The sequence below is a fragment of the Aphelocoma coerulescens genome, chromosome 11 (assembly GCF_041296385.1).
Source record: "Aphelocoma coerulescens isolate FSJ_1873_10779 chromosome 11, UR_Acoe_1.0, whole genome shotgun sequence".
Taxonomy (NCBI): Eukaryota; Metazoa; Chordata; class Aves; order Passeriformes; family Corvidae; genus Aphelocoma; species Aphelocoma coerulescens.
The window spans coordinates 26,749,391-26,892,946 of record NC_091025.1 but is presented as its reverse complement, the minus strand read 5'-3'; positions in this window follow the sequence as shown (position 1 = coordinate 26,892,946).

The following is a 143,556-nucleotide window of genomic DNA, read 5'->3' as shown; positions in this document are numbered from 1 at the left end:
ACAAGAAATTTAAAGTTCAGTCTCTGCTTGTGGAAGGACCATCCCAGTCTCTGCTTGTAGAAGGACCATCTGCCTGATGGTCAGCATCTTGGTCATCATCAGAAGAGTCTGATGGCTGATGATCTACATTCTGGTGGCCACTTGGATGGTTGGTGTTCTGGTCATCATTTGGAGGTTGCCTGTTCTGCCTCTGGTGCCGTAGGGCAGGGCGAACACATTTTGCAGCTAGCCACCGTACCCCAGTATCTGTAGAAACGCAAGCATAGCCACGACCCCAAACTATAAGTTCCCGCAGGCCTTCCCACTGGTTAGTGAGTAAATTCCACACCCAGACTTTTGCCCAGGGCAGTTGTCTCTTGCCTGCAGATTGCAATGAGAGAAAGTGATTCAGAAGAACAGGATTCTTTGAATTTTGTGGTACCGTAAGGTGATTAATTGTATACGAGCTTTTGCTAGTCGGCTTCAGTAACCAAATTCAAAGGTTCCTGTGAGAATCGTTGAAAAGCCATGATAACAGCCCTTAATTCAACTAACTAAGCAGAGTCTGACTCGGATTGGTGTGTTAATCAACCACTGCAAAGGCAGTGTAGGATACTGTGCACCTTTGCGCACAGTGACCCCTGCTAAAAATTTGTCCCGATCCGTATGCCCCAGGCTGCCAACACATCCCGTCCCCAAAGGTTAAGGGAAGTGGTAGTAACATAAGGCCTAATTGTAGCTGTGTGCCCCTCTGAGTCCTTCACCGTCACAGGCCGTTCGCTTCAATAGCTCTGTGTGGTTCATCCTCATCCTGTGATGGCCGATCCCACTGGGGGTAAAGGCCATGAGGGAGGCCACGCAGAGAAGGAGATGATAGTTACATCAGCACCAGTATCAATCAAACCTTGAAGCTGAGTCCAGGGCGGACGGGCGTTCGGCAGGATCAGGGTACACGTCATCTGTGGCCTTTGGTCAGAGATGTCTGCAGTCCAGAAGGCCTGCAGAAGTCCTGTAGATCCACTGCTGTTATCTTTGTGAGTTTGTTGTTCTATCCTGGGGACACAAGACTTAAAAGGCACTAATTTAGCAAGGCAGGTCTTTTCAGGAATAGTTACAGGGGGTTTTCAAATTCCCTATAAAACTGAGGACAAGGCTCCGAGGAGCGGATTCCCATCAATCCGACCTCATCCTCATCCTATCGCATTAAACCTGTTAGAAGCCAGACCTGAACAGCCCCTCTCTTCCTTTGTCTCTGAGCTAACGTGAGCCGACATCAACGGCTCCTGCCGTGTTTCCCTCTGCAAAGAAGCCAGCTAGCTAGCCCAGCAAGCTCTTTTCCTGATCCCGAAGTCGCTTCAGCGACGCGTGGAGGTAACGCAGCTGGACTGTCTCTGACCAGGGGCACGCCAGAGTCAGTGCCTCGAGCACCAAACGCTGCGTTATTGGACATTGAAGGTTCAGGCTAAGGAGAATCCAAAACGTGGACAGCATCTCCCTTCTGCTGGAAGCCTTGAAGTTCACCACTGCAGTCTGCAGCCTACACAGATCATGTGAGTATTGTAAAAGTTCTCCAAGGAAGAGCAAGAACGAGGCTAATGCATGCACACAAACGCTGATCAAAAGCACTTGATGCTCTTGGACAAAAATAGGGAACCTTCACTTTTGGAAAGACAAGGTGACTATGGTTGTCTCTACAGTACTAGTAGGAAAATATCCCTGAAGTTTTGCAAAACCTCTTTTCAGGGGTTTGTTAACTTCATCTTTGTTAAGAACTGGGGAACACAGGGAGACCTGTCACTTTTTTTGCAGAATGCCATAGAAACTGCTACACTCACTTCAACAACAGTCCAAGTAACCTTGTCTGCAAATACTGACCATTTGCAGTTCTGGTTGATACAAGCCCCCATTACCTAAGAAAGGAACAACTCGGCAAGCAGTTTGCATAGATGAACAACTTAGCACGACTGCGGCTGATGACATGCCCTGACCTTTTTTGCCTTCAGCTATGGGTGCCGTACCCTCCTACCCTCACACATGCCACTCAAAGATCCACCTGTGACAGCAACTGTGCCAAGCCGCCACCCTTCTTCAGCACCATCGCACCTACCACAAGGTAGCTGAATCAGAGGGAAAAGGAGGTCGCCAATGGAGGTGTTATAAACATATATTATATTGGCTTCTCGCAAAGTATAAAGTAGATATTATATAATGTTAGAAATGCTTTTTGCTGTGTGGATGTAGTTTTCTCTCTTTTTAGCAAGAATGTTAACAAGTGTGAGCACGTAAGATAACCTCCAAACGAACAGAGGATGAGGCCCGAAAAGCTGCTAATCAACACTTTGTCTAGGGAGCAAAAGGGCCCAAATGCTACTCCGCCCGGAGAACAGGCGGCCAGGAGAGTCCAAGAGCCGTTATCACCACTCTGCCCGGAGAGACGAAGAGGCCCAAAGCTGCAATCAGCCCTGTCTGTCTGGAGAATTAAGAAATCTACCCTACCATCGACTCTTGCCTAGCGGGCCCAACCCCAAGAATCAAGAGAAATAAAACCACAAGGCAGAAGACTACGCATGCTCTAAAAAGGCGGAACCAAATAGTGGCCATGCAGAACAGCTCCAGGAAAAGTTTTAATATGAATAAAGAACAGACAGTAAAAATGGTATAAAAAAGACTCACCTCTGGCATCAGGTGTGCTCTTGGCAGAGCACCAAGGCACCCGGCCATTACCCCGTTGCTTTATTTGATGTGTCTCTTATTGTCTTTATATTAAACCCTTTAAATTCTCACAGGAGAGTGAACCTCGTTTTTCACAATTAAGGGCTCGTCCCGGAGCTACACCTCGCCTCTGAAAAGCGTGGGAGGATTCAAGAAGCAAGGGTAAGGCGCCTCCCGCCCAAGTTGGCAGGACCTTTGCTTAGCATCCTCTGGCCTGATTTGGTGGCAGCAGGGCAACACCCGGAGGACAAGAAAGACACAAAAATAAAGCAAATGAAAGAGAGCGCTCTCGACAAAAATCCCACAGACACTGGAAAAGAAACAGGACTGGGAAGTATTGTCCAAAGAAAAAGGGGGTGGTTACGGGAGATGAGCGTGTGTGAATGAGACGTGGGCTGGTTGCCCCCAGATCTGCGAAGCGAGTGTGGCAGTCTCTGAGTGCTGCCGTTCCGTCTTGTTCACGAGAACAGCGGCCAGCGAGGAGACAAAGCGAGAGATAAGCGGAGTGAAAGAATCTCCGGGGGTGACTGGGACGGGGTCCCAGAGAAGGGGTTGCAAAGTGGGAGCTACCCCCCCATATGCTGGGTTGAGGAAAACCCCAAGAGCACCCAGGGCCTAAAAGTACCCCAAGAGAGGTTGGGGTTTGGATGCTAGCAATGCTGGGTTGAGGGAAATCCAAGAGCACCCAGAATCCTAAGGATTATATCATACCCATGGGTGGATACTAACAAGTGACTTGAAAGAGGTACCTTATTATTCTGTTGTGAGTAGGAATGAGTGAGTGAACAAATATTAAAAAAGAGTGAATGTGTGAATGAAAAACTGTGTAATTCGAAGTTAACTTTGTTTTTGGGGAAGGTGGGCTCTAATAAATTTTTTGGTGTTTTTTGTACTGTGAAAGGGTGGGTAGTATTTTACAGCAGTGAAGATTGGTGTTTTAAAGGAATGAATTAGTATTTCAAAGGGGGGGATAAATTGGTATTTTGAGTAATAGAGAACTCCTGGAAAAATGGGACAACAACCTAGTAAATTAAGTTCAAATTATAAAAGGGTGCCAGAGGATATACCCCGAGACAGTCCCCTCGGGGTCAAACTCGCAAACTGGGAAACTGATCCTTCTACAAAAGGAAAAGAGAAAGTAAAAATGATTCAATTCTGCATGAAAGAGTGGGTAAAAAAGGAAATCAGATCTGATCATGTGTACTGGCCAAAATACGGGTCTGATGAGGCATGGATTTGCCAGGCTCTAAATGTATTTGTAAATTCAAAAGAGCCATCTCACCCTGAGGAGAGAGAATATGCTTCTTGCTGGACAGGAATTACAAAACCTCTGGGAACCAAAGTCTTCAAAATATCAGAAACCGCAGAGGAAAAGCAAACAGAAGAGAAAAAAGGCTGAGACCCTTTAGAAGTATTGCCTCCGCCGCCAGCACCAGAAGCTGCCCTCCTCCCCCTGGCTCCGGGGCTTCCCCCGCCAGCCCCCCCTCCGCCCGCACCGGGGGCCTTTCCCCCGGCAGCCCTCCCGCCCCAATGGAGCTGGGGGGGAGCCCTGCCCCCGCCCATGCCGGGGATCCCACCCTTCCCATATATCTCGGGAATCCCAGCACCCTCAGTTGCATCAAGGGAAAGGTCACACGTCCCGGCTTCAGCCCCTACCTCTCCTGCCTTGAGAAACCCGGCTTTAGCCCCGGTGCCCGCCTCCTGTGCTCCGGAATATCTGGCTTCACTGCCATACCCCACCCCCACCCTCTGCACCACAGAATATTCAGCTTCAGCGCCAGACTTTGAATCTGCCCCTCCTCCCCAGGGGAGTTCGGTGCTTTCTTCCCAAATCAACCCTCTTCTTAACGAAGGAGCACCATACCAGAATACAGGAGGTGCCATTAAGGCTCCGAGGCAGCCCAACAAGCCCTCCATTGCTAAACAAACAGAGGGAAGCCGAGAAATTCATTTCTTTCCGTTAAGAGAAGTACCTACGGGAGGAGGGGGAAGCGGCTTTGTGAGTGCTCCTCTAACCTCTACAGAGGTTAGGAATTTCAAAAAAGAAATTAAAGGATTATTAGAAGACCTCATAGGTACAGCTGAAATGTTGGACCAGTTCTTAGGTCCCAACATTTTCACTTGGGAAGAAATGCAATCAATAATGAAAATAATATTCTCCCAAGAAGAAAGAGAAATGATTAGAATTGCTGGAATAAAAATTTGGGGAAAAGAAAACCAACAAGGTCCACCCGGGGATCAGAAAATGCCCATTACACCTCCTAACTGGAACCAAAATGATGAAGCTGGGAGGGGACATATGAATGATTATTGTAATTTGATAATCAAGGGAATAAAAGAGGGGGCACTCTGAGGACAAAATGTCAGAAAGGCCTTTGAGGGGCAGCAAGGGAAGGAAGAAACCCTGACTGAGTGGCTGGAGAGGCTCCGAAAGAATATGAAACAATATTCTGGGAGAGACCCGGAGTCCCTAGCAGGGCAAGCCCTGCTAAGAGTTCACTTTGTCACTCATGCCTGGCCAGATATTAGAAAAAAATTGGAAAAAATAGAAGATTGGTATGAGAAACCTTTACAAGACCTAGTAAGGGAAGCTCAAAAGATATATATGTCCGGAGGGATGAAGAAAAAGCCAAAGTGGGAGCAAAGATCATGATAGCCACTATGCGAGAGAGTACCTTCCAAAAAAAATCTAAAGCCCTCAGGTAACACTCCTAAACATTCCAGATTTAGAAATGGTGGAAAAGAGAAAAATAAAACCTCAGCACAATCAAGATTCCAAGAACAACCCAGGGATGCCTGTTTCTATTGCAAGGAAGAAGGGCATTATCAAAGAGAATGCCCCCACCTGAGGAGGGATCTGAAAAGATTTCAAGAGACACACACAGAAGAAAAATAGGGAAATCATGGGCTCTATTTTTGGGGGGATAAATACCATCTGGAGCCTTTGATAACTTTAAAAGTAGGCCTCGAAGAGGAAGTATTGGAATTTATAGTTGACACTGGGGCAGAAAAGACTTGTGTGATGAATATTCCAAAAGGGTGGGATGTAAGTAATGATATGGTAAAAGTAACAGGAGCAAAGGTGTAGAGAGCTTATCTGAGGAATGGCTGCGCAGCAGAGGACATGATAAGATAGAGCCTTGCAGGATGTAGGAGTTAGCCTGTCGTGGGAAAAGGGGTTTCTTATCAACAAGGTGTCCAACAGGACACAAGCCAGAGCAGATTGGAATGAAGAAACCATCACGGCGGGGTGTGTTGTTCCCACGAGAGAAGATGACCAATCGTGAGCTCAGGTTTTGCAATATGTATGAGCTGTTTAAGTGTTGTATAAATAAGAGATGAAAAGACAATAAAATCGAGGCTTGCCGATCATGAAATCATGAGCTCGTCTCCCGCGCCTTTCCCGACATCTGACGCCCGAACAGAAGGCACGTCATGTACCCCCCCCTACCCCCACTTCCACAAGGAAAGGTGCGTTGGGTTCAGGTCCTGCAGCTAGAGGGACGGCAATAAGAGCGGAGGACAGCTGTGTTCCCGTCTCCGTGCCCGAACGACCACACCGGTGGGTTCGCTGATACGTGCTGCCGAAGCCTGGAGGGCTAGCAACGGTACCGTAAGTATGGATAGGCAAGCAGCACAGGATTTATTTAAAGTCTTTCTTCTTATGCTTTACTTTAAAGCCTTTAACTTAGAAAAAGACCTCCCTTCCCTACTAACTCACTCGCGTTCCTATGGCTCCTTTCCCGACCCTCACAGCATTCACGAATTAGCAGAATGGCGGAGGTACGGGGATGAACTTTTTAGCCTTGTTTTAGACGATGATAAGTCAGCCAACAAAATAAGCAAACTTTGGAAAGCAGTTCATAATGAGTTACTGTTAGTGCAGGCAGAGAAGCGAGCAGTCATAGGCATTAAGATAGCGCATTCCCGTAACCAAGATAATGACTCCTCGGTTTTCCCTACGGCCCCCAACCCCCCCGCCTTTGCCACTATTGAGATTCCGCCAGAGCCACCCCCCGCTGACAGTCAATCCCCCGCGCTGCCTAACCCCCTGCCTGCTCCTCCGCCTTCCGCTTCAATCGCCGCTTCTGCATTAACCCCCTCATGCCCGCCGCTGCCGCCCGACCCTTCTAATGCCACAAAGCCTGTCCCTGGGGCAGAATCTGACCCGGCGGAGGCTATGGCAGCAAGGAGGAGAGAGTTGTGGCAGGCGCTTGCCCGAGACGGCATGGAAAGGGGAGATTCCGAGCTCCTAGCAGCGGCACAAGAAGCGATGGCTTTCCCTGTTGTTTTCACTACTAATGCGCAAGGGGGTCAGAACGCGCAGTTTGCCCATCTCGACTGGAAACTCCTGTCCCAGCTGAGAGCAACAGTCAGTAACTTTGGGGTGTCTAGTGAACCAGCTAAGCAGATGTTAGATTATCTTTTTAATGCCCACATTCTTCTGCCTGCCGACATCCTGGCTATCACGAAACTCATTTACACCCCCTCTCAGAGATTGCTTTTTGAGGCAAGGTGGAGAGAGGAAGCGGCAAGTAGCACTAACCTCCCCAGACCCCAAGGGGACCCCTTAACAGACCTTACTGTAGACGAGCTTATGGGACAGGGCCCGTATCTCAGAGTTGAAGCTCAAGCTGGACTAGGGCCGCATAAACTTAGGGAGGCAATGGCAGTAGCTAAGAGAGCAATAGATAAAGTCAGGACATCGGGAGGGACCCCCCTATATATGAGCATCAAGCAGGGTCGTGATGAATCGTTAAGCTCCTTTGTTGATAAGGTTATGGATGCTATCTCTAGGGCAGGGATACCCGATCATATGCAAGATGCTATTTTAAAACAGTGCATTTTGCAAAATAGCAACCCTAGCACCAGATCTTTGATTACCTCTATACCTGGTGATTGGACCACTCAGGCATTACTAGATAAAGCTGCGACCTTGCCCACAGGTGCTCAAGCCTTTTTAGTCCACGCGTTAGAAAAGCTGGGGGAGGGATTGAAGGAACAAGCAGCTAGTGCTCAGATGCAGGTAATGGCCGCCCTTGCTCCCCTCCAAGCAGCAGCCACGCGCCCCCGGTTGCCTCCAGAGGGAAACAGAATGAGATGCTATCGATGTGGCCAGTCGGGTCACCTTCGTCGGGAGTGCTCAGCATCCGGAGTTTGGTGCAACAAATGCCAATCCAACACGCATAACTCGAATGCCTGCCGTAACAAGAAGCGGGGAAACTCCCGGAGCAGCGCGTCCAGCAGCCGCGCAGGGACACAAGTAGCAGCTGCAAACCCTTGCCCTGCCTCCAGCCAGCAACAAGTGGCAGCATCGGTCTGGACTTGGCAGCCTCAGTAGACTGTGATCTCCTGACGTCTGAAATCCATAACATCCCTACAGGACTCACAGGACCCATCTGCCTCAATGGTACACCAGTAGGAGGCTTGATTCTTGGCCAATCATCTGCCACTGCCCTAGGACTATTCGTTCAACCAGGCGTGGTGGACGCTGACTCACAAGGTGATATCTTCATACTGGCTTATACTGTTCATCCACCTGTAAGGATTCCTAAAGGCCAAAGACTAGCTCAATTTGTACCTTTGCCTCAAGCCACACAAGGCATGCAACCCTTGCAGGCTCAACCAAATGCTCATACAGGCTACGGCTCAACTGGGGAACTAACCTTGCTCACCATCGATCTTAATAGCCGTCCACGGAAGCCGTGTGCCCTAACCTATAAAGGAGAAACAATCACGTTACAGAGTCTCCTAGACACAGGGGCAGACTCCAGCATTGTCGATGTGAACACATGGCCCTCACATTGGCCTCTTCTGCCAGCAATGACAGCCATCACTGGTGTCGGAGGAATGAAACTAGCACACAAATCTCCGCTGATAACTGTAGAAATTGAGGGCAAGAAAACTACCGCAACCTTTTCTATCGCCCCTCTACCCCCCACAGTTGACTGCCTCATTGGAAGAGATGTATTGGCCCAAATGAGTTTTGTGCTTACCGATGATCGCCATTTCTGCTAAGGGCCGTTGCTTGGAATTTCCCGCTGCCACTAAGATGGACTGACAATAACCCTGTAGTGGTTAAGCAATGGCCTTTAAAACGGGAAAATCTGCTTCAAGCACACGCTCTAGTCAATGAGCAGCTTCAACAAGGACATCTCAAGCCGTCGACAAGCCCATGGAACACCCCAATTTTTGTCATCCAAAAGAAAAATGGCACGTTTCGTCTGCTACAAGACCTTCGAACTGTCAATGCTCGTATGGAGCCTATGGGAGCGCTGCAGCCAGGACTCCCTAATCCAGCAATGTTGCCACAAGATTGGCCTCTTCTTATTATCGACTTGAAAGATTGCTTTTTCACAATTCCACTACATCCAGATGATACGAAGCGATTTGCCTTTTCATTGCCTGCTCTTAATCGTGGTGAACCAGACAAACGTTTTGAGTGGACTGTATTGCCGCAGGGAATGCGCAACTCTCCCACCATATGTCAATTGTATGTCGATGCAGCGTTGCAACCGCTGCGACAAAAGTTACCTCAGACCATCATTTATCATTATATGGATGATATTTTGTTTGCGCAGAAGGAGCCTTTTGACCAAACAGAAATTCAGCTTATTACCTCCTCTCTTCAAGAATGGTCCTTAGTAATAGCTGCTAACAAAATTCAAATATCCTCCCCGTGGAAGTATTTAGGATGGGTCATCACCAATCAAAGAGTGAAGCCTCAAAAACTGCATATCCAAGCCTCAATCACCACTTTAAATGACGCTCAAAAACTGTTAGGTGATCTGCAGTGGTTAAAGCCAATAGTAGGAATCCCTAATGTTCTTTTAGACCAGCTCCGTCCCTTACTAAAAGGATCAGATCCATGCACACCGGTACACCTAACGCCGCAGCAGCGAGAAGCTCTACAACAAATCACCACCTGTATCACAGACGGTTTTGTTTCGCGTCTTAATCCAGACATCCCCCTCTCTCTTACTATTTGGAATTCTGAAACTCACCTCCTCGGCGCAATTACGCAGCTAAAGAAAACGGGGGAGCTGACGGTTTTAGAATGGATATCACCACAGTTGCAGCAACGAAAAACTATTACCACAAAACTTGAAAATTTGGCTAATTTAATTAAGAAAGGACGTTTGCGCATTCTGGAAATTGGAGGACAAGAACCTGAGTGCATCAATCTCCCAATGGAAAAACCTGCCTTGGACTGGTACTTGCTAAATTCTTCATCACTCACGGAAGCGCTGTTGTCCTCAGGAGCCAAAATTCAGACTGGTCCCCTGTTTCCCAAGGCATTACAGTGGATAGGAGCATGGAACTGGATTTCAAAACCCTTGCGAGAAGATAAGCCTATCCACAATGCCATTACTGCATTCACAGACGCCGGAAGAAAGACAAGGAAAGCAGCCGTCGTATGGAAACAAGACCAGCAATGGCATCAGCATTTAATAAACGCCTCGTCAGATGATACCCTGCAAACCTTAGAATTACTTGCAGTCGTTTGGGCAGTAACCCACCTCACAGGACCCTTAAACGTAGTTTCGGACTCGCTGTATGTAGTGGGCGTCGCCTCAAGAATTGAGGATGCAGTCATTAAGGAAGTACAAAACAAAAGGCTTTATGAACTCTTTCTGCAACTAAAACGCGCCCTAAGAGAACGGTCACACCCCTATTCCATTCTCCATATTCGCAGCCACATGTGGAATGAAGGCCTGGGTGAAGGAAACGAAAGAGCAGATAAACTTGTCTCGCTTGCCCAAAACATTCTCCCGAAACAAACAATGGCGCGAGAAAGCCATGCTATTTTTCATCAGAATTCCAAAGGCTTGTCAAGGGAATTCGGTATCCCAATCGAAGAGGCAAAAGCCATAGTTAAAGCGTGTCCCGTGTGCAGTTTCCACAATAAGGGGCTAGGTTTGGGAGCAGGTGTTAACCCCAGGGGCCTAAAGGCTAACGAAATTTGGCAAATGGATGTCACTCATGTCGCCAGCTTTGGACGGCTAAAATATGTTCATGTTACTATAGACACCTATAGTCATTTTATGTGGGCAACTGCACAAGCAGGAGAAACAGCCAAACATGTTGAACGCCATATGAATAGCTGTATTGCTATTATGGGAGTCCCTATAACAGTTAAGACAGACAATGGGCCCGCCTATTGCAGTATGCGAATAGCCAGATATATGACCCAATGGAATATTGTCCACAAAAGGGGAATTCCTCACTCCCCCACGGGTCAAGCAATTGTGGAAAGAGCACACGGTACATTAAAACAATATCTAGAAAAATATCCTGACATTCCTAATACCCAAGACAAGCTACTGAAATGCTTATTTGTTTTAAATCATCTTTGCATTTTTGGAGATAGACAGTCTCCTCCTGCCATAATCCATTTTACCCCACCTTCTAATCCGCAACCAGAAGTGTGGGTCAGATTTAAAGACCCCCAGTCAGGATTATGGCAGGATCCAGCCAAAGTTTTGTACTGGGGCAGAGGTTATGTTTGTGTTTCTACCCCGACAGGACCGCAGTGGATCCCTGCCAAATGGACTAAGCCAGCTTATACGCAGGGACAGTCCGCGACAGAGGAAGAAGAGACGACTCCAACAGGTGGTCTCACAAGTGCTACATAACACCGGAGAGGAATTCCATACTAAATTTCTAATAGACTCTGAACGGGAAATTGAAGAGTCCCTCATTCCCCGATTATACGCGGACTTTTTGCCACATTGCTAACGCTCATGCATTGTTTGTTATAATCGTTGCCATTTAGCTCGGGTTAGAATTCATTGCAGAGGTTGTAATTTACAGTGGTGGATCTTTCAGCGACAAGTGTCCACAGAGTTAAGGTGTCTCAATTGTGAGTTTCAGTGGAATCGAGCATCAGCTCAGGAAAATCTTGGTAAACTAACGGGAGTACCTCTAGATCAGAGTTTAGCGTTACTAGAAAATATTGAAGACCTCCACCTAAGAGAATTGCGGTGGGAATTAAAGCATATTGCAGAGAAAATACTAGCTAACAAACGTTCCGCTATCCTAGAAGCCCGTCGCAAGACAGGCCTTGATGTCCCAGAGCTGTGGCAGGTTAAACCCCGTGACTGGGACAATGTGTGCCGCCGGTATACTCGCCGTATTGGGTCTTCTAAGCGTCCCAGGCACTTTGGCCCTCAAGCATAGCTACCCTCCTAAGCTATTCGATCCAAGGCAAAATGTTTGGGTATCTTTGGCACACGAATTAAATACAACTACGTTCTGTGCCAGCTTAGCTACCCCAAGTACTCCTTTTCTTACGTGCCTAATAGGAGTCCCCCTAACATATACAACTTGGCTCCATTTCAGGTCAGCCGCCAATGATACAGGGTTCCGATCAGGCCGAATTACTGGCAATAACATCATTGAAAGTTTCGAGCAGTATGACGTTTGGGATGACCGCCTCCCATTTGGGCCTGAGCCGCAAGAGATTGAATTGATTGATTCTTTAAACGCCACTAGTTGCTTTTATATAGATAGCAGGAATTCACACTGCTCTGAAGGCACGCATACCAACTGCTGGAAAAATGTATCTACTCCTACTTGGTTGTCTCCCATAGGGAACAGTTTAGAATGGGAAAAATCGTGGTGCAACCACACTGGTAGGACACAGGAAAAACCTGCACCAGGCACAGTCATACCCAGAAGGCTGCCCCCTGGATATTTTCTAATTTGCGGAAATCGTGCTTGGTCCGGCATCCCTACCTTGCCCGTTGGCGGTCCGTGTACAATCGGACAGCTTAGTTTAGCCCTTCCACAACACCACCCAAATAAAACCCACCCCACCAGATGGCGCAGAGACCTATCCCAGACCCTCCAATCAAATTGTGATGATGAATTGACCTTGTGGAACAAGTGGGAGGTAATTTTTTCATCACTATTTTTGCCTGGAGGGGCAGCAGCTCGAGCTCATCGCAATATAGAGAGATTAAGCTGCTGGGTAGTGAAGCAAGCAAATGAAACAAGTAGAGTACTGTCCGCACTTGCAGATGATTTAAGCACAGTCCAACATGCTGTATTACAAAATAGAGCTGCTATTGATTTTCTGTTGTTAGCTCATGGACACGGGTGTGAAGAATTTGAGGGATTATGCTGCATGGATCTAAATGATCATTCTCGCTCTATTCATGCAGAGATTCAACAACTTATAAATCACTCTCAAAAAATTAAGGAAGATACAGGTTTCTTTGGCCTAGATGGGCTGGTCAGTGAACTGGGATTGGGTGGTTGGGTAAAAAGCATGGTAAAAACATTGTTTCTCTTATTGATCATGGTTTTGGTAGGATTAGTCCTGTTCAGCTGCGCTCTAACTTGTATCAAGAGGGTACTCCTAAAAACAACAACTCTGAGCATGATAGCACATAAAGAAAACGGGGGAAGTGTAGAGAGCTTATCTGAGGAATGGCTGCGCAGCAGAGGACATGATAAGATAGAGCCTTGCAGGATGTAGGAGTTAGCCTGTCGTGGGAAAAGGGGTTTCTTATCAACAGGGTGTCCAACAGGACACAAGCCAGAGCAGACTGGAATGAAGAAACCATCACCGCGGGGTGTGTTGTTCCCACGAGAGAAGATGACCAATCGTGAGCTCAGGTTTTGCAATATGTATGAGCTGTTTAAGTGTTGTATAAATAAGAGATGAAAAGACAATAAAATCGAGGCTTGCCGATCATGAAATCATGAGCTCGTCTCCCGCGCCTTTCCCGACACAAAGGGGGAAGGATTTAAGGTCCCTGTCATTAAAGATGTGGTTATTGAAGGGGAAACAAAAATAGGGATAGGGGATGCTTTGTTAGCTCCTGAGGCTGGCAGCAATTTATTGGGAAGGGATTTACAAATCCAACTGGGGATTGGAGTCATACCAGAAGAAGGGAAAATGACGGCCAAAGTGTTTAAACTTAGCCAAGAAGATGAAAGCAAAATTAACAGAGAGGTTTGGGCTAGGGAAGGGAATAGGGGTGGACTAGATCTTGACCCCATAAGGGTCACAATTGAAAAAGAAGAAGGTCCCATTTGTGTACATCAGTACCCTATATCTTTAGAAGGGAGAAAAGGCTTAAAACCAGTGATAGAAGAATTAATAAAGGATGGGACACTAGAACCTTGTAAATCCCCTCATAATAGCCCTATTCTCCCAGTAAAGAAATCTGATGGAAATTATAAATTAGTGCAAGATTTAAGAGAAGTAAACAAAAGAACACGGGCCTGCTACCCTATGGTTCCTAATCCCTGCACTCTTTTAAGCAAAATTCCACCTCAACATCAGTGGTTTAGTGTGGTAGATCTTAAAAATGCCTTTTGGGCCTGCCCACTGGCAGAGGAAAGCCGAAATATTTTTGCCTTTGAATGGGAAGATCCAAACACAGGGAAAAAGAACCAGTTGAGGTGGACTAAACTGCCACAGGGCTATTGTGAGGCCCCAAATTTATTTGGGCAAGCCTTGGGAGAAATACTACAAACCTTCCCCACTCCCCCAGGAATACAATTTATCCAATATGGAGATGACCTTCTAATATCAGGAGAAGATGAAATGAAAGTTAAAGGAGCTACCATAAAGCTTCTAAATTTTCTTGGGAAAAAGGGACTAAAGGCATCAAAAAGGAAATTACAGTTTGTGGAATCAGAAGTAAAATATCTCGGCCACCTGATAAGCAAAGGTAGCTGACAACTAAGTCCTGAAACAATTACAGGGATTTTATCCCTCCCTCCTCCCTCTTCAAAAAAGGAGGTTAGGAGACTGCTGGGGCTACTGGGATATTGCAGATTATGGATTGAAAGATATACACAAGCAGTAAAATTTTTATATGAAAAATTAACAGGGGGAGACAATATACAATGGACCAAAGATGATGATGATAATAAATTAGAAAAACTGAAGTTGAAACTAGCCTCGGTACCAGCCCTAAGCTTACCCTCACTAGAAAAACCCTTTCATTTATATGTGAATGCAGAAAATGGAGTAGCTCATGGTGTATTAGTCCAGGAATGGGGAGGGGTGAGAAGACCAATAGCTTATTTAGCTAAACTATTGGACCCAGTAAGCCGTGGCTGGCCAGTATGCATTCAAGCCATAGCAGCTACCGCTATTTTGGTGGAGGAGAGCCGTAAGCTCACCTTTGGAAGTAAACTGATTGTATACACACCCCATGCGGTCCGAAATGTGCTAAATCAAAAAGCTGAAAAATGGTTAACAGACTCCAGGCTATTAAAATATGAAGCAATTCTGATTGACAGTAATGATCTAACTATAGAAGCAAGCAAAAGCCTCAATCCGGCCCAATTCCTGTATGGAGAACCAAAAGATGACCTGGCACATGATTGCTTAGAAATTACTCAATACCAAACAAAAGTTCGAGAAGATCTAGCTGAACAAGCCCTCTTAGAAGAGGAAAGAATATATGTGGATGGTTCATCCAGATGCTTGCAAGGAAAAAGAATGTCAAGATATGCCTTAGTCGATGGGATAAATATGCAGGCCATCGAAAAAGGAAAACTACCTTCAAATTGGTCGGCGCAGTCTTGTGAATTATACGCTCTAAAGAGAGCACTGGAGCATTTAGCACACAAAAAGGGGACCGTCTATACTGATTCAAAGTACATACCTTTGGAAAGATCTGGGAAGAAAGGGGTTTACTAAATTCAAAGGGGAAAGAACTGATACATGAAGGCCTGATTTCAGAAGTGTTGGAAGCATTAAAATTGCCTGAAGAAATAGCCGTAGTGCATATCAAAGGACACCAAGAAGGGATGACCCCAGAAATAAGAGGGAATAACCTAGCAGACCAAGAAGCCAAAGATGCAGCAGAAAATGGGACTGAACCAATTCTGTTAATCCTGACCCCAGAAAGGGGAGAATTGGAAATCCCCAAATTTAGTAAAGAAGAAGAAAAAGAATTATTTAAGATAGGGGGAGAACAAGATCAATCTGGAAAACGGAAACTTCCTGATGGGAGACAGTTACTTAATAAGCCACTCACTAAGAGAATATTAGAAGATATGCATCAAAAAACTCATTGGGGTACTCAAGCTAGCTTGTGTGATCATTTTCTAAAAAATTATGGGTGTATTGGAATCTTTGGGGTAGCAAAACAAATAACTGGGAACTGTAGAACTTGCCAAAGAGTGACTAGGAAAATAATGAGAAAAACAACATTAGGAGGCCGTGAGTTAGCTCTGCGACCATTCCAAAGTATCCAAGTAGATTTCACTAAACTTCCTCAAATACAGAGATGGAAGTTCCTATTAGTAATAGCAGACCACCTAACTTGTTGGGTAGAAGCAGTTCCTGCTACTAGAGCTACAGCTAACATAGTATGCAAAACCCTTCTGGAACAAATTATTCCCAGATATGGAATGGTTAATAAAATAAACTCAGATAGAAGAACACATTTTACATCCAAAGTCTTACAACAAATAACTCAAGCCTTGGGAATAAAATGGGAATTACATACCCCCTGGCACCCACAAAGTTCAGGCCAAGTAGAAAGAGTGAACCAGACTTTGAAAAAAACTTTAACAAAATTAATGATTGAAACTCAAATGTCATGGGTAAAATGCTTACCTTTGGCTCTGTTGAGAGGCCGAACACAGCCCAGGTCAGACCTGGGAGTGTCTCCTTATGAGATGATGTTCGGATTACCCTTCCTTACTGCTCAACATGAAACAGCCACTTATGAAGTAGGAGAAGTAAGTGTCAAAAAATATGTCACCGCAATTGCCAGAACACTTGAAAATTTGCGGCTGAAAGGAATGATCCCTCAAACCACAGCTTTGGAGTTCAAAATTCATAATATCCATTCAGGGGAATGGGTACTAGTAAAAACATGGAAAGAACAATCTTTGACTCCACAATGGGAGGGTCCTTTTCAGGTACTGCTGATGACTGAGGCCGCAATCCAGACCAAGGAACGAGGGTAGATCCATGCCAGCAGAATCAAAGGACCTGTAAAAGAACCTGAAGAGTGGACTGTAATATCCAAACCAGGTGATACCAAATTGATTCTTAAACGGAGACCAGGTGGCAATGAGCTAGAACAATCTAAATAATCCAAGGGATATGCAAAGAATCACACCTAACTGAGAAGTAAAAGCCAAATTTATATCAGTGGCCCCTGGACAAATTCTGGGACATCGTGGAGAAGAATATTCTCACTTCAAACAGGAAGGGTTGGGACTGGATCAAACAGGGAACTCTCATGTCCTGATTCTAGCCTGTGATTTGTATTAAGAAGGGGGAGAATCACAACTTCCATCAGTGCCACATCATATACCCTGTTTGAATCATTCTAACACGGGGCATGCCAACCACGTCAAATATAAGTAATTAATCTAGAGGGAAATTGGCATTTCACACCGTCGACACCCTAGTTGTAAAGGGTGTCAAGCACAAAATCGACCCCCTATCCAGACAAAATCATAAGCAACAAAAGCAATAACTTTGCTCTGCAGATGGGAATTACTAGTGCCTGTTGAATGGGAAACACCTAAGATACGATAAGATACTACAGTTAAAAAGGTGCCAAAAGAAATTTGCCTAAAAGCTACAAAGGAAGTGACAAGGAAATAGAGGGCAAGACCGGGTCGGCCACTGTACTCGCCACCGAGAAGATCCAATACACCTGCTATGGGTTGCAACCTCATAAGCCATGCCGGACCTCTGTTATTCCTTCTTTTGTCACTTCTCCTGGTCCCTTTTGGGACACCGGCAAGACCATGTTACAAATGCTATCGAAAGCTCTACATGGAAAGACACCGGGGCTTCTTTCTTATTACTCATACCCATATCAACAGTCACTGTTATGACTCATCCAAATTGGGTATTTGCATGCATAAGGGAGAAAAATATTGGATTACAGAAAATTAAGGAACAAGTGGAAACAGACTAAGAAGCAATTGTCCAAAAGGAGAAAAATAGATTTGCTCCACAGCTGCCACCAGGGGAACAGTCCAAGATTTGGTAAAAGAGCAAGTGGTAAGTAAAGATACAAAGCCAGCACAGCAACCTCGCCCTATATTCACCTCACCACGCCAGGACCTGTATGCAAAGCTCAAACAACAAAGAGGAAAAAACCCCAAGGTTAGGAAAAAACCTGTTTGTGGAATTGGGGGAGAGGATAGGTAAAGAACTTAACATAACCAACTGTTGGGTCTGTGGAGGAGCTTTAATGACAGAAGAATGGCCACGGAAAGGTAGCAGCGTAGGCCCGGTAGAACTCCTTAAATGGAACCGGACAAATATAAGAGGGGGGAACCGACCTGAGGGGTGGATTTTAAGTTCAACAGTGATAGGGGAAGAATGCCTCTGGCGAACTGGGATAAACTTTCTTAATGAAGTAGGAAACACTCCCTGTAAAAGCTATAAAGTGAGTAACAAAACTTCAAGGTGGTGGGTCCCAGAAAAACCAACTTGGTATTGAGCCCAGAAAAAAGGAAAAGACTGTGTATATGATCATGAAGTTGGACTCTTTCCGTGTAATGACACGAGGAAAAATCCTTATTTTGGAATCCCAGAAATAGCCAAATTTGGGGAGAATATAAATCAACAAGAAGGTGATTATTGGAAAGCACCAGATGGCTTCTTTTGGATATGTGGGAAAAGGGCATCCCCAAGACTCCCTTCACATTGGAAAGGGAGTTGTACACTAAGAATCATTCAACCAGGGTTTTTCCTTTTCCCAGAACCAGTGGGAGATCAATTAGGTATACCTCTCTATGAAGACTTCAAAAGAAAGAAAAGAGATTTAATTGGAGGATTCCAAAAATGGAAAGATGAGGAATGGCCCCCTGAACGAATATTAGAAACAGATGGGCCAGCTACCTAAGCACAAGATGGAAGTTGGGGATATCAGACCCCAATTTACATGCTGAATCGTATCATCAGACTCCAAGCTCTTGTAGAAATCATAACCAATGAAACAGCTGGGGCTATGGAATTAATAGTCAGCCAGCAACGCCAAACCAGAGCTGCAATACATCAAAATAGGCTGGCTTTAGACTATTTACTGGCCGAAGAAGGCGGTGTGTGCAGGAAGTTCAATACATCGGACTGTTGTTTAAAAATTGATGACAATGGGGATGCCGTTCTAGATATGGCCAACCAAATCAGAAAAATAGCCCATGTACCAGTCCAAAAATGGGAATCAATGATGTCTGCTAACTGGTGGGATGGCATATTGGGGAAAGAATGGTGGAAGAAGCTAGGTTTCTTCCTCTTATGTGCTACAGCTAGTCTAATATTTCTCCCTTGCTTGATCCCCTGCTTTATTCGGCTAATCACCAGCATAGTTCAAGGCATGCAAGTTGTGGCAATGCCTACTGACCCAAAGTTGGCTATGTCTGGAACAGCACAAAAAATTATGGTATTAAAAAGACAAAGTGATACAAAAGACCCTCTTGAAGAAGCCAAATTGATCTGTGAAAAGAACGAACAGACATTAGAAGCCAAGAAAAAAGAATTATTGCTCAAGCCAAATGATTTATAAAATAGAAAAGGGGGGATTGTTATAAACATATATTATATTAGCTTCTCGCAAAGTATAAAGTAGATATTATATAACGTTAGAAATGCTTTCTGCTGTGTGGATGTAGTTTTCTCTCTTTTTAGCAAGAATGTTAACAAGTGTGAGCACGTAAGATAACCTCCAAACGAACAGAGGATGAGGCCCGAAAAGCTGCTAATCAACACTTTGTCTAGGGAGCAAAAGGGCCCAAAGGCTACTCCGCCCGGAGAACGGGCGGCCAGGAGAGTCCGGGAGATTTTATCACCACTCTGCCCGGAGAGACGAAGAGGCCCAAAGCTGCAATCAGCCCTGACTGTCTGGAGAATTAAGAAATCCACCCTACCATCGACTCTTGCCTAGCGGGCCCAACCCCAAGAATCAAGAGAAATAAAACCACAAGGCAGAAGACTAGGCACGCTCTAAAAAGGCGGAACCAAGGAGTGGCCATGCAGAACAGCTCCAGGAAAAGTTTTAATATGAATAAAGAACAGACAGTAAAAACGGTATAAAAAGGACTGACCTCTGGCATCAGGTGTGCTCTTGGCAGAGCGCCAAGGCAACTGGCTGTTACCCCGTTGCTTTATTTGATGTGTCTCTTATTGTCTTTATATTAAACCCCTTTAAATTCTCACAGGAGAGTGAACTTCGTTTTTCACAGAGAGAAGTTGTTCCCCCTGACAGCTAAGCTCCAACTACGGTGTCGCTTATGTCCTTCCCAGGACGGGCGGGAAAACGCCTCGGCGCAGCGCAGCGCTGGCCGGGAGCGGCCGGCACGGCACCGAGCGCGCTCCCCACTCCCTCCCGCCCGCGCCGCTGCGGAGACCCCGGGTTCGCCGGAATCGGCCACATGCTGCACGGAGGGCAGCGCGGCAAAGGCGGCCTCCCCTCGTCGCCCGGGGAAGGCCGGCCTCGGATCCCCGCTCTCTCCACCGGCACGGGCAGTGCCAGCAGCCTCTCGCTGTGGCCGCCGCTGGCCGAAAGCCTCGCCGCGCACCGCCCGGCCGGCCCCGCCGCTCCGCGGGGTCACACGGCACCTGCCGTGGGCGGCCGCCGAGCGACAGGAAGCAGAAGCGCTCACCGCCGCGCCGCTCGCCGCCCCGCCCGGGCGCTCCTCTCCTCGCGCTACCACGATGGCGCCGGCCCGCCCCGCCTTCCCCGTCGCCTGCGGCGCAACGCGGCTGCTCCGAGCCACGCAGCACGCGTGCGGCCGGGCCCTGCCGAGCTGCCGGCGGAGCCGGGGCACAGCCCGGGCGGGAGAGCTTCCGGCGAGGCTGGGCGGGCGGCGAGCGCGGCCGAGCGTGAGCGCGCCAGGCGGGCGGCGGGCGGCGGCGCGATGGAGAGCTAGATGGAGGCGGCAGCACCGCGCGGCATAAAATAGCTGATCGTCCGGCAGCCGCCCGCTCCGCAGCCCCTCGGCTGCTGTCGAGAAGGGCCCCGGCCCTGGCCGCGCCGGTGGCGAGGCGGCTCCGCAGCCCGCGGGCAGCCCTGGCGGGGCAGGGGAGCACTGCGGGCAGCCCCGGGGCCGCGCAGCCGTCTGCAACGCGCGGTGGGAGCCGCTGGGAACTATTTTACACGTCCCGGGGGGCTGGAGAGGAGCACGGAGACCACGCGGCAGGTCGCTGCCGTTAGGGAAAATTAATCCACGATGCCTGAGGTTTATATCCGAAAAGGAGACAGAGGAGTCCTGCAACATTCTTCGACTACACGGAGAGTCCATGGGGCTTTTCCCATGGCGTCTGTCAAACGGTTGTGGGATGCAGCCCCCTTTTGATGCCAAGTTCCCGGCCACAGCACCCTCTTCCTTTTCCCCACTGGCTGAGGTATTCGGGAGATACAGACTTCCGGAACTGCCTACTCTATGCGCCCCCCTCTAATATGCACCCCCCTCTTGGCATCGAGAAGAAAGATAAGAACCCCATTCCTAATGCTCTTAAGTCTTTGTTGCCTTGCTCTAGGTTCAGGAATTTAACACGGCCTTGATTAATCAACAGTCTCTGATGATTAGTAACAGTTCTAGAGAACTCCTAGTTTCTTCTGTTACTTCACTAGCCATAACTTCCTAGCCTTGTCTACAGGCCGATTCACACGGTCTCTTTGTAAATACTCATCCATCTCATTCCTTTTAATCCCTCCTCTTTTTATTTGCTCTGTATTTGTCTTTACAAACCTTAATTACCATGGATTTAATTTTTTCTTCTGGAGTCTTCTTGGGTTTTGCTATTATTTGCAGTGACATTCTTTTCTGTCCTTTTGTAGTCATTTCTGGATCAGGTAGGCATGGCTGCTAGCGGCATCCCCTTGAGCACCTGCTGAAAGAGCTGCAGCCAGCATGGTGTCACGCATGGTAAAAAGATGAGAATTGCTATAGCATATAAGAGGAGAAATCGTATTCATTTAGCCCATAGCTGGCCAGTTAACTATGAAAATATGTCCCATTCCCATCCTTTCAACATTTGGACAGGTCCACGAGCTGACGTTATTTCCTTTGTTATTTGTTTGACCACTTTTCCGCTGTCATCTGCTTGCAAACAGCAGCTCGAGTCATTTAATTTCCCACAAACTCCTCCTTCTTCTGCCAACAGATAATCTAATACCATCCAATGTTGAAATACCGCTTTCCTCATTTAAGTGGGTTGGTCAGCAAAAAGGTCAAGAGCTGTGGCTGGCTGGTTGGTAATTATTTCCGAGACAGCTTGTAACCTAATTATCTCCTTCAAATGATAAGTGGGTTCCCAGGCATCTGGGATTAATTCCTTAGGTTTCCAAGGGGCTGGTCCATCGTGTTGGGTAACTTGTTCTGTTGGCCGTTCATCATTTCCCCGTTTTGGGGTGCTCCCTCCAGCCAGGGCTGCATCAGCTGACTGCTTTTCTCTAATTAAATCATCACAGATTTTGATTCCTAAGCGATTTCCCAGAACTTGTAGTAGCAAAAAGAACAACAGTCTACTAAATATACCATATCCCTGACCAGTTTGGAGGTAACCTGAGCTAAGCATGGCCACAAATCCAATACTGTCCTTTCAAAGCCCGTGTTCCATTAGCAAAGGAACCTACCCATGGTCATCAATTGGTGGCTCAAAATACAGTAGGATTCCCGGGCCTAACGGTCCCCCAACAAGAGTTGCCCCACCATAAGGGTCCCAGCATTTGCATTTCCAAGCTCCCGCACAGGGTTCCCACCTACATTTACATCTGCAAGCTGCTTGGTTGGATTTGGAGCAGAACTCACTAAAAGGCTTTGAGTTCCAATCCGGTGTGGCCATTCCCACTGATAATCACAAACAACATGTCTTCTACTTGTGGAATTTTTGTGGGGACTGCTCAAAAACAGGTGGTCAAAAAAACCCCTTGTCCCTCCCCATTGCTTTACAGGCTTCCAAATATTTTTGGCAAGTGTGATAAGAACGCCTTACGCAGCTACTGTTAGTGAGCCGAACAGGTATTTGATTGCATTTGCCTTGATATTTGGAACAATTGGAAGGAGGGCAATTGGGGGTCCAAACCCAGTTGTTCAAACCCAGAGGGAAAGTCAATTGACAATTGCCTTTTCCTACATAGACATGCCCTATCCTATTTAGGCAATAAGTGCCTGTTGGAGAAGAATGAAGTGGCCATGAACTTCCTTCTTTGGCCCCAAATCCCATCCCACTGTGGCCCTCACATTGACCCACCATTTAGGTTCAGCTGGGCTAGCCAACTATGGCCACTCTTCAGATCCTCCTGGCCCTCCACAGAGCCAGCAATTGCTAAGGTTAAAAACTTTTGCTACTTCTTCTCCTAAGGCTGCAAATTGATTCTCCCACTCCTGGCCTAAACTCAGCTGACCATATCAAAGTAGAATTAGTAAGGAAAATGTTTTAATAGTGTCATCTAATTAGCTAGTCTAATTTTCCCGTTGTCTTCTGCAGCACCTGTGGCAATTGAAGACACAGAAACCACTTAACGTAACAAAATGGCCACAAGTATTAGCCCCCAAGTGAGTGGAGATTCTAGAGGAGGGATGCCTATACAGTCTATTTCAGCAGACGGTCTGAAGGTAGGACTGCGGGGCTTCTTCCGATGTCGAAGCACTGCCTACTGCTCCGGCCCACTCCTGCAGAGTGTCAGTCACGGCCTCCCGGCCTTCTCCTCCAACTGAGATGTGCAAATCTCCGAGGCTTCAGAGACCTTGACCCGAGAGGGACGGGTTCACCTGTGTTCAGCTTACTTGACGGCTGTTTTCTGTCGTCAGTGACACTTGGAATGGGCCACGCCATTTCACCAGCACTGGCGCTTCTTTCTACTCCTTAACTAGGACTCAATCTCCTGGTTGGATGTTACAAGCAACAAAGTCCAAAGGCCGGACTTGTGCCGGCTGAGCTTCCTGTTGAAGGGGTTTCACAAGAAGCAGGATCCTGGCCACAGATGGTTTTAAATATACATCACTTGCCTCTACCCCCCCCCCCCACTAGGTGGAGACTTACCAGGGTAATTGCAAACAACGATTGAAAGGGAGATAACTGAATCTCTCTTCTGGCTTGGGCCCTCATTCTCACCAAAGCCAATGTCCAGAGCCCTACCCATGGCATCTTGGTTTCTATTACCAGCTTCAAAAGGTGTTTATTTCTCTCTTCATTGTTTTCTACCCGAGCCGAGCTCTGGGGGTGCCAGGGCCTATGGAGGTTCCATTGTGTTCCTAAAGAAGCCAAAACCCCTTGAAGGACCTTTCCTGCAAAATGAGTTCCCCTATCTGAGTCTATTGCTTCTACAATGCTGTATCTTGGAATGATTTGTTCCAAAAATGCCTTAAGAACTGATCCTGTCATTACTGAAGTAGTTGGAAATACTTCTGGCCACCTTGCTAGCTGACATACGATTACCAGAAGATATTAAGCCTTGCCACTTGGGGCATCTCCGGAAAATCCACCTGGCATCTTTGGAAGGGCCATGCAGCCCAAGGCCTCCCTCCCCTAGCAAGTTACTTTGTAACTTGGCTGTTGGCTTTAGCACAGATCAAGCAACCTTCAACAGCTCCTTTTGCCAGTCTAAAAAGACCCCCAGCAACATACGTCATAAGATAGGCTTCTGCCAATCCTCAGGAAGTGCAAGGACTCTCTTAATGGAGTTGCTTTAATATTGGTAGGGCCAAAGGTTCTGGTATCTCTTGTTTGCCATCCCTTGGAAACCAATTCTTGCCTTTTTTCTCTGCCACACGACTTTTAACTGTATGTCAAACTGCTGTGGTAGAAAAGACAGCTTCCTGGGCAGTGATGGAGTCACGGGGAGCAAAGGGGGCATCTTGGAGAGTTCTGGCAGAAGTGTGGCTTTCTGAGTTTCTTCATCCACCAAAAAGGAGACAGAGGAGTCCTGTAACATTCTTCAACTCCAGGGAGAGGCCATGGGGCTTTTGCCATGGAGTCTCTCAAATGATTGCAGGATGCAGCCCCCTTCTGATGCTAAGTTCCTGGCAACAGCACCCTCTGAGGTACTCGGGAATTACAGACTTCCGGAACTGCCTACTCTATGCCCCCCTCTAATATGCACTCCCCTTTTGGAATGGAAAAGGAAGAAAACCAAACTATTCCTAATGCTGGGAAGTCTTTGCTGCCTTGCTCTAGGTTCAGGAATTTAGCAGGGCCTTGGCTGAGCAACAGTCTCTGTTGATTAGTAACAGTTTCTAGAACGAATACTTTCTTCTGTTACTTCCCTCCCTGTAAATTCCTAGCCTCGTCTAAGGAGAGATTCACACGGTCTCTTTGTAAAGACACATCTATCTTACTCCTTTCACTCCCACACCTTCCTTGCGGTGGAATGGCTCTCCCCGGCACAGCACCTGGCACAAAACCCCCGTATACGCACACACACACCTGCACTTACCCTGCACTCCACTGCACACACACACACACACACACACACACACACACCTCCCGCACACTAACACCCCCTCCACATCCCCACCATGCTACTTGCAGTGGCCCCACCCCTGCCATCCCCACCGGCTGGCAGCACCCACTCCTCGCATGCTTCCCCATGCCTTGCATTTCCTTGCTGCCCCCTCTGTAGCCTTCCCTCAACCTGCCTTTTCTCCCCTGCCTTGCACTGACTTGCTCACCCATCCCCCACCTGACTTCCTTTCACATTCGTCTAGGTCTGGCCTCATCTTTCCTTTTCCTTCTAGGACCCTCATTGCCTTGCCTCGCCTCGCAAAGCCACCACTTGCCTTGCCTTGCTCTTGAACCCCTCCCTTGCCTTGCATGACCTTGCTCACCCCTCCCCCACCTGGAATTCAACACCCCTTTTCAATGACATTTCTGGGCCTTGCCCTGCCCTTTCTGCTCCTCCGAGGAATCTCAAAGCTCTCAAGCATCTCCGGTGTTTCAGGATCCCATGAGAGGAAGACCAGGGGAGGACGCATGTTGCCACACTCATCTCTGTGGGCAGCCTTTGTCTGGGAGCAATCCTTGCATGTCTTGAACCTTGGAGGGGCAATTCACATTTTGCCCTTGAGCTCGGGGACCAGAAAGAGAGTTCTTTTGCATACAAGGGAAAGCAGGTAGCTCAAGTCTTTTAGGTACAGAGGAGAGATGACCCACGCGGGATCAAGGCCACACAGAGCACTTGGTCCTGGCCACTTTTGTGTACCAGCAGTCCTTGAATGTACTTCTCACCTGCCTTGCCTGGCCTTGCCTTGGCAACACAACAGTTGCCTTGCCTTGCCCTGTTAGCCCTCTGTAGCCTTGCATTCCTTTGCAGGGCCCTGCCCCGCATATGACCTGCCTACTGTTTTCCTCCAGGGCCTTGGCTTGCTGAGCCCTTCCTGTTTCTGCCTGGCCTTCCCATCAGTGGCCCTTCCTTCCTACAGCCAGCCTTGCCTCTAACTTCTGGGCCTTCTCTTGCCTACCAGTCCATTTGCTTTCCCCTCACTGCTCTGGCCTTGCCTACCTCTCCCTTGACTTGCCCACAATTGCCTGCACTCGGTTTGCAGCGCCTTGCCTGCATGGAAGGCAAGGGAAAGAGTGGAAGGCCGGGCAAAGCAAAGCCAGCAAGTTGTAGGCAGTGCGAGGCAAGGCAGACGCAGGCAAAGGAAGCAGAGCAAGGGTACCTTAAGAAGAACTAGACAAGGCAAGGCCAAGAGACTCGGAGAGCCTTTCCTTGGGAAGGCAAGGACATAGTGCCAGTGTTGCTAGGGCAGATGTTAAGGTACTGTGGGGAGGAATAGTCCAGCAAGACATTTCTCTTCTGGCCCCTGTGCGTGTGGGGGCAATTGTTGGACATATTCAATACTGGAGGTGGATCAGTCGCTGGATGTGTTGTATTTTGGAGGAGGGGATGCCGTTTCTTTGGAGATGGGCTTGTAGTTGCTCTCTTTGGCAAGGAAGGCGGGTTTGGATGTGCACATCAGGTACTCCTAGGGATTTTAAAGGCTTTTCCCAACAGGCAGAGCTCTCTCTGGGTTCGAGCTGTTGAGCTGTCAGCGGGAATGCAAAGGCCAAGCTCTTAAGCTATTTGTCCTGGTGCCTTCAGTGTGTGAGCAGTCCCTGGTGCCGTTGCCTTTGGATCCTGACTCTGGGAGAGGGAAGGCTTAGGATGGTACCTAGAGCTGAGAAGGAGAGTGCTGAGAACAGCGTGTGTGCTGCTAGTTTGAGGGGTGCAGGTGAAGTTGTAGGCAGCAAGATCTTCCTCAGCTGGCACTGTTTTGAGCCCTGTTTTTGCCAGATGGTTTCAAGTTGGTGGGCGGAATCTGCGAGAGGGAAAAGATTTGTTTGGGCCAAAGAGGTGTGGTGTAAAGAAGAGTGTGCTCTTGGAAGGGGAAGATGAGGGCAATCTTTTTGTCCTGACACCGTTGATTTGAGTGCAGGGCCGTTTGCAAGTTGCCTCTGTCTGCCCTTGGGGTGGTTTCGAGCTGGGCCAGGTGCTTGGCCTTCTTTTGCAAGTCTGCAGCGCCATCGTGTGGTTGTTTCCATGAGCGCTGACAGTGCCCGGCAAAAAGCGCTTGGCTGGCGCGGCCCCAGTCGTGTGGAAGCAGTTGGTGGAAGAGCTCCGCTGTGCATCCTGCCTCTTGGAGACATAAAAGGATGTAACCCTGCGCGTAGCGGGGAAGCAAGACGAATCTTTTCATTGTTGGCTGAGCAGTTTCTAAGCGGCAAAAGTAAAGGCAGTTTCAGCACGGCCTCTTTCTTTCAGAACCTTTTCTGTGCCATCATGAACATGCTCAACATGCCACTCGCACCCGCTGAACTGCATCAAAGGCTCTGGAGATAGGCACTTTCCTTCAAGCTCTCTGTAGCATCGTACCCTCCACCTCTGGCGGATCCCAAAGCCCTTCCAAACATCCAGCAGCTGCACGCAGAGAACAAGTGCTAGAACAAGGCGTTGGCCTTCCTAGTCCTTTTAAAGTCTGTGAACTAGGCGAAACATTCCAGTGAGCAGCACTTTCCTTCGCAACTATATCTAGAGCATCATCACATTCTCTCCAAGTGGGTAAGTCCACCCTTGCAGCGCAGCGTTTGCAGCCACAGTTCGGACTGAGAGATAGGCCAGGTGAGAAAGCATTTCTTGACTATCCCTCTTCTCTGGAAGACTTGATACTCGCAGCGCGACCACGTCCACACACCTTCAGTGTGGCCAGGTTCAAGCAGCTAGAGCTCCCAGAGATGGGAGAGTCAGGAGAGAAGACGTTCCAAAAGTACCGTGTACTTACAGCAGCATTAAAACTGTGCACAGCAGTCTGCAGCACTGTAGACTGCGGCTTCTCCGACAGACGAGCCATCCCATTGTTGCCTCTCGCAGCCTGCTTGCTAGCTGCTCTCCTGAAGAAAAGAACTAGAAGAAAAAGCCAATGCTGGGCTGCACCTTCCCCTTGCCTTACGTAAAGCCACCTAAACTCCCCGCTGCACTCTCTATTTCCCCTCTCCTTGGAGGCGACCACTGTGTTTGCTGCATCTCGAAGCCTAAAGTTAAGCGCCAGTGGTTTTGGGGATGGTTGGAAGAGGGATAAGTAGTAGCACAAGTAAGTAGTTGTCGTTGAACTTCCTCCTTCTCAGTGCTAACGTGAATTGGGCAGGCAGGCGAGTGCCAGCAACGCTCCTTTCTCAGTTTGTACGCTGCGGACACCAGCCCGGTGCTCTGCGCCTTCGTTCGGCCTCTTTAGTACCCATGTCGCTCTTTCATTCAGCCGGAGTCGAAGCGTGGTCTGCTTCTCGCCCAGAGAGCACGGTGCCGGCAGCGAAATGCCCCAGCCGACTGCTTCTGCCGACACACGCCTGGTCTATGCACTTTCCCTCGCAGCGACATACAGCAACACTTTCGGTCTTTTCTTGTCGTCCAAATGCAAAGGGAAAGAGTCTCAGCTCCGTCTGGCACAGTTTTAGGTCAACAAGCTTACCCGGAGCTTACCCGCGACGCGTGGAAACTTGTGTTTGCAACACATTCAAGTGGTTGCCGTCTTTCCTTTACAGCCTGCAGAGCACCGTCAGATCCCGGTGCTCTCTGCACCTGCCTTCTCAGTTCTAAGTACCACCGCGCCCCTTAAAGCCTTGCAGGAAGCAAAGACACGGATAGTCATCTCGCAGAGAAGAACGTGGAAGGACGAAAGGATGATCTTCCTTTCTCCTGCTTCTTGCCTGAATTGTGGTGCTGTATTGAAAGTCTTGGCTAGCGAAAAGCTCATCCAGCAAGTGCCTCATTCCTGCCGCATCTCGCTGACGAGAGTTTCACGAAGAGTTTAGACTCTGGAAACAGCAAGAAAATGATTGTACGTCGAGCTGAGGAAAATCCGTGCACAGCACACTGTGGATGTGTGCAGTGTTCGCGCTGAAGAGCGCCAAAACTCAAAGCCATCGCTGGGCTCCAGTTTCGTCCAGACGGCAGAAGGCAAAGAACGAAGCAACTGGGCACCGCGTTAACGTACTCAGTGGACCGAATTTCAAATGTCCAGCCAAAAGCTGCTTCATAAGCAGATTCAGCTGAGAATGCTCTGGCTGCTTCACAAAGTAAGGCGCAGCCGTTTCCATTCATCACACTACCTGGCCAGAAGCAGTATCCTACACCTTCAATGCTGCAGCGTCCATGCAGCTGGAGCACATGCAGTAGGACGCGTCGAGATAGAAGGCGGTCTTCAAGTACCCCCTTCTCCAAGCAGCCTTGAAACTGAGCACAACACACTGCGGCTCGGGAGCTTCCTTCTCAGATAGACGTGCCGTCACGTTATTCACTCTCGCAGCTCCGTTGCCCACTTGCAGCAGCTGCTACCAAAGCAAAATGCTCCAGAAGTAAAAAGCACTGCCGGGCTGTACTTTCGCCTTGCCGCACGTGAAGCACCATAAACTGTCCGCTGTACTCTTTATTTCCCTTCTCCGCCGCATCTACCACTGTCATCTCTGCATCTCGAAGCATAAAAGCTCGGCACAATTCCTCCCAGGGAAAGCTGGAAGAGAAATAGGTAGCAGCACAAGTAGCTGCAAGTGGAACTTTCTGGTTTAAAACGCTAACGTGAATCCGGAAACAAGCGAGTAACAGCCGGGCTTCCTCTTGCAGCCTGTGCGATGCGCACACCAGCTCGGTGCTCTGCCCTCATTCTTTAATGCTCTTCGTACCATGTCGCGCTTTCATTCTGCCGGAGTCGAAGCGTCGTCTACTTCTCGCCCAGAGAGCACGGTGCCAGCGGAGAAAGGCTCCAGAAAAACGCTCCAGGCTGCTGATCCTTCCCAAACACACCAGGGCTATGCACTTTCCTTCGCAGCGCTAAGTAGCATCGCATTCTGTTTGCATTGGAGCCGGAATGTAAAGGGATAGATTCTCGGCTACGTCTCACTCAGCGCCCAGTTTTAGGTCACCAAGCTTACCCGGAGCTTACCCGCGACGCGTGGAAATTGGTATTTGAACCACATTCAAGTGGTAGCTTTCTTTTCTTTAAGCCTGCAGAGCGCCGTCAGATCGCGGTGCTCTCTGCACCTGCCTTCTCCCTTCCAAGTACCACCGCGCACCTTACAGCCTTGCAGGGAGCAAAGACGTGGAGAGATGTCTCGCAGAGAAGATCGTGCAAAGACGAAAAGATGTTCTTCTTTGCTCTTCCTCGTCGCCCAGATTGTGGTGCTCTACTGAAAGCGTGGGCTAACGAATGGCTAATCTAGCATGTGCTTCCCTTCTAATGCATTTCGTTGAGCGAGAGCTGAGGAAAATCCTTGCACTGTACACTATGGATGCGTGCAGTAGACACGCAGAAGAGCGGCACAGCTCATAACCATCGCACACTCCAGCCCAGAGCTCTGGGGCTGCGTTCTTCTCAATTTCCGGCGCTGGACAGAACTGAGACATTGAGCTTTGGCTCTCTTTAGTGTGTGTACTGCACGCATCCAGAGCGCGCTGTGCACAGATTCTCCTCAGCGCTACGTGCAAGCACAGACTTTCTGCTTCGCAGAGCCCAACTGTCCGCCGAAGCTCTCGCTCAGAGAAATGTGTCAGGAGAGAAGCACTTGCTGGATTAGCCTTACACTGGCCAACAGTTCCAAAGAAGCACCATAGTCTTCTTGCGAGAAAGGATAATAAAACACATGTATTGTCCCAGCAAAGTTCTCTGTGCGAGCCGAAGCCGAGAATCTTTCCCTTAAGATTAAGACCATAAGGCAGACAGCATTTTGTGCTACTTAACGCTGAGAGGGATAGCCCAGGTGTGTTTCGGCAGAGGCAGAAGCCCGGAGCGTTTCTCTGCCGGCACCGTGCTCTCAGGCGAGAAGTAGACGACGCTTCAACTCCGGCAGAATGAAAAGCGCGACATGGTACGAAGAGCATACGAATGAGGGCGCAGAGCACCGAGCTGGTGTGCGCATCGCACAGGCTGCAAGAAGAAGCGTGGCTGCCGCTCGCTTCTTTTCGGATTCACGTTAGCAGTTGAAAACAAAAGTTCCACGTGCAGCTACTTGTGCTGCTACCTATTTTTCTTCCAGCTTTCCCTGGGAGGAATTGTGCCGAGCTTTATGCTTCGAGATGCAGAGATGACAGTGGTAGATGCGGCGGAGAAGGGAAATAAAGAGTACAGCGGACAGTTTATGGTGCTTCACGTGCGGCAAGGCGAAAGTACAGCCCGGCAGTGCTTTTTACTTCTGGAGCATTTTGCTTTGGTAGCAGCTGCTGCAAGTGGGCAACGGAGCTGCGAGAGTGAATAACGTGACGGCACGTCTATCTGAGAAGGAAGCTCCCGAGCCGCAGTGTGTTGTGCTCAGTTTCAAGGCTGCTTGGAGAAGGGGGTACTTGAAGACCGCCTTCTATCTCGACGCGTCCTACTGCGTGTGCTCCAGCTGCATGGACGCTGCAGCATTGAAGGTGTAGGATACTGCTTCTGGCCAGGTAGTGTGATGAATGGAAACGGCTGCGCCTTACTTTGTGAAGCAGCCAGAGCATTCTCAGCTGAATCTGCTTATGAAGCAGCTTTTGGCTGGACATTTGAAATTCGGTCCACTGAGTACGTTAACGCGGTGCCCAGCTGCTTCGTTCTTCGCCTTCTGCGGTCTGGACAGAACTGAAGCCCAGCGATGGCTTTGAGTTTTGCCGCTCTTCAGCATGTGTACTGCACGCATCCGCAGTGTGCTGTGCAAGGATTTTCCTCAGCTCTCCCTCAGCGAAATGCATCAGGTGAGAAACACTTGCTGGATTAGCCTTTCGCTGGCCATGGCTTTCAGTACAGCCCCACAATCTGGGCGACAAGGAGGAGAAAGGAAGAACATCTTTTCGTCTTTGCACGTTCTTCTCTGCGAGACGACTATCCGCGCCTTTGCTTCCTGCAAGGCTATATTGTGCGCAGTGGTACCTGGAAGGGAGAAGGCAGGTGCAGAGAGCACCGCGATCTGACGGCGCTCTGCAGGCTGTAAAGGAAAGAGGGCTGCCACTGGAATGTGTGCAAACACAAGTTTCCACGAGTCGCGGGCAAGCTCTGGGCGTGCTTGTTGACCTAAAACTGTTCTCTGTGCCCGACATTGCTGAGAATCTTTCCCCTTACATTTGGACGACAAGAAAAGACCGAAAGTGCTGCTGTATGTCGCTGCGAGAAAAGTGCATAGCCCTGGTGTGTTTCGGAAGGGCGGTCGGCTGGGGCATTTCTCTTCCGGCACCGTGCTCTCCGGGCGAGAAGTAGACGACGCTTCGACTCCGGCAGAATGAAAAGCGCGACATGGTACGAAGAGCATACGAATGAGGGCGCAGAGCACCGAGCTGGTGTGCGCATCGCACAGGCTGCAAGAAGAAGCGTGGCTGCCGCTCGCTTCTTTGCGGATTCACGTTAGCAGTTGAAAACAAAAGTTCCACTTGCAGCTACTTGTGCTGCTACCTATTTCTCTTCCAGCTTTCCCTGGGAAGAATTGTGCCGAGCTTTATGCTTCGAGATGCAGAGATGACAGTGGTAGATGCGGCGGAGAAGGGAAATAAAGAGTACAGCGGACAGTTTATGGTGCTTCACGTGCGGCAAGGCGAAAGTACAGCCCGGCAGTGCTTTTTACTTCTGGAGCATTTTGCTTTGGTAGCAGCTGCTGCAAGTGGGCAACGGAGCTGCGAGAGTGAATAACGTGACGGCACGTCTATCTGAGAAGGAAGCTCCCGAGCCGCAGTGTGTTGTGCCCAGTTTCAAGGCTGCTTGGAGGAGGGGGGTACTTGAAGAACGCCTTCTATCTCGACGCGTCCTACTGCGTGTGCTCCAGCTGCATGGACGCTGCAGCATTGAAGGTGTAGGATACTGCTTCTGGCCAGGTAGTGTGATGAATGGAAACGGCTGCGCCTTACTTTGTGAAGCAGCCAGAGCATTCTCAGCTGAATCTGCTTATGAAGCAGCTTTTGGCTGGACATTTGAAATTCGGTCCACTGAGTACGTTAACGCGGTGCCCAGCTGCTTCGTTCTTCGCCTTCTGCCGTCTGGACAGAACTGAAGCCCAGCGATGGCTTTGAGTTTTGCCGCTCTTCAGCATGTGTACTGCACGCATCCACAGTGTGTTGTGCAAGGATTTTCCTCAGCTCTCCCTCAGCGAAATGCATCAGGTGAGAAACACTTGCTGGATTAGCCTTTCGCTGGCCATGGCTTTCAGTACAGCCCCACAATCTGGGCGACAAGGAGGAGAAAGGAAGAACATCTTTTCGTCTTTGCACGTTCTTCTCTGCGAGACGACTATCCGCGCCTTTGCTTCCTGCAAGGCTATATTGTGCGCAGTGGTACTTGGAAGGGAGAAGGCAGGTGCAGAGAGCACCGCGATCTGACGGCGCTCTGCAGGCTGTAAAGGAAAGAGGGCTGCCACTGGAATGTGTGCAAACACAAGTTTCCACGAGTCGCGGGCAAGCTCTGGGCGTGCTTGTTGACCTAAAACTGTTCTCTGTGCCCGACATTGCTGAGAATCTTTCCCCTTACATTTGGACGACAAGAAAAGACCGAAAGTGCTGCTGTATGTCGCTGCGAGAAAAGTGCATAGCCCTGGTGTGTTTCGGAAGGGCGGTCGGCTGGGGCATTTCTCTTCCGGCACCGTGCTCTCCGGGCGAGAAGTAGACGACGCTTCGACTCCGGCAGAATGAAAAGCGCGACATGGTACGAAGAGCATACGAATGAGGGCGCAGAGCACCGAGCTGGTGTGCGCATCGCACAGGCTGCAAGAAGAAGCGTGGCTGCCGCTCGCTTCTTTGCGGATTCACGTTAGCAGTTGAAAACAAAAGTTCCACTTGCAGCTACTTGTGCTGCTACCTATTTCGCTTCCAGCTTTCCCTGGGAAGAATTGTGCCGAGCTTTATAATTCGAGATGCAGAGATGACAGTGGTAGATGCGGCGGAGAAGGGAAATAAAGAGTACAGCGGACAGTTTATGGTGCTTCACGTGCGGCAAGGCGAAAGTACAGCCCGGCAGTGCTTTTTACTTCTGGAGCATTTTGCTTTGGTAGCAGCTGCTGCAAGTGGGCAACGGAGCTGCGAGAGTGAATAACGTGACGGCACGTCTATCTGAGAAGGAAGCTCCCGAGCCGCAGTGTGTTGTGCCCAGTTTCAAGGCTGCTTGGAGGAGGGGGGTACTTGAAGAACGCCTTCTATCTCGACGCGTCCTACTGCGTGTGCTCCAGCTGCATGGACGCTGCAGCATTGAAGGTGTAGGATACTGCTTCTGGCCAGGTAGTGTGATGAATGGAAACGGCTGCGCCTTACTTTGTGAAGCAGCCAGAGCATTCTCAGCTGAATCTGCTTATGAAGCAGCTTTTGGCTGGACATTTGAAATTCGGTCCACTGAGTACGTTAACGCGGTGCCCAGCTGCTTCGTTCTTCGCCTTCTGCCGTCTGGACAGAACTGACGCCCAGCGATGACTTTTAGCTGTGGCTCTCTTCAGCATGTGTACTGCACGCATCCGCAGTGTGCTGTGCAAGGATTTTCCTCAGCTCTCCCTCAGCGAAATGCATCAGGTGAGAAACACTTGCTGGATTAGCCTTTCGCTGGCCAAGGCTTTTAATACAGTACCACAATATGGGCGACGAGGAGAAAGGAAGAACATCTTTTCGTCCTGGCACTTTCTTCTGAGCGACATGACTATCCGCATGTTTGCTTCCTGCAAGGCTGTATTGTGCGCGGCGGTATTGGAACTGAGAAGGCAGGTGCAGAGAGCACCGGGATCTGACGGCGTTCTGCAGCCTGTCAAGGAAAGACGGCTACCACTTGAATGTGGTGCAAACACAAGTTTCCACGCGTCGAGGGCAAGCTCTGGGCGTGCTGGTTGACCTAAAACTGTTCTCTGGGCGGGACATAGCAGAGAATCTTTCCCTTTCCATTTGGACGACAAGAAAGACCGAAAGTGCTGCTGTATGTCGCAGCGAGGGAAAGTGCATAGACCAGGCGTGTGTCGGCAGAAGCAGTCGGCTGGGGCATTTCTCTTCCGGCACCGTGCTCTCTGGGCGAGAAGTAGACGACGCTTCGACTCCGGCTGAATGAAAGAGCGACATGGGTACTAAAGAGGCCGAACGAAGGCGCAGAGCACCGGACTCGTGTCCGCAGCGTACAAACTGAGAAAGGAGCGTGGCTAGCACTCGCCTGCCTGCCCAATTCACGTTAGCACTGAGAAGGAGGAAGTTCAACGACAACTACTTCCTTGTGCTACTACTTATCCCTCTTCCAACCATCCCCAAAACCACTGGCGCTTAACTTTAGGCTTCGAGATGCAGCAAACACAGTGGTCGCTTCCAAGGAGAGGGGAAGTAGAGAGTGCAGCGGGGAGTTTAGGTGGCTTTACGTAAGGCAAGGGGAAGGTGCAGCCCAGCATTGGCTTTTTCTTCTAGTTCTTTTCTTCAGGAGAGCAGCTAGCAAGCAGGCTGCGAGAGGCAACAATGGGATGGCTCGTCTGTCGGAGAAGCCGCAGTCTACAGTGCTGCAGACTGCTGTGCACAGTTTTAATGCTGCTGTAAGTACACGGTACTTTTGGAACGTCTTCTCTCCTGACTCTCCCATCTCTGGGAGCTCTAGCTGCTTGAACCTGGCCACACTGAAGGTGTGTGGACGTGGTCGCGCTGCGAGTATCAAGTCTTCCAGAGAAGAGGGATAGTCAAGAAATGCTTTCTCACCTGGCCTATCTCTCAGTCCGAACTGTGGCTGCAAACGCTGCGCTGCAAGGGTGGACTTACCCACTTGGAGAGAATGTGATGATGCTCTAGATATAGTTGCGAAGGAAAGTGCTGCTCACTGGAATGTTTCGCCTAGTTCACAGACTTTAAAAGGACTAGGAAGGCCAACGCCTTGTTCTAGCACTTGTTCTCTGCGTGCAGCTGCTGGATGTTTGGAAGGGCTTTGGGATCCGCCAGAGGTGGAGGGTACGATGCTACAGAGAGCTTGAAGGAAAGTGCCTATCTCCAGAGCCTTTGATGCAGTTCAGCGGGTGCGAGTGGCATGTTGAGCATGTTCATGATGGCACAGAAAAGGTTCTGAAAGAAAGAGGCCGTGCTGAAACTGCCTTTACTTTTGCCGCTTGGAAACTGCTCAGCCAACAATGAAAAGATTCGTCTTGCTTCCCCGCTACGCGCAGGGTTACATCCTTTTATGTCTCCAAGAGGCAGGATGCACAGCAGAGCTCTTCCACCAACTGCTTCCACACGACTGGGGCCGCGCCAGCCAAGCGCTTTTTGCCGGGCACTGTCAGCGCTCATGGAAACAACCACACGATGGCGCTGCAGACTTGCAAAAGAAGGCCAAGCACCTGGCCCAGCTCGAAACCACCCCAAGGGCAGACAGAGGCAACTTGCAAACGGCCCTGCACTCAAATCAACGGTGTCAGGACAAAAAGATTGCCCTCATCTTCCCCTTCCAAGAGCACACTCTTCTTTACACCACACCTCTTTGGCCCAAACAAATCTTTTCCCTCTCGCAGATTCCGCCCACCAACTTGAAACCATCTGGCAAAAACAGGGCTCAAAACAGTGCCAGCTGAGGAAGATCTTGCTGCCTACAACTTCACCTGCACCCCTCAAACTAGCAGCACACACGCTGTTCTCAGCACTCTCCTTCTCAGCTCTAGGTACCATCCTAAGCCTTCCCTCTCCCAGAGTCAGGATCCAAAGGCAACGGCACCAGGGACTGCTCACACACTGAAGGCACCAGGACAAATAGCTTAAGAGCTTGGCCTTTGCATTCCCACTGACAGCTCAACAGCTCGAACCCAGAGAGAGCTCTGCCTGTTGGGAAAAGCCTTTAAAATCCCTAGGAGTACCTGATGTGCACATCCAAACCTGCCTTCCTTGCCAAAGAGAGCAACTACAAGCCCATCTCCAAAGAAACAGCATCCCCTCCTCCAAAATACAACACATCCAGCGACTGATCCACCTCCAGTATTGAATATGTCCAACAATTGCCCCTACACGCACAGGGGCCAGAAGAGAAATGTCTTGCTGGACTATTCCCCCCCACGGTACCTTAACATCTGCTCCAGCAACACTGGCACTATGTCCTTGCCTTCCCAAGGAAAGGCTCTCCGAGTCTCTTGGCCTTGCCTTGTCTAGTTCTTCTTAAGGTACCCTTGCTCTGCTTCCTTTGCCTGCGTCTGCCTTGCCTCGCACTGCCTACAACTTGCTGGCTTTGCTTTGCCCGGCCTTCCACTCTTTCCCTTGCCTTCCATGCAGGCAAGGCGCTGCAAACCGAGTGCAGGCAATTGTGGGCAAGTCAAGGGAGAGGTAGGCAAGGCCAGAGCAGTGAGGGGAAAGCAAATGGAGTGGTAGGCAAGAGAAGGCCCAGAAGTTAGAGGCAAGGCTGGCTGTAGGAAGGAAGGGCCACTGATGGGAAGGCCAGGCAGAAACAGGAAGGGCTCAGCAAGCCAAGGCCCTGGAGGAAAACAGTAGGCAGGTCATGTGCGGGGCAGGGCCCTGCAAAGGAATGCAAGGCTCCAGAGGGCTAGCAGGGCAAGGCAAGGCAACTGTTGTGTTGCCAAGGCAAGGCCAGGCAAGGCAGGTGAGAAGTACATTCAAGGACTGCTGGTGCACAAAAGTGGCCAGGACCAAGTGCTCTGTGTGGCCTTGATCCCGCGTGGGTCATCTCTCCTCTGTACCTAAAAGACTTGAGCTACCTGCTTTCCCTTGTATGCAAAAGAACTCTCTTTCTGGTCCCCGAGCTCAAGGGCAAAATGTGAATTGCCCCTCCAAGGTTCAAGACATGCAAGGATTGCTCCCAGACAAAGGCTGCCCACAGAGATGAGTGTGGCAACATGCGTCCTCCCCTGGTCTTCCTCTCATGGGATCCTGAAACACCGGAGATGCTTGAGAGCTTTGAGATTCCTCGGAGGAGCAGAAAGGGCAGGGCAAGGCCCAGAAATGTCATTGAAAAGGGGTGTTGAATTCCAGGTGGGGGAGGGGTGAGCAAGGTCATGCAAGGCAAGGGAGGGGTTCAAGGGCAAGGCAAGGCAAGTGGTGGCTTTGCGAGGCGAGGCAAGGCAATGAGGGTCCTAGAAGGAAAAGGAAAGATGAGGCCAGACCTAGACGAATGTGAAAGGAAGTCAGGTGGGGGATGGGTGAGCAAGTCAGTGCAAGGCAGGGGAGAAAAGGCAGGTTGAGGGAAGGCTACAGAGGGGGCAGCAAGGAAATGCAAGGCATGGGGAAGCATGCGAGGAGTGGGTGCTGCCAGCCGGTGGGGATGGCAGGGGCGGGGCCACTGCAAGTAGCATGGTGGGGATGTGGAGGGGGTGTTAGTGTGCGGGAGGGGCGTGTGTGTGTGTGTGTGTGTGTGTGTGTGCAGTGGAGTGCAGGGTAAGTGCAGGTGTGTGTGTGCGTATACGGGGGTTTTGTGCCAGGTGCTGTGCCGGGGAGAGCCGTTCCACCGCAAGGAAGGTGTGGGAGTGAAAGGAGTAAGATAGATGTGTCTTTACAAAGAGACCGTGTGAATCTCTCCTTAGACAAGGCTAGGAATTTACAGGGGGGGAAGTAACAGAAGAAAGTATTCGTTCTAGAAACTGTTACTAATCAACAGAGACTGTTGCTCAGCCAAGGCCCTGCTAAATTCCTGAACCTAGAGCAAGGCAGCAAAGACTTCCTAGCATTAGGAATAGTTTGGTTTTCTTCCTTTTCCATTCCAAAAGGGGAGTGCATATTAGAGGGGGGCATAGAGTAGGCAGTTCCGGAAGTCTGTAATTCCCGAGTACCTCAGAGGGTGCTGTTGCCAGGAACTTAGCATCAGAAGGGGGCTGCATCCTGCAATCATTTGAGAGACTCCATGGCAAAAGCCCCATGGCCTCTCCCTGGAGTTGAAGAATGTTACAGGACTCCTCTGTCTCCTTTTTGGTGGATGAAGAAACTCAGAAAGCCACACTTCTGCCAGAACTCTCCAAGATGCCCCCTTTGCTCCCCGTGACTCCATCACTGCCCAGGAAGCTGTCTTTTCTACCACAGCAGTTTGACATACAGTTAAAAGTCGTGTGGCAGAGAAAAAAGGCAAGAATTGGTTTCCAAGGGATGGCAAACAAGAGATACCAGAACCTTTGGCCCTACCAATATTAAAGCAACTCCATTAAGAGAGTCCTTGCACTTCCTGAGGATTGGCAGAAGCCTATCTCATGATGTATGTTGCTGGGGGTCTTTTTAGACTGGCAAAAGGAGCTGTTGAAGGTTGCTTGATCTGTGCTAAAGCCAACAGCCAAGTTACAAAGTAACTTGCTAGAGGAGGGAGGCCTTGGGCTGCATGGCCCTTCCAAAGATGCCAGGTGGATTTTCCGGAGATGCCCCAAGTGGCAAGGCTTAATATCTTCTGGTAATCGTATGTCAGCTAGCAAGGTGGCCAGAAGTATTTCCAACTACTTCAGTAATGACAGGATCAGTTCTTAAGGCATTTTTGGAACAAATCATTCCAAGATACAGCATTGTAGAAGCAATAGATTCAGATAGGGGAACTCATTTTGCAGGAAAGATCCTTCAAGGGGTTTTGGCTTCTTTAGGAACACAATGGAACCTCCATAGGCCCTGGCACCCCCAGAGCTCGGCTCGGGTAGAAAACAATGAAGAGAGAAATAAACACCTTTTGAAGCTGGTAGTAGAAACCAAGATGCCATGGGTAGGGCTTTGGACATTGGCTTTGGTGAGAATGAGGGCCCAAGCCAGAAGAGAGATTCAGTTATCTCCCTTTCAATCGTTGTTTGCAATTGCCCTGGTAAGTCTCCACCTAGTGGGGGGGTAGAGGCAAGTGATGCATTTTTAAAACCATCTGTGGCCAGGATCCTGCTTCTTGTGAAACCCCTTCAACAGGAAGCTCAGCTGGCGCAAGCCCGGCCTTTGGACTTTGTTGCTTGTAACATCCAACCAGGAGATTGAGTCCTAGTTAAGGAGTAGAAAGAAGCGCCAGTGCTGGTGAAATGGCGTGGCCCATTCCAAGTGTCACTGACGACAGAAACAGCCGTCAAGTAAGCTGAACACAGGTGAACCCGTCACTCTCGGGTCAAGGTCTCTGAAGCCTCAGAGATTTGCACATCTCAGCTGGAGGAGAAGGCCGGGAGGCCGTGACTGACACTCTGCAGGAGTGGGCCGGAGCAGTAGGCAGTGCTTCGACATCGGAAGAAGCCCCGCAGTCCTACCTTCAGACCGTCTGCTGAAATAGACTGTATAGGCATCCCTCCTCTAGAATCTCCACTCACTTGGGGGCTAATACTTGTGGCCATTTTGTTACGTTAAGTGGTTTCTGTGTCTTCAATTGGCATAGGTGCTGCAGAAGACAAGGGGAAAATTAGACTAGCTAATTAGATGACACTATTAAAACATTTTCCTTACTAATTTTACTTTGATATGGTCAGCTGAGTTTAGGCCAGGAGTGGGAGAATCAATTTGCAGCCTTAGGAGAAGAAGTAGCAAAAGTTTTTAACCTTAGCAATTGCTGGCTCTGTGGAGGGCCAGGAGGATCTGAAGAGTGGCCATAGTTGGCTAGCCCAGCTGAACCTAAATGGTGGGTCAATGTGAGGGCCACAGTGGGATGGGATTTGGGGCCAAAGAAGGAAGTTCATGGCCACTTCATTCTTCTCCAACAGGCACTTATTGCCTAAATAGGATAGGGCGTGTCTATGTAGGAAAAGGCAATTGTCAATTGACTTTCCCTCTGGGCTTGAACAACTGGGTTTGGACCCCCAATTGCCCTCCTTCCAATTGTTCCAAATATCAAGGCAAATGCAATCAAATACCTGTTCGGCTCACTAACAGTAGCTGCGTAAGGCGTTCTTATCACACTTGCCAAAAATATTTGGAAGCCTGTAAAGCAATGGGGAGGGACAAGGGGTTTTTTTGACCACCTGTTTTTGAGCAGTCCCCACAAAAATTCCACAAGTAGAAGACATGTTGTTTGTGATTATCAGTGGGAATGGCCACACCGGATTGGAACTCAAAGCCTTTTAGTGAGTTCTGCTCCAAATCCAACCAAGCAGCTTGCAGATGTAAATGTAGGTGGGAACCCTGTGCGGGAGCTTGGAAATGCAAATGCTGTGACCCTTATGGTGGGGCAACTCTTGTTGGAGGACCGTTAGGCCCGGGAATCCTGCTGTATTTTGAGCCGCCAATTGATGACCATGGGTAGGTTCCTTTGCTAATGGAACACGGGCTTTGAAAGGACAGTATTGGATTTGTGGCCAACATGCTTAGCTCAGGTTACCTCCAAACTGGTCAGGGATATGGTATATTTAGTAGACTGTTGTTCTTTTTGCTACTACAAGTTCTGGGAAATCGCTTAGGAATCAAAATCTGTGATGATTTAATTAGAGAAAAGCAGTCAGCTGATGCAGCCCTGGCTGGAGGGAGCACCCCAAAACGGGGAAATGATGAACGGCCAACAGAACAAGTTACCCAACACGATGGACCAGCCCCTTGGAAACCTAAGGAATTAATCCCAGATGCCTGGGAACCCATTTATCATTTGAAGGAGATAATTAGGTTACAAGCTGTCTCGGAAATAATTACCAACCAGCCAGCCACAGCGCTTGACCTTTTTGCTGAGCAACCCACTTAAATGAGGAAAGCGGTATTTCAACATTGGATGGTATTAGATTATCTGTTGGCAGAAGAAGGAGGAGTTTGTGGGAAATTAAATGACTCGAGCTGCTGTTTGCAAGCAGATGACAGCGGAAAAGTGGTCAAACAAATAACAAAGGAAATAACGTCAGCTCGTGGACCTGTCCAAATGTTGAAAGGATGGGGATGGGACATGTTTTCATGGTTAACTGGCCAGCTCTGGGCTAAATGAATACGATTCCTCCTCTTATATGCTATAGCAACTCTCATCTTTTTACCATGTGTGACACCATGCTGGCTGCAGCTCTTTCAGCAGGTGCTCAAGGGGATGCCGCTAGCAGCCATGCCTACCTGATCCAGAAATGACTACAAAAGGACAGAAAAGAATGTCACTGCAAATAATAGCAAAACCCAAGAAGACTCCAGAAGAAAAAATTAAATCCATGGTAATTAAGGTTTGTAAAGACAAATACAGAGCAAATAAAAAGAGGAGGGATTAAAAGGAATGAGATGGATGAGTCTTTACAAAGAGACCGTGTGAATCGGCCTGTAGACAAGGCTAGGAAGTTATGGCTAGTGAAGTAACAGAAGAAACTAGGAGTTCTCTAGAACTGTTACTAATCATCAGAGACTGTTGATTAATCAAGGCCGTGTTAAATTCCTGAACCTAGAGCAAGGCAACAAAGACTTAAGAGCATTAGGAATGGGGTTCTTATCTTTCTTCTCGATGCCAAGAGGGGGGTGCATATTAGAGGGGGGCGCATAGAGTAGGCAGTTCCGGAAGTCTGTATCTCCCGAATACCTCAGCCAGTGGGGAAAAGGAAGAGGGTGCTGTGGCCGGGAACTTGGCATCAAAAGGGGGCTGCATCCCGCAACCGTTTGACAGACGCCATGGGAAAAGCCCCATGGACTCTCCGTGTAGTCGAAGAATGTTGCAGGACTCCTCTGTCTCCTTTTCGGATATAAACCTCAGGCATCGTGGATTAATTTTCCCTAACGGCAGCGACCTGCCGCGTGGTCTCCGTGCTCCTCTCCAGCCCCCCGGGACGTGTAAAATAGTTCCCAGCGGCTCCCACCGCGCGTTGCAGACGGCTGCGCGGCCCCGGGGCTGCCCGCAGTGCTCCCCTGCCCCGCCAGGGCTGCCCGCGGGCTGCGGAGCCGCCTCGCCACCGGCGCGGCCAGGGCCGGGGCCCTTCTCGACAGCAGCCGAGGGGCTGCGGAGCGGGCGGCTGCCGGACGATCAGCTATTTTATGCCGCGCGGTGCTGCCGCCTCCATCTAGCTCTCCATCGCGCCGCCGCCCGCCGCCCGCCTGGCGCGCTCACGCTCGGCCGCGCTCGCCGCCCGCCCAGCCTCGCCGGAAGCTCTCCCTCCCGGGCTGTGCCCCGGCTCCGCCGGCAGCTCGGCAGGGCCCGGCCGCACGCGTGCTGCGTGGCTCGGAGCAGCCGCGTTGCGCCGCAGGCGACGGGGAAGGCGGGGCGGGCCGGCGCCATCGTGGTAGCGCGAGGAGAGGAGCGCCCGGGCGGGGCGGCGAGCGGCGCGGCGGTGAGCGCTTCTGCTTCCTGTCGCTCGGCGGCCGCCCACGGCAGGTGCCGTGTGACCCCGCGGAGCGGCGGGGCCGGCCGGGCGGTGCGCGGCGAGGCTTTCGGCCAGCGGCGGCCACAGCGAGAGGCTGCTGGCACTGCCCGTGCCGGTGGAGAGAGCGGGGATCCGAGGCCGGCCTTCCCCGGGCGACGAGGGGAGGCCGCCTTTGCCGCGCTGCCCTCCGTGCAGCATGTGGCCGATTCCGGCGAACCCGGGGTCTCCGCAGCGGCGCGGGCGGGAGGGAGTGGGGAGCGCGCTCGGTGCCGTGCCGGCCGCTCCCGGCCAGCGCTGCGCTGCGCCGAGGCGTTTTCCCGCCCGTCCTGGGAAGGACATAAGCGACACCGTAGTTGGAGCTTAGCTGTCAGGGGGTACAACTTCCCTCCATTGGCGACCTCCTTTTCCCTCTGATTCAGCTACCTTGTGGTAGGTGCGATGGTGCTGAAGAAGGGTGGCGGCTTGGCACAGTTGCTGTCATAGGTGGTGCGAGAGCTCCACGCAAGGAGCTTTGAGTGGCATGTGTGAGGGTAGGAGGGTACGGCACCCATAGCTGAAGGCAAAAAAGGTCAGGGCATGTCATCAGCCGCAGTCGTGCTAAGTTGTTCATCTTTGCAAACTGCTTGCCGAGTTGTTCCTTTCTTAGGTAATGGGGTTTTGTATCAACCAGAACTGCAAATGGTCAGTATTTGCAGAGAAGGTTACTTGGACTGTTGTTGAAGTGAGTGTAGCAGTTTCTATGGCATTCTGCAAAAAAAGTGACAGGTCTCCCTGTGTTCCCCAGTTCTTAACAAAGATGAAGTTAACAAACCCCTGAAAAGAGGTTTTGCAAAACTTCAGGGATATTTTCCTACTAGTACTGTAGAGACAACCATAGTCACCTTGTCTTTCCAAAAGTGAAGGTTCCCTATTTTTGTCCAAGAGCATCAAGTGCTTTTGATCAGCGTTTGTGTGCATGCATTAGCCTCGTTCTTGCTCTTCCTTGGAGAACTTTTACAATACTCACATGATCTGTGTAGGCTGCAGACTGCAGTGGTGAACTTCAAGGCTTCCAGCAGAAGGGAGATGCTATCCACATTTTGGATTCTCCTTAGCCTGAACCTTCAACGTCCAAGGCTTCACTTTTCAAGCAGTTGGAAGAGCTCCAAATTAAGACATGAACAGGTCTTAATTGACCTTGCCACCGCCTCAGTTAGTCAAGTAATGCTGTGCATTGGATTTGACTAGTGCAACATGTGCTTAAAATATGTAGAGTAACTCCTCGATTACCCTCTCAGAAGGGTTGGAATGGAGAACAAGGAGTTCCCAAGACAAATATTTGGTGTACGAGGAGTAGAATTTAGGAGTTGATTGCAGAGCACTGCATGCACAAATGTCTAAGGAGAATCCATCTTTTGATGTCCCATCTATGCTTGTTCTCATTTGAAATCCTGCACATTCTGCAGGCTGGTTTTGTTAGGCTTGGGGCTGGGGAAGGAGTGATGGTGGGGGAGGAGTGGGTGTTGGTTTTGGGTTATTTTTTTGTTTCCAGAATAGTGTACACAGAACTTGTGCCCAAAACCAGCAGTAGGAAACAATGCAGGTATAAAAGAAGGTCACAGAAATGTCAGATAATACGAATCTGAAAGCGCTTCAGTATTTTACTCAGGAGTTTCACTCTAACAAGGTGATTTTCCTTCACAGAAATGTAGTGGCAGGCTTATGCCATGCTAGAAGTGATGACCTTTCTCTGCCCCAAATTGAGCAGCAAAAGGTTTTGGCTCTTAATTTGAACCCCTGAGCCAGCTGTGTTTCAGGCTGCAGAAGCTGCAGCTGTTGTGGCAGACGCGGGGTGCAGCCCTGCCTGCCAGTTCCGAGCTGGCCTGCGCTGGTGGCAGCCGTCAGCGCCCGGGGTCCCCTGTGCCACCCATGCCAGGGCTCTGCCTGCCTGCCTCGCAGCCCTGGTAGCCTCAGGGAAACATCGCACTACTCCATCTGCTTTAAAAACAAACAAGCAAACAAAAAGCTCTCTGTAAATATATGTAGAAGTCTTGAAACTAATTCTCAGCGCTTGCTCGGAGTTTGTTGATGGAGCAAATGGATTTTGGATAAACTGCTATTGCTAGTACTACTTAGGTTCCTAAACTTCAGAAGGGAGGCTATGGTGGTCACGTACCCCTGAGGAATGTTGGGAACAGTAAGACAGCTCAGTCATTTCAAGGTGGCCAGAAAATGGGTGTGGCAGTGGAGTGGACACTCTGTGAGTAGGTAGCCTTAAGTCATGTAACGACATGCACTTCAGTGGGAATTTTGCATCAACACCAAGAGATTGTGTCATGATGTGTTGCGTAACAACAAATTGGGCCAAAATTCTGCTGATTTTGACCAAGGTGGATGGGCCACCTTCACTTAAGCTGGCAAAGGGACATAAGTCAATGATGTTTGAAAAACAGCCATGAAACATAGCCCCTTTAGTTTGTTGGTCTGTTGCAAGTCTGCAAAGCTCTGTTGACAGGTCATTGGAAGTAGCTGTTGGAATCTAAGTGCAGTTGGACGCTTTGTCAGTCAGCATCAGCAGGAGGCTTAACGGTTTAGGTTGAGAGGTGGTGCATGGTTTTTTTTCAGAGGAATGGCCCAGTGAAGAGCAGTGTTCACTGCCATGACTACCGTTGTAGCCTTCAAGAGCAATGGTTCATTCAGAGAGAACTTCCTTGGTTCTGCTGGTTTGGTTTCGCAGCTGGAGCAAAGGTACAGCACTGGAAGCAATTCCTAGGGCAGAAGCGGGAGATATCCGAAGCTCTGGACTTCGTTGCCTAAGTGAGCGTAGTCTAATTGGAAGAGTGGTGAGCATCAGTGATATCAGATTTTTTACAAGTTCTTAATTCTGTCAAAACAAGAAAGAAGGAGAGTGATGAAGATGAAATCCTTTCCTCTTCAATCTGCCTACGCAACAACTTCAGCTGTAGTTGTAATGTGTATTCACCTATTTTGAATTGCCCAAAACCAGGCCTAGAGATGCTTCAGAGTCAGAGAAGCGGGTATTTGCTTTATTCGGCGCTGGGTGCATGGGGGATCACTCCTCCTAACACACACACACAGAGCACTCCATACAGTCCAGCATTATGTGTAAAAGTTATGAACATTCATCACAATTCTTGGGATAGGAGTGGTTCTAGAAATTACTTCTCGGAAGTCATTAATATCATTAGCATACGTGCCATGCATGCGCTGTGTACGCTGATGGGCGCACTGAGGAAGGCTCCTCTTCTTCCTCGAGGGTCTTTCTGATGAAGATCAGTAGTCTTTGTCACAATGCACTTTTTACCTTTCTTTCTGGAGCATGCGCAGTTCTTCGGTGGCTGATGCAGCGATCTCTGTGCCGGTTTTCAAAAGATCCTGTTCCTCTTATCTTGACAAGATTAAGGCGAATCCTGCTGCTTAGGTTTTGTGATTAACATTTGCTGTCTCTTAGTAGTTCACTCGTGTTTACATGAGTTAACTATGGATCAACCCCCTTCTCAATTTTAGCACTGAAAGGATATTAGAGTCATTTAAAGAGATGTCTCCTATGGAGTACTATAAAACTGCCATAATGGTAAGACGTTTTCATACAGTAGTTTTAGCACAGAAGTAATATATGTACAATCTTGGATGTTTCATCCTGCTGGCTCAGGAGCCAGTATTGAGCTTTTCTCCTTTAAATCCAGTCTTAGAGCTCTGCAAGGATCACTGCAGCATGACGTTGTGACAAGGGGATGCTGATTCATGCATAAACCTTTGACGCTTTCCTTCTATCTTCAAGCAGCTTTGAAAACCAGTGATTATCTGGCATGTTGCGACTTGAGAGTCATGGTAAAGGTTTCACCAAACACTTTGTAATATCAGGCTACAGCTTTCATTCCTAAGGAAAGAGCATTGAGCAGATTGCTGGCAAAATGCTGAAAGAATGAGCCAAAACCAAAATCCTTTAATGGGAAAGATGGAAAAAATTTAGATGTGTTTATTTGAACTAAAAATAATGTGGACCAAGCCTAAATGTATTTCACACTAAATTCTTAGAACTGATTTTAAGGGAAGAAGTGAGAAAGATGAATTCCCAAGCGGAATTTTCAGCAGCATAATATTGAGCATTTATTAGTAGAACAAAGGCATATCACAGTGCAGGAGCACTTAGCAATATTGCTAGAGGCGTGGCTCCATTCATTTTACTGTGAACTTTAGTACTTCTTTAAACATAGTCCTTAAGCCCAGAAAGTCATTTACACTTCACTCAACTTTCCCCCCTCCGTCTCTGCCCCCTTGCGCCAGCACACGCCAGCACACTGCCACCTCGGTCCTCTGAGTAGCTCCAGAATTGAAGGCAGGCACCCCCCTCCGGTGCCTCCTCAGTCTCCAACCTAATTTGTAGTTGATGGGTTCTTTGGGAGGTGTGAGTTTTGATGAGATAACAGACTTCCTGGGATGCATGCGGTTTATCTTCTTTGTTTCTTGAAGATGTCTTGGTTTCCACCTCTGTAATTTCTCAACTGAAAGGACATTTATTATCATGTGTTTCTTCCTACGTTTCCCAACATGTTACCACTCATTCGAAGTTACAATTTACTCTAGTCTTGTTTTTACTTACCTATATTTTACCTTAACACTATTTCTACATAGTACATTCTCACTTCTAAATGTTAAAGTGATAGATGCGAAAGACAAAATTTATCGTTCACTCATTTATCACAGGAGGAATGTGTTAGCTGCTTGTGTTGCAGTTCACTTGTAATTGTGGTCTATTACCGCAGGCCTGGGCCCTAGGGTGTATCACTGTGTCCCGCAGCCATAGGGAGGAGGAGGAGAGAAGATCCAGCAGGCAGGAATTGTGCACCAAGATTTATTCATTTAATTATTTCACAAACTCTTTTACAGACTTTTTTCTTCATAGGCTAATTGGACAAAGGATCAGCCCCCCCCCTTGGGGTGATTGGCTAAAATCCTAAACCATCCATTGTCAAAATATTTTTCTACTAGACCATAAACCAGACTTTTCAAGGTTGCAGGTGGCTTGGTTGTTTACATACTCTGCTACCTCTTCTGTGAGAGAGAAAAGTCTCTCACAGACTTAGAAAATAGCAAGAAAATCCTCGCTAGCAGCATTTTGGTATCTACAATTCCCCCTTTTTGTTTGATAAGATAACAACTCCACTATTAATCCTAAATAGAAATTTACATCAGTTATTAATTCTAAATATGTCCTTAAGGCTTTAACGATCTGACTCCATAACAAGAAATTTAAAGTTCAGTCTCTGCTTGTGGAAGGACCATCCCAGTCTCTGCTTGTAGAAGGACCATCTGCCTGATGGTCAACATCTTGGTCATCATCAGAAGAGTCTGATGGCTGATGATCTACATTCTGGTGGCCACTTGGATGGTTGGTGTTCTGGTCATCATTTGGAGGTTGCCTGTTCTGCCTCTGGTGCCGTAGGGCAGGGCGAACACATTTTGCAGCTAGCCACCGTACCCCAGTATCTGTAGAAACGCAAGCATAGCCACGACCCCAAACCATAAGTTCCCGCAGGCCTTCCCACTGGTTAGTGAGTAAATTCCACACCCAGACTTTTGCCCAGGGCAGTTGTCTCTTGCCTGCAGATTGCAATGAGAGAAAGTGATTCAGAAGAACAGGATTCTTTGAATTTTGTGGTACCGTAAGGTGATTAATTGTATACGAGCTTTTGCTAGTCGGCTTCAGTAACCAAATTCAAAGGTTCCTGTGAGAATCGTTGAAAAGCCATGATAACAGCCCTTAATTCAACTAACTAAGCAGAGTCTGACTCGGATTGGTGTGTTAATCAACCACTGCAAAGGCAGTGTAGGATACTGTGCACCTTTGCGCACAGTGACCCCTGCTAAAAATTTGTCCCGATCCGTATGCCCCAGGCTGCCAACACATCCCGTCCCCAAAGGTTAAGGGAAGTGGTAGTAACATAAGGCCTAATTGTAGCTGTGTGCCCCTCTGAGTCCTTCACCGTCACAGGCCGTTCGCTTCAATAGCTCTGTGTGGTTCATCCTCATCCTGTGATGGCCGATCCCACTGGGGGTAAAGGCCATGAGGGAGGCCACGCAGAGAAGGAGATGATAGTTACATCAGCACCAGTATCAATCAAACCTTGAAGCTGAGTCCAGGGCGGACGGGCGTTCGGCAGGATCAGGGTACACGTCATCTGTGGCCTTTGGTCAGAGATGTCTGCAGTCCAGAAGGCCTGCAGAAGTCCTGTAGATCCACTGCTGTTATCTTTGTGAGTTTGTTGTTCTATCCTGGGGACACAAGACTTAAAAGGCACTAATTTAGCAAGGCAGGTCTTTTCAGGAATAGTTACAGGGGGTTTTCAAATTCCCTATAAAACTGAGGACAAGGCTCCGAGGAGCGGATTCCCATCAATCCGACCTCATCCTCATCCTATCGCATTAAACCTGTTAGAAGCCAGACCTGAACAGCCCCTCTCTTCCTTTGTCTCTGAGCTAACGTGAGCCGACATCAACGGCTCCTGCCGTGTTTCCCTCTGCAAAGAAGCCAGCTAGCTAGCCCAGCAAGCTCTTTTCCTGATCCCGAAGTCGCTTCAGCGACGCGTGGAGGTAACGCAGCTGGACTGTCTCTGACCAGGGGCACGCCAGAGTCAGTGCCTCGAGCACCAAACGCTGCGTTATTGGACATTGAAGGTTCAGGCTAAGGAGAATCCAAAACGTGGACAGCATCTCCCTTCTGCTGGAAGCCTTGAAGTTCACCACTGCAGTCTGCAGCCTACACAGATCATGTGAGTATTGTAAAAGTTCTCCAAGGAAGAGCAAGAACGAGGCTAATGCATGCACACAAACGCTGATCAAAAGCACTTGATGCTCTTGGACAAAAATAGGGAACCTTCACTTTTGGAAAGACAAGGTGACTATGGTTGTCTCTACAGTACTAGTAGGAAAATATCCCTGAAGTTTTGCAAAACCTCTTTTCAGGGGTTTGTTAACTTCATCTTTGTTAAGAACTGGGGAACACAGGGAGACCTGTCACTTTTTTTGCAGAATGCCATAGAAACTGCTACACTCACTTCAACAACAGTCCAAGTAACCTTCTCTGCAAATACTGACCATTTGCAGTTCTGGTTGATACAAGCCCCCATTACCTAAGAAAGGAACAACTCGGCAAGCAGTTTGCATAGATGAACAACTTAGCACGACTGCGGCTGATGACATGCCCTGACCTTTTTTGCCTTCAGCTATGGGTGCCGTACCCTCCTACCCTCACACATGCCACTCAAAGATCCACCTGTGACAGCAACTGTGCCAAGCCGCCACCCTTCTTCAGCACCATCGCACCTACCACAAGGTAGCTGAATCAGAGGGAAAAGGAGGTCGCCAATGGAGGTGTTATAAACATATATTATATTGGCTTCTCGCAAAGTATAAAGTAGATATTATATAATGTTAGAAATGCTTTTGGCTGTGTGGATGTAGTTTTCTCTCTTTTTAGCAAGAATGTTAACAAGTGTGAGCACGTAAGATAACCTCCAAACGAACAGAGGATGAGGCCCGAAAAGCTGCTAATCAACACTTTGTCTAGGGAGCAAAAGGGCCCAAAGGCTACTCCGCCCGGAGAACAGGCGGCCAGGAGAGTCCAAGAGCCGTTATCACCACTCTGCCCGGAGAGACGAAGAGGCCCAAAGCTGCAATCAGCCCTGTCTGTCTGGAGAATTAAGAAATCCACCCTACCATCGACTCTTGCCTAGCGGGCCCAACCCCAAGAATCAAGAGAAATAAAACCACAAGGCAGAAGACTACGCATGCTCTAAAAAGGCGGAACCAAGGAGTGGCCGTGCAGAACAGCTCCAGGAAAAGTTTTAATATGAATAAAGAACAGACAGTAAAAATGGTATAAAAAAGACTCACCTCTGGCATCAGGTGTGCTCTTGGCAGAGCACCAAGGCACCCGGCCATTACCCCGTTGCTTTATTTGATGTGTCTCTTATTGTCTTTATATTAAACCCTTTAAATTCTCACAGGAGAGTGAACCTCGTTTTTCACAATTAAGGGCTCGTCCCGGAGCTACACCTCGCCTCTGAAAAGCGTGGGAGGATTCAAGAAGCAAGGGTAAGGCGCCTCCCGCCCAAGTTGGCAGGACCTTTGCTTAGCATCCTCTGGCCTGATTTGGTGGCAGCAGGGCAACACCCGGAGGACAAGAAAGACACAAAAATAAAGCAAATGAAAGAGAGCGCTCTCGACAAAAATCCCACAGACACTGGAAAAGAAACAGGACTGGGAAGTATTGTCCAAAGAAAAAGGGGGTGGTTACGGGAGATGAGCGTGTGTGAATGAGACGTGGGCTGGTTGCCCCCAGATCTGCGAAGCGAGTGTGGCAGTCTCTGAGTGCTGCCGTTCCGTCTTGTTCACGAGAACAGCGGCCAGCGAGGAGACAAAGCGAGAGATAAGCGGAGTGAAAGAATCTCCGGGGGTGACTGGGACGGGGTCCCAGAGAAGGGGTTGCAAAGTGGGAGCTACCCCCCCATATGCTGGGTTGAGGAAAACTCCAAGAGCACCCAGGGCCTAAAAGTACCCCAAGAGAGGTTGGGGTTTGGATGCTAGCAATGCTGGGTTGAGGGAAATCCAAGAGCACCCAGAATCCTAAGGATTATATCATACCCATGGGTGGATACTAACAAGTGACTTGAAAGAGGTACCTTATTATTCTGTTGTGAGTAGGAATGAGTGAGTGAACAAATATTAAAAAAGAGTGAATGTGTGAATGAAAAACTGTGTAATTCGAAGTTAACTTTGTTTTTGGGGAAGGTGGGCTCTAATAAATTTTTTGGTGTTTTTTGTACTGTGAAAGGGTGGGTAGTATTTTACAGCAGTGAAGATTGGTGTTTTAAAGGAATGAATTAGTATTTCAAAGGGGGGGATAAATTGGTATTTTGAGTAATAGAGAACTCCTGGGAAAATGGGACAACAACCTAGTAAATTAAGTTCAAATTATAAAAGGGTGCCAGAGGATATACCCCGAGACAGTCCCCTCGGGGTCAAACTCGCAAACTGGGAAACTGATCCTTCTACAAAAGGAAAAGAGAAAGTAAAAATGATTCAATTCTGCATGAAAGAGTGGGTAAAAAAGGAAATCAGATCTGATCATGTGTACTGGCCAAAATACGGGTCTGATGAGGCATGGATTTGCCAGGCTCTAAATGTATTTGTAAATTCAAAAGAGCCATCTCACCCTGAGGAGAGAGAATATGCTTCTTGCTGGACAGGAATTACAAAACCTCTGGGAACCAAAGTCTTCAAAATATCAGAAACCGCAGAGGAAAAGCAAACAGAAGAGAAAAAAGGCTGAGACCCTTTAGAAGTATTGCCTCCGCCGCCAGCACCAGAAGCTGCCCTCCTCCCCCTGGCTCCGGGGCTTCCCCCGCCAGCCCCCCCTCCGCCCGCACCGGGGGCCTTTCCCCCGGCAGCCCTCCCGCCCCAATGGAGCTGGGGGGGAGCCCTGCCCCCGCCCATGCCGGGGATCCCACCCTTCCCATATATCTCGGGAATCCCAGCACCCTCAATTGCATCAAGGGAAAGGTCACACGTCCCGGCTTCAGCCCCTACCTCTCCTGCCTTGAGAAACCCGGCTTTAGCCCCGGTGCCCGCCTCCTGTGCTCCGGAATATCTGGCTTCACTGCCATACCCCACCCCCACCCTCTGCACCACAGAATATTCAGCTTCAGCGCCAGACTTTGAATCTGCCCCTCCTCCCCAGGGGAGTTCGGTGCTTTCTTCCCAAATCAACCCTCTTCTTAACGAAGGAGCACCATACCAGAATACAGGAGGTGCCATTAAGGCTCCGAGGCAGCCCAACAAGCCCTCCATTGCTAAACAAACAGAGGGAAGCCGAGAAATTCATTTCTTTCCGTTAAGAGAAGTACCTACGGGAGGAGGGGGAAGCGGCTTTGTGAGTGCTCCTCTAACCTCTACAGAGGTTAGGAATTTCAAAAAAGAAATTAAAGGATTATTAGAAGACCCCATAGGTACAGCTGAAATGTTGGACCAGTTCTTAGGTCCCAACATTTTCACTTGGGAAGAAATGCAATCAATAATGAAAATAATATTCTCCCAAGAAGAAAGAGAAATGATTAGAATTGCTGGAATAAAAATTTGGGGAAAAGAAAACCAACAAGGTCCACCCGGGGATCAGAAAATGCCCATTACACCTCCTAACTGGAACCAAAATGATGAAGCTGGGAGGGGACATATGAATGATTATTGTAATTTGATAATCAAGGGAATAAAAGAGGGGGCACTCTGAGGACAAAATGTCAGAAAGGCCTTTGAGGGGCAGCAAGGGAAGGAAGAAACCCTGACTGAGTGGCTGGAGAGGCTCCGAAAGAATATGAAACAATATTCTGGGAGAGACCCGGAGTCCCTAGCAGGGCAAGCCCTGCTAAGAGTTCACTTTGTCACTCATGCCTGGCCAGATATTAGAAAAAAATTGGAAAAAATAGAAGATTGGTATGAGAAACCATTACAAGACCTAGTAAGGGAAGCTCAAAAGATATATATGTCCGGAGGGATGAAGAAAAAGCCAAAGTGGGAGCAAAGATCATGATAGCCACTATGGGAGAGAGTACCTTCCAAAAAAAATCTAAAGCCCTCAGGTAACACTCCTAAACATTCCAGATTCAGAAATGGTGGAAAAGAGAAAAATAAAACCTCAGCACAATCAAGATTCCAAGAACAACCCAGGGATGCCTGTTTCTATTGCAAGGAAGAAGGGCATTATCAAAGAGAATGCCCCCACCTGAGGAGGGATCTGAAAAGATTTCAAGAGACACGCACAGAAGAAAAATAGGGAAATCATGGGCTCTATTTTTGGGGGGATAAATACCATCTGGAGCCTTTGATAACTTTAAAAGTAGGCCCCGAAGAGGAAGTATTGGAATTTATAGTTGACACTGAGGCAGAAAAGACTTGTGTGATGAATATTCCAAAAGGGTGGGATGTAAGTAATGATATGGTAAAAGTAACAGGAGCAAAGGGGGAAGGATTTAAGGTCCCTGTCATTAAAGATGTGGTTATTGAAGGGGAAACAAAAATAGGGATAGGGGATGCTTTGTTAGCTCCTGAGGCTGGCAGCAATTTATTGGGAAGGGATTTACAAATCCAACTGGGGATTGGAGTCATACCAGAAGAAGGGAAAATGACGGCCAAAGTGTTTAAACTTAGCCAAGAAGATGAAAGCAAAATTAACAGAGAGGTTTGGGCTAGGGAAGGGAATAGGGGTGGACTAGATCTTGACCCCATAAGGGTCACAATTGAAAAAGAAGAAGGTCCCATTTGTGTACATCAGTACCCTATATCTTTAGAAGGGAGAAAAGGCTTAAAACCAGTGATAGAAGAATTAATAAAGGATGGGACACTAGAACCTTGTAAATCCCCTCATAATAGCCCTATTCTCCCAGTAAAGAAATCTGATGGAAATTATAAATTAGTGCAAGATTTAAGAGAAGTAAACAAAAGAACACGGGCCTGCTACCCTATGGTTCCTAATCCCTGCACTCTTTTAAGCAAAATTCCACCTCAACATCAGTGGTTTAGTGTGGTAGATCTTAAAAATGCCTTTTGGGCCTGCCCACTGGCAGAGGAAAGCCGAAATATTTTTGCCTTTGAATGGGAAGATCCAAACACAGGGAAAAAGAACCAGTTGAGGTGGACTAAACTGCCACAGGGCTATTGTGAGGCCCCAAATTTATTTGGGCAAGCCTTGGGAGAAATACTACAAACCTTCCCCACTCCCCCAGGAATACAATTTATCCAATATGGAGATGACCTTCTAATATCAGGAGAAGATGAAATGAAAGTTAAAGGAGCTACCATAAAGCTTCTAAATTTTCTTGGGAAAAAGGGACTAAAGGCATCAAAAAGGAAATTACAGTTTGTGGAATCAGAAGTAAAATATCTCGGCCACCTGATAAGCAAAGGTAGCTGACAACTAAGTCCTGAAACAATTACAGGGATTTTATCCCTCCCTCCTCCCTCTTCAAAAAAGGAGGTTAGGAGACTGCTGGGGCTACTGGGATATTGCAGATTATGGATTGAAAGATATACACAAGCAGTAAAATTTTTATATGAAAAATTAACAGGGGGAGACAATATACAATGGACCAAAGATGATGATGATAATAAATTAGAAAAACTGAAGTTGAAACTAGCCTCGGTACCAGCCCTAAGCTTACCCTCACTAGAAAAACCCTTTCATTTATATGTGAATGCAGAAAATGGAGTAGCTCATGGTGTATTAGTCCAGGAATGGGGAGGGGTGAGAAGACCAATAGCTTATTTAGCTAAACTATTGGACCCAGTAAGCCGTGGCTGGCCAGTATGCATTCAAGCCATAGCAGCTACCGCTATTTTGGTGGAGGAGAGCCGTAAGCTCACCTTTGGAAGTAAACTGATTGTATACACACCCCATGCGGTCCGAAATGTGCTAAATCAAAAAGCTGAAAAATGGTTAACAGACTCCAGGCTATTAAAATATGAAGCAATTCTGATTGACAGTAATGATCTAACTATAGAAGCAAGCAAAAGCCTCAATCCGGCCCAATTCCTGTATGGAGAACCAAAAGATGACCTGGCACATGATTGCTTAGAAATTACTCAATACCAAACAAAAGTTCGAGAAGATCTAGCTGAACAAGCCCTCTTAGAAGAGGAAAGAATATATGTGGATGGTTCATCCAGATGCTTGCAAGGAAAAAGAATGTCAAGATATGCCTTAGTCGATGGGATAAATATGCAGGCCATCGAAAAAGGAAAACTACCTTCAAATTGGTCGGCGCAGTCTTGTGAATTATACGCTCTAAAGAGAGCACTGGAGCATTTAGCACACAAAAAGGGGACCGTCTATACTGATTCAAAGTACATACCTTTGGAAAGATCTGGGAAGAAAGGGGTTTACTAAATTCAAAGGGGAAAGAACTGATACATGAAGGCCTGATTTCAGAAGTGTTGGAAGCATTAAAATTGCCTGAAGAAATAGCCGTAGTGCATATCAAAGGACACCAAGAAGGGATGACCCCAGAAATAAGAGGGAATAACCTAGCAGACCAAGAAGCCAAAGATGCAGCAGAAAATGGGACTGAACCAATTCTGTTAATCCTGACCCCAGAAAGGGGAGAATTGGAAATCCCCAAATTTAGTAAAGAAGAAGAAAAAGAATTATTTAAGATAGGGGGAGAACAAGATCAATCTGGAAAACGGAAACTTCCTGATGGGAGACAGTTACTTAATAAGCCACTCACTAAGAGAATATTAGAAGATATGCATCAAAAAACTCATTGGGGTACTCAAGCTAGCTTGTGTGATCATTTTCTAAAAAATTATGGGTGTATTGGAATCTTTGGGGTAGCAAAACAAATAACTGGGAACTGTAGAACTTGCCAAAGAGTGACTAGGAAAATAATGAGAAAAACAACATTAGGAGGCCACGAGTTAGCTCTGCGACCATTCCAAAGTATCCAAGTAGATTTCACTAAACTTCCTCAAGTACAGAGATGGAAGTTCCTATTAGTAATAGCAGACCACCTAACTTGTTGGGTAGAAGCAGTTCCTGCTACTAGAGCTACAGCTAACATAGTATGCAAAACCCTTCTGGAACAAATTATTCCCAGATATGGAATGGTTAATAAAATAAACTCAGATAGAAGAACACATTTTACATCCAAAGTCTTACAACAAATAACTCAAGCCTTGGGAATAAAATGGGAATTACATACCCCCTGGCACCCACAAAGTTCAGGCCAAGTAGAAAGAGTGAACCAGACTTTGAAAAAAACTTTAACAAAATTAATGATTGAAACTCAAATGTCATGGGTAAAATGCTTACCTTTGGCTCTGTTGAGAGGCCGAACACAGCCCAGGTCAGACCTGGGAGTGTCTCCTTATGAGATGATGTTCGGATTACCCTTCCTTACTGCTCAACATGAAACAGCCACTTATGAAGTAGGAGAAGTAAGTGTCAAAAAATATGTCACCGCAATTGCCAGAACACTTGAAAATTTGCGGCTGAAAGGAATGATCCCTCAAACCACAGCTTTGGAGTTCAAAATTCATAATATCCATTCAGGGGAATGGGTACTAGTAAAAACATGGAAAGAACAATCTTTGACTCCACAATGGGAGGGTCCTTTTCAGGTACTGCTGATGACTGAGGCCGCAATCCAGACCAAGGAACGAGGGTAGATCCATGCCAGCAGAATCAAAGGACCTGTAAAAGAACCTGAAGAGTGGACTGTAATATCCAAACCAGGTGATACCAAATTGATTCTTAAACGGAGACCAGGTGGCAATGAACTAGAACAATCTAAATAATCCAAGGGATATGCAAAGAATCACACCTAACTGAGAAGTAAAAGCCAAATTTATATCAGTGGCCCCTGGACAAATTCTGGGACATCGTGGAGAAGAATATTCTCACTTCAAACAGGAAGGGTTGGGACTGGATCAAACAGGGAACTCTCATGTTCTGATTCTAGCCTGTGATTTGTATTAAGAAGGGGGAGAATCACAACTTCCATCAGTGCCACATCATATACCCTGTTTGAATCATTCTAACACGGGGCATGCCAACCACGTCAAATATAAGTAATTAATCTAGAGGGAAATTGGCATTTCACACCGTTGACACCCTAGTTGTAAAGGGTGTCAAGCACAAAATCGACCCCCTATCCAGACAAAATCATAAGCAACAAAAGCAATAACTTTGCTCTGCAGATGGGAATTACTAGTGCCTGTTGAATGGGAAACACCTAAGATACGATAAGATACTACAGTTAAAAAGGTGCCAAAAGAAATTTGCCTAAAAGCTACAAAGGAAGTGACAAGGAAATAGAGGGCAAGACCGGGTCGGCCACTGTACTCGCCACCGAGAAGATCCAATACACCTGCTATGGGTTGCAACCTCATAAGCCATGCCGGACCTCTGTTATTCCTTCTTTTGTCACTTCTCCTGGTCCCTTTTGGGACACCGGCAAGACCATGTTACAAATGCTATCGAAAGCTCTACATGGAAAGACACCGGGGCTTCTTTCTTATTACTCATACCCATATCAACAGTCACTGTTATGACTCATCCAAATTGGGTATTTGCATGCATAAGGGAGAAAAATATTGGATTACAGAAAATTTAGGAACAAGTGGAAACAGACTAAGAAGCAATTGTCCAAAAGGAGAAAAATAGATTTGCTCCACAGCTGCCACCAGGGGAACAGTCCAAGATTTGGTAAAAGAGCAAGTGGTAAGTAAAGATACAAAGCCAGCACAGCAACCTCGCCCTATATTCACCTCACCATGCCAGGACCTGTATGCAAAGCTCAAACAACAAAGAGGAAAAAAACCCAAGGTTAGGAAAAAACCTGTTTGTGGAATTGGGGGAGAGGATAGGTAAAGAACTTAACATAACCAACTGTTGGGTCTGTGGAGGAGCTTTAATGACAGAAGAATGGCCACGGAAAGGTAGCAGCGTAGGCCCGGTAGAACTCCTTAAATGGAACCGGACAAATATAAGAGGGGGGAACCGACCTGAGGGGTGGATTTTAAGTTCAACAGTGATAGGGGAAGAATGCCTCTGGCGAACTGGGATAAACTTTCTTAATGAAGTAGGAAACACTCCCTGTAAAAGCTATAAAGTGAGTAACAAAACTTCAAGGTGGTGGGTCCCAGAAAAACCAACTTGGTATTGAGCCCAGAAAAAAGGAAAAGACTGTGTATATGATCATGAAGTTGGACTCTTTCAGTGTAATGACACGAGGAAAAATCCTTATTTTGGAATCCCAGAAATAGCCAAATTTGGGGAGAATATAAATCAACAAGAAGGTGATTATTGGAAAGCACCAGATGGCTTCTTTTGGATATGTGGGAAAAGGGCATCCCCAAGACTCCCTTCACATTGGAAAGGGAGTTGTACACTAAGAATCATTCAACCAGGGTTTTTCCTTTTCCCAGAACCAGTGGGAGATCAATTAGGTATACCTCTCTATGAAGACTTCAAAAGAAAGAAAAGAGATTTAATTGGAGGATTCCAAAAATGGAAAGATGAGGAATGGCCCCCTGAACGAATATTAGAAACAGATGGGCCAGCTACCTAAGCACAAGATGGAAGTTGGGGATATCAGACCCCAATTTACATGCTGAATCGTATCATCAGACTCCAAGCTCTTGTAGAAATCATAACCAATGAAACAGCTGGGGCTATGGAATTAATAGTCAGCCAGCAACGCCAAACCAGAGCTGCAATACATCAAAATAGGCTGGCTTTAGACTATTTACTGGCCGAAGAAGGCGGTGTGTGCAGGAAGTTCAATACATCGGACTGTTGTTTAAAAATTGATGACAATGGGGATGCCGTTCTAGATATGGCCAACCAAATCAGAAAAATAGCCCATGTACCAGTCCAAAAATGGGAATCAATGATGTCTGCTAACTGGTGGGATGGCATATTGGGGAAAGAATGGTGGAAGAAGCTAGGTTTCTTCCTCTTATGTGCTACAGCTAGTCTAATATTTCTCCCTTGCTTGATCCCCTGCTTTATTCGGCTAATCACCAGCATAGTTCAAGGCATGCAAGTTGTGGCAATGCCTACTGACCCAAAGTTGGCTATGTCTGGAACAGCACAAAAAATTATGGTATTAAAAAGACAAAGTGATATAAAAGACCCTCTTGAAGAAGCCAAATTGATCTGTGAAAAGAACGAACAGACATTAGAAGCCAAGAAAAAAGAATTATTGCTCAAGCCAAATGATTTATAAAATAGAAAAGGGGGGATTGTTATAAACATATATTATATTAGCTTCTCGCAAAGTATAAAGTAGATATTATATAATGTTAGAAATGCTTTTGGCTGTGTGGATGTAGTTTTCTCTCTTTTTAGCAAGAATGTTAGCAAGTGTGAGCACGTAAGATAACCTCCAAACGAACAGAGGATGAGGCCCGAAAAGCTGCTAATCAACACTTTGTCTAGGGAGCAAAAGGGCCCAAAGGCTACTCCGCCCGGAGAACAGGCGGCCAGGAGAGTCCAAGAGCCGTTATCACCACTCTGCCCGGAGAGACGAAGAGGCCCAAAGCTGCAATCAGCCCTGTCTGTCTGGAGAATTAAGAAATCCACCCTACCATCGACTCTTGCCTAGCGGGCCCAACCCCAAGAATCAAGAGAAATAAAACCACAAGGCAGAAGACTAGGCACGCTCTAAAAAGGCGGAACCAAGGAGTGGCCGTGCAGAACAGCTCCAGGAAAAGTTTTAATATGAATAAAGAACAGACAGTAAAAACGGTATAAAAAGGACTGACCTCTGGCATCAGGTGTGCTCTTGGCAGAGCGCCAAGGCAACTGGCTGTTACCCCGTTGCTTTATTTGATGTGTCTCTTATTGTCTTTATATTAAACCCCTTTAAATTCTCACAGGAGAGTGAACTTCGTTTTTCACAGAGAGAAGTTGTTCCCCCTGACAGCTAAGCTCCAACTACGGTGTCGCTTATGTCCTTCCCAGGACGGGCGGGAAAACGCCTCGGCGCAGCGCAGCGCTGGCCGGGAGCGGCCGGCACGGCACCGAGCGCGCTCCCCACTCCCTCCCGCCCGCGCCGCTGCGGAGACCCCGGGTTCGCCGGAATCGGCCACATGCTGCACGGAGGGCAGCGCGGCAAAGGCGGCCTCCCCTCGTCGCCCGGGGAAGGCCGGCCTCGGATCCCCGCTCTCTCCACCGGCACGGGCAGTGCCAGCAGCCTCTCGCTGTGGCCGCCGCTGGCCGAAAGCCTCGCCGCGCACCGCCCGGCCGGCCCCGCCGCTCCGCGGGGTCACACGGCACCTGCCGTGGGCGGCCGCCGAGCGACAGGAAGCAGAAGCACTCACCGCCGCGCCGCTCGCCGCCCCGCCCGGGCGCTCCTCTCCTCGCGCTACCACGATGGCGCCGGCCCGCCCCGCCTTCCCCGTCGCCTGCGGCGCAACGCGGCTGCTCCGAGCCACGCAGCACGCGTGCGGCCGGGCCCTGCCGAGCTGCCGGCGGAGCCGGGGCACAGCCCGGGCGGGAGAGCTTCCGGCGAGGCTAGGCGGGCGGCGAGCGCGGCCGAGCGTGAGCGCGCCAGGCGGGCGGCGGGCGGCGGCGCGATGGAGAGCTAGATGGAGGCGGCAGCACCGCGCGGCATAAAATAGCTGATCGTCCGGCAGCCGCCCGCTCCGCAGCCCCTCGGCTGCTGTCGAGAAGGGCCCCGGCCCTGGCCGCGCCGGTGGCGAGGCGGCTCCGCAGCCCGCGGGCAGCCCTGGCGGGGCAGGGGAGCACTGCGGGCAGCCCCGGGGCCGCGCAGCCGTCTGCAACGCGCGGTGGGAGCCGCTGGGAACTATTTTACACGTCCCGGGGGGCTGGAGAGGAGCACGGAGACCACGCGGCAGGTCGCTGCCGTTAGGGAAAATTAATCCACGATGCCTGAGGTTTATATCCGAAAAGGAGACAGAGGAGTCCTGCAACATTCTTCGACTACAGGGAGAGTCCATGGGGCTTTTCCCATGGCGTCTGTCAAACGGTTGCGGGATGCAGCCCCCTTTTGATGCCAAGTTCCCGGCCACAGCACCCTCTTCCTTTTCCCCACTGGCTGAGGTATTCGGGAGATACAGACTTCCGGAACTGCCTACTCTATGCGCCCCCCTCTAATATGCACCCCCTTCTTGGCACCGAAAAGAACGAAAAAGAAACCATTCCTAATGCTCTTAAGTCTTTGTTGCCTTGCTCTAGGTTCAGGAATTTAACATGGCCTTGATTAATCAACAGTCTCTGATGATTAGTAACAGTTCTAGAGAACTCCTAGTTTCTTCTGTTACTTCACTAGCCATAACTTCCTAGCCTTGTCTACAGGCCGATTCACACGGTCTCTTTGTAAAGACTCATCCATCTCATTCCTTTTAATCCCTCCTCTTTTTATTTGCTCTGTATTTGTCTTTACAAACCTTAATTACCATGGATTTAATTTTTTCTTCTGGAGTCTTCTTGGGTTTTGCTATTATTTGCAGTGACATTCTTTTCTGTCCTTTTGTAGTCATTTCTGGATCAGGTAGGCATGGCTGCTAGCGGCATCCCCTTGAGCACCTGCTGAAAGAGCTGCAGCCAGCATGGTGTCACGCATGGTAAAAAGATGAGAATTGCTATAGCATATAAGAGGAGAAATCGTATTCATTTAGCCCATAGCTGGCCAGTTAACTATGAAAATATGTCCCATTCCCATCCTTTCAACATTTGGACAGGTCCACGAGCTGACGTTATTTCCTTTGTTATTTGTTTGACCACTTTTCCGCTGTCATCTGCTTGCAAACAGCAGCTCGAGTCATTTAATTTCCCACAAACTCCTCCTTCTTCTGCCAACAGATAATCTAATACCATCCAATGTTGAAATACCGCTTTCCTCATTTAAGTGGGTTGGTCAGCAAAAAGGTCAAGAGCTGTGGCTGGCTGGTTGGTAATTATTTCCGAGACAGCTTGTAACCTAATTATCTCCTTCAAATGATAAGTGGGTTCCCAGGCATCTGGGATTAATTCCTTAGGTTTCCAAGGGGCTGGTCCATCGTGTTGGGTAACTTGTTCTGTTGGCCGTTCATCATTTCCCCGTTTTGGGGTGCTCCCTCCAGCCAGGGCTGCATCAGCTGACTGCTTTTCTCTAATTAAATCATCACAGATTTTGATTCCTAAGCGATTTCCCAGAACTTGTAGTAGCAAAAAGAACAACAGTCTACTAAATATACCATATCCCTGACCAGTTTGGAGGTAACCTGAGCTAAGCATGTTGGCCACAAATCCAATACTGTCCTTTCAAAGCCCGTGTTCCATTAGCAAAGGAACCTACCCATGGTCATCAATTGGTGGCTCAAAATACAGCAGGATTCCCGGGCCTAACGGTCCCCCAACAAGAGTTGCCCCACCATAAGGGTCCCAGCATTTGCATTTCCAAGCTCCCGCACAGGGTTCCCACCTACATTTACATCTGCAAGCTGCTTGGTTGGATTTGGAGCAGAACTCACTAAAAGGCTTTGAGTTCCAATCCGGTGTGGCCATTCCCACTGATAATCACAAACAACATGTCTTCTACTTGTGGAATTTTTGTGGGGACTGCTCAAAAACAGGTGGTCAAAAAAACCCCTTGTCCCTCCCCATTGCTTTACAGGCTTCCAAATATTTTTGGCAAGTGTGATAAGAACGCCTTACGCAGCTACTGTTAGTGAGCCGAACAGGTATTTGATTGCATTTGCCTTGATATTTGGAACAATTGGAAGGAGGGCAATTGGGGGTCCAAACCCAGTTGTTCAAACCCAGAGGGAAAGTCAATTGACAATTGCCTTTTCCTACATAGACATGCCCTATCCTATTTAGGCAATAAGTGCCTGTTGGAGAAGAATGAAGTGGCCATGAACTTCCTTCTTTGGCCCCAAATCCCATCCCACTGTGGCCCTCACATTGACCCACCATTTAGGTTCAGCTGGGCTAGCCAACTATGGCCACTCTTCAGATCCTCCTGGCCCTCCACAGAGCCAGCAATTGCTAAGGTTAAAAACTTTTGCTACTTCTTCTCCTAAGGCTGCAAATTGATTCTCCCACTCCTGGCCTAAACTCAGCTGACCATATCAAAGTAGAATTAGTAAGGAAAATGTTTTAATAGTGTCATCTAATTAGCTAGTCTAATTTTCCCGTTGTCTTCTGCAGCACCTGTGGCAATTGAAGACACAGAAACCACTTAACGTAACAAAATGGCCACAAGTATTAGCCCCCAAGTGAGTGGAGATTCTAGAGGAGGGATGCCTATACAGTCTATTTCAGCAGACGGTCTGAAGGTAGGACTGCGGGGCTTCTTCCGATGTCGAAGCACTGCCTACTGCTCCGGCCCACTCCTGCAGAGTGTCAGTCACGGCCTCCCGGCCTTCTCCTCCAGCTGAGATGTGCAAATCTCCGAGGCTTCAGAGACCTTGACCCGAGAGGGACGGGTTCACCTGTGTTCAGCTTACTTGACGGCTGTTTTCTGTCGTCAGTGACACTTGGAATGGGCCACGCCATTTCACCAGCACTGGCGCTTCTTTCTACTCCTTAACTAGGACTCAATCTCCTGGTTGGATGTTACAAGCAACAAAGTCCAAAGGCCGGACTTGTGCCGGCTGAGCTTCCTGTTGAAGGGGTTTCACAAGAAGCAGGATCCTGGCCACAGATGGTTTTAAAAATGCATCACTTGCCTCTACCCCCCCCCCCCCCCACTAGGTGGAGACTTACCAGGGTAATTGCAAACAACGATTGAAAGGGAGATAACTGAATCTCTCTTCTGGGTTGGGCCCTCATTCTCACCAAAGCCAATGTCCAAAGCCCTACCCATGGCATCTTGGTTTCTATTACCAGCTTCAAAAGGTGTTTATTTCTCTCTTCATTGTTTTCTACCCGAGCCGAGCTCTGGGGGTGCCAGGGCCTATGGAGGTTCCATTGTGTTCCTAAAGAAGCCAAAACCCCTTGAAGGACCTTTCCTGCAAAATGAGTTCCCCTATCTGAGTCTATTGCTTCTACAATGCTGTATCTTGGAATGATTTGTTCCAAAAATGCCTTAAGAACTGATCCTGTCATTACTGAAGTAGTTGGAAATACTTCTGGCCACCTTGCTAGCTGACATACGATTACCAGAAGATATTAAGCCTTGCCACTTGGGGCATCTCCGGAAAATCCACCTGGCATCTTTGGAAGGGCCATGCAGCCCAAGGCCTCCCTCCCCTAGCAAGTTACTTTGTAACTTGGCTGTTGGCTTTAGCACAGATCAAGCAACCTTCAACAGCTCCTTTTGCCAGTCTAAAAAGACCCCCAGCAACATACATCATGAGATAGGCTTCTGCCAATCCTCAGGAAGTGCAAGGACTCTCTTAATGGAGTTGCTTTAATATTGGTAGGGCCAAAGGTTCTGGTATCTCTTGTTTGCCATCCCTTGGAAACCAATTCTTGCCTTTTTTCTCTGCCACACGACTTTTAACTGTATGTCAAACTGCTGTGGTAGAAAAGACAGCTTCCTGGGCAGTGATGGAGTCACGGGGAGCAAAGGGGGCATCTTGGAGAGTTCTGGCAGAAGTGTGGCTTTCTGAGTTTCTTCATCCACCAAAAAGGAGACAGAGGAGTCCTGTAACATTCTTCAACTCCAGGGAGAGGCCATGGGGCTTTTGCCATGGAGTCTCTCAAATGATTGCGGGATGCAGCCCCCTTCTGATGCTAAGTTCCTGGCAACAGCACCCTCTGAGGTACTCGGGAATTACAGACTTCCGGAACTGCCTACTCTATGCCCCCCTCTAATATGCACTCCCCTTTTGGAATGGAAAAGGAAGAAAACCAAACTATTCCTAATGCTGGGAAGTCTTTGCTGCCTTGCTCTAGGTTCAGGAATTTAGCAGGGCCTTGGCTGAGCAACAGTCTCTGTTGATTAGTAACAGTTTCTAGAACGAATACTTTCTTCTGTTACTTCCCTCCCTGTAAATTCCTAGCCTTGTCTAAGGAGAGATTCACACGGTCTCTTTGTAAAGACACATCTATCTTACTCCTTTCACTCCCACACCTTCCTTGCGGTGGAATGGCTCTCCCCGGCACAGCACCTGGCACAAAACCCCCGTATACGCACACACACACCTGCACTTACCCTGCACTCCCCTGCACACACACACACACACACACACACACACCTCCCGCACACTAACACCCCCTCCACATCCCCACCATGCTACTTGCAGTGGCCCCGCCCCTGCCATCCCCGCCGGCTGGCAGCACCCACTCCTCGCATGCTTCCCCATGCCTTGCATTTCCTTGCTGCCCCCTCTGTAGCCTTCCCTCAACCTGCCTTTTCTCCCCTGCCTTGCACTGACTTGCTCACCCATCCCCCACCTGACTTCCTTTCACATTCGTCTAGGTCTGGCCTCATCTTTCCTTTTCCTTCTAGGACCCTCATTGCCTTGCCTCACCTCGCAAAGCCACCACTTGCCTTGCCTTGCTCTTGAACCCCTCCCTTGCCTTGCATGACCTTGCTCACCCCTCCCCCACCTGGAATTCAACACCCCTTTTCAATGACATTTCTGGGCCTTGCCCTGCCCTTTCTGCTCCTCTGAGGAATCTCAAAGCTCTCAAGCATCTCCGGTGTTTCAGGATCCCATGAGAGGAAGACCAGGGGAGGACGCATGTTGCCACACTCATCTCTGTGGGCAGCCTTTGTCTGGGAGCAATCCTTGCATGTCTTGAACCTTGGAGGGGCAATTCACATTTTGCCCTTGAGCTCGGGGACCAGAAAGAGAGTTCTTTTGCATACAAGGGAAAGCAGGTAGCTCAAGTCTTTTAGGTACAGAGGAGAGATGACCCACGCGGGATCAAGGCCACACAGAGCACTTGGTCCTGGCCACTTTTGTGCACCAGCAGTCCTTGAATGTACTTCTCACCTGCCTTGCCTGGCCTTGCCTTGGCAACACAACAGTTGCCTTGCCTTGCCCTGCTAGCCCTCTGGAGCCTTGCATTCCTTTGCAGGGCCCTGCCCCGCACATGACCTGCCTACTGTTTTCCTCCAGGGCCTTGGCTTGCTGAGCCCTTCCTGTTTCTGCCTGGCCTTCCCATCAGTGGCCCTTCCTTCCTACAGCCAGCCTTGCCTCTAACTTCTGGACCTTCTCTTGTCTACCACTCCATTTGCTTTCCCCTCACTGCTCTGGCCTTGCCTACCTCTCCCTTGACTTGCCCACAATTGCCTGCACTCGGTTTGCAGCGCCTTGCCTGCATGGAAGGCAAGGGAAAGAGTGGTAGGCTGGGCAAAGCAAAGCCAGCAAGTTGTAGGCAGTGCGAGGCAAGGCAGACGTAGGCAAAGGAAGCAGAGCAAGGGTACCTTAAGAAGAACTAGACAAGGCAAGGCCAAGAGACTCGGAGTGCCTTTCCTTGGGAAGGCAAGGACATAGTGCCAGTGTTGCTGGAGCAGATGTTAAGGTACTGTGGGGAGGAATAGTCCAGCAAGACATTTCTCTTCTGGCCCCTGTGCGTGTGGGGGCAATTGTTGGACATATTCAATACTGGAGGCGGATCAGTCGCTGGATGTGTTGTATTTTGGAGGAGGGGATGCTGTTTCTTTGGAGATGGGCTTGTAGTTGCTCTCTTTGGCAAGGAAGGCAGGTTTGGATGTGCACATCAGGTACTCCTAGGGATTTTAAAGGCTTTTCCCAACAGGCAGAGCTCTCTCTGGGTTCGAGCTGTTGAGCTGTCAGCGGGAATGCAAAGGCCAAGCTCTTAAGCTATTTGTCCTGGTGCCTTCAGTGTGTGAGCAGTCCCTGGTGCCGTTGCCTTTGGATCCTGACTCTGGGAGAGGGAAGGCTTAGGATGGTACCTAGAGCTGAGAAGGAGAGTGCTGAGAACAGCGTGTGTGCTGCTAGTTTGAGGGGTGCAGGTGAAGTTGTAGGCAGCAAGATCTTCCTCAGCTGGCACTGTTTTGAGCCCTGTTTTTGCCAGATGGTTTCAAGCTGGTGGGCGGAATCTGCGAGAGGGAAAAGATTTGTTTGGGCCAAAGAGGTGTGGTGTAAAGAAGAGTGTGCTCTTGGAAGGGGAAGATGAGGGCAATCTTTTTGTCCTGACACCGTTGATTTGAGTGCAGGGCCGTTTGCAAGTTGCCTCTGTCTGCCCTTGGGGTGGTTTCGAGCTGGGCCAGGTGCTTGGCCTTCTTTTGCAAGTCTGCAGCGCCATCGTGTGGTTGTTTCCATGAGCGCTGACAGTGCCCGGCAAAAAGCTCTTGGCTGGCGCGGCCCCAGTCGTGTGGAAGCAGTTGGTGGAAGAGCTCCGCTGTGCATCCTGCCTCTTGGAGACATAAAAGGATGTAACCCTGCGCGTAGCGGGGAAGCAAGACGAATCTTTTCATTGTTGGCTGAGCAGTTTCCAAGCGGCAAAAGTAAAGGCACTTTCAGCACGGCCTCTTTCTTTCAGAACCTTTTCTGTGCCATCATGAACATGCTCAACATGCCACTCGCACCCGCTGAACTGCATCAAAGGCTCTGGAGATAGGCACTTTCCTTCAAGCTCTCTGTAGCATCGTACCCTCCACCTCTGGCGGATCCCAAAGCCCTTCCAAACATCCAGCAGCTGCACGCAGAGAACAAGTGCTAGAACAAGGCGTTGGCCTTCCTAGTCCTTTTAAAGTCTGTGAACTAGGCGAAACATTCCAGTGAGCAGCACTTTCCTTCGCAACTATATCTAGAGCATCATCACATTCTCTCCAAGTGGGTAAGTCCACCCTTGCAGCGCAGCGTTTGCAGCCACAGTTCGGACTGAGAGATAGGCCAGGTGAGAAAGCATTTCTTGACTATCCCTCTTCTCTGGAAGACTTGATACTCGCAGCGCGACCACGTCCACACACCTTCAGTGTGGCCAGGTTCAAGCAGCTAGAGCTCCCAGAGATGGGAGAGTCAGGAGAGAAGACGTTCCAAAAGTACCGTGTACTTACAGCAGCATTAAAACTGTGCACAGCAGTCTGCAGCACTGTAGACTGCGGCTTCTCCGACAGACGAGCCATCCCATTGTTGCCTCTCGCAGCCTGCTTGCTAGCTGCTCTCCTGAAGAAAAGAACTAGAAGAAAAAGCCAATGCTGGGCTGCACCTTCCCCTTGCCTTACGTAAAGCCACCTAAACTCCCCGCTGCACTCTCTATTTCCCCTCTCCTTGGAAGCGACCACTGTGTTTGCTGCATCTCGAAGCCTAAAGTTAAGCGCCAGTGGTTTTGGGGATGGTTGGAAGAGGGATAAGTAGTAGCACAAGTAAGTAGTTGTCGTTGAACTTCCTCCTTCTCAGTGCTAACGTGAATTGGGCAGGCAGGCGAGTGCCAGCAACGCTCCTTTCTCAGTTTGTACGCTGCGGACACCAGCCCGGTGCTATGCGCCTTCGTTCGGCCTCTTTAGTACCCATGTCGCTCTTTCATTCAGCCGGAGTCGAAGCGTGGTCTGCTTCTCGCCCAGAGAGCACGGTGCCGGCAGCGAAATGCCCCAGCCGACTGCTTCTGCCGACACACGCCTGGTCTATGCACTTTCCCTCGCAGCGACATACAGCAGCACTTTCAGTCTTTTCTTGTCGTCCAAATGCAAAGGGAAAGAGTCTCAGCTCTGTCTGGCACAGTTTTAGGTCAACAAGCTTACCCGGAGCTTACCCGCGACGCGTGGAAACTTGTGTTTGCACCACATTCAAGTGGTTGCCGTCTTTCCTTTACAGCCTGCAGAGCACCGTCAGACCGCGGTGCTCTCTGCACCTGCCTTCTCAGTTCTAAATACCACCGCGCCCCTTAAAGCCTTGCAGGAAGCAAAGACACGGATAGTCATCTCGCAGAGAAGAACGTGGAAGGACGAAAGGATGATCTTCCTTTCTCCTGCTTCTTGCCTGAATTGTGGTGCTGTATTGAAAGTCTTGGCTAGCGAAAAGCTCATCCAGCAAGTGCCTCATTCCTGCCGCATCTCGCTGAGCGAGAGTTTCACGAAGAGTTTAGACTCTGGAAACAGCAAGAAAATGATTGTATGTCGAGCTGAGGAAAATCCGTGCACAGCACACTGTGGATGCGTGCAGTGTTCGCGCTGAAGAGCGCCAAAACGCAAAGCCATCGCTGGGCTTCAGTTTCGTCCAGACGGCAGAAGGCAAAGAACGAAGCAACTGGGCACCGCGTTAACGTACTCAGTGGACCGAATTTCAAATGTCCAGCCAAAAGCTGCTTCATAAGCAGATTCAGCTGAGAATGCTCTGGCTGCTTCACAAAGTAAGGCGCAGCCGTTTCCATTCATCACACTACCTGGCCAGAAGCAGTATCCTACACCTTCAATGCTGCAGAGTCCATGCAGCTGGAGCACACGCAGTAGGACGCGTCGAGATAGAAGGCGGTCTTCAAGTACCCCCCTTCTCCAAGCAGCCTTGAAACTGAGCACAACACACTGCGGCTCGGGAGCTTCCTTCTCAGATAGACGTACCGTCACGTTATTCACTCTCGCAGCTCCGTTGCCCACTTGCAGCAGCTGCTACCAAAGCAAAATGCTCCAGAAGTAAAAAGCACTGCCGGGCTGTACTTTCGCCTTGCCGCACGTGAAGCACCATAAACTGTCCGCTGTACTCTTTATTTCCCTTCTCCGCCGCATCTACCACTGTCATCTCTGCATCTCGAAGCATAAAGCTCGGCACAATTCCTCCCAGGGAAAGCTGGAAGAGAAATAGGTAGCAGCACAAGTAGCTGCAAGTGGAACTTTCTGTTTTAAAACGCTAATGTGAATCCGGAAACAAGCGAGTAACAGCCGGGCTTCCTCTTGCAGCCTGTGCGATGCACACACCAGCTCGGTGCTCTGCCCTCATTCTTTAATGCTCTTCGTACCATGTCGCGCTTTCATTCTGCCGGAGTCGAAGCGTCGTCTACTTCTCGCCCAGAGAGCACGGTGCCAGCGGAGAAAGGCTCCAGAAAAACGCTCCAGGCTGCTGATCCTTCCCAAACACACCAGGGCTATGCACTTTCCTTCGCAGCGCTAAGTAGCATCGCATTCTGTTTGCATTGGAGCCGGAATGTAAAGGGAAAGATTCTCGGCTACGTCTCACTCAGCGCCCAGTTTTAGGTCACCAAGCTTACCCGGAGCTTACCCGCGACGCGTGGAAATTGGTATTTGAACCACATTCAAGTGGTAGCTTTCTTTTCTTTAAGCCTGCAGAGCGCCGTCAGATCGCGGTGCTCTCTGCACCTGCCTTCTCCCTTCCAAGTACCACCGCGCACCTTACAGCCTTGCAGGGAGCAAAGACGTGGAGAGATGTCTCGCAGAGAAGATCGTGCAAAGACGAAAAGATGTTCTTCTTTGCTCTTCCTCGTCGCCCAGATTGTGGTGCTCTACTGAAAGCGTGGGCTAACGAATGGCTAATCTAGCATGTGCTTCCCTTCTAATGCATTTCGTTGAGCGAGAGCTGAGGAAAATCCTTGCACTGTACACTATGGATGCGTGCAGTAGACACGCAGAAGAGCGGCACAGCTCATAACCATCGCACACTCCAGCCCAGAGCTCTGGGGCTGCGTTCTTCTCAATTTCCGGCGCTGGACAGAACTGAGACATTGAGCTTTGGCTCTCTTTAGTGTGTGTACTGCACGCATCCAGAGCGCGCTGTGCACAGATTCTCCTCAGCGCTACGTGCAAGCACAGACTTTCTGCTTCGCAGAGCCCAACTGTCCGCCGAAGCTCTCGCTCAGAGAAATGTGTCAGGAGAGAAGCACTTGCTGGATTAGCCTTACACTGGCCAACAGTTCCAAAGAAGCACCATAGTCTTCTTGCGAGAAAGGATAATAAAACACATGTATTGTCCCAGCAAAGTTCTCTGTGCGAGCTGAAGCCGAGAATCTTTCCCTTAAGATTAAGACCATAACGCAGACAGCATTTTGTGCTACTTTACGCTGAGAGGGATAGCCCAGGTGTGTTTCGGCAGAGGCAGAAGCCCGGAGCGTTTCTCTGCCGGCACCATGCTCTCAGGCGAGAAGTAGACGACGCTGCGACTCCGGCAGAATGAAAAGCGCGACATGGTACGAAGAGCATACGAATGAGGGCGCAGAGCACCGAGCTGGTGTGCGCATCGCACAGGCTGCAAGAAGAAGCGTGGCTGCCGCTCGCTTCTTTTCGGATTCACGTTAGCAGTTGAAAACAAAAGTTCCACTTGCAGCTACTTGTGCTGCTACCTATTTCTCTTCCAGCTTTCCCTGGGAGGAATTGTGCCGAGCTTTATGCTTCGAGATGCAGAGATGACAGTGGTAGATGCGGCGGAGAAGGGAAATAAAGAGTACAGCGGACAGTTTATGGTGCTTCACGTGCGGCAAGGCAAAAGTACAGCCCGGCAGTGCTTTTTACTTCTGGAGCATTTTGCTTTGGTAGCAGCTGCTGCAAGTGGGCAACGGAGCTGCGAGAGTGAATAACGTGACGGCACGTCTATCTGAGAAGGAAGCTCCCGAGCCGCAGTGTGTTGTGCTCAGTTTCAAGGCTGCTTGGAGGAGGGGGGTACTTGAAGAACGCCTTCTATCTCGACGCGTCCTACTGCGTGTGCTCCAGCTGCATGGACGCTGCAGCATTGAAGGTGTAGGATACTGCTTCTGGCCAGGTAGTGTGATGAATGGAAACGGCTGCGCCTTACTTTGTGAAGCAGCCAGAGCATTCTCAGCTGAATCTGCTTATGAAGCAGCTTTTGGCTGGACATTTGAAATTCGGTCCACTGAGTACGTTAACGCGGTGCCCAGCTGCTTCGTTCTTCGCCTTCTGCAGTCTGGACAGAACTGAAGCCCAGCGATGGCTTTGAGTTTGGCCGCTCTTCAGCATGTGTACTGCACGCATCCACAGTGTGTTGTGCAAGGATTTTCCTCAGCTCTCCCTCAGCGAAATGCATCAGGTGAGAAACACTTGCTGGATTAGCCTTTCGCTGGCCATGGCTTTCAGTACAGCCCCACAATCTGGGCGACAAGGAGGAGAAAGGAAGAACATCTTTTCGTCTTTGCACGTTCTTCTCTGCGAGACGACTATCCGCGCCTTTGCTTCCTGCAAGGCTATATTGTGCGCAGTGGTACTTGGAAGGGAGAAGGCAGGTGCAGAGAGCACCGCGATCTGACGTCGCTCTGCAGGCTGTAAAGGAAAGAGGGCTGCCACTGGAATGTGTGCAAACACAAGTTTCCACGAGTCGCGGGCAAGCTCTGGGCGTGCTTGTTGACCTAAAACTGTTCTCTGTGCCCGACATTGCTGAGAATCTTTCCCCTTACATTTGGACGACAAGAAAAGACCGAAAGTGCTGCTGTATGTCGCTGCGAGAAAAGTGCATAGCCCTGGTGTGTTTCGGAAGGGCGGTCGGCTGGGGCATTTCTCTTCCGGCACCGTGCTCTCCGGGCGAGAAGTAGACGACGCTTCGACTCCGGCAGAATGAAAAGCGCGACATGGTACGAAGAGCATACGAATGAGGGCGCAGAGCACCGAGCTGGTGTGCGCATCGCACAGGCTGCAAGAAGAAGCGTGGCTGCCGCTCGCTTCTTTTCGGATTCACGTTAGCAGTTGAAAACAAAAGTTCCACTTGCAGCTACTTGTGCTGCTACCTATTTCTCTTCCAGCTTTCCCTGGGAGGAATTGTGCCGAGCTTTATGCTTCGAGATGCAGAGATGACAGTGGTAGATGCGGCGGAGAAGGGAAATAAAGAGTACAGCGGACAGTTTATGGTGCTTCACGTGCGGCAAGGCGAAAGTACAGCCCGGCAGTGCTTTTTACTTCTGGAGCATTTTGCTTTGGTAGCAGCTGCTGCAAGTGGGCAACGGAGCTGCGAGAGTGAATAACGTGACGGCACGTCTATCTGAGAAGGAAGCTCCCGAGCCGCAGTGTGTTGTGCTCAGTTTCAAGGCTGCTTGGAGGAGGGGGGTACTTGAAGAACGCCTTCTATCTCGACGCGTCCTACTGCGTGTGCTCCAGCTGCATGGACGCTGCAGCATTGAAGGTGTAGGATACTGCTTCTGGCCAGGTAGTGTGATGAATGGAAACGGCTGCGCCTTACTTTGTGAAGCAGCCAGAGCATTCTCAGCTGAATCTGCTTATGAAGCAGCTTTTGGCTGGACATTTGAAATTCGGTCCACTGAGTACGTTAACGCGGTGCCCAGCTGCTTCGTTCTTCGCCTTCTGCAGTCTGGACAGAACTGAAGCCCAGCGATGGCTTTGAGTTTGGCCGCTCTTCAGCATGTGTACTGCACGCATCCACAGTGTGCTGTGCAAGGATTTTCCTCAGCTCTCCCTCAGCGAAATGCATCAGGTGAGAAACACTTGCTGGATTAGCCTTTCGCTGGCCATGGCTTTCAGTACAGCCCCACAATCTGGGCGACAAGGAGGAGAAAGGAAGAACATCTTTTCGTCTTTGCACGTTCTTCTCTGCGAGACGACTATCCGCGCCTTTGCTTCCTGCAAGGCTATATTGTGCGCAGTGGTACTTGGAAGGGAGAAGGCAGGTGCAGAGAGCACCGCGATCTGACGTCGCTCTGCAGGCTGTAAAGGAAAGAGGGCTGCCACTGGAATGTGTGCAAACACAAGTTTCCACGAGTCGCGGGCAAGCTCTGGGCGTGCTTGTTGACCTAAAACTGTTCTCTGTGCCCGACATTGCTGAGAATCTTTCCCCTTACATTTGGACGACAAGAAAAGACCGAAAGTGCTGCTGTATGTCGCTGCGAGAAAAGTGCATAGCCCTGGTGTGTTTCGGAAGGGCGGTCGGCTGGGGCATTTCTCTTCCGGCACCGTGCTCTCCGGGCGAGAAGTAGACGACGCTTTGACTCCGGCAGAATGAAAAGCGCGACATGGTACGAAGAGCATACGAATGAGGGCGCAGAGCACCGAGCTGGTGTGCGCATCGCACAGGCTGCAAGAAGAAGCGTGGCTGCCGCTCGCTTCTTTGCGGATTCACGTTAGCAGTTGAAAACAAAAGTTCCACTTGCAGCTACTTGTGCTGCTACCTATTTCTCTTCCAGCTTTCCCTGGGAAGAATTGTGCCGAGCTTTATGCTTCGAGATGCAGAGATGACAGTGGTAGATGCGGCGGAGAAGGGAAATAAAGAGTACAGCGGACAGTTTATGGTGCTTCACGTGCGGCAAGGCGAAAGTACAGCCCGGCAGTGCTTTTTACTTCTGGAGCATTTTGCTTTGGTAGCAGCTGCTGCAAGTGGGCAACGGAGCTGCGAGAGTGAATAACGTGACGGCACGTCTATCTGAGAAGGAAGCTCCCGAGCCGCAGTGTGTTGTGCTCAGTTTCAAGGCTGCTTGGAGGAGGGGGGTACTTGAAGAACGCCTTCTATCTCGACGCATCCTACTGCGTGTGCTCCAGCTGCATGGACGCTGCAGCATTGAAGGTGTAGGATACTGCTTCTGGCCAGGTAGTGTGATGAATGGAAACGGCTGCGCCTTACTTTGTGAAGCAGCCAGAGCATTCTCAGCTGAATCTGCTTATGAAGCAGCTTTTGGCTGGACATTTGAAATTCGGTCCACTGAGTACGTTAACGCGGTGCCCAGCTGCTTCGTTCTTCGCCTTCTGCAGTCTGGACAGAACTGAAGCCCAGCGATGGCTTTGAGTTTTGCCGCTCTTCAGCATGTGTACTGCACGCATCCACAGTGTGCTGTGCAAGGATTTTCCTCAGCTCTCCCTCAGCGAAATGCATCAGGTGAGAAACACTTGCTGGATCAGCCTTTCGCTGGCCAAGGCTTTTAATACAGCACCACAATCTGGGCGACAAGGAGGAGAAAGGAAGAACATCTTTTCGTCTTTGCACGTTCTTCTCTGCGAGACGACTATCCGCGCCTTTGCTTCCTGCAAGGCTATATTGTGCGCAGTGGTACTTGGAAGGGAGAAGGCAGGTGCAGAGAGCACCGCGATTTGACGTCGCTCTGCAGGCTGTAAAGGAAAGAGGGCTGCCACTGGAATGTGTGCAAACACAAGTTTCCACGAGTCGCGGGCAAGCTCTGGGCGTGCTTGTTGACCTAAAACTGTTCTCTGTGCCCGACATTGCTGAGAATCTTTCCCCTTACATTTGGACGACAAGAAAAGACCGAAAGTGCTGCTGTATGTCGCTGCGAGAAAAGTGCATAGCCCTGGTGTGTTTCGGAAGGGCGGTCGGCTGGGGCATTTCTCTTCCGGCACCGTGCTCTCCGGGCGAGAAGTAGACGACGCTTCGACTCCGGCAGAATGAAAAGCGCGACATGGTACGAAGAGCATACGAATGAGGGCGCAGAGCACCGAGCTGGTGTGCGCATCGCACAGGCTGCAAGAAGAAGCGTGGCTGCCGCTCGCTTCTTTTCGGATTCACGTTAGCAGTTGAAAACAAAAGTTCCACTTGCAGCTACTTGTGCTGCTACCTATTTCTCTTCCAGCTTTCCCTGGGAAGAATTGTGCCGAGCTTTATGCTTCGAGATGCAGAGATGACAGTGGTAGATGCGGCGGAGAAGGGAAATAAAGAGTACAGCGGACAGTTTATGGTGCTTCACGTGCGGCAAGGCGAAAGTACAGCCCGGCAGTGCTTTTTACTTCTGGAGCATTTTGCTTTGGTAGCAGCTGCTGCAAGTGGGCAACGGAGCTGCGAGAGTGAATAACGTGACGGCACGTCTATCTGAGAAGGAAGCTCCCGAGCCGCAGTGTGTTGTGCCCAGTTTCAAGGCTGCTTGGAGGAGGGGGGTACTTGAAGAACGCCTTCTATCTCGACGCGTCCTACTGCGTGTGCTCCAGCTGCATGGACGCTGCAGCATTGAAGGTGTAGGATACTGCTTCTGGCCAGGTAGTGTGATGAATGGAAACGGCTGCGCCTTACTTTGTGAAGCAGCCAGAGCATTCTCAGCTGAATCTGCTTATGAAGCAGCTTTTGGCTGGACATTTGAAATTCGGTCCACTGAGTACGTTAACGCGGTGCCCAGCTGCTTCGTTCTTCGCCTTCTGCGGTCTGGACAGAACTGAAGCCCAGCGATGGCTTTGAGTTTTGCCGCTCTTCAGCATGTGTACTGCACGCATCCGCAGTGTGCTGTGCAAGGATTTTCCTCAGCTCTCCCTCAGCGAAATGCATCAGGTGAGAAACACTTGCTGGATTAGCCTTTCGCTGGCCAAGGCTTTTAATACAGCACCACAATATGGGCGACGAGGAGAAAGGAAGAACATCTTTTCGTCCTGGCACGTTCTTCTGAGCGACATGACTATCCGCATGTTTGCTTCCTGCAAGGCTGTATTGTGCGCGGCGGTATTGGAACTGAGAAGGCAGGTGCAGAGAGCACCATGATGTGACGGCGCTCTGCAGCCTGTAAAGGAAAGACGGCTACCACTTGAATGTGGTGCAAACACTGGTTTCCACGCGTCGAGGGCAAGCTCTGGGCGTGCTGGTTGACCTAAAACTGTTCTCTGGGCGGGACATAGCAGAGAATCTTTCCCTTTACATTTGGACGACAAGAAAGACCGAAAGTGCTGCTGTATGTCGCTGCGAGGGAAAGTGCATAGACCAGGTGTGTGTCGGCAGAAGCAGTCGGCTGGGGCATTTCTCTTCCGGCACCGTGCTCTCTGGGCGAGAAGTAGACGACGCTTCGACTCCGGCTGAATGAAAGAGCGACATGGGTACTAAAGAGGCCGAACGAAGGCGCAGAGCACCGGACTCGTGTCCGCAGCGTACAAACTGAGAAAGGAGCGTGGCTAGCACTCGCCTGCCTGCCCAATTCACGTTAGCACTGAGAAGGAGGAAGTTCAACGACAACTACTTACTTGTGCTACTACTTATCCCTCTTCCAACCATCCCCAAAACCACTGGCGCTTAACTTTAGGCTTCGAGATGCAGCAAACACAGTGGTTGCTTCCAAGGAGAGGGGAAATAGAGAGTGCAGCGGGGAGTTTAGGTGGCTTTACGTAAGGCAAGGGGAAGGTGCAGCCCAGCATTGGCTTTTTCTTCTAGTTCTTTTCTTCAGGAGAGCAGCTAGCAAGCAGGCTGCGAGAGGCAACAATGGGATGGCTCGTCTGTCGGAGAAGCCGCAGTCTACAGTGCTGCAGACTGCTGTGCACAGTTTTAATGCTGCTGTAAGTACACGGTACTTTTGGAACGTCTTCTCTCCTGACTCTCCCATCTCTGGGAGCTCTAGCTGCTTGAACCTGGCCACACTGAAGGTGTGTGGACGTGGTCGCGCTGCGAGTATCAAGTCTTCCAGAGAAGAGGGATAGTCAAGAAATGCTTTCTCACCTGGCCTATCTCTCAGTCCGAACTGTGGCTGCAAACGCTGCGCTGCAAGGGTGGACTTACCCACTTGGAGAGAATGTGATGATGCTCTAGATATAGTTGCGAAGGAAAGTGCTGCTCACTGGAATGTTTCGCCTAGTTCACAGACTTTAAAAGGACTAGGAAGGCCAACGCCTTGTTTTAGCACTTGTTCTCTGCGTGCAGCTGCTGGATGTTTGGAAGGGCTTTGGGATCCGCCAGAGGTGGAGGGTAGGGTGCTACAGAGAGCTTGAAGGAAAGTGCCTATCTCCAGAGCCTTTGATGCAGTTCAGCGGGTGCGAGTGGCATGTTGAGCATGTTCATGATGGCACAGAAAAGGTTCTGAAAGAAAGAGGCCGTGCTGAAACTGCCTTTACTTTTGCCGCTTGGAAACTGCTCAGCCAACAATGAAAAGATTCGTCTTGCTTCCCCGCTACGCGCAGGGTTACATCCTTTTATGTCTCCAAGAGGCAGGATGCACAGCAGAGCTCTTCCACCAACTGCTTCCACACGACTGGGGCCGCGCCAGCCAAGCGCTTTTTGCCGGGCACTGTCAGCGCTCATGGAAACAACCACACGATGGCGCTGCAGACTTGCAAAAGAAGGCCAAGCACCTGGCCCAGCTCGAAACCACCCCAAGGGCAGACAGAGGCAACTTGCAAACGGCCCTGCACTCAAATCAACGGTGTCAGGACAAAAAGATTGCCCTCATCTTCCCCTTCCAAGAGCACACTCTTCTTTACACCACACCTCTTTGGCCCAAACAAATCTTTTCCCTCTCGCAGATTCCGCCCACCAACTTGAAACCATCTGGCAAAAACAGGGCTCAAAACAGTGCCAGCTGAGGAAGATCTTGCTGCCTACAACTTCACCTGCACCCCTCAAACTAGCAGCACACACGCTGTTCTCAGCACTCTCCTTCTCAGCTCTAGGTACCATCCTAAGCCTTCCCTCTCCCAGAATCAGGATCCAAAGGCAACGGCACCAGGGACTGCTCACACACTGAAGGCACCAGGACAAATAGCTTAAGAGCTTGGCCTTTGCATTCCCACTGACAGCTCAACAGCTCGAACCCAGAGAGAGCTCTGCCTGTTGGGAAAAGCCTTTAAAATCCCTAGGAGTACCTGATGTGCACATCCAAACCTGCCTTCCTTGCCAAAGAAAGCAACTACAAGCCCATCTCCAAAGAAACGGCATCCCCTCCTCCAAAATACAACACATCCAGCGACTGATCCACCTCCAGTATTGAATATGTCCAACAATTGCCCCTACACGCACAGGGGCCAGAAGAGAAATGTCTTGCTGGACTATTCCCCCCCACGGTACCTTAACATCTGCTCCAGCAACACTGGCACTATGTCCTTGCCTTCCCAAGGAAAGGCTCTCCGAGTCTCTTGGCCTTGCCTTGTCTAGTTCTTCTTAAGGTACCCTTGCTCTGCTTCCTTTGCCTGCGTCTGCCTTGCCTCGCACTGCCTACAACTTGCTGGCTTTGCTTTGCCCGGCCTTCCACTCTTTCCCTTGCCTTCCATGCAGGCAAGGCGCTGCAAACCGAGTGCAGGCAATTGTGGGCAAGTCAAGGGAGAGGTAGGCAAGGCCAGAGCAGTGAGGGGAAAGCAAATGGAGTGGTAGGCAAGAGAAGGCCCAGAAGTTAGAGGCAAGGCTGGCTGTAGGAAGGAAGGGCCACTGATGGGAAGGCCAGGCAGAAACAGGAAGGGCTCAGCAAGCCAGGGCCCTGGAGCAAAACAGTAGGCAGGTCATGTGCGGGGCAGGGCCCTGCAAAGGAATGCAAGGCTCCAGAGGGCTAGCAGGGCAAGGCAAGGCAACTGTTGTGTTGCCAAGGCAAGGCCAGGCAAGGCAGGTGAGAAGTACATTCAAGGACTGCTGGTGCACAAAAGTGGCCAGGACCAAGTGCTCTGTGTGGCCTTGATCCCGCGTGGGTCATCTCTCCTCTGTACCTAAAAGACTTGAGCTACCTGCTTTCCCTTGTATGCAAAAGAACTCTCTTTCTGGTCCCCGAGCTCAAGGGCAAAATGTGAATTGCCCCTCCAAGGTTCAAGACATGCAAGGATTGCTCCCAGACAAAGGCTTCCCACAGAGATGAGTGTGGCAACATGCGTCCTCCCCTGGTCTTCCTCTCATGGGATCCTGAAACACCGGAGATGCTTGAGAGCTTTGAGATTCCTCGGAGGAGCAGAAAGGGCAGGGCAAGGCCCAGAAATGTCATTGAAAAGGGGTGTTGAATTCCAGGTGGGGGAGGGGTGAGCAAGGTCATGCAAGGCAAGGGAGGGGTTCAAGAGCAAGGCAAGGCAAGTGGTGGCTTTGCGAGGTGAGGCAAGGCAATGAGGGTCCTAGAAGGAAAAGGAAAGATGAGGCCAGACCTAGACGAATGTGAAAGGAAGTCAGGTGGGGGATGGGTGAGCAAGTCAGTGCAAGGCAGGGGAGAAAAGGCAGGTTGAGGGAAGGCTACAGAGGGGGCAGCAAGGAAATGCAAGGCATGGGGAAGCATGCGAGGAGTGGGTGCTGCCAGCCGGTGGGGATGGCAGGGGCGGGGCCACTGCAAGTAGCATGGTGGGGATGTGGAGGGGGTGTTAGTGTGCGGGAGGTGTGTGTGTGTGTGTGTGTGCAGTGGAGTGCAGGGTAAGTGCAGGTGTGTGTGTGCGTATACGGGGGTTTTGTGCCAGGTGCTGTGCCGGGGAGAGCCGTTCCACCGCAAGGAAGGTGTGGGAGTGAAAGGAGTAAGATAGATGTGTCTTTACAAAGAGACCGTGTGAATCTCTCCTTAGACAAGGCTAGGAATTTACAGGGGGGGAAGTAACAGAAGAAAGTATTCGTTCTAGAAACTGTTACTAATCAACAGAGACTGTTGCTCAGCCAAGGCCCTGCTAAATTCCTGAACCTAGAGCAAGGCAGCAAAGACTTCCTAGCATTAGGAATAGTTTGGTTTTCTTCCTTTTCCATTCCAAAAGGGGAGTGCATATTAGAGGGGGGCATAGAGTAGGCAGTTCCGGAAGTCTGTAATTCCCGAGTACCTCAGAGGGTGCTGTTGCCAGGAACTTAGCATCAGAAGGGGGCTGCATCCCGCAATCATTTGAGAGACTCCATGGCAAAAGCCCCATGGCCTCTCCCTGGAGTTGAAGAATGTTACAGGACTCCTCTGTCTCCTTTTTGGTGGATGAAGAAACTCAGAAAGCCACACTTCTGCCAGAACTCTCCAAGATGCCCCCTTTGCTCCCCGTGACTCCATCACTGCCCAGGAAGCTGTCTTTTCTACCACAGCAGTTTGACATACAGTTAAAAGTCGTGTGGCAGAGAAAAAAGGCAAGAATTGGTTTCCAAGGGATGGCAAACAAGAGATACCAGAACCTTTGGCCCTACCAATATTAAAGCAACTCCATTAAGAGAGTCCTTGCACTTCCTGAGGATTGGCAGAAGCCTATCTCATGATGTATGTTGCTGGGGGTCTTTTTAGACTGGCAAAAGGAGCTGTTGAAGGTTGCTTGATCTGTGCTAAAGCCAACAGCCAAGTTACAAAGTAACTTGCTAGAGGAGGGAGGCCTTGGGCTGCATGGCCCTTCCAAAGATGCCAGGTGGATTTTCCGGAGATGCCCCAAGTGGCAAGGCTTAATATCTTCTGGTAATCGTATGTCAGCTAGCAAGGTGGCCAGAAGTATTTCCAACTACTTCAGTAATGACAGGATCAGTTCTTAAGGCATTTTTGGAACAAATCATTCCAAGATACAGCATTGTAGAAGCAATAGATTCAGATAGGGGAACTCATTTTGCAGGAAAGATCCTTCAAGGGGTTTTGGCTTCTTTAGGAACACAATGGAACCTCCATAGGCCCTGGCACCCCTAGAGCTCGGCTCGGGTAGAAAACAATGAAGAGAGAAATAAACACCTTTTGAAGCTGGTAATAGAAACCAAGATGCCATGGGTAGGGCTTTGGACATTGGCTTTGGTGAGAATGAGCGCCCAAGCCAGAAGAGAGATTCAGTTATCTCCCTTTCAATCGTTGTTTGCAATTGCCCTGGTAAGTCTCCACCTAGTGGGGGGGTAGAGGCAAGTGATGCATTTTTAAAACCATCTGTGGCCAGGATCCTGCTTCTTGTGAAACCCCTTCAACAGGAAGCTCAGCTGGCGCAAGCCCGGCCTTTGGACTTTGCTGCTTTTAACATCCAACCAGGAGATTGAATCCTAGTTAAGGAGTAGAAAGAAGCGCCAGTGCTGGTGAAATGGTGTGGCCCATTCCAAGTGTCACTGACGACAGAAACAGCCGTCAAGTAAGCTGAACACAGGTGAACCCGTCACTCTCGGGTCAAGGTCTCTGAAGCCTCAGAGATTTGCACATCTCAGCTGGAGGAGAAGGCCGGGAGGCCGTGACTGACACTCTGCAGGAGTGGGCCGGAGCAGTAGGCAGTGCTTCGACATCGGAAGAAGCCCCGCAGTCCTACCTTCAGACCGTCTGCTGAAATAGACTGTATAGGCATCCCTCCTCTAGAATCTCCACTCACTTGGGGGCTAATACTTGTGGCCATTTTGTTACGTTAAGTGGTTTCTGTGTCTTCAATTGCCACAGGTGCTGCAGAAGACAACGGGAAAATTAGACTAGCTAATTAGATGACACTATTAAAACATTTTCCTTACTAATTCTACTTTGATATGGTCAGCTGAGTTTAGGCCAGGAGTGGGAGAATCAATTTGCAGCCTTAGGAGAAGAAGTAGCAAAAGTTTTTAACCTTAGCAATTGCTGGCTCTGTGGAGGGCCAGGAGGATCTGAAGAGTGGCCATAGTTGGCTAGCCCAGCTGAACCTAAATGGTGGGTCAATGTGAGGGCCACAGTGGGATGGGATTTGGGGCCAAAGAAGGAAGTTCATGGCCACTTCATTCTTCTCCAACAGGCACTTATTGCCTAAATAGGATAGGGCGTGTCTATGTAGGAAAAGGCAATTGTCAATTGACTTTCCCTCTGGGCTTGAACAACTGGGTTTGGACCCCCAATTGCCCTCCTTCCAATTGTTCCAAATATCAAGGCAAATGCAATCAAATACCTGTTCGGCTCACTAACAGTAGCTGCGTAAGGCGTTCTTATCACACTTACCAAAAATATTTGGAAGCCTGTAAAGCAATGGGGAGGGACAAGGGGTTTTTTTGACCACCTGTTTTTGAGCAGTCCCCACAAAAATTCCACAAGTAGAAGACATGTTGTTTGTGATTATCAGTGGGAATGGCCACACCGGATTGGAACTCAAAGCCTTTTAGTGAGTTCTGCTCCAAATCCAACCAAGCAGCTTGCAGATGTAAATGTAGGTGGGAACCCTGTGCGGGAGCTTGGAAATGCAAATGCTGGGACCCTTATGGTGGGGCAACTCTTGTTGGAGGACCGTTAGGCCCGGGAATCCTGCTGTATTTTGAGCCACCAATTGATGACCATGGGTAGGTTCCTTTGCTAATGGAACACGGGCTTTGAAAGGACAGTATTGGATTTGTGGCCAACATGCTTAGCTCAGGTTACCTCCAAACTGGTCAGGGATATGGTATATTTAGTAGACTGTTGTTCTTTTTGCTACTACAAGTTCTGGGAAATCGCTTAGGAATCAAAATCTGTGATGATTTAATTAGAGAAAAGCAGTCAGCTGATGCAGCCCTGGCTGGAGGGAGCACCCCAAAACGGGGAAATGATGAACGGCCAACAGAACAAGTTACCCAACACGATGGACCAGCCCCTTGGAAACCTAAGGAATTAATCCCAGATGCCTGGGAACCCATTTATCATTTGAAGGAGATAATTAGGTTACAAGCTGTCTCGGAAATAATTACCAACCAGCCAGCCACAGCGCTTGACCTTTTTGCTGAGCAACCCACTTAAATGAGGAAAGCGGTATTTCAACATTGGATGGTATTAGATTATCTGTTGGCAGAAGAAGGAGGAGTTTGTGGGAAATTAAATGACTCGAGCTGCTGTTTGCAAGCAGATGACAGCAGAAAAGTGGTCAAACAAATAACAAAGGAAATAACGTCAGCTCGTGGACCTGTCCAAATGTTGAAAGGATGGGGATGGGACATGTTTTCATGGTTAACTGGCCAGCTCTGGGCTAAATGAATACGATTCCTCCTCTTATATGCTATAGCAACTCTCATCTTTTTACCATGTGTGACACCATGCTGGCTGCAGCTCTTTCAGCAGGTGCTCAAGGGGATGCCGCTAGCAGCCATGCCTACCTGATCCAGAAATGACTACAAAAGGACAGAAAAGGATGTCACTGCAAATAATAGCAAAACCCAAGAAGACTCCAGAAGAAAAAATTAAATCCATGGTAATTAAGGTTTGTAAAGACAAATACAGAGCAAATAAAAAGAGGAGGGATTAAAAGGAATGAGATGGATGAGTCTTTACAAAGAGACCGTGTGAATCGGCCTGTAGACAAGGCTAGGAAGTTATGGCTAGTGAAGTAACAGAAGAAACTAGGAGTTCTCTAGAACTGTTACTAATCATCAGAGACTGTTGATTAATCAAGGCCGTGTTAAATTCCTGAACCTAGAGCAAGGCAACAAAGACTTAAGAGCATTAGGAATGGGGTTCTTATCTTTCTTCTCGATGCCAAGAGGGGGGTGCATATTAGAGGGGGGCGCATAGAGTAGGCAGTTCCGGAAGTCTGTATCTCCCGAATACCTCAGCCAGTGGGGAAAAGGAAGAGGGTGCTGTGGCCGGGAACTTGGCATCAAAAGGGGGCTGCATCCCGCAACCGTTTGACAGACGCCATGGGAAAAGCCCCATGGACTCTCCCTGTAGTCGAAGAATGTTGCAGGACTCCTCTGTCTCCTTTTCGGATATAAACCTCAGGCATCGTGGATTATTTTCCCTAACGGCAGCGACCTGCCGCGTGGTCTCCGTGCTCCTCTCCAGCCCCCCGGGACGTGTAAAATAGTTCCCAGCGGCTCCCACCGCGCGTTGCAGACGGCTGCGCGGCCCCGGGGCTGCCCGCAGTGCTCCCCTGCCCCGCCAGGGCTGCCCGCGGGCTGCGGAGCCGCCTCGCCACCGGCGCGGCCAGGGCCGGGGCCCTTCTCGACAGCAGCCGAGGGGCTGCGGAGCGGGCGGCTGCCGGACGATCAGCTATTTTATGCCGCGCGGTGCTGCCGCCTCCATCTAGCTCTCCATCGCGCCGCCGCCCGCCGCCCGCCTGGCGCGCTCACGCTCGGCCGCGCTCGCCGCCCGCCCAGCCTCGCCGGAAGCTCTCCCGCCCGGGCTGTGCCCCGGCTCCGCCGGCAGCTCGGCAGGGCCCGGCCGCACGCGTGCTGCGTGGCTCGGAGCAGCCGCGTTGCGCCGCAGGCGACGGGGAAGGCGGGGCGGGCCGGCGCCATCGTGGTAGCGCGAGGAGAGGAGCGCCCGGGCGGGGCGGCGAGCGGCGCGGCGGTGAGCGCTTCTGCTTCCTGTCGCTCGGCGGCCGCCCACGGCAGGTGCCGTGTGACCCCGCGGAGCGGCGGGGCCGGCCGGGCGGTGCGCGGCGAGGCTTTCGGCCAGCGGCGGCCACAGCGAGAGGCTGGCTGGCACTGCCCGTGCCGGTGGAGAGAGCGGGGATCCGAGGCCGGCCTTCCCCGGGCGACGAGGGGAGGCCGCCTTTGCCGCGCTGCCCTCCGTGCAGCATGTGGCCGATTCCGGCGAACCCGGGGTCTCCGCAGCGGCGCGGGCGGGAGGGAGTGGGGAGCGCGCTCGGTGCCGTGCCGGCCGCTCCCGGCCAGCGCTGCGCTGCGCCGAGGCGTTTTCCCGCCCGTCCTGGGAAGGACATAAGCGACACCGTAGTTGGAGCTTAGCTGTCAGGGGGTACAACTTCCCTCCATTGGCGACCTCCTTTTCCCTCTGATTCAGCTACCTTGTGGTAGGTGCGATGGTGCTGAAGAAGGGTGGCGGCTTGGCACAGTTGCTGTCATAGGTGGTGCGAGAGCTCCACGCAAGGAGCTTTGAGTGGCATGTGTGAGGGTAGGAGGGTACGGCACCCATAGCTGAAGGCAAAAAAGGTCAGGGCATGTCATCAGCCGCAGTCGTGCTAAGTTGTTCATCTTTGCAAACTGCTTGCCGAGTTGTTCCTTTCTTAGGTAATGGGGTTTTGTATCAACCAGAACTGCAAATGGTCAGTATTTGCAGAGAAGGTTACTTGGACTGTTGTTGAAGTGAGTGTAGCAGTTTCTATGGCATTCTGCAAAAAAAGTGACAGGTCTCCCTGTGTTCCCCAGTTCTTAACAAAGATGAAGTTAACAAACCCCTGAAAAGAGGTTTTGCAAAACTTCAGGGATATTTTCCTACTAGTACTGTAGAGACAACCATAGTCACCTTGTCTTTCCAAAAGTGAAGGTTCCCTATTTTTGTCCAAGAGCATCAAGTGCTTTTGATCAGCGTTTGTGTGCATGCATTAGCCTCGTTCTTGCTCTTCCTTGGAGAACTTTTACAATACTCACATGATCTGTGTAGGCTGCAGACTGCAGTGGTGAACTTCAAGGCTTCCAGCAGAAGGGAGATGCTATCCACATTTTGGATTCTCCTTAGTCTGAACCTTCAACGTCCAAGGCTTCACTTTTCAAGCAGTTGGAAGAGCTCCAAATTAAGACATGAACAGGTCTTAATTGACCTTGCCACCGCCTCAGTTAGTCAAGTAATGCTGTGCATTGGATTTGACTAGTGCAACATGTGCTTAAAATATGTAGAGTAACTCCTCGATTACCCTCTCAGAAGGGTTGGAATGGAGAACAAGGAGTTCCCAAGACAAATATTTGGTGTACGAGGAGTAGAATTTAGGAGTTGATTGCAGAGCACTGCATGCACAAATGTCTAAGGAGAATCCATCTTTTGATGTCCCATCTATGCTTGTTCTCATTTGAAATCCTGCACATTCTGCAGGCTGGTTTTGTTAGGCTTGGGGCTGGGGAAGGAGTGATGGTGGGGGAGGAGTGGGTGTTGGTTTTGGGTTATTTTTTTGTTTCCAGAATAGTGTACACAGAACTTGTGCCCAAAACCAGCAGTAGGAAACAATGCAGGTATAAAAGAAGGTCACAGAAATGTCAGATAATACGAATCTGAAAGCGCTTCAGTATTTTACTCAGGAGTTTCACTCTAACAAGGTGATTTTCCTTCACAGAAATGTAGTGGCAGGCTTATGCCATGCTAGAAGTGATGACCTTTCTCTGCCCCAAATTGAGCAGCAAAAGGTTTTGGCTCTTAATTTGAACCCCTGAGCCAGCTGTGTTTCAGGCTGCAGAAGCTGCAGCTGTTGTGGCAGACGCGGGGTGCAGCCCTGCCTGCCAGTTCCGAGCTGGCCTGCGCTGGTGGCAGCCGTCAGCGCCCGGGGTCCCCTGTGCCACCCATGCCAGGGCTCTGCCTGCCTGCCTCGCAGCCCTGGTAGCCTCAGGGAAACATCGCACTACTCCATCTGCTTTAAAAACAAACAAGCAAACAAAAAGCTCCCTGTAAATATATATAGAAGTCTTGAAACTAATTCTCAGCGCTTGCTCGGAGTTTGTTGATGGAGCAAATGGATTTTGGATAAACTGCTATTGCTAGTACTACTTAGGTTCCTAAACTTCAGAAGGGAGGCTATGGTGGTCACGTACCCCTGAGGAATGTTGGGAACAGTAAGACAGCTCAGTCATTTCAAGGTGGCCAGAAAATGGGTGTGGCAGTGGAGTGGACACTCTGTGAGTAGGTAGCCTTAAGTCATGTAACGACATGCACTTCAGTGGGAATTTTGCATCAACACCAAGAGATTGTGTCATGATGTGTTGCGTAACAACAAATTGGGCCAAAATTCTGCTGATTTTGACCAAGGTGGATGGGCCACCTTCACTTAAGCTGGCAAAGGGACATAAGTCAATGATGTTTGAAAAACAGCCATGAAACATAGCCCCTTTAGTTTGTTGGTCTGTTGCAAGTCTGCAAAGCTCTGTTGACAGGTCATTGGAAGTAGCTGTTGGAATCTAAGTGCAGTTGGACGCTTTGTCAGTCAGCATCAGCAGGAGGCTTAACGGTTTAGGTTGAGAGGTGGTGCATGGTTTTTTTTCAGAGGAATGGCCCAGTGAAGAGCAGTGTTCACTGCCATGACTACCGTTGTAGCCTTCAAGAGCAATGGTTCATTCAGAGAGAACTTCCTTGGTTCTGCTGGTTTGGTTTCGCAGCTGGAGCAAAGGTACAGCACTGGAAGCAATTCCTAGGGCAGAAGCGGGAGATATCCGAAGCTCTGGACTTCGTTGCCTAAGTGAGCGTAGTCTAATTGGAAGAGTGGTGAGCATCAGTGATATCAGATTTTTTACAAGTTCTTAATTCTGTCAAAACAAGAAAGAAGGAGAGTGATGAAGATGAAATCCTTTCCTCTTCAATCTGCCTACGCAACAACTTCAGCTGTAGTTGTAATGTGTATTCACCTATTTTGAATTGCCCAAAACCAGGCCTAGAGATGCTTCAGAGTCAGAGAAGCGGGTATTTGCTTTATTCGGCGCTGGGTGCATGGGGGATCACTCCTCCTAACACACACACACAGAGCACTCCATACAGTCCAGCATTATGTGTAAAATTTATGAACATTCATCACAATTCTTGGGATAGGAGTGGTTCTAGAAATTACTTCTCGGAAGTCATTAATATCATTAGCATACGTGCCATGCATGCGCTGTGTACGCTGATGGGCGCACTGAGGAAGGCTCCTCTTCTTCCTCGAGGGTCTTTCTGATGAAGATCAGTAGTCTTTGTCACAATGCACTTTTTACCTTTCTTTCTGGAGCATGCGCAGTTCTTCGGTGGCTGATGCAGCGATCTCTGTGCCGGTTTTCAAAAGATCCTGTTCCTCTTATCTTGACAAGATTAAGGCGAATCCTGCTGCTTAGGTTTTGTGATTAACATTTGCTGTCTCTTAGTAGTTCACTCGTGTTTACATGAGTTAACTATGGATCAACCCCCTTCTCAATTTTAGCACTGAAAGGATATTAGAGTCATTTAAAGAGATGTCTCCTATGGAGTACTATAAAACTGCCATAATGGTAAGACGTTTTCATACAGTAGTTTTAGCACAGAAGTAATATATGTACAATCTTGGATGTTTCATCCTGCTGGCTCAGGAGCCAGTATTGAGCTTTTCTCCTTTAAATCCAGTCTTAGAGCTCTGCAAGGATCACTGCAGCATGACGTTGTGACAAGGGGACGCTGATTCATGCATAAACCTTTGACGCTTTCCTTCTATCTTCAAGCAGCTTTGAAAACCAGTGATTATCTGGCATGTTGCGACTTGAGAGTCATGGTAAAGGTTTCACCAAACACTTTGTAATATCAGGCTACAGCTTTCATTCCTAAGGAAAGAGCATTGAGCAGATTGCTGGCAAAATGCTGAAAGAATGAGCCAAAACCAAAATCCTTTAATGGGAAAGATGGAAAAAATTTAGATGTGTTTATTTGAACTAAAAATAATGTGGACCAAGCCTAAATGTATTTCACACTAAATTCTTAGAACTGATTTTAAGGGAAGAAGTGAGAAAGATGAATTCCCAAGCGGAATTTTCAGCAGCATAATATTGAGCATTTATTAGTAGAACAAAGGCATATCACAGTGCAGGAGCACTTAGCAATATTGCTAGAGGCGTGGCTCCATTCATTTTACTGTGAACTTTAGTACTTCTTTAAACATAGTCCTTAAGCCCAGAAAGTCATTTACACTTCACTCAACTTTCCCCCCTCCGTCTCTGCCCCCTTGCGCCAGCACACGCCAGCACACTGCCACCTCGGTCCTCTGAGTAGCTCCAGAATTGAAGGCAGGCACCCCCCTCCGGTGCCTCCTCAGTCTCCAACCTAATTTGTAGTTGATGGGTTCTTTGGGAGGTGTGAGTTTTGATGAGATAACAGACTTCCTGGGATGCATGCGGTTTATCTTCTTTGTTTCTTGAAGATGTCTTGGTTTCCACCTCTGTAATTTCTCAACTGAAAGGACATTTATTATCATGTGTTTCTTCCTACGTTTCCCAACATGTTACCACTCATTCGAAGTTACAATTTACTCTAGTCTTGTTTTTACTTACCTATATTTTACCTTAACACTATTTCTACATAGTACATTCTCACTTCTAAATGTTAAAGTGATAGATGCGAAAGACAAAATTTATCGTTCACTCATTTATCACAGGAGGAATGTGTTAGCTGCTTGTGTTGCAGTTCACTTGTAATTGTGGTCTATTACCGCAGGCCTGGGCCCTAGGGTGTATCACTGTGTCCCGCAGCCATAGGGAGGAGGAGGAGAGAAGATCCAGCAGGCAGGAATTGTGCACCAAGATTTATTCATTTAATTATTTCACAAACTCTTTTACAGACTTTTTTCTTCATAGGCTAATTGGACAAAGGATCAGCCCCCCCCCTTGGGGTGATTGGCTAAAATCCTAAACCATCCATTGTCAAAATATTTTTCTACTAGACCATAAACCAGACTTTTCAAGGTTGCAGGTGGCTTGGTTGTTTACATACTCTGCTACCTCTTCTGTGAGAGAGAAAAGTCTCTCACAGACTTAGAAAATAGCAAGAAAATCCTCGCTAGCAGCATTTTGGTATCTACAATTCCCCCTTTTTGTTTGATAAGATAACAACTCCACTATTAATCCTAAATAGAAATTTACATCAGTTATTAATTCTAAATATGTCCTTAAGGCTTTAACGATCTGACTCCATAACAAGAAATTTAAAGTTCAGTCTCTGCTTGTGGAAGGACCATCCCAGTCTCTGCTTGTAGAAGGACCATCTGCCTGATGGTCAACATCTTGGTCATCATCAGAAGAGTCTGATGGCTGATGATCTACATTCTGGTGGCCACTTGGATGGTTGGTGTTCTGGTCATCATTTGGAGGTTGCCTGTTCTGCCTCTGGTGCCGTAGGGCAGGGCGAACACATTTTGCAGCTAGCCACCGTACCCCAGTATCTGTAGAAACGCAAGCATAGCCACGACCCCAAACCATAAGTTCCCGCAGGCCTTCCCACTGGTTAGTGAGTAAATTCCACACCCAGACTTTTGCCCAGGACAGTTGTCTCTTGCCTGCAGATTGCAATGAGAGAAAGTGATTCAGAAGAACAGGATTCTTTGAATTTTGTGGTACCGTAAGGTGATTAATTGTATACAAGCTTTTGCTAGTCGGCTTCAGTAACCAAATTCAAAGGTTCCTGTGAGAATCGTTGAAAAGCCATGATAACAGCCCTTAATTCAACTAACTAAGCAGAGTCTGACTCGGATTGGTGTGTTAATCAACCACTGCAAAGGCAGTGTAGGATACTGTGCACCTTTGCGCACAGTGACCCCTGCTAAAAATTTGTCCCGATCCGTATGCCCCAGGCTGCCAACACATCCCGTCCCCAAAGGTTAAGGGAAGTGGTAGTAACATAAGGCCTAATTGTAGCTGTGTGCCCCTCTGAGTCCTTCACCGTCACAGGCCGTTCGCTTCAATAGCTCTGTGTGGTTCATCCTCATCCTGTGATGGCCGATCCCACTGGGGGTAAAGGCCATGAGGGAGGCCACGCAGAGAAGGAGATGATAGTTACATCAGCACCAGTATCAATCAAACCTTGAAGCTGAGTCCAGGGCGGACGGGCGTTCGGCAGGATCAGGGTACACGTCATCTGTGGCCTTTGGTCAGAGATGTCTGCAGTCCAGAAGGCCTGCAGAAGTCCTGTAGATCCACTGCCGTTATCTTTGTGAGTTTGTTGTTCTATCCTGGGGACACAAGACTTAAAAGGCACTAATTTAGCAAGGCAGGTCTTTTCAGGAATAGTTACAGGGGGTTTTCAAATTCCCTATAAAACTGAGGACAAGGCTCCGAGGAGCGGATTCCCATCAATCCGACCTCATCCTCATCCTATCGCATTAAACCTGTTAGAAGCCAGACCTGAACAGCCCCTCTCTTCCTTTGTCTCTGAGCTAACGTGAGCCGACATCAACGGCTCCTGCCGTGTTTCCCTCTGCAAAGAAGCCAGCTAGCTAGCCCAGCAAGCTCTTTTCCTGATCCCGAAGTCGCTTCAGCGACGCGTGGAGGTAACGCAGCTGGACTGTCTCTGACCAGGGGCATGCCAGAGTCAGTGCCTCGAGCACCAAACGCTGCGTTATTGGACATTGAAGGTTCAGGCTAAGGAGAATCCAAAACGTGGACAGCATCTCCCTTCTGCTGGAAGCCTTGAAGTTCACCACTGCAGTCTGCAGCCTACACAGATCATGTGAGTATTGTAAAAGTTCTCCAAGGAAGAGCAAGAACGAGGCTAATGCATGCACACAAACGCTGATCAAAAGCACTTGATGCTCTTGGACAAAAATAGGGAACCTTCACTTTTGGAAAGACAAGGTGACTGTGGTTGTCTCTACAGTACTAGTAGGAAAATATCCCTGAAGTTTTGCAAAACCTCTTTTCAGGGGTTTGTTAACTTCATCTTTGTTAAGAACTGGGGAACACAGGGAGACCTGTCACTTTTTTTGCAGAATGCCATAGAAACTGCTACACTCACTTCAACAACAGTCCAAGTAACCTTCTCTGCAAATACTGACCATTTGCAGTTCTGGTTGATACAAGCCCCCATTACCTAAGAAAGGAACAACTCGGCAAGCAGTTTGCATAGATGAACAACTTAGCACGACTGCGGCTGATGACATGCCCTGACCTTTTTTGCCTTCAGCTATGGGTGCCGTACCCTCCTACCCTCACACATGCCACTCAAAGATCCACCTGTGACAGCAACTGTGCCAAGCCGCCACCCTTCTTCAGCACCATCGCACCTACCACAAGGTAGCTGAATCAGAGGGAAAAGGAGGTCGCCAATGGAGGTGTTATAAACATATATTATATTGGCTTCTCGCAAAGTATAAAGTAGATATTATATAATGTTAGAAATGCTTTTTGCTGTGTGGATGTAGTTTTCTCTCTTTTTAGCAAGAATGTTAACAAGTGTGAGCACGTAAGATAACCTCCAAACAAACAGAGGATGAGGCCCGAAAAGCTGCTAATCAACACTTTGTCTAGGGAGCAAAAGGGCCCAAAGGCTACTCCGCCCGGAGAACAGGCGGCCAGGAGAGTCCAAGAGCCGTTATCACCACTCTGCCCGGAGAGACGAAGAGGCCCAAAGCTGCAATCAGCCCTGACTGTCTGGAGAATTAAGAAATCCACCCTACCATCGACTCTTGCCTAGCGGGCCCAACCCCAAGAATCAAGAGAAATAAAACCACAAGGCAGAAGACTACGCATGCTCTAAAAAGGCGGAACCAAGGAGTGGCCGTGCAGAACAGCTCCAGGAAAAGTTTTAATATGAATAAAGAACAGACAGTAAAAATGGTATAAAAAAGACTCACCTCTGGCATCAGGTGTGCTCTTGGCAGAGCACCAAGGCACCCGGCCATTACCCCGTTGCTTTATTTGATGTGTCTCTTATTGTCTTTATATTAAACCCTTTAAATTCTCACAGGAGAGTGAACCTCGTTTTTCACAATTAAGGGCTCGTCCCGGAGCTACACCTCGCCTCTGAAAAGCGTGGGAGGATTCAAGAAGCAAGGGTAAGGCGCCTCCCGCCCAAGTTGGCAGGACCTTTGCTTAGCATCCTCTGGCGTGATTTGGTGGCAGCAGGGCAACACCCGGAGGACAAGAAAGACACAAAAATAAAGCAAATGAAAGAGAGCGCTCTCGACAAAAATCCCACAGACACTGGAAAAGAAACAGGACTGGGAAGTATTGTCCAAAGAAAAAGGGGGTGGTTACGGGAGATGAGCGTGTGTGAATGAGACGTGGGCTGGTTGCCCCCAGATCTGCGAAGCGAGTGTGGCAGTCTCTGAGTGCTGCCGTTCCGTCTTGTTCACGAGAACAGCGGCCAGCGAGGAGACAAAGCGAGAGATAAGCGGAGTGAAAGAATCTCCGGGGGTGACTGGGACGGGGTCCCAGAGAAGGGGTTGCAAAGTGGGAGCTACCCCCCCATATGCTGGGTTGAGGAAAACTCCAAGAGCACCCAGGGCCTAAAAGTACCCCAAGAGAGGTTGGGGTTTGGATGCTAGCAATGCTGGGTTGAGGGAAATCCAAGAGCACCCAGAATCCTAAGGATTATATCATACCCATGGGTGGATACTAACAAGTGACTTGAAAGAGGTACCTTATTATTCTGTTGTGAGTAGGAATGAGTGAGTGAACAAATATTAAAAAAGAGTGAATGTGTGAATGAAAAACTGTGTAATTCGAAGTTAACTTTGTTTTTGGGGAAGGTGGGCTCTAATAAATTTTTTGGTGTTTTTTGTACTGTGAAAGGGTGGGTAGTATTTTACAGCAGTGAAGATTGGTGTTTTAAAGGAATGAATTAGTATTTCAAAGGGGGGGATAAATTGGTATTTTGAGTAATAGAGAACTCCTGGGAAAATGGGACAACAACCTAGTAAATTAAGTTCAAATTATAAAAGGGTGCCAGAGGATATACCCCGAGACAGTCCCCTCGGGGTCAAACTCGCAAACTGGGAAACTGATCCTTCTACAAAAGGAAAAGAGAAAGTAAAAATGATTCAATTCTGCATGAAAGAGTGGGTAAAAAAGGAAATCAGATCTGATCATGTGTACTGGCCAAAATACGGGTCTGATGAGGCATGGATTTGCCAGGCTCTAAATGTATTTGTAAATTCAAAAGAGCCATCTCACCCTGAGGAGAGAGAATATGCTTCTTGCTGGACAGGAATTACAAAACCTCTGGGAACCAAAGTCTTCAAAATATCAGAAACCGCAGAGGAAAAGCAAACAGAAGAGAAAAAAGGCTGAGACCCTTTAGAAGTATTGCCTCCGCCGCCAGCACCAGAAGCTGCCCTCCTCCCCCTGGCTCCGGGGCTTCCCCCGCCAGCCCCCCCTCCGCCCGCACCGGGGGCCTTTCCCCCGGCAGCCCTCCCGCCCCAATGGAGCTGGGGGGGAGCCCTGCCCCCGCCCATGCCGGGGATCCCACCCTTCCCATATATCTCGGGAATCCCAGCACCCTCAATTGCATCAAGGGAAAGGTCACACGTCCCGGCTTCAGCCCCTACCTCTCCTGCCTTGAGAAACCCGGCTTTAGCCCCGGTGCCCGCCTCCTGTGCTCCGGAATATCTGGCTTCACTGCCATACCCCACCCCCACCCTCTGCACCACAGAATATTCAGCTTCAGCGCCAGACTTTGAATCTGCCCCTCCTCCCCAGGGGAGTTCGGTGCTTTCTTCCCAAATCAACCCTCTTCTTAACGAAGGAGCACCATACCAGAATACAGGAGGTGCCATTAAGGCTCCGAGGCAGCCCAACAAGCCCTCCATTGCTAAACAAACAGAGGGAAGCCGAGAAATTCATTTCTTTCCGTTAAGAGAAGTACCTACGGGAGGAGGGGGAAGCGGCTTTGTGAGTGCTCCTCTAACCTCTACAGAGGTTAGGAATTTCAAAAAAGAAATTAAAGGATTATTAGAAGACCCCATAGGTACAGCTGAAATGTTGGACCAGTTCTTAGGTCCCAACATTTTCACTTGGGAAGAAATGCAATCAATAATGAAAATAATATTCTCCCAAGAAGAAAGAGAAATGATTAGAATTGCTGGAATAAAAATTTGGGGAAAAGAAAACCAACAAGGTCCACCCGGGGATCAGAAAATGCCCATTACACCTCCTAACTGGAACCAAAATGATGAAGCTGGGAGGGGACATATGAATGATTATTGTAATTTGATAATCAAGGGAATAAAAGAGGGGGCACTCTGAGGACAAAATGTCAGAAAGGCCTTTGAGGGGCAGCAAGGGAAGGAAGAAACCCTGACTGAGTGGCTGGAGAGGCTCCGAAAGAATATGAAACAATATTCTGGGAGAGACCCGGAGTCCCTAGCAGGGCAAGCCCTGCTAAGAGTTCACTTTGTCACTCATGCCTGGCCAGATATTAGAAAAAAATTGGAAAAAATAGAAGATTGGTATGAGAAACCATTACAAGACCTAGTAAGGGAAGCTCAAAAGATATATATGTCCGGAGGGATGAAGAAAAAGCCAAAGTGGGAGCAAAGATCATGATAGCCACTATGCGAGAGAGTACCTTCCAAAAAAAATCTAAAGCCCTCAGGTAACACTCCTAAACATTCCAGATTCAGAAATGGTGGAAAAGAGAAAAATAAAACCTCAGCACAATCAAGATTCCAAGAACAACCCAGGGATGCCTGTTTCTATTGCAAGGAAGAAGGGCATTATCAAAGAGAATGCCCCCACCTGAGGAGGGATCTGAAAAGATTTCAAGAGACACGCACAGAAGAAAAATAGGGAAATCATGGGCTCTATTTTTGGGGGGATAGATACCATCTGGAGCCTTTGATAACTTTAAAAGTAGGCCCCGAAGAGGAAGTATTGGAATTTATAGTTGACACTGGGGCAGAAAAGACTTGTGTGATGAATATTCCAAAAGGGTGGGATGTAAGTAATGATATGGTAAAAGTAACAGGAGCAAAGGGGGAAGGATTTAAGGTCCCTGTCATTAAAGATGTGGTTATTGAAGGGGAAACAAAAATAGGGATAGGGGATGCTTTGTTAGCTCCTGAGGCTGGCAGCAATTTATTGGGAAGGGATTTACAAATCCAACTGGGGATTGGAGTCATACCAGAAGAAGGGAAAATGACGGCCAAAGTGTTTAAACTTAGCCAAGAAGATGAAAGCAAAATTAACAGAGAGGTTTGGGCTAGGGAAGGGAATAGGGGTGGACTAGATCTTGACCCCATAAGGGTCACAATTGAAAAAGAAGAAGGTCCCATTTGTGTACATCAGTACCCTATATCTTTAGAAGGGAGAAAAGGCTTAAAACCAGTGATAGAAGAATTAATAAAGGATGGGACACTAGAACCTTGTAAATCCCCTCATAATAGCCCTATTCTCCCAGTAAAGAAATCTGATGGAAATTATAAATTAGTGCAAGATTTAAGAGAAGTAAACAAAAGAACACGGGCCTGCTACCCTATGGTTCCTAATCCCTGCACTCTTTTAAGCAAAATTCCACCTCAACATCAGTGGTTTAGTGTGGTAGATCTTAAAAATGCCTTTTGGGCCTGCCCACTGGCAGAGGAAAGCCGAAATATTTTTGCCTTTGAATGGGAAGATCCAAACACAGGGAAAAAGAACCAGTTGAGGTGGACTAAACTGCCACAGGGCTATTGTGAGGCCCCAAATTTATTTGGGCAAGCCTTGGGAGAAATACTACAAACCTTCCCCACTCCCCCAGGAATACAATTTATCCAATATGGAGATGACCTTCTAATATCAGGAGAAGATGAAATGAAAGTTAAAGGAGCTACCATAAAGCTTCTAAATTTTCTTGGGAAAAAGGGACTAAAGGCATCAAAAAGGAAATTACAGTTTGTGGAATCAGAAGTAAAATATCTCGGCCACCTGATAAGCAAAGGTAGCTGACAACTAAGTCCTGAAACAATTACAGGGATTTTATCCCTCCCTCCTCCCTCTTCAAAAAAGGAGGTTAGGAGACTGCTGGGGCTACTGGGATATTGCAGATTATGGATTGAAAGATATACACAAGCAGTAAAATTTTTATATGAAAAATTAACAGGGGGAGACAATATACAATGGACCAAAGATGATGATGATAATAAATTAGAAAAACTGAAGTTGAAACTAGCCTCGGTACCAGCCCTAAGCTTACCCTCACTAGAAAAACCCTTTCATTTATATGTGAATGCAGAAAATGGAGTAGCTCATGGTGTATTAGTCCAGGAATGGGGAGGGGTGAGAAGACCAATAGCTTATTTAGCTAAACTATTGGACCCAGTAAGCCGTGGCTGGCCAGTATGCATTCAAGCCATAGCAGCTACCGCTATTTTGGTGGAGGAGAGCCGTAAGCTCACCTTTGGAAGTAAACTGATTGTATACACACCCCATGCGGTCCGAAATGTGCTAAATCAAAAAGCTGAAAAATGGTTAACAGACTCCAGGCTATTAAAATATGAAGCAATTCTGATTGACAGTAATGATCTAACTATAGAAGCAAGCAAAAGCCTCAATCTGGCCCAATTCCTGTATGGAGAACCAAAAGATGACCTGGCACATGATTGCTTAGAAATTACTCAATACCAAACAAAAGTTCGAGAAGATCTAGCTGAACAAGCCCTCTTAGAAGAGGAAAGAATATATGTGGATGGTTCATCCAGATGCTTGCAAGGAAAAAGAATGTCAAGATATGCCTTAGTCGATGGGATAAATATGCAGGCCATCGAAACAGGAAAACTACCTTCAAATTGGTCGGCGCAGTCTTGTGAATTATACGCTCTAAAGAGAGCACTGGAGCATTTAGCACACAAAAAGGGGACCGTCTATACTGATTCAAAGTACATACCTTTGGAAAGATCTGGGAAGAAAGGGGTTTACTAAATTCAAAGGGGAAAGAACTGATACATGAAGGCCTGATTTCAGAAGTGTTGGAAGCATTAAAATTGCCTGAAGAAATAGCCGTAGTGCATATCAAAGGACACCAAGAAGGGATGACCCCAGAAATAAGAGGGAATAACCTAGCAGACCAAGAAGCCAAAGATGCAGCAGAAAATGGGACTGAACCAATTCTGTTAATCCTGACCCCAGAAAGGGGAGAATTGGAAATCCCCAAATTTAGTAAAGAAGAAGAAAAAGAATTATTTAAGATAGGGGGAGAACAAGATCAATCTGGAAAACGGAAACTTCCTGATGGGAGACAGTTACTTAATAAGCCACTCACTAAGAGAATATTAGAAGATATGCATCAAAAAACTCATTGGGGTACTCAAGCTAGCTTGTGTGATCATTTTCTAAAAAATTATGGGTGTATTGGAATCTTTGGGGTAGCAAAACAAATAACTGGGAACTGTAGAACTTGCCAAAGAGTGACTAGGAAAATAATGAGAAAAACAACATTAGGAGGCCACGAGTTAGCTCTGCGACCATTCCAAAGTATCCAAGTAGATTTCACTAAACTTCCTCAAGTACAGAGATGGAAGTTCCTATTAGTAATAGCAGACCACCTAACTTGTTGGGTAGAAGCAGTTCCTGCTACTAGAGCTACAGCTAACATAGTATGCAAAACCCTTCTGGAACAAATTATTCCCAGATATGGAATGGTTAATAAAATAAACTCAGATAGAAGAACACATTTTACATCCAAAGTCTTACAACAAATAACTCAAGCCTTGGGAATAAAATGGGAATTACATACCCCCTGGCACCCACAAAGTTCAGGCCAAGTAGAAAGAGTGAACCAGACTTTGAAAAAAACTTTAACAAAATTAATGATTGAAACTCAAATGTCATGGGTAAAATGCTTACCTTTGGCTCTGTTGAGAGGCCGAACACAGCCCAGGTCAGACCTGGGAGTGTCTCCTTATGAGATGATGTTCGGATTACCCTTCCTTACTGCTCAACATGAAACAGCCACTTATGAAGTAGGAGAAGTAAGTGTCAAAAAATATGTCACCGCAATTGCCAGAACACTTGAAAATTTGCGGCTGAAAGGAATGATCCCTCAAACCACAGCTTTGGAGTTCAAAATTCATAATATCCATTCAGGGGAATGGGTACTAGTAAAAACATGGAAAGAACAATCTTTGACTCCACAATGGGAGGGTCCTTTTCAGGTACTGCTGATGACTGAGGCCGCAATCCAGACCAAGGAACGAGGGTAGATCCATGCCAGCAGAATCAAAGGACCTGTAAAAGAACCTGAAGAGTGGACTGTAATATCCAAACCAGGTGATACCAAATTGATTCTTAAACGGAGACAATGAGCTAGAACAATCTAAATAATCCAAGGGATATGCAAAGAATCACACCTAACTGAGAAGTAAAAGCCAAATTTATATCAGTGGCCCCTGGACAAATTCTGGGACATCGTGGAGAAGAATATTCTCACTTCAAACAGGAAGGGTTGGGACTGGATCAAACAGGGAACTCTCATGTTCTGATTCTAGCCTGTGATTTGTATTAAGAAGGGGGAGAATCACAACTTCCATCAGTGCCACATCATATACCCTGTTTGAATCATTCTAACACGGGGCATGCCAACCACGTCAAATATAAGTAATTAATCTAGAGGGAAATTGGCATTTCACACCGTCGACACCCTAGTTGTAAAGGGTGTCAAGCACAAAATCGACCCCCTATCCAGACAAAATCATAAGCAACAAAAGCAATAACTTTGCTCTGCAGATGGGAATTACTAGTGCCTGTTGAATGGGAAACACCTAAGATACGATAAGATACTACAGTTAAAAAGGTGCCAAAAGAAATTTGCCTAAAAGCTACAAAGGAAGTGACAAGGAAATAGAGGGCAAGACCGGGTCGGCCACTGTACTCGCCACCGAGAAGATCCAATACACCTGCTATGGGTTGCAACCTCATAGGCAAGGGAGGTGGGAGTATAAGCCATGCCGGACCTCTGTTATTCCTTCTTTTGTCACTTCTCCTGGTCCCTTTTGGGACACCGGCAAGACCATGTTACAAATGCTATCGAAAGCTCTACATGGAAAGACACCGGGGCTTCTTTCTTATTACTCATACCCATACCAACAGTCACTGTTATGACTCATCCAAATTAGGTATTTGCATGCATAAAGGAGAAAAATATTGGATTACAGAAAATTTAGGAACAAGTGGAAACAGACTAAGAAGCAATTGTCCAAAAGGAGAAAAATAGATTTGCTCCACAGCTGCCACCAGGGGAACAGTCCAAGATTTGGTAAAAGAGCAAGTGGTAAGTAAAGATACAAAGCCAGCACAGCAACCTCGCCCTATATTCACCTCACCACGCCAGGACCTGTATGCAAAGCTCAAACAACAAAGAGGAAAAAAACCCAAGGTTAGGAAAAAACCTGTTTGTGGAATTGGGGGAGAGGATAGGTAAAGAACTTAACATAACCAACTGTTGGGTCTGTGGAGGAGCTTTAATGACAGAAGAATGGCCACGGAAAGGTAGCAGCGTAGGCCCGGTAGAACTCCTTAAATGGAACCGGACAAATATAAGAGGGGGGAACCGACCTGAGGGGTGGATTTTAAGTTCAACAGTGATAGGGGAAGAATGCCTCTGGCGAACTGGGATAAACTTTCTTAATGAAGTAGGAAACACTCCCTGTAAAAGCTATAAAGTGAGTAACAAAACTTCAAGGTGGTGGGTCCCAGAAAAACCAACTTGGTATTGAGCCCAGAAAAAAGGAAAAGACTGTGTATATGATCATGAAGTTGGACTCTTTCAGTGTAATGACACGAGGAAAAATCCTTATTTTGGAATCCCAGAAATAGCCAAATTTGGGGAGAATATAAATCAACAAGAAGGTGATTATTGGAAAGCACCAGATGGCTTCTTTTGGATATGTGGGAAAAGGGCATCCCCAAGACTCCCTTCACATTGGAAAGGGAGTTGTACACTAAGAATCATTCAACCAGGGTTTTTCCTTTTCCCAGAACCATGGGAGATCAATTAGGTATACCTCTCTATGAAGACTTCAAAAGAAAGAAAAGAGATTTAATTGGAGGATTCCAAAAATGGAAAGATGAGGAATGGCCCCCTGAACGAATATTAGAAACAGATGGGCCAGCTACCTAAGCACAAGATGGAAGCTGGGGATATCAGACCCCAATTTACATGCTGAATCGTATCATCAGACTCCAAGCTCTTGTAGAAATCATAACCAATGAAACAGCTGGGGCTATGGAATTAATAGTCAGCCAGCAACGCCAAACCAGAGCTGCAATACATCAAAATAGGCTGGCTTTAGACTATTTACTGGCCGAAGAAGGCGGTGTGTGCAGGAAGTTCAATACATCGGACTGTTGTTTAAAAATTGATGACAATGGGGATGCCGTTCTAGATATGGCCAACCAAATCAGAAAAATAGCCCATGTACCAGTCCAAAAATGGGAATCAATGATGTCTGCTAACTGGTGGGATGGCATATTGGGGAAAGAATGGTGGAAGAAGCTAGGTTTCTTCCTCTTATGTGCTACAGCTAGTCTAATATTTCTCCCTTGCTTGATCCCCTGCTTTATTCGGCTAATCACCAGCATAGTTCAAGGCATGCAAGTTGTGGCAATGCCTACTGACCCAAAGTTGGCTATGTCTGGAACAGCACAAAAAATTATGGTATTAAAAAGACAAAGTGATACAAAAGACCCTCTTGAAGAAGCCAAATTGATCTGTGAAAAGAACGAACAGACATTAGAAGCCAAGAAAAAAGAATTATTGCTCAAGCCAAATGATTTATAAAATAGAAAAGGGGGGATTGTTATAAACATATATTATATTAGCTTCTCGCAAAGTATAAAGTAGATATTATATAACGTTAGAAATGCTTTCTGCTGTGTGGATGTAGTTTTCTCTCTTTTTAGCAAGAATGTTAGCAAGTGTGAGCACGTAAGATAACCTCCAAACGAACAGAGGATGAGGCCCGAAAAGCTGCTAATCAACACTTTGTCTAGGGAGCAAAAGGGCCCAAAGGCTACTCCGCCCGGAGAACGGGCGGCCAGGAGAGTCCGGGAGATTTTATCACCACTCTGCCCGGAGAGACGAAGAGGCCCAAAGCTGCAATCAGCCCTGACTGTCTGGAGAATTAAGAAATCCACCCTACCATCGACTCTTGCCTAGCGGGCCCAACCCCAAGAATCAAGAGAAATAAAACCACAAGGCAGAAGACTAGGCACGCTCTAAAAAGGCGGAACCAAGGAGTGGCCATGCAGAACAGCTCCAGGAAAAGTTTTAATATGAATAAAGAACAGACAGTAAAAACGGTATAAAAAGGACTGACCTCTGGCATCAGGTGTGCTCTTGGCAGAGCGCCAAGGCAACTGGCTGTTACCCCGTTGCTTTATTTGATGTGTCTCTTATTGTCTTTATATTAAACCCCTTTAAATTCTCACAGGAGAGTGAACTTCGTTTTTCACAGAGAGAAGTTGTTCCCCCTGACAGCTAAGCTCCAACTACGGTGTCGCTTATGTCCTTCCCAGGACGGGCGGGAAAACGCCTCGGCGCAGCGCAGCGCTGGCCGGGAGCGGCCGGCACGGCACCGAGCGCGCTCCCCACTCCCTCCCGCCCGCGCCGCTGCGGAGACCCCGGGTTCGCCGGAATCGGCCACATGCTGCACGGAGGGCAGCGCGGCAAAGGCGGCCTCCCCTCGTCGCCCGGGGAAGGCCGGCCTCGGATCCCCGCTCTCTCCACCGGCACGGGCAGTGCCAGCAGCCTCTCGCTGTGGTCGCCGCTGGCCGAAAGCCTCGCCGCGCACCGCCCGGCCGGCCCCGCCGCTCCGCGGGGTCACACGGCACCTGCCGTGGGCGGCCGCCGAGCGACAGGAAGCAGAAGCGCTCACCGCCGCGCCGCTCGCCGCCCCGCCCGGGCGCTCCTCTCCTCGCGCTACCACGATGGCGCCGGCCCGCCCCGCCTTCCCCGTCGCCTGCGGCGCAACGCGGCTGCTCCGAGCCACGCAGCACGCGTGCGGCCGGGCCCTGCCGAGCTGCCGGCGGAGCCGGGGCACAGCCCGGGCGGGAGAGCTTCCGGCGAGGCTGGGCGGGCGGCGAGCGCGGCCGAGCGTGAGCGCGCCAGGCGGGCGGCGGGCGGCGGCGTGATGGAGAGCTAGATGGAGGCGGCAGCACCGCGCGGCATAAAATAGCTGATCGTCCGGCAGCCGCCCGCTCCGCAGCCCCTCGGCTGCTGTCGAGAAGGGCCCCGGCCCTGGCCGCGCCGGTGGCGAGGCGGCTCCGCAGCCCGCGGGCAGCCCTGGCGGGGCAGGGGAGCACTGCGGGCAGCCCCGGGGCCGCGCAGCCGTCTGCAACGCGCGGTGGGAGCCGCTGGGAACTATTTTACACGTCCCGGGGGGCTGGAGAGGAGCACGGAGACCACGCGGCAGGTCGCTGCCGTTAGGGAAAATTAATCCACGATGCCTGAGGTTTATATCCGAAAAGGAGACAGAGGAGTCCTGCAACATTCTTCGACTACAGGGAGAGTCCATGGGGCTTTTCCCATGGCGTCTGTCAAACGGTTGCGGGATGCAGCCCCCTTTTGATGCCAAGTTCCCGGCCACAGCACCCTCTTCCTTTTCCCCACTGGCTGAGGTATTCGGGAGATACAGACTTCCGGAACTGCCTACTCTATGCGCCCCCCTCTAATATGCACCCCCCTCTTGGCATCGAGAAGAAAGATAAGAACCCCATTCCTAATGCTCTTAAGTCTTTGTTGCCTTGCTCTAGGTTCAGGAATTTAACACGGCCTTGATTAATCAACAGTCTCTGATGATTAGTAACAGTTCTAGAGAACTCCTAGTTTCTTCTGTTACTTCACTAGCCATAACTTCCTAGCCTTGTCTACAGGCCGATTCACACGGTCTCTTTGTAAAGACTCATCCATCTCATTCCTTTTAATCCCTCCTCTTTTTATTTGCTCTGTATTTGTCTTTACAAACCTTAATTACCATGGATTTAATTTTTTTCTTCTGGAGTCTTCTTGGGTTTTGCTATTATTTGCAGTGACATCCTTTTCTGTCCTTTTGTAGTCATTTCTGGATCAGGTAGGCATGGCTGCTAGCGGCATCCCCTTGAGCACCTGCTGAAAGAGCTGCAGCCAGCATGGTGTCACACATGGTAAAAAGATGAGAATTGCGATAGCATATAAGAGGAGAAATCGTATTCATTTAGCCCATAGCTGGCCAGTTAACTATGAAAATATGTCCCATTCCCATCCTTTCAACATTTGGACAGGTCCACGAGCTGACGTTATTTCCTTTGTTATTTGTTTGACCACTTTTCCGCTGTCATCTGCTTGCAAACAGCAGCTCGAGTCATTTAATTTCCCACAAACTCCTCCTTCTTCTGCCAACAGATAATCTAATACCATCCAATGTTGAAATACCGCTTTCCTCATTTAAGTGGGTTGCTCAGCAAAAAGGTCAAGCGCTGTGGCTGGCTGGTTGGTAATTATTTCCGAGACAGCTTGTAACCTAATTATCTCCTTCAAATGATAAATGGGTTCCCAGGCATCTGGGATTAATTCCTTAGGTTTCCAAGGGGCTGGTCCATCGTGTTGGGTAACTTGTTCTGTTGGCCGTTCATCATTTCCCCGTTTTGGGGTGCTCCCTCCAGCCAGGGCTGCATCAGCTGACTGCTTTTCTCTAATTAAATCATCACAGATTTTGATTCCTAAGCGATTTCCCAGAACTTGTAGTAGCAAAAAGAACAACAGTCTACTAAATATACCATATCCCTGACCAGTTTGGAGGTAACCTGAGCTAAGCATGTTGGCCACAAATCCAATACTGTCCTTTCAAAGCCCGTGTTCCATTAGCAAAGGAACCTACCCATGGTCATCAATTGGTGGCTCAAAATACAGCAGGATTCCCGGGCCTAACGGTCCTCCAACAAGAGTTGCCCCACCATAAGGGTCCCAGCATTTGCATTTCCAAGCTCCCGCACAGGGTTCCCACCTACATTTACATCTGCAAGCTGCTTGGTTGGATTTGGAGCAGAACTCACTAAAAGGCTTTGAGTTCCAATCCGGTGTGGCCATTCCCACTGATAATCACAAACAACATGTCTTCTACTTGTGGAATTTTTGTGGGGACTGCTCAAAAACAGGTGGTCAAAAAAACCCCTTGTCCCTCCCCATTGCTTTACAGGCTTCCAAATATTTTTGGTAAGTGTGATAAGAACGCCTTACGCAGCTACTGTTAGTGAGCCGAACAGGTATTTGATTGCATTTGCCTTGATATTTGGAACAATTGGAAGGAGGGCAATTGGGGGTCCAAACCCAGTTGTTCAAGCCCAGAGGGAAAGTCAATTGACAATTGCCTTTTCCTACATAGACACGCCCTATCCTATTAGGCAATAAGTGCCTGTTGGAGAAGAATGAAGTGGCCGTGAACTTCCTTCTTTGGCCCCAAATCCCATCCCACTGTGGGCCCTCACATTGACCCACCATTTAGGTTCAGCTGGGCTAGCCAACTATGGCCACTCTTCAGATCCTCCTGGCCTTCCACAGAGCCAGCAATTGCTAAGGTTAAAAACTTTTGCTACTTCTTCTCCTAAGGCTGCAAATTGATTCTCCCACTCCTGGCCTAAACTCAGCTGACCATATCAAAGTAGAATTAGTAAGGAAAATGTTTTAATAGTGTCATCTAATTAGCTAGTCTAATTTTCCCGTTGTCTTCTGCAGCACCTGTGGCAATTGAAGACACAGAAACCACTTAACGTAACAAAATGGCCACAAGTATTAGCCCCCAAGTGAGTGGAGATTCTAGAGGAGGGATGCCTATACAGTCTATTTCAGCAGATGGTCTGAAGGTAGGACTGCGGGGCTTCTTCCGATGTCGAAGCACTGGCTACTGCTCCGGCCCACTCCTGCAGAGTGGCAGTCACGGCCTCCCGGCCTTCTCCTCCAGCTGAGATGTGCAAATCTCCGAGGCTTCAGAGACCTTGACCCGAGAGGGACGGGTTCACCTGTGTTCAGCTTACTTGACGGCTGTTTTCTGTCGTCAGTGACACTTGGAATGGGCCACACCATTTCACCAGCACTGGCGCTTCTTTCTACTCCTTAACTAGGACTCAATCTCCTGGTTGGATGTTACAAGCAACAAAGTCCAAAGGCCGGACTTGTGCCGGCTGAGCTTCCTGTTGAAGGGGTTTCACAAGAAGCAGGATCCTGGCCACAGATGGTTTTAAATATACATCACTTGCCTCTACCCCCCCACTAGGTGGAGACTTACCAGGGCAATTGCAAACAACGATTGAAAGGGAGATAACTGAATCTCTCTTCTGGCTTGGGCGCTCATTCTCACCAAAGCCAATGTCCAAAGCCCTACCCATGGCATCTTGGTTTCTATTACCAGCTTCAAAAGGTGTTTATTTCTCTCTTCATTGTTTTCTACCCAAGCCGAGCTCTGGGGGTGCCAGGGCCTATGGAGGTTCCATTGTGTTCCTAAAGAAGCCAAAACCCCTTGAAAGACCTTTCCTGCAAAATGAGTTCCCCTATCTGAGTCTATTGCTTCTACAATGCTGTATCTTGGAATGATTTGTTCCAAAAATGCCTTAAGAACTGATCCTGTCATTACTGAAGTAGTTGGAAATACTTCTGGCCACCTTGCTAGCTGACATACGATTACCAGAAGATATTAAGCCTTGCCACTTGGGGCATCTCCGGAAAATCCACCTGGCATCTTTGGAAGGGCCATGCAGCCCAAGGCCTCCCTCCTCTAGCAAGTTACTTTGTAACTTGGCTGTTGGCTTTAGCACAGATCAAGCAACCTTCAACAGCTCCTTTTGCCAGTCTAAAAAGACCCCCAGCAACATACATCATGAGATAGGCTTCTGCCAATCCTCAGGAAGTGCAAGGACTCTCTTAATGGAGTTGCTTTAATATTGGTAGGGCCAAAGGTTCTGGTATCTCTTGTTTGCCATCCCTTGGAAACCAATTCTTGCCTTTTTTCTCTGCCACACGACTTTTAACTGTATGTCAAACTGCTGTGGTAGAAAAGACAGCTTCCTGGGCAGTGATGGAGTCACGGGGAGCAAAGGGGGCATCTTGGAGAGTTCTGGCAGAAGTGTGGCTTTCTGAGTTTCTTCATCCACCAAAAAGGAGACAGAGGAGTCCTGTAACATTCTTCAACTCCAGGGAGAGGCCATGGGGCTTTTGCCATGGAGTCTCTCAAATGATTGCGGGATGCAGCCCCCTTCTGATGCTAAGTTCCTGGCAACAGCACCCTCTGAGGTACTCGGGAATTACAGACTTCCGGAACTGCCTACTCTATGCCCCCCTCTAATATGCACTCCCCTTTTGGAATGGAAAAGGAAGAAAACCAAACTATTCCTAATGCTGGGAAGTCTTTGCTGCCTTGCTCTAGGTTCAGGAATTTAGCAGGGCCTTGGCTGAGCAACAGTCTCTGTTGATTAGTAACAGTTTCTAGAACGAATACTTTCTTCTGTTACTTCCCTCCCTGTAAATTCCTAGCCTTGTCTAAGGAGAGATTCACACGGTCTCTTTGTAAAGACACATCTATCTTACTCCTTTCACTCCCACACCTTCCTTGCGGTGGAATGGCTCTCCCCGGCACAGCACCTGGCACAAAACCCCCGTATACGCACACACACACCTGCACTTACCCTGCACTCCCCTGCACACACACACACACACACACACACACACCTCCCGCACACTAACACCCCCTCCACATCCCCACCATGCTACTTGCAGTGGCCCCGCCCCTGCCATCCCCGCCGGCTGGCAGCACCCACTCCTCGCATGCTTCCCCATGCCTTGCATTTCCTTGCTGCCCCCTCTGTAGCCTTCCCTCAACCTGCCTTTTCTCCCCTGCCTTGCACTGACTTGCTCACCCATCCCCCACCTGACTTCCTTTCACATTCGTCTAGGTCTGGCCTCATCTTTCCTTTTCCTTCTAGGACCCTCATTGCCTTGCCTCACCTCGCAAAGCCACCACTTGCCTTGCCTTGCTCTTGAACCCCTCCCTTGCCTTGCATGACCTTGCTCACCCCTCCCCCACCTGGAATTCAACACCCCTTTTCAATGACATTTCTGGGCCTTGCCCTGCCCTTTCTGCTCCTCTGAGGAATCTCAAAGCTCTCAAGCATCTCCGGTGTTTCAGGATCCCATGAGAGGAAGACCAGGGGAGGACGCATGTTGCCACACTCATCTCTGTGGGCAGCCTTTGTCTGGGAGCAATCCTTGCATGTCTTGAACCTTGGAGGGGCAATTCACATTTTGCCCTTGAGCTCGGGGACCAGAAAGAGAGTTCTTTTGCATACAAGGGAAAGCAGGTAGCTCAAGTCTTTTAGGTACAGAGGAGAGATGACCCACGCGGGATCAAGGCCACACAGAGCACTTGGTCCTGGCCACTTTTGTGTACCAGCAGTCCTTGAATGTACTTCTCACCTGCCTTGCCTGGCCTTGCCTTGGCAACACAACAGTTGCCTTGCCTTGCCCTGTTAGCCCTCTGTAGCCTTGCATTCCTTTGCAGGGCCCTGCCCCGCACATGACCTGCCTACTGTTTTCCTCCAGGGCCTTGGCTTGCTGAGCCCTTCCTGTTTCTGCCTGGCCTTCCCATCAGTGGCCCTTCCTTCCTACAGCCAGCCTTGCCTCTAACTTCTGGGCCTTCTCTTGCCTACCACTCCATTTGCTTTCCCCTCACTGCTCTGGCCTTGCCTACCTCTCCCTTGACTTGCCCACAATTGCCTGCACTCGGTTTGCAGCGCCTTGCCTGCATGGAAGGCAAGGGAAAGAGTGGAAGGCCGGGCAAAGCAAAGCCAGCAAGTTGTAGGCAGTGCGAGGCAAGGCAGACGCAGGCAAAGGAAGCAGAGCAAGGGTACCTTAAGAAGAACTAGACAAGGCAAGGCCAAGAGACTCGGAGAGCCTTTCCTTGGGAAGGCAAGGACATAGTGCCAGTGTTGCTGGAGCAGATGTTAAGGTACCGTGGGGGGGGAATAGTCTAGCAAGACATTTCTCTTCTGGCCCCTGTGCGTGTGGGGGCAATTGTTGGACATATTCAATACTGGAGGCGGATCAGTCACTGGATGTGTTGTATTTTGGAGGAGGGGATGCTGTTTCTTTGGAGATGGGCTTGTAGTTGCTCTCTTTGGCAAGGAAGGCAGGTTTGGATGTGCACATCAGGTACTCCTAGGGATTTTAAAGGCTTTTCCCAACAGGCAGAGCTCTCTCTGGGTTCGAGCTGTTGAGCTGTCAGCGGGAATGCAAAGGCCAAGCTCTTAAGCTATTTGTCCTGGTGCCTTCAGTGTGTGAGCAGTCCCTGGTGCCGTTGCCTTTGGATCCTGACTCTGGGAGAGGGAAGGCTTAGGATGGTACCTAGAGCTGAGAAGGAGAGTGCTGAGAACAGCGTGTGTGCTGCTAGTTTGAGGGGTGCAGGTGAAGTTGTAGGCAGCAAGATCTTCCTCAGCTGGCACTGTTTTGAGCCCTGTTTTTGCCAGATGGTTTCAAGCTGGTGGGCGGAATCTGCGAGAGGGAAAAGATTTGTTTGGGCCAAAGAGGTGTGGTGTAAAGAAGAGTGTGCTCTTGGAAGGGGAAGATGAGGGCAATCTTTTTGTCCTGACACCGTTGATTTGAGTGCAGGGCCGTTTGCAAGTTGCCTCTGTCTGCCCTTGGGGTGGTTTCGAGCTGGGCCAGGTGCTTGGCCTTCTTTTGCAAGTCTGCAGCGCCATCGTGTGGTTGTTTCCATGAGCGCTGACAGTGCCCGGCAAAAAGCTCTTGGCTGGCGCGGCCCCAGTCGTGTGGAAGCAGTTGGTGGAAGAGCTCCGCTGTGCATCCTGCCTCTTGGAGACATAAAAGGATGTAACCCTGCGCGTAGCGGGGAAGCAAGACGAATCTTTTCATTGTTGGCTGAGCAGTTTCTACGCGGCAAAAGTAAAGGCACTTTCAGCACGGCCTCTTTCTTTCAGAACCTTTTCTGTGCCATCATGAACATGCTCAACATGCCACTCGCACCCGCTGAACTGCATCAAAGGCTCTGGAGATAGGCACTTTCCTTCAAGCTCTCTGTAGCATCGTACCCTCCACCTCTGGCGGATCCCAAAGCCCTTCCAAACATCCAGCAGCTGCACGCAGAGAACAAGTGCTAGAACAAGGCGTTGGCCTTCCTAGTCCTTTTAAAGTCTGTGAACTAGGCGAAACATTCCAGTGAGCAGCACTTTCCTTCGCAACTATATCTAGAGCATCATCACATTCTCTCCAAGTGGGTAAGTCCACCCTTGCAGCGCAGCGTTTGCAGCCACAGTTCGGACTGAGAGATAGGCCAGGTGAGAAAGCATTTCTTGACTATCCCTCTTCTCTGGAAGACTTGATACTCGCAGCGCGACCACGTCCACACACCTTCAGTGTGGCCAGGTTCAAGCAGCTAGAGCTCCCAGAGATGGGAGAGTCAGGAGAGAAGACGTTCCAAAAGTACCGTGTACTTACAGCAGCATTAAAACTGTGCACAGCAGTCTGCAGCACTGTAGACTGCGGCTTCTCCGACAGACGAGCCATCCCATTGTTGCCTCTCGCAGCCTGCTTGCTAGCTGCTCTCCTGAAGAAAAGAACTAGAAGAAAAAGCCAATGCTGGGCTGCACCTTCCCCTTGCCTTACGTAAAGCCACCTAAACTCCCCGCTGCACTCTCTATTTCCCCTCTCCTTGGAAGCGACCACTGTGTTTGCTGCATCTCGAAGCCTAAAGTTAAGCGCCAGTGGTTTTGGGGATGGTTGGAAGAGGGATAAGTAGTAGCACAAGTAAGTAGTTGTCGTTGAACTTCCTCCTTCTCAGTGCTAACGTGAATTGGGCAGGCAGGCGAGTGCCAGCAACGCTCCTTTCTCAGTTTGTACGCTGCGGACACCAGCCCGGTGCTATGCGCCTTCGTTCGGCCTCTTTAGTACCCATGTCGCTCTTTCATTCAGCCGGAGTCGAAGCGTGGTCTGCTTCTCGCCCAGAGAGCACGGTGCCGGCAGCGAAATGCCCCAGCCGACTGCTTCTGCCGACACACGCCTGGTCTATGCACTTTCCCTCGCAGCGACATACAGCAGCACTTTCGGTCTTTTCTTGTCGTCCAAATGCAAAGGGAAAGAGTCTCAGCTCTGTCTGGCACAGTTTTAGGTCAACAAGCTTACCCGGAGCTTACCCGCGACGCGTGGAAACTTGTGTTTGCACCACATTCAAGTGGTTGCCGTCTTTCCTTTACAGCCTGCAGAGCACCGTCAGACCGCGGTGCTCTCTGCACCTGCCTTCTCAGTTCTAAATACCACCGCGCCCCTTAAAGCCTTGCAGGAAGCAAAGACACGGATAGTCATCTCGCAGAGAAGAACGTGGAAGGACGAAAGGATGATCTTCCTTTCTCCTGCTTCTTGCCTGAATTGTGGTGCTGTATTGAAAGTCTTGGCTAGCGAAAAGCTCATCCAGCAAGTGCCTCATTCCTGCCGCATCTCGCTGAGCGAGAGTTTCACGAAGAGTTTAGACTCTGGAAACAGCAAGAAAATGATTGTATGTCGAGCTGAGGAAAATCCGTGCACAGCACACTGTGGATGCGTGCAGTGTTCGCGCTGAAGAGCGCCAAAACGCAAAGCCATCGCTGGGCTTCAGTTTCGTCCAGACGGCAGAAGGCAAAGAACGAAGCAACTGGGCACCGCGTTAACGTACTCAGTGGACCGAATTTCAAATGTCCAGCCAAAAGCTGCTTCATAAGCAGATTCAGCTGAGAATGCTCTGGCTGCTTCACAAAGTAAGGCGCAGCCGTTTCCATTCATCACACTACCTGGCCAGAAGCAGTATCCTACACCTTCAATGCTGCAGAGTCCATGCAGCTGGAGCACACGCAGTAGGACGCGTCGAGATAGAAGGCGTTCTTCAAGTACCCCCCTCCTCCAAGCAGCCTTGAAACTGGGCACAACACACTGCGGCTCGGGAGCTTCCTTCTCAGATAGACGTGCCGTCACGTTATTCACTCTCGCAGCTCCGTTGCCCACTTGCAGCAGCTGCTACCAAAGCAAAATGCTCCAGAAGTAAAAAGCACTGCCGGGCTGCACTTTCCCTTGCCTCACGTAAAGCACCACAAACTGTCCGCTGTGCTCTGTATTTCCATTCTCCGCCGCATCTACCACTGTCATCTCTGCATCTCGAAGCATAAAGCTCGGCACAATTCCTCCCAGGGAAAGCTGGAAGAGAAATAGGTAGCAGCACAAGTAGCTGCAAGTGGAACTTTCTGTTTTAAAACGCTAACGTGAATCCGGAAACAAGCGAGTAACAGCTGGGCTTCCTCTTGCAGCCTGTGCGATGCACACACCAGCTCGGTGCTCTGCCCTCATTCTTTAATGCTCTTCGTACCATGTCGCGCTTTCATTCTGCCGGAGTCGAAGCGTCGTCTACTTCTCGCCCAGAGAGCACGGTGCCAGCGGAGAAAGGCTCCAGAAAAACGCTCCAGGCTGCTGATCCTTCCCAAACACACCAGGGCTATGCACTTTCCTTCGCAGCGCTAAGTAGCATCGCATTCTGTTTGCATTGGAGCCGGAATGTAAAGGGAAAGATTCTCGGCTACGTCTCACTCAGCGCCCAGTTTTAGGTCACCAAGCTTACCCGGAGCTTACCCGCGACGCGTGGAAATTGGTATTTGCACCACATTCAAGTGGTAGCTTTCTTTTCTTTAAGCCTGCAGAGCGCCGTCAGATCGCGGTGCTCTCTGCACCTGCCTTCTCAGTTCTAAGTACCACCGCGCACCTTACAGCCTTGCAGGGAGCAAAGACGTGGAGAGATGTCTCGCAGAGAAGATCGTGCAAAGACGAAAAGATGTTCTTCTTTGCTCTTCCTCGTCGCCCAGATTGTGGTGCTCTACTGAAAGCGTGGGCTAACGAATGGCTAATCTAGCATGTGCTTCCCTTCTAATGCATTTCGTTGAGCGAGAGCTGAGGAAAATCCTTGCACTGTACACTATGGATGCGTGCAGTAGACACGCAGAAGAGCGGCACAGCTCATAACCATCGCACACTCCAGCCCAGAGCTCTGGGGCTGCGTTCTTCTCAATTTCCGGCGCTGGACAGAACTGAGACATTGAGCTTTGGCTCTCTTTAGTGTGTGTACTGCACGCATCCAGAGCGCGCTGTGCACAGATTCTCCTCAGCGCTACGTGCAAGCACAGACTTTCTGCTTCGCAGAGCCCAACTGTCCGCCGAAGCTCTCGCTCAGAGAAATGTGTCAGGAGAGAAGCACTTGCTGGATTAGCCTTACACTGGCCAACAGTTCCAAAGAAGCACCATAGTCTTCTTGCGAGAAAGGATAATAAAACACATGTATTGTCCCAGCAAAGTTCTCTGTGCGAGCCGAAGCCGAGAATCTTTCCCTTAAGATTAAGACCATAACGCAGACAGCATTTTGTGCTACTTAACGCTGAGAGGGATAGCCCAGGTGTGTTTCGGCAGAGGCAGAAGCCCGGAGCGTTTCTCTGCCGGCACCGTGCTCTCAGGCGAGAAGTAGACGACGCTTCGACTCCGGCAGAATGAAAAGCGCGACATGGTACGAAGAGCATACGAATGAGGGCGCAGAGCACCGAGCTGGTGTGCGCATCGCACAGGCTGCAAGAAGAAGCGTGGCTGCCGCTCGCTTCTTTTCGGATTCACGTTAGCAGTTGAAAACAAAAGTTCCACTTGCAGCTACTTGTGCTGCTACCTATTTCTCTTCCAGCTTTCCCTGGGAGGAATTGTGCCGAGCTTTATGCTTCGAGATGCAGAGATGACAGTGGTAGATGCGGCGGAGAAGGGAAATAAAGAGTACAGCGGACAGTTTATGGTGCTTCACGTGCGGCAAGGCGAAAGTACAGCCCGGCAGTGCTTTTTACTTCTGGAGCATTTTGCTTTGTTAGCAGCTGCTGCAAGTGGGCAACGGAGCTGCGAGAGTGAATAACGTGACGGCACGTCTATCTGAGAAGGAAGCTCCCGAGCCGCAGTGTGTTGTGCTCAGTTTCAAGGCTGCTTGGAGGAGGGGGGTACTTGAAGAACGCCTTCTATCTCGATGCGTCCTACTGCGTGTGCTCCAGCTGCATGGACGCTGCAGCATTGAAGGTGTAGGATACTGCTTCTGGCCAGGTAGTGTGATGAATGGAAACGGCTGCGCCTTACTTTGTGAAGCAGCCAGAGCATTCTCAGCTGAATCTGCTTATGAAGCAGCTTTTGGCTGGACATTTGAAATTCGGTCCACTGAGTACGTTAACGCGGTGCCCAGCTGCTTCGTTCTTCGCCTTCTGCGGTCTGGACAGAACTGAAGCCCAGCGATGGCTTTGAGTTTTGCCGCTCTTCAGCATGTGTACTGCACGCATCCGCAGTGTGCTGTGCAAGGATTTTCCTCAGCTCTCCCTCAGCGAAATGCATCAGGTGAGAAACACTTGCTGGATTAGCCTTTCACTGGCCATGGCTTTCAGTACAGCCCCACAATCTGGGCGACAAGGAGGAGAAAGGAAGAACATCTTTTCGTCTTTGCACGTTCTTCTCTGCGAGACGACTATCCGCGCCTTTGCTTCCTGCAAGGCTATATTGTGCGCAGTGGTACTTGGAAGGGAGAAGGCAGGTGCAGAGAGCACCGCGATCTGACGGCGCTCTGCAGGCTGTAAAGGAAAGAGGGCTGCCACTGGAATGTGTGCAAACACAAGTTTCCACGAGTCGCGGGCAAGCTCTGGGCGTGCTTGTTGACCTAAAACTGTTCTCTGTGCCCGACATTGCTGAGAATCTTTCCCCTTACATTTGGACGACAAGAAAAGACCGAAAGTGCTGCTGTATGTCGCTGCGAGAAAAGTGCATAGCCCTGGTGTGTTTCGGAAGGGCGGTCGGCTGGGGCATTTCTCTTCCGGCACCGTGCTCTCCGGGCGAGAAGTAGACGACGCTTCGACTCCGGCAGAATGAAAAGCGCGACATGGTACGAAGAGCATACGAATGAGGGCGCAGAGCACCGAGCTGGTGTGCGCATCGCACAGGCTGCAAGAAGAAGCGTGGCTGCCGCTCGCTTCTTTTCGGATTCACGTTAGCAGTTGAAAACAAAAGTTCCACTTGCAGCTACTTGTGCTGCTACCTATTTCTCTTCCAGCTTTCCCTGGGAGGAATTGTGCCGAGCTTTATGCTTCGAGATGCAGAGATGACAGTGGTAGATGCGGCGGAGAAGGGAAATAAAGAGTACAGCGGACAGTTTATGGTGCTTCACGTGCGGCAAGGCGAAAGTACAGCCCGGCAGTGCTTTTTACTTCTGGAGCATTTTGCTTTGGTAGCAGCTGCTGCAAGTGGGCAACGGAGCTGCGAGAGTGAATAACGTAACGGCACGTCTATCTGAGAAGGAAGCTCCCGAGCCGCAGTGTGTTGTGCTCAGTTTCAAGGCTGCTTGGAGGAGGGGGGTACTTGAAGAACGCCTTCTATCTCGACGCGTCCTACTGTGTGTGCTCCAGCTGCATGGACGCTGCAGCATTGAAGGTGTAGGATACTGCTTCTGGCCAGGTAGTGTGATGAATGGAAACGGCTGCGCCTTACTTTGTGAAGCAGCCAGAGCATTCTCAGCTGAATCTGCTTATGAAACAGCTTTTGGCTGGACATTTGAAATTCGGTCCACTGAGTACGTTAACGCGGTGCCCAGCTGCTTCGTTCTTCGCCTTCTGCGGTCTGGACAGAACTGAAGCCCAGCGATTGCTTTTAGCTGTGGCTCTCTTCAGCATGTGTACTGCACGCATCCGCAGTGTGCTGTGCAAGGATTTTCCTCAGCTCTCCCTCAGCGAAATGCATCAGGTGAGAAACACTTGCTGGATCAGCCTTTCGCTGGCCAAGGCTTTTAATACAGCACCACAATCTGGGCGACAAGGAGGAGAAAGGAAGAACATCTTTTCGTCTTTACACGTTCTTCTGAGCGACATGACTATACGCGTCTTTGCTTCCTGCAAGGCTGTATTGTGCGCGGCGGTATTGGAACTGAGAAGGCAGGTGCAGAGAGCACCATGATCTGACGGCGTTCTGCAGCCTGTAAAGGAAAGACGGCTACCACTTGAATGTGGTGCAAACACTGGCGTGCTTGTTGACCTAAAACTGTTCTCTGGGCGGGACATAGCAGAGAATCTTTCCCTTTACATTTGGACGACAAGAAAAGACCGAAAGTGCTGCTGTATGTCGCTTCGAGGGAAAGTGCATAGACCAGGCACGTGTGGGCAGAAGCAGTCGGCTGGGGCATTTCGCTGCCGGCACCGTGCTCTCTGGGCGAGAAGTAGACGACGCTTCGACTCCGGCACAATGAAAGCGCGACATGGGTACTTAAGAGGCCGAACGAAGGCGCAGAGCACCGGGCTGGTGTCCGCAGCGTACAAACTGAGAAAGGAGCGTGGCTGGCACTCGCCTGCCTGCCCAATTCACGTTAGCACTGAGAAGGAGGAAGTTCAACGACAACTACTTACTTGTGCTACTACTTATCCCTCTTCCAACCATCCTTGGAAACACTGGCGCCTAACTTTAGGCTTTGAGATGCAGCAAACACAGTGGTCGCTTCCAAGGAGAGGGGAAGTAGAGAGTACAGCGGGGAGTTTAGGTGGCTTTACGTAAGGCAAGGGGAAGGTGCAGCCCAGCATTGGCTTTTTCTTCTAGTTCTTTTCTTCAGGAGAGCAGCTAGCAAGCAGGCTGCGAGAGGCAACAATGGGATGGCTCGTCTGTCGGAGAAGCCGCAGTCTACAGTGCTGCAGACTGCTATGCACAGTTTTAATGCTGCTGTAAGCACACGGTACTTTTGGAACGTCTTCTCTCCTGACTCTCCCATCTCTGGGAGCTCTAGCTGCTTGAACCTGGCCACACTGAAGGTGTGTGGACGTGGTCGCGCTGCGAGTATCAAGTCTTCCAGAGAAGAGGGATAGTCAAGAAATGCTTTCTCACCTGGCCTATCTCTCAGTCCGAACTGTGGCTGCAAACGCTGCGCTGCAAGGGTGGACTTACCCACTTGGAGAGAATGTGATGATGCTCTAGATATAGTTGCGAAGGAAAGTGCTGCTCACTGGAATGTTTCGCCTAGTTCACAGACTTTAAAAGGACTAGGAAGGCCAACGCCTTGTTCTAGCACTTGTTCTCTGCGTGCAGCTGCTGGATGTTTGGAAGGGCTTTGGGATCCGCCAGAGGTGGAGGGTACGATGCTACAGAGAGCTTGAAGGAAAGTGCCTATCTCCAGGGCCTTTGATGCAGTTCAGCGGGTGCGAGTGGCATGTTGAGCATGTTCATGATGGCACAGAAAAGGTTCTGAAAGAAAGAGGCCTTGCTGAAAGTGCCTTTACTTTTGCCGCTTGGAAACTGCTCAGCCAACAATGAAAAGATTCGTCTTGCTTCCCCGCTACGCGCAGGGTTACATCCTTTTATGTCTCCAAGAGGCAGGATGCACAGCAGAGCTCTTCCACCAACTGCTTCCACACGACTGGGGCCGCGCCAGCCAAGCGCTTTTTGCCGGGCACTGTCAGCGCTCATGGAAACAACCACACGATGGCGCTGCAGACTTGCAAAAGAAGGCCAAGCACCTGGCCCAGCTCGAAACCACCCCAAGGGCAGACAGAGGCAACTTGCAAACGGCCCTGCACTCAAATCAACGGTGTCAGGACAAAAAGATTGCCCTCATCTTCCCCTTCCAAGAGCACACTCTTCTTTACACCACACCTCTTTGGCCCAAACAAATCTTTTCCCTCTCGCAGATTCCGCCCACCAACTTGAAACCATCTGGCAAAAACAGGGCTCAAAACAGTGCCAGCTGAGGAAGATCTTGCTGCCTACAACTTCACCTGCACCCCTCAAACTAGCAGCACACACGCTGTTCTCAGCACTCTCCTTCTCAGCTCTAGGTACCATCCTAAGCCTTCCCTCTCCCAGAGTCAGGATCCAAAGGCAACGGCACCAGGGACTGCTCACACACTGAAGGCACCAGGACAAATAGCTTAAGAGCTTGGCCTTTGCATTCCCACTGACAGCTCAACAGCTCGAACCCAGGGAGAGCTCTGCCTGTTGGGAAAAGCCTTTAAAATCCCTAGGAGTACCTGATGTGCACATCCAAACCTGCCTTCCTTGCCAAAGAGAGCAACTACAAGCCCATCTCCAAAGAAACGGCATCCCCTCCTCCAAAATACAACACATCCAGTGACTGATCCACCTCCAGTATTGAATATGTCCAACAATTGCCCCCACACGCACAGGGGCCAGAAGAGAAATGTCTTGCTGGACTATTCCTCCCCACAGTACCTTAACATCTGCTCCAGCAACACTGGCACTATGTCCTTGCCTTCCCAAGGAAAGGCACTCCAAGTCTCTTGGCCTTGCCTTGTCTAGTTCTTCTTAAGGTACCCTTGCTCTGCTTCCTTTGCCTACGTCTGCCTTGCCTCGCACTGCCTACAACTTGCTGGCTTTGCTTTGCCCGGCCTACCACTCTTTCCCTTGCCTTCCATGCAGGCAAGGCGCTGCAAACCGAGTGCAGGCAATTGTGGGCAAGTCAAGGGAGAGGTAGGCAAGGCCAGAGCAGTGGGGGGAAAGCAAATGGAGTGGTAGGCAAGAGAAGGCCCAGAAGTTAGAGGCAAGGCTGGCTGTCGGAAGGAAGGGCCACTGATGGGAGGGCCAGGCAGAAACAGGAAGGGCTCAGCAAGCCAAGGCCCTGGAGGAAAACAGTAGGCAGGTCATGTGCTGGGCATGGCCGTGCAAAGGAATGCAAGGCTCCAGAGGGCTAGCAGGGCAAGGCAAGGCAACTGTTGTGTTGCCAAGGCAAGGCCAGGCAAGGCAGGTGAGAAGTACATTCAAGGACTGCTGGTGCACAAAAGTGGCCAGGACCAAGTGCTCTGTGTGGCCTTGATCCCGCGTGGGTCATCTCTCCTCTGTACCTAAAAGACTTGAGCTACCTGCTTTCCCTTGTATGCAAAAGAACTCTCTTTCTGGTCCCCGAGCTCAAGGGCAAAATGTGAATTGCCCCTCCAAGGTTCAAGACATGCAAGGATTGCTCCCAGACAAAGGCTGCCCACAGAGATGAGTGTGGCAACATGCGTCCTCCCCTGGTCTTCCTCTCATGGGATCCTGAAACACCGGAGATGCTTGAGAGCTTTGAGATTCCTCGGAGGAGCAGAAAGGGCAGGGCAAGGCCCAGAAATGTCATTGAAAAGGGGTGTTGAATTCCAGGTGGGGGAGGGGTGAGCAAGGTCATGCAAGGCAAGGGAGGGGTTCAAGGGCAAGGCAAGGCAAGTGGTGGCTTTGCGAGGCGAGGCAAGGCAATAAGGGTCCTAGAAGGAAAAGGAAAGATGAGGCCAGACCTAGACGAATGTGAAAGGAAGTCAGGTGGGGGATGGGTGAGCAAGTCAGTGCAAGGCAGGGGAGAAAAGGCAGGTTGAGGGAAGGCTACAGAGGGGGCAGCAAGGAAATGCAAGGCATGGGGAAGCATGCGAGGAGTGGGTGCTGCCAGCCGGCGGGGATGGCAGGGGCGGGGCCACTGCAAGTAGCATGGTGGGGATGTGGAGGGGGTGTTAGTGTGCGGGAGGGGCGTGTGTGTGTGTGTGTGTGTGTGCAGTGGAGTGCAGGGTAAGTGCAGGTGTGTGTGTGCGTATACGGGGGTTTTGTGCCAGGTGCTGTGCCGGGGAGAGCCGTTCCACCGCAAGGAAGGTGTGGGAGTGAAAGGAGTAAGATAGATGTGTCTTTACAAAGAGACCGTGTGAATCTCTCCTTAGACAAGGCTAGGAATTTACAGGGGGGGAAGTAACAGAAGAAAGTATTCGTTCTAGAAACTGTTACAAATCAACAGAGACTGTTGCTCAGCCAAGGCCCTGCTAAATTCCTGAACCTAGAGCAAGGCAGCAAAGACTTCCCAGCATTAGGAATAGTTTGGTTTTCTTCCTTTTCCATTCCAAAAGGGGAGTGCATATTCGAGGGGGGCATAGAGTAGGCAGTTCTGGAAGTCTGTAATTCCCGAGTACCTCAGAGGGTGCTGTTGCCAGGAACTTAGCATCAGAAGGGGGCTGCATCCCGCAATCATTTGAGAGACTCCATGGCAAAAGCCCCATGGCCTCTCCCTGGAGTTGAAGAATGTTACAGGACTCCTCTGTCTCCTTTTTGGTGGATGAAGAAACTCAGAAAGCCACACTTCTGCCAGAACTCTCCAAGATGCCCCCTTTGCTCCCCGTGACTCCATCACTGCCCAGGAAGCTGTCTTTTCTACCACAGCAGTTTGACATACAGTTAAAAGTCGTGTGGCAGAGAAAAAAGGCAAGAATTGGTTTCCAAGGGATGGCAAACAAGAGATACCAGAACCTTTGGCCCTACCAATATTAAAGCAACTCCATTAAGAGAGTCCTTGCACTTCCTGAGGATTGGCAGAAGCCTATCTCATGATGTATGTTGCTGGGGGTCTTTTTAGACTGGCAAAAGGAGCTGTTGAAGGTTGCTTGATCTGTGCTAAAGCCAACAGCCAAGTTACAAAGTAACTTGCTAGGGGAGGGAGGCCTTGGGCTGCATGGCCCTTCCAAAGATGCCAGGTGGATTTTCCGGAGATGCCCCAAGTGGCAAGGCTTAATATCTTCTGGTAATCGTATGTCAGCTAGCAAGGTGGCCAGAAGTATTTCCAACTACTTCAGTAATGACAGGATCAGTTCTTAAGGCATTTTTGGAACAAATCATTCCAAGATACAGCATTGTAGAAGCAATAGACTCAGATAGGGGAACTCATTTTGCAGGAAAGATCCTTCAAGGGGTTTTGGCTTCTTTAGGAACACAATGGAACCTCCATAGGCCCTGGCACCCCCAGAGCTCGGCTCGGGTAGAAAACAATGAAGAGAGAAATAAACACCTTTTGAAGCTGGTAATAGAAACCAAGATGCCATGGGTAGGGCTCTGGACATTGGCTTTGGTGAGAATGAGGGCCCAAGCCAGAAGAGAGATTCAGTTATCTCCCTTTCAATCGTTGTTTGCAATTACCCTGGTAAGTCTCCACCTAGTGGGGGGGGGGGTATAGGCAAGTGATGTATATTTAAAACCATCTGTGGCCAGGATCCTGCTTCTTGTGAAACCCCTTCAACAGGAAGTTGAAGTCACAAAGGCACAAGTCCGGCCTTTGGACTTTGTTGCTTGTAACATCCAACCAGGAGATTGAGTCCTAGTTAAGGAGTAGAAAGAAGCGCCAGTGCTGGTGAAATGGTGTGGCCCATTCCAAGTGTCACTGACGACAGAAACAGCCGTCAAGTAAGCTGAACACAGGTGAACCCGTCCCTCTCGGGTCAAGGTCTCTGAAGCCTCAGAGATTTGCACATCTCAGCTGGAGGAGAAGGCCGGGAGGCCGTGACTGCCACTCTGCAGGAGTGGGCCGGAGCAGTAGCCAGTGCTTCGACATCGGAAGAAGCCCCGCAGTCCTACCTTCAGACCGTCTGCTGAAATAGACTGTATAGGCATCCCTCCTCTAGAATCTCCACTCACTTGGGGGCTAATACTTGTGGCCATTTTGTTACGTTAAGTGGTTTCTGTGTCTTCAATTGCCACAGGTGCTGCAGAAGACAACGGGAAAATTAGACTAGCTAATTAGATGACACTATTAAAACATTTTCCTTACTAATTCTACTTTGATATGGTCAGCTGAGTTTAGGCCAGGAGTGGGAGAATCAATTTGCAGCCTTAGGAGAAGAAGTAGCAAAAGTTTTTAACCTTAGCAATTGCTGGCTCTGTGGAGGGCCAGGAGGATCTGAAGAGTGGCCATAGTTGGCTAGCCCAGCTGAACCTAAATGGTGGGTCAATGTGAGGGCCACAGTGGGATGGGATTTGGGGCCAAAGAAGGAAGTTCATGGCCACTTCATTCTTCTCCAACAGGCCTAAACAGGACAGGGTGTGTCTATGTAGGAAAAGGCATTTGTCAATTGACTTTCCCTCTGGGTTTAAACAGTTGGGTTTGGCCCCCCAACTGCCCTCCTTCCAATTGTTCCAAATATCAAGGCAAATGCAATCAAATACCTGTTCGGCTCACTAACAGTAGCTGCGTAAGGTGTTCTTACCACACTTACCAAAAATATTTGGAAGCCTGTAAAGCAATGGGGAGGGACAAGGGGTTTTTTTGACCACCTGTTTTTGAGCAGTCCCCACAAAAATTCCACAAGTAGAAGACATGTTGTTTGTGATTATCAGTGGGAATGGCCACACCGGATTGGAACTCAAAGCCTTTTAGTGAGTTCTGCTCCAAATCCAACCAAGCAGCTTGCAGATGTAAATGTAGGTGGGAACCCTGTGCGGGAGCTTGGAAATGCAAATGCTGGGACCCTTATGGTGGGGCAACTCTTGTTGGAGGACCGTTAGGCCCGGGAATCCTGCTGTATTTTGAGCCACCAATTGATGACCATGGGTAGGTTCCTTTGCTAATGGAACACGGGCTTTGAAAGGACAGTATTGGATTTGTGGCCATGCTTAGCTCAGGTTACCTCCAAACTGGTCAGGGATGTGGTATATTTAGTAGACTGTTGTTCTTTTTGCTACTACAAGTTCTGGGAAATCGCTTAGGAATCAAAATCTGTGATGATTTAATTAGAGAAAAGCAGTCAGCTGATGCAGCCCTGGCTGGAGGGAGCACCCCAAAACGGGGAAATGATGAATGGCCACCAGAACAAGTTACCCAACACGATGGACCAGTCCCTTGGAAACCTAAGGAATTAATCCCAGATGCCTGGGAACTCACTTATCATTTGAATGAGATAATTAGGTTACAAGCTGTCTCGGAAATAATTACCAACCAGCCAGCCACAGCTCTTGACCTTTTTGCTGACCAACCCACTTAAATGAGGAAAGCGGTAATTCAACATTGGATGGTGGTGGGGTTTTTAATTTTGTCCTAGTTTTTTTTTCTGTTAGAGGAATTTTCTGCCATATGCATGTTGCTAGGGGAGAAATGACTATACTTAAGAAAGACAAAAGCAGAAGAGCAGCCCGTTTTGGGGGTGGGGTGGGCCTGGCTACTCTTTGTTTCACCTGGGCGTGTTGGGAGTTCGCTCTCAGCGTCTGGAGAGAGAAGCCGCAGAGAGAAGAGCTGCTGGTTCCCGTTTTCGGCGTCTTTCCTTTCTGCTGGAAACAACACCGGGATCCCAAGGCTGCTTTCCCTGCCCTGCTGGAGGCTGGGGCTGTGGCCGCCCTGCCCCGCTGCTGTTTCGAGCCTTCGCTACGCTGTAGCCATGCTCACCCTGCCTGCCTGGAGCCCGGGGGGTTCCCCTTTTGGATACATCTCGTCTGCCACCCGGGATTTGTGTTTGTGCCTGCCGCTCCGGCCTGCCATTCCAGCCTGCTGTTCCGGGAGTCCAGGATCGGCTGCCCAGCGGTTTGTGAAGCTCCTTTGTTCCACCCTTCCCCGGGATCCCAGGGCCCCATTGCCGCGTGTTCCCCGAGCTCGCTCCGGAGCGCCCCCTGCAGCCGCGGGGGAACCATCGCACCTGCCCTGCTCACCAGGAGCCGCCAGCGATCCCTGCCGGCTGCGAGCGGAACTGCACCCGAGGGGAAAGGGCCTGACAGCCGAGAAGGCTGGGACTGGGTTTGGGATTGGTGTTACTGTCATAGTTGTTGTTGTTTTGTTCTACTGGTTATCTATCTATCTATCTATCTATCTAGTAAAGAACTGTTATTCCTATTTCCCACATCTTTGCCAAAGACCCTTGATTTCAAAATCATAATAACTCAGAGGAAAAGGGGTTGTATCTGCCACTTCAAGGGGGGCTTCTGCCTTCCTTAGCACACACCTGTCTTTCAAACCGAGACAGATGGTATTAGATTATCTGTTGGCAGAAGAAGGAGGAGTTTGTGGGAAATTAAACGACTCGAGCTGCTGTTTGCAAGCAAATGACAGCGGAAAAGTGGTCAAACAAATAACAAAGGAAATAATGTCAGCTCGTGGACCTGTCCAAATGTTGAAAGGATGGTAATGGGACATGTTTTCATAGTTAACTGGCCAGCTATGGGCTAAATGAATACGATTTCTCCTCTTATATGCTATAGATATGCTATAGCAATTCTCATCTTTTTACCATGCGTGACACCATGCTGGCTGCAGCTCTTTCAGCAGGTGCTCAAGGGGATGCCGCTAGCAGCCATGCCTACCTGATCCAGAAATGACTACAAAAGGACAGAAAAGAATGTCACTGCAAATAATAGCAAAACCCAAGAAGACTCCAGAAGAAAAAATTAAATCCATGGTAATTAAGGTTTGTAAAGACAAATACAGAGCAAATAAAAAGAGGAGGGATTAAAAGGAATGAGATGGATGAGTCTTTACAAACAGACCGTGTGAATCGGCCTGTAGACAAGGCTAGGAAGTTATGGCTAGTGAAGTAACAGAAGAAACGATGGGTTCTCTAGAACTGTTACTAATCATCAGAGACTGTTGATTAATCAAGGCCGTGTTAAATTCCTGAACCTAGAGCAAGGCAACAAAGACTTAAGAGCATTAGGAATGGTTTCTTTTTCGTTCTTTTCGGTGCCAAGAGGGGGGTGCATATTAGAGAGGGGGCGCATAGAGTAGACAGTTCCGGAAGTCTGTATCTCCCGAATACCTCAGCCAGTGGGGAAAAGAGGGCGTTGTGCCCAGGAACTTGGCATCAAAAGGGGGCTGCATCCCGCAACCGTTTGACAGATGCCATGGGAAAAGCCCCATGGACTCTCCCTGTAGTCGAAGAATGTTGCAGGACTCCTCTGTCTCCTTTTCGGATATAAACCTCAGGCATCGTGGATTAATTTTCCCTAACGGCAGCGACCTGCCGCGTGGTCTCCGTGCTCCTCTCCAGCCACCCGGGAGGTGTAAAATAGTTGCCAGCGGCTCCCACCGCGCGTTACAGACGGCTGCGCGGCCCCGGGGCTGCCCGCAGTGCTCCCCTGCCCCGCCAGGGCTGCCCGCGGGCTGCGGAGCCGCCTCGCCACCGGCGCGGCCAGGGCCGGGGCCCTTCTCGACAGCAGCCGAGGGGCTGCGGAGCGGGCGGCTGCCGGACGATCAGCTATTTTATGCCGCGCGGTGCTGCCGCCTCCATCTAGCTCTCCATCGCGCCGCCGCCCGCCGCCCGCCTGGCGCGCTCACGCTCGGCCGCGCTCGCCGCCCGCCCAGCCTCGCCGGAAGCTCTCCCGCCCGGGCCGTGGCCCGGCTCCGCTGGCAGCTCGGCAGGGCCCGGCCGCACGCGTGCTGCGTGGCTCGGAGCAGCCGCGTTGCGCCGCAGGCGACGGGGAAGGCGGGGTGGGCCGGCGCCATCGTGGTAGCGCGAGGAGAGGAGCGCCCGGGCGGGGCGGCGAGCGGCGTGGCGGTGAGCGCTTCTGTTTCCTATCGCTCGGCGGCCGCCCACGGCAGGTGCCGTGTGACCCCGCGGAGCGGCGGGGCCGGCCGGGCGGTGCGTGGCGAGGCTTTTGGCCAGCGGCGGCCACAGCGAGAGGCTGCTGGCACTGCCTGTGCCGGTGGAGAGGGCCGGCCTTCCCAGGGCGACGCGGGGTGGCCGCCTTTGCCGGGCTGCACTCCGTGCAGCACGTGGCTGATTCCGGCGAACCCGGGGTCTCCGCAGCGGCGCGGGCGGGAGGGAGTGGGGAGCGTGCTCGGTGCCGTGCTGGCCGCTCCCGGCCAGCGCTGTGCTCCGCCGAGGCGTTTTCCCGCCCGTCCTAGGAAGGACATAAGGGACACTGGACTTGGAGCTTAGCTGTGAGAGGGAGCAACTCCCCTCCATTGTCGATGTCTTTTTCCTGCCCTCCGATTCAGCTACCTTGCGGTAGGTGCAATGGTGCTGAAGAAGGGTGGCGGCTTGGCACAGTTGCTGTCATAGGTGGTGCGAGAGCTCCACGCAAGGAGCTTTGAGTGGCATGTGTGAGGGTAGGAGGGTACGGCACCCATAGCTGAAGGCAAAAAAGGTCAGGGCATGTCATCAGCCGCAGTCGTGCTAAGTTGTTCATCTATGCAAACTGCTTGCCGAGTTGTTCCTTTCTTAGGTAATGGGGTTTTGTATCAACCAGAACTGCAAATGGTCAGTATTTGCAGAGAAGGTTACTTGGACTGTTGTTGAAGTGAGTGTAGCAGTTTCTATGGCATTCTGCAAAAAAAGTGACAGGTCTCTCTGTGTTCCCCAATTCTTAACAAAAATGAAGTTAACAAACCCCTGAAAAGAGGTTTTGCAAAACTTCAGGGATTTTTTCCCACTAGTACTGTAGAGACAACCATAGTCACCTTGTCTTTCCAAAAGTGAAGGTTCCCTATTTTTGTCCAAGAGCATCAAGTGCTTTTGATCAGCGTTTGTGTGCATGCATTAGCCTCGTTCTTGCTCTTCCTTGGAGAACTTTTGCAGTACTCACATGATCTGTGTAGGCTGCAGACTGCAGTGGTGAACTTCAAGGCTTCCAGCAGAAGGGAGATGCTGTCCACATTTTGGATTCTCCTTAGTCTGAACCTTCAATGTCCAATAACGTAGCGTTTGATGCTCGAGGCACTGACTCTGGCTTGCCCCTGGTCAGAGACAGTCCAGCTGCGTTACCTCCACGCGTCGCTGAAGCGACTTCGGGATCAGGAAAAGAGCTGCTTGCTGGGCTAACTAGCTGGCTTCTTTGCAGCGGGAAACACAGCAGGAGCCGATGATGTCGGCTCACGTTAGCTCAGAGACAAAGGAAGAGAGAGGCTGTTCAGGTCTGGCTTCTAACAGGTTTAATGCGATAGGATGAGGATGAGGTCGGATTGATGGGAATCCGCTCCTCGGAGCCTTGTCCTCAGTTTTATAGGGAATTTGAAAACCGCGGTGAAAGGGGAAAACAACCATGAGTTACAAGCCAGGGGGAGGATACAATGAAACAAGAACCACTGTGGTAAACCGAGAGGCGGGAGGTATAACAGAACCAATGAACGACCGAGTAACCGAAATTTTTCCCCAACCGGGGGAGGTGGCTTGTACCCGGGTGTGGCTTAGGCTTCTGAGCCGCCCGCTGAGTCTGAGTCTTGGGGGAACTCGATCCAGGGGAGGGGCTGGGATTGATTGGCATTACCCAGCTTCAGCCCTGCAGTGGGCTGGGTCACCCCAACAGTCCAAGGCTTCACTTTTCAAGCTGTTGGAAGAGCTCCAAATTAAGATATGAAGAGGTCTTAATTGACCTTGTCACCGCCTCAGTCAAGTAATGCTGCGCATTGGATTTAATTGACTAGTGCAACATGTGCTTAAAATATGTAGAGTATCTCCTCGATTACCCTCTCAGAAGGGTTGGAATGGAGAACAAGGAGTTCCGAAGACAAATATTTGGTGTACGAGAAGTAGAATTTAGGAGTTGATTGCAGGGCACTGCATGCACAAATGTCTAAGGAGGATCCATCTTTTGATGTCCCATCTATGCTTGTTCTCATTTGAAATCCTGCACATTCTGCAGGTTGGTTTTGTTAGGGTTGTAGCTGGGGAAGGGGCAGTGGTGGGGGAGGGGTGGATGTTGTTTCTGATTTTTTAAATTTCCAGAATAGTGTACACAGAACTTGTGCCCAAAACCAGCAGTATGAAACAACGCAGGTATAAAAGAAGGTCACAGAAATGTAGGATAATATGAATCTGAAAGCGCTTCAGTATTTTACCCAGGAGTTTCACTCCAACAAGGTGATTTTCCTTCACAGAAATGTAGTGGCAGGCTTACGCCATGCTAGAAGTGATGACCTTTCTCTGCCCCAAATTGAGCAGCAAACGATTTTGGCTCTTGATTTGAACCCCTGAGCCAGCTGTGTTTCAGGCTGCAGAAGCTGCAGCTGTTGTGGCAGACGCGGGGTGCAGCCCTGCCTGCCAGTTCCGAGCTGGCCTGCGCTGGTGGCAGCCGTCAGCGCCCGGGGTCCCCTGTGCCACCCATGCCAGGGCTCTGCCTGCCTGCCTCGCAGCCCTGGTAGCCTCAGGGAAACATCGCACTACTCCATCTGCTTTAAAAACAAACAAGCAAACAAAAAGCTTCCTGTAAATATTTGTAGAAGTCTTGAAACTAATTCTCAGCGCTTGCTCGGAGTTTGTTGATGGAGCAAATGGATTTTGGATAAACTGGTACTGCTAGTGCTACTTTTAAATTAGGTTCCTAAACTTCAGAAAGGAGGCCATGGTGGTCACGTACCCCTGAGGAATGTTTGAAAAAGTAAGACAGCTCAGTCATTTCAAGGTGGCCAGAAAATGGGTGTGGCAGTGGAGTGGACACTCGGTGAGTAGGTAGCCTTAAGTCATGTAACGACATGCACTTCAGTGGGAATTTTGCATCAACACCAAGAGATCGTGTCATGATGTGTTGCATAACAGCAAATTGGGCCAAAATTCTACTGACTTTGATCAAGGTGGACGGGCCACCTTCACTTAGCCCAGCATAGAGACATAAGTCAATGATGTTTGAAAAACAGCCATGAAACATAGCCCCTTTAGTTTGTTGCTCTGTTTCAAGTCTGCAAAGCTCTGTTGACAGGTCATTGGAAGTAGCTGTTGGAATCTAAGTGCAGTTGGACGCTTTGTCAGTCAGCATCAGCAGGAGGCTTAATGGTTTAGGTTGAGAGGTGGTGCATGTTTTTTTCAGAGGAATGGCCCAGTGAAGAGCAGTGTTCACTGCCTTGACTGCCGTTGTAGCCTTCAAGAGAAATGGGGTAGGCTTAGAACTGTGTGGGAATTCTTGGTCCATTCAGAGAGAACGTCCTTGGTTCTGTTGGTTTGGTTTCACAGCTGGAGCAAAGGTACAGCACTGGAAGCAATTCCTAGGGCAGAAGCGGAAGATATCCAAAGCTCTGTACTTCATTGTCCTCAGCACAGTGTAAGTGAGCGTAGTCTAATTGGAGGAGTGGTGAGCATCAGTGATATCAGATTTTTTACAAGTTCCTAATTCTGTCAAAACAAGAAAGAAGGAAAGTGATGAAGATGAAATTCTTTCCTCTTAAATCTGCCTACGCAACAGCTTCAGGAGTAGTTGTAATATGTATTAACCTATTCTGAATGGCCCAAAACCAGGCCTAGAGAAGCTTCAGAGACAGAGTCAGAGAAGCAGGTATTTGCTTTATTTGGCGCTGGATGCGTGGGGGATCACTCCTCCTAACACTCACACACACAGAGCACTCCATACAGTCCAGCATTATGTGTAAAATTTATGAACATTCATCACAATTCTTGGGATAGGAGTGGTTCTAGAAATTACTTCTCGGAAGTCATTAATATCATTAGCATACGTGCCATGCATGCGCTGTGTACGCTGATGGGCGCACTGAGGAAGGCTCCTCTTCTTCCTCGAGGGTCTTTCTGATGAAGATCAGTAGTCTTTGTCACAATGCCCTTTTTACCTTTCTTTCTGGAGCATGCGCAGTTCTTCGGTGGCTGATGCAGCGATCTCTGTGCCAGTTTTCAAAAGATCCTGTTCCTCTTATCTTGACAAGATTAAGGCGAATCCTGCTGCTTAGGTTTTGTGATTAACATTTGCTGTCTCTTTATAGTTTATTCGTGCTTACATGAGTTAACTATGGATCATCCCCCTTCTCAATCCTCCCTTTTCCTTGATCGTTTGTAATTCTTTACAAACCTTGCATGTCTTGAATGTAAGTACTGTTCTCTATCTTGTTTCTATGTTTGTGCTTTTGCCATTGTGTATACGCATTGAGTTACTAAGCACCTAATATCATATAACAATAACTACTAATACAATCAGTAAATAAGAACGTCACGAGACATATAGCTATTACAAACAATTGTTTAAGCCAGGATAAGTTGGGTAACCATGCTGTGAGTTTATCTTCTATCTCTTTAAACTTGCAAGAAGCGTTATCTAATGTAATCTGATGCAGCGTTCGCGTTTTGTCCCAAATTGTAAGGTCCTTCCCGTTTTTCCTGGAGTGGATTTCCGGAAAGAGACTTAATATAAACCGAGTCTTTTGGATTCATATTATGGAAGGGTTTATCAGGTGGTGGTGGTTGACAATGAACAACTGTAGCGCATATTGATTGTAATTCTGGACGTAAATTCTTAGCAAAGCCATGGGCAGAGCCTGATACCAATAGAAATTAGTTTTTTGACAAATTTTGGCTCATTGTTGCTTTATTAAGAGACTCATCCTTTTTGCTTGTCTACTTGCTTGTGGCCTATATGGTGTATGTAGTTGCCACTGAATACTTAGTAGATGACTCACTCCTTGCACTACCTAGGCTACAAAGTGTGATCTCCTATCAGAATTCATTTCCCTCGGTACCCCAAATTGTGGAAGAATTTCTTGTACTAAAGCTTTAATAATTTCTCTAGCCTTATTTGTTCTACAAGGGAAAGCTTCTGGCCAACCTGAAAAAGTATTTGTGAGGACTAAGAAGTACTTGTATGTCCCTTTTCTAGGGAATTCAGAGAAGTCAATTTGCCACACATCTCTTGGTAAAATTCTTTTAGGGATAGTCTCTGTGTTTAGCCTAACAGTGGTATATTAGGGTTGTTTTTCCTCCTTTGTCTCCTTTAATTTCAGTGCTATTACTTTTTCTTCTCAGTGGTTATGTAAGGCGTCAACTCCCTAATGTGTTTTAGAATGTTTGCTTTGGATAAATAATTTTAACAGTTTTCTGGGTATGACTATGAGATCTTTTATTTTAGCCCACCTGTCTGTTCTTACTTGTCACATTTCTTCCTGTATCCAATTTAAATCATCAGTGTTGTATGGTGGGGGTTTTTTATTCCTAAGGATGCTAGAAGGGATTCAAGCTAGGGCTTGAACTTGAACCTTACTAGCCACTGCCTTTGCTGTTTTGTCTGCCATAGCATTTGTCAGTTCAGGGATGGTGTTACCTTGGGAGTGTCTTTTACAATGCATTATAGTCACTTTTGAAGGTTTTGACAGTGCTTCCAGCAAGTGTAAAATTTCAATAGCATGCTTGATTTGTTTCTTCTGTGGGGTCAATAAACTTATTTTTTTTCAAATAGCCCTGGGAGCATGTACTACTCCAAAAGCATACTTTGAACCAGTCCAAGTGTTGATAGGTTTTCCTTCAGCTGATACTAAGGCTCCATTTAGGGCTGTTATTTCAGCCTTATGAGCTATGTCCGCACAGGTAACAGATCTGCTTCAATGACAGCATCTGTGCTTGTAATTGCATAGCCAGCAAACTGCTTACCATTCTTGACATAGCTGCTTTCATCAGTGAACCAGTTGTCTGCATTTTCTAGTGGAGAGTCCTTCAAGTCTGGGTGGCTAGAGTAAACTGCCTCCATGGTTTCAGTGCAGTCATGCTGTACAGGCTCCTCAGCGGCCTTGCCCTGGAGGTAAGCTGCTGGATTGAAGATGTTAGTTACTTGGATACTCACGTCCTCCGATTCTGTTAGGACCGCTTGGTGTTTGAGAAAGCGAGATGGGGTTAACCAGTGATTTCCTTTCTGTATGAGCACTGCTGACACTGTATGTGAGACAAAAATGGTTAGCTGCTGGCCCATTGTGAACTTGAGGGCTTCCTCTATGTTCAGTACCGCGTCTCCCGCGGGTGGCACGGGCCCAGCGCACCCCACACAGCGGGGTGCCTCTGGCATCTGCAGCAGGTGCTTTTGCAAGCTGAGCAGTTCCAATAGCTGTCGTGATATATGCGGCAGTTCCGTCAACAAAGGCAAATGACATAATAGAAGGTCGACTGCTTGGGTCTGCGACTGCGCAGAACAGTCTGGCACTACGGAGGGTGATGGGCCGCACCCGGGCATTCTCGGTGCAGCAGACGCATGCGCAACATTGCCCAGGGCTACGCGGGGCAAGAAGGTACATCCAGGCATTCTCAGCGCAGTAGACGCATGCGCAGACTGGCTAGAAGCTGCCATGGGGGTCCAAGAGGCTAGACCGCTGACCCGCAGCCCTGGATAAGCCGTGGCCACCGCTAAGCCAAACGGCAAGGTGGGCTGCACGCCCTCTTGCTGCCCCAATACCCCCACCAGTTCATCTGTTGGCGCGGAGTCCTTGGGGGGCGTGGAGCCCTGTGACTGTGCAGGGTGACCCGGTGCAGGCTCCAGGGCAGGCTCCGCCCGTGGACCCGGAGAGGATTTTTCATATCCACCACCACGCGCCCCTGGAGCCCGGTCAGTGGGGTCCACGTCAGATATCTCTCCTTCACTCTCCACCAAGACAGGCAAGCCAGCTCTGCTGCCACAGTTAAGGTCTGTCAGCAGAATAAACATTGAACGCCAAGTCTGGAATAATTCCAACACTGCCAGGTCCCCAAACGAGAGCTCGTGCCATATAGCACAGCCGAGTTCCTGCCACAGCCCAAAGTCCAGGGCAGTGTCTCTGTCCATGGGAATGCCATGCAGGGCAGCCCAGTCTAATAACTCACAAAGTGAGTTTTCAGGAATGGAGGTGTGCATTATACTGAAAACACCTTTCCAGACCGTTACCACAGCATCGGTTTATGAGCCGCTCTTCACCATTTTCTCAGTCCTGTCGGACCTCCCGGTCCCGGGGGGGGGGAAAAGTGTAGCTCTAGAGAAATTCGGCTTGGCTTGCAGCAGCAGGACACTTCGCAACGTGCAGATCACGTCGGCGTACACCAAATATTAGTGCAGTAAATATTACCGTACCCTGTCACGACGGAGGGAAGGCCTGGACACTCAAATATGAGGGATCAGCAGGATTCCATTTATTAATCATACTAAAGTTTCTTATATACTATCGATAATAGGTTTATGAATATTCGTAAAGGCGCATTCTATGTGGTTCACGTAGTCTTAGCTGACTTCTTAACCCCTCCTAGCTCCTCTTCTGTGGTCAGCAATTCTCTTTCTTCTTTGTCTTTTCTAACCAACAGTATTTTATTGTTTTACTGCCAAAGACTAACCTTGTTAACTCTGCAATAAAACACTTAGCTCAGCAATAAGAACTCAATGGAAGCCCAGTTGTTAAGCAGGAAAACTGTAGCTTTTTGCAACTTCATTTGTTACACAAGATGCGTGCGATCAAACCGCAGGGGTTTTATGTGCCCTTTTTTACGTAGCCAATCTTCCACAATATTCCCTTTCCCACAATCTTCCTCAATATTTCCCCCGATAGTACCCCGCAGCTGCAGGGAGGAGGAGAGAAGATCCAGCAGGCAGGAATTATGCAGCAGGATTGATTTCTTTAATTATTTTACAAACTCTTTTATAGACTTTTTTCTTCATAGTCTAATTGGACAAAGGGTCAGCCACCCCTTGGGGGTGATTGGCTAGAATCCTAAAACATCCATTGTCAAAATATTTTTCTACTGTACTATAAACAAAGCTTTTTCAAGGTCGCAGATGTTCATGGTTTACAAACTCTGTGAATATCTTCTCTGAGAGAGAAAAGTATCCCACGACTTAGAAAATAGCAAGAGAAATTCTTGTTAGCAGCAATATCGTATGCATACAGATGCGTACCATAGAGTGCCGGCAGGCGCGCATCACATTGTGCGTATCCACTTCACCCCTGACGAGAACAAGGTGAGACTGGAGGAGCGTTACCTCCAAAGCCATGGTTTCCATTGCACTCTGGGTACAGCCCGTTCCATTCGCTTCAGGCCCTGGGCAGGCAGCCTGCAGCCAGTCACACCTTGGCATGTGCTGTCAGGCACTGCATGCAGGCCTGGCAGGCTCTGCTTCCCCTCCCTGCACATGGCTGAGCATTCCCAAGGGCAGATGCACAGGGAACAGTATGAAAATGACAGAGGAGTGTTGATATGTGTTCAGCCATCTCTAGGCACAGTGGAAGGGGTTTAATTATTGTGGAGAATACCAGAGGAACAAAAAGGTCAGAGAGCTTTCCTCCTTCCCAACTGGCAACAGCTTCCCTGCCTCACCCTGGACTGGAGCACAGACAGTGCTTTTTCACACCCTCTGTTCTCCAGCCTTGCAGCTGTGCTGTCCCAGATGCATGATACTGACCATGATACTACTGCAGGGCCAGGGCAGAGGATGTGCCATGCCTGTGGCAGGGAGCCAGCCTGGCACAGGCACACTGATCTCTAGGTGCCCTTAGTCAGCAGAAGGTTGGTGAGCTGCAGGTGACTTAGACACCTGCCTGAAAGAGCTCGTGTAGGGCAGGTACAACCTGCAGGCAGACAGACCTGTGACCCCAGAGCCTGTGGCAGTGACACTGCTGTGGCTCTGTCTTCATGCCTGTCACTGTGGTTGCTCTGTCAACTAGCACCCATTCTGTGCCAGACGTGCTTTTCCTTGGAGGTTTGAACAGCAGTGCTGAGGCCCTGGCAAGTCTGATCTCAGTGCTGTGATTTGAAGGGTTGATGCTGTGATCTGGGACTCGTTCATACAGAAGGGTTTAGGACATGGCGTGGAAGGGAGGATGCCTTGCAGGGAAACAAAGAGAGGCTCTTTCCAACAGCATCCTGCTACCTCTTAGCACTGTTCTTCTCCTGATTTGGTTGGACAGGCAAAGTTAGAGGAAAGCTCTGAGACAACTGATGTTTCTACGCCAGGCCAGAGGTGCCGGATCTCTTTGGGTGCAGCTGTTTTCTCATCTTCCTTTTGCTGCTTAGAGTCAGTTTAACACTTTGTCCTATTCTCAAACAGCAGGAATATAGAAACCTAAAGAGGAATGTCCTGTGTTCCCTAGCTCCATGTACCTTTGAAGAGACTTAGGAATTATTTAACATCATTAAAATTTAGAGTAAAAATTATGGTGGCGTAGGGCAGTTCTCTGTATGACACAAGAGCTTAATGCCACCGAGACAGGTTTTGCAAAGTGCACTGGTGCCTTTAAAATGCGACATATTAGTAGGACTTAATGTTGATTTTGGGGGTGGAAGTGGTAAATTGATGCCCTTGAAGGGTTATAGGAAATGGTTTTTCTTCTGCCATGGAGATGGCACTAAATGCCCTGTGCTGAGCCAGTTTCTTTTCCTGCAGGATTATTCCCATGAGCTCTCCTGCACCAGTGGAAAGGAAAGGATAGTTGTGCCAATTCAGGCCATGGGTGGCCGACCTATCCTGGACTTCCCTGACCAGCTGGACTTCCCAGTCTGTATAGTCAAATGCAGCAGTGAGAAGACTCTGCTGGAAAACACTGGAAACCTGGAAGCTCATTAGGAGATGAGCACCAAGAGGTGAGGCAGCTCATCCATTCTTATGCAACACACCTTTGGGTGAAAACAGAGTTGGGAAAGAGTAACAAAAGGAAGCAGAGCATCGGAGCTGCTGCCCTGAAGCCCTGGCTGGAAGTGAGCAGGATGGGTGGCATCTGCTCTTGTTTCCAGTGTTCTTAGCAGGATGCAACCTTTGAGCTTTCTCTGTCCCAGGTTTCCTGGAGGGTGCTGGAACATGTTAGTAGCTGGCTTGCACCCTCCTGAGCACAAGCAGCTTCTGAAATGGTTACTCAGCACTGTCAGCCAAATAGACAGGAGTAGGTAACCAAATTCTCTGGGAAGACACAGGCATGTGGCATTCCAGCAGTCCCCACATTTGATGCCCAACATGAGCTATGTTGTGGGCAGCCTGTGCAGTTCCTGTTACTTAAAGCTGATCTGATTTCCCTTGTCAGCTGAGGGCATCAGTCACCTCTTCTGTTCCATGATGAACCTTTGAAAGCCAGTTTAAAATTTCAAACAGATGATTTAAATCTCTGAATAAGGTCGGGCCCCCTTTCATTGAGATTTCTTTGTAAATACTCTGAAGTTCCTGTGTTTCTGCTCTGTTTTTCAATTTTGTTTTGTGTTAAATGTTTGCCATAATTTCATGAATTCTTCATTGGGAACTTTCATAAAGGTCGAGCTCCTCTAATGCCTGTCAGTATAGCACGTGCCCATAGGTATATGCACAGGTGTGTAGGAAATATGACACATTTAGAGAATATGTGAAAAGCAATTGGGCTGATTTAGAAGAAAAAAATATAGAATAACTTTTGCTGGAAGGGACCTCTGGAAATCATTTGAGCAAACACACTGCTCAAAGCAAGACCAGTGTCTGGGGCTTGCAAGGTGCCCGTGGGAGATCTGGATGTGTCTTTGGATGCCATACAAGAAAACAAACATCCAAATGGATCTAGTTAAAAAGCCGAAGAAAGCAAGCCATTAGAACCCCCTTCATACCTTACCTTTTCTGCCTGTCAGGTGCAGTAGTGATTCATGGAAAGGGTAGATCTAACAGGATGAGAACTATCTCAAGGAACAGCTCACAATGAACAGATAAAAGGCCGAAATGTAGCCTGCCAGCCCCATCTCTTGGCAGTGGTTTTCATTTGGTTATTACAGTGACAGGGATGTCTCCTTCACAGCTCTTCGTATGTGTGGGCTCAGGGAAGAGCTTAGTGATGTTGGCTGAAATTCAGAGGAGTTAAGTTTAACTGCAGAGCTTGTGTCCTTGGGTCTTGGGGAGCCAAGTCTATATGTGAGAGACGACTGCTACAGCAGTAACAGAGGAGTCTGGTGGGTACAGCCTAGGTTGGGATGTAGGAGATGCAGGGGTTGATTTGCACTCAGTTTTTCAGTCCTGACAGCTGAGTTCTGAGCTTGGATGGATCCTCTTCTGAAAATTTGGAAATGAGAAGATACCTTCTTTCTCAGGCAACCCCTGAAGTCACCCCCAGGAGTGTTATTTCCCATCCTGCTAACTGAGGGCAGGAGTATGTAGACATGGGACAGGAGTGGGAAAGGGATGGGATGGAAGGCAGCGCTGAAGTGTGGCCAGAGATTCCCTTAACTTGCAGCTTCTCTGTTCTGGTGCAATCTCTGGAAAAAGAATAAGAAAAAAATCCTGTGCCTTGCCCACACCAGGCACTGATCCCCCCTAGCCTCAGCAGAGACCTGCAGCAGTCCTGGCACCACCCCTGGGGCAGATGCAGAAACACGTACAGTAATCCAGCTCTGGGGCTGGTGGGGCCTTGTCTTTCCTCCCCTCTCTCCAAAGTCTCAGGTCCAGCACATAAACATTTCTGGCCCAAGGCTTCTCCATCAGCCAGTAGTGATGCTCTCACTACTGGTAATGGGAACAGGCCAGGCCCATAATTGCAGCAATACGTCCTTAATGAGCAGAACCTGAAGCACCTTCATCAGCTGTCACTACTGACATGAATAAAGTTCAGCTTGCCAGATGTTCTCCTTATTTTTGTGTGTGATGCATTCATCACCAAACTCCCCAGAACACACTTTTAAGGTGACAGATTGACCACTAGCAAAGCACCAAGGCCAGGAACTTTTATTTCCTCAGTGACGCTCTGCAGGAGCACAAAGCCCAGCAGCTGCTGGGCAGAAGCACATTTCACCTGACCTGTCCCTGTGCATCAAAGCACGGAGTCTTGTGTCTATCAGGCAAGAGCTGTTTACCTGGTGACCAATCTTAATTGCTCCTGTTAAATCAAAGTGCACCAACACATTTGCATAATTATTTCCAACACATTGCACAGAGTTTGTCTGGGGGGCCAAGCAAACAGTTAACCAGCCTGGATGACAACCCAGAGTCCCAGACTGCATTGCTGGTAAATACACAGAAACCTTCTGTTCTGTTTCCTTGATGTGCTCCTGGTAATGGTGCTTCATTTAACTGGGACTGGATCCTTCAGATTGTAAATGGCATCCTCCTTTTGGGTCTTGTTTCCATGCCACTGTAGTCCTCTAATGTGCATTTGTACTCTTTCAGAGTGTTGATTGCTCCTTTTCTTAAAACAGCTTTCATTGAAATGCTGATAAAATGTGCCCTTTTTAGGCTAAATCAGGTAGAAGAAACCTTTCTTCAAGGTAGAAGAAATCAAAGAACCACACTGCAAATTCAACAGTAATTATTCCTTGGTCTTCAAGGAGGAGCTCCTTTTCCCTGTCTGATTCCTAGGCTGTAATCTCACAGGGCAGGTAGTGCCCTAACATTTGCATCTCTTGAGATGAGGTTTATAGGCAGCAGGAAAAAAGAAATTCCTGAGGCAGTCAGTGTCAAATTGTGCATGCAGATAGTTCTTAACCCTCTCTGTGCTTTTCACAAACCATTCTCTGATGGGATTGCTGACGGTCAGACCCTTGATTCTCCACTACTGTGTGGCTATATCTGGGTGAAGTTTTATTTTATTCCTGGGCAGTGCCGTGTGTGAGGTGTCCATCAGACTCACTCCAATGCAACGTATTTCTTGCACGCTTCTGTCCTGTATGCTGCTTCTCCATTGTCTTGTCACGGATGCTTTTTCTATGTTGCCCTCTACACGTGTGTAATTTCTGTCTCATAACATTTTCAGGCCCTCGAGTTCCTATTTGATAACAAATCAAGACAAATTTTTCCTCATCCCCATTCCCCAGGCCACTCATGCTGTTGCAAACCTCTCCCATCTATCTCCCATTTGATTTCCAGACTGAGGAATCCCATTCAGTCTTCATATAGAAGCTGCTCTCTACTTATTAATCTTTCCTTTGTCCCTTTTTTATTTAATTTGAAATGCTCCAGCTTGGTTTTTGAGATGAGAACAATATCAAATATTTCAAGACTGATGTGGCTGTGCATTTGGACAGAGAGATGATGATTTTCATGGTGTTCATTTTGTAGTTGTTTGTCATATTGCAGAGCACTGGCTTGTGTTTCCTTGCTCGTGTCCCCTCCTGCTGTGGGCTGTCACTTCACTTGTTCCTCTGGGCCTTCCTTTTCTGCCCACATGCCCCCAAGCATATTTTCTTGTCAGCAACAAGGGATCAGGAGAGACAGGAGTCTCGCAGGACGCCCAGGGAAGACCCTGGGCAAGCCAGGACTGAACAGGGCTCCTCAGCGTCACCTGAAGGACTTTGATGCAGAATTCCCAGTGATCAGCATGGGTCACCTGAGCACATCTGACAAATCCCACTGTAAATACTGTCACCTTGGGGCCAAATCTCTACAAACACACTCGGAAATAAAGCGTTTAAAGAGGTGCCCAGGACATCCTCACTCTGTACACACAGAGCTGTCAGGATGTGATAAATGTACTGATCCATAGAACTGCTTATTCAGCTAAAAGCTGTGACACTTTCTTCTGTCACCTGTGGCTTGCTCTGTTCCTTGTGCTTCCATCAGTGCCTGAGCTGAGCAAAGACTCCTCTTTGCTTTGTTCCAGATGAAACTATCCAGACAGAACTTCATGGAGAAGCTATAGATCTCAACGTTGGGTTGAGCACATACTCCGTGGAGCTTGAGAAGTCTTACATCACCATGTTGTGCCACACAACCATGGTCATCGAAAACAGGAGTGACACCACAGCCCATTTCCAGTGGAGGACTTATCCTAATGAGGAAGAAGAGAATCAAAAGAAGATGAGGTGGGTTTGAAAGATGCATTTCAGTGAAATACGTGGCCCAAGACTAAAACTAATGTATGGCCTTAGGGGTTTGTTGGTGCTTTTGAATGGTTTAGGTCAAGTAAACCATCTCTGAAATTAGGGTGTGTGTCCCTGGGCTTCAGGAGCTCAGCACTTTGCATTCCAGTTCCATTTATACTCCAGCCAAGGATGGCGTTTTGGGGAGGAAAGGTTGATCTCAATGACTGGATTTCCTCAAGTTCTAATTGGGCTTTTGCCTCTCTAATTTTCTTCCTACGTGACCTGGCAACATCCTTAAACATTTCCTGAGTTGCCTGCCCCTCTTTCCAAAGGTCATACACCCTCTTTTTTTCCCTTAGATCCTTCAAAAGCTCCTTGCCTATCTGGGCTGGTTGTCTTCCCCATCAGCTCGTCTTTCAGCACATTGGGACAGTCTGTTCCTGTGCCTTCAAGACTTCTTTCTTGAAGAATGTCTATCCTTCCTGGACCCCTTTGTTTTTAAAGGCTGTTTCCCAAGGTACTCTCCAAATCAGCCTCTTGAACAGGCCGAAGTCTGCCCTCCAGAAGTCCAGAGGAGAAGTTTAGTTGATGCCTCTCCTTGTTTCACTGAATATTGAGAACTCTATTATTTCACAGTCACTGTACCCCAGATGGCCTCCGACCACATCTCCCACCAGCCCTTCTCTGTTTAGGAACAGCAGGTCCAGCAGAGCTCCACCCCTTGTAGGATCACTCACCGGCTGTGATAAGAATCTCTCCTCCATATACTCTAAGAACCTCCTAGATTGCCTCTTCTCTGCTGTGTTGAGTTCCCAGCAGACATCTGTCAGGTTAAAGTCACCTACAAGAACAAGTGCTGGCAATCTTGAAACATCCTTCAGCTGCTTGTAGAATAACACATCCACCTCTTGGTCCTGGTTGGGTGTTCTATAACAGACTCCCCCCCTGGGATGTCAGCCTTGTTGTCCTTCCTCTGATTCTCACGCACAGGCACTCAACTTTATCATCATTAATCTCAAGTTCCATGGCGTCAAGAGCCTCCCTAATATACAGAGCCACCCCTCCACCTCTTCTCCCTCTCCCATCTCTTCTGAAGAGCTTGTAGCCATCCACTGCAGCACTCCAGTCATGCAAGTCGTCCCACCATGTTTCCACGATGGCGACTACATCATAGCTTTTCTGCTCTACCATGACTTCCAGCTTCTCCTGTTTGTTACGTGTGTCACTAATGCGTGCATTAGTGTACGTGCACTTCAGCTGGGCTGCTGACTTCACCCCTAACTCTGGCATACCGCCCTTAGGCTCCTCTCTGGAGAGTGTGGTTTCATCCCCTTTCCCTTCAAATCTAGTTCAAAGCCCTCTCAATCAGACCTGCCAGCTCAGGGGCTCTAGCAGGCCAGGTGCCGTAAAAGTTGCCCCCGATCAAAAAACCCAAAATTTCACCGATGGTACCAGTCCTTAAACCACCTATTGATGATGTTTTCTTGTTCCTTTCATCATTCATCCCTGCTCCTGAAAGAACTGAGAACACCACCTGTGCTCCTGCCCCATCAACCAGTTGACTCAGAACCTTGAAGTTCTTTTTAATTACCCTGGTGCCTTTCCTGTCAGCCTCATCACTGCCAGCCTGGACAACCAACAGAGTAATAATCAGAGAGCTGATTTAGTTCATTTAGTTATTAGGGAATCTTCTGGTGATATCTACTACCTGTATCCCAGGGAGGCAGCAGACTTCCCTGTGGAATGTATCCGGTCAACATACAGGGCCCTCAGCTCCTCTTAGAAGGGAGTCACATACTGCAGCTACTCTTCTTAACACTTGAGATTGTGATTTGTCTGACAGACAAAGTGTAACTGAAAGACTCTCCAGACAGAATTTTTTCTTTAGTGTCATCTGCCTGACCCTCTGGATCCAGGGCCTCGTACCTCTTCTGTCAGGGCATCTGGGTAGGTGATGGGGGTCAGGATGGAATTTTATTACCTCCCCAGAAGGGACCCATTTCCATTCCCCACCATCTCCTAGGTCTTCTCCTTCTGCCTGGTGGCAGGAAGGGCAGGGCTCCTCTGACTGCTGCTGAGCTTCTCTCAGGGTTGGAAGGGTATAACTCCACCAGCCTTTTTCCCTTTCCCTCTCCCTAATACTCCCTCAGCCTTTCCACTTCTTCCTTAAGCTCTGCCACCGGACAGAACAGATCATCCACCTGCTCACACCACACACAGGTGTCTTGTGCGCTGTCCTCTGGCACTAATGCCAGGCTCAGACCCTCCCTGCAGCCAGGGGCCTGCACAGCTGCATCCTTCCTGGGGGTTCTGTTTGGGTTAGTACACTCTTGCTGGCAGCAGCAGCAATGGCTTTTGATAATTTGTAAGCCATTCCTGGGGAGAGGGGGAAATGCAAGCTCCTCAGAACCAGCAAAAAGACACGAGCCACTACCAGGAGGGTAGGTGGCTGCACCCTTTCTGTTCAGCCTGCTTGCGTGAATGGCCACGCAAAAACCGACAAACTGCGTGCCAAAACTGCCGTGCCAAAACTGCCATAGCAAGCCCCTGTTTGCTGCGGTCTGGGTCACTCCCACTCCCCAGCGCCATTTTAAATTGTCTGCCAAGGACCAGGCGATCGACCCTTGCCAAGCTTGAATGGATGGCAAGAGGGTCCTTTAGTGCCCTGGGCTTCTTGGTTTTCTACTGTTCTCTATCTACTTACACAGTATCTGACTTCCATGCAAGCTCTGTGTGTTAAAAGAAAACCCCCTGACATTCTCTGGCTACTTCCCTGGACTGTTTATTTCCATTTTTTCCCACTTGCCTGCCTCAGCCTGGACCCCAAGTGATCCACTTTCCCCTCAGAAGCAACTAGGTTTCCCCACAGTTAACTTCAGCCTGGTTTTGGTTTTGTGGGTTTTTTTCCAATTACATTTGTTTTCATGCCATTTTGTGTCCTAGACTTTGACCATGACGTTTTGTTCTTCCTTACTTCCAGTCTTAGGGATGGTTTTAGCTCCAAGGCTACTGTCCTGCTGTGAGATCTCAGAGCAGAGAGGACATTTTTATGAGAGGAGACAGTGCACGATCCTTTCCCTCTCAGCACATTCTATGAACATGCACTGGGATGGGACCCAAAAAGCCCTGGATCATGAAAAAGTCTCTCCAGGAGTTTGCTGTCTCCCTCCTGCACAACAAAAGTCCCTTCCCTTCTCAGGGCCTCTGTTTTCATGCATATAAAACCTTGAATGTCACTGAAGGGATGCAATGTCTGAATTCATCAATTGCCTTTGGAAGTGCTCTGGGATGCTCTCATGGAAGGCAGAATAGGGAACAGGGCAGGTTGAAAATGAAAGAAACAAAGAGTGATGCTGGTGACCTGTAGCTGCAACCCAGCTTAGTTTCCTCTTCCCAGAGAAGTCCTGCAATGGATACTCCTTGATCTTGATCTGCCTCCCCTGAGTAGCTTAGCTTATGGAAAAGCCATTTGGGGTGGCTGGTGGATTCCCCTCAGCTGTGGCAGAGGTTTTGAGCCAGAAGGTTCTCTTGAGGGCTGCTGGCTTTCGAAACCTCTCCTGAGCTTGTAAGTGTGGAGTAAAACTGCATGCCATGCCAGTGAACAACAAGTGATCCTCTGATCCATTTGGGACCCCGTGGGTCGGAGTCAGCCCCTTGCTGAGGAGCTGCTGCTGCTACTCTCCAGGTGCTTTGCTCTCCTGCACTTACACTGATCTCTGCAAATATGTGGCTTATTAAATGATCTGCTGGGTTCGTCTCTCCCTGCGGCTGCAGGCTCTATCATTTGCTTAGTCTGGAGAAAGGGGTCTGGCTGGAAAATTTACTGGAGGAGAAAAAAGTAATGGAGGAGCTGGGCACTCGTGAAGATCGCACTGCCATCCTGAGCGACATGGTCGATGAGGAGA